This window comes from Silene latifolia, chromosome 7 (assembly GCF_048544455.1).
Source record: "Silene latifolia isolate original U9 population chromosome 7, ASM4854445v1, whole genome shotgun sequence".
NCBI classification, from domain to species: Eukaryota; Viridiplantae; Streptophyta; class Magnoliopsida; order Caryophyllales; family Caryophyllaceae; genus Silene; species Silene latifolia.
The window spans coordinates 117,215,794-117,337,473 of NC_133532.1; the positions used below are offsets into that span (position 1 = coordinate 117,215,794).

The 121,680-nt window shown below is 39.3% G+C and overlaps 6 protein-coding genes, 1 long non-coding RNA gene and 1 other non-coding gene across 12 annotated transcripts; 3 read left to right on the forward strand and 5 right to left on the reverse strand.

Annotated features, from left to right (window-relative positions):
* Positions 1-23,776: 23,776 nt before the first annotated feature.
* On the reverse strand, positions 23,777-23,884 carry LOC141593829 (small nucleolar RNA R71). The gene has a single exon (XR_012521889.1). It is a non-coding gene; the product is annotated as a small nucleolar RNA R71 (small nucleolar RNA).
* A 7,096-nt stretch (positions 23,885-30,980) lies between these two features.
* On the reverse strand, positions 30,981-42,955 carry LOC141592692 (uncharacterized). Of its 2 annotated transcripts, none has more exons than XM_074413457.1 (3): positions 42,736-42,955; positions 32,283-33,351; positions 30,981-32,193 (listed from the first exon to the last, which is right to left on the reverse strand). In XM_074413457.1, the coding sequence occupies exons 2-3, from the start codon at positions 33,342-33,344 to the stop codon at positions 31,393-31,395; spliced, it is 1,863 nt and encodes a 620-aa protein (XP_074269558.1). In that variant the 5' UTR covers positions 33,345-33,351; positions 42,736-42,955; the 3' UTR covers positions 30,981-31,392. The 2 variants fall into 2 exon arrangements, with proteins under 2 accessions (XP_074269558.1, XP_074269557.1); XM_074413456.1 differs by lacking the exons at positions 30,981-32,193; positions 32,283-33,351 and adding exons at positions 39,439-40,347; positions 40,437-41,508 and having other exon boundaries at positions 42,736-42,951.
* On the reverse strand, positions 34,200-38,096 carry LOC141592694 (GPN-loop GTPase QQT2-like). The gene is made up of 6 exons (XM_074413458.1): positions 37,937-38,096; positions 37,334-37,486; positions 36,985-37,211; positions 36,198-36,488; positions 34,936-35,141; positions 34,200-34,673 (listed from the first exon to the last, which is right to left on the reverse strand). The coding sequence occupies exons 2-6, from the start codon at positions 37,479-37,481 to the stop codon at positions 34,391-34,393; spliced, it is 1,155 nt and encodes a 384-aa protein (XP_074269559.1). The 5' UTR covers positions 37,482-37,486; positions 37,937-38,096; the 3' UTR covers positions 34,200-34,390.
* A 1,332-nt stretch (positions 42,956-44,287) lies between the features above and the next one.
* On the forward strand, positions 44,288-47,377 carry LOC141590584 (uncharacterized). The gene is made up of 6 exons (XM_074411160.1): positions 44,288-44,324; positions 44,661-44,754; positions 44,797-45,059; positions 46,459-46,612; positions 46,712-47,194; positions 47,293-47,377. Exons 1-6 carry the CDS (start codon positions 44,288-44,290, stop codon positions 47,375-47,377), a joined length of 1,116 nt encoding a protein of 371 aa, XP_074267261.1.
* Positions 47,378-47,543: 166 nt separating this feature from the next.
* Positions 47,544-51,184, reverse strand: LOC141591279 (uncharacterized). Its single transcript, XR_012520780.1, has 5 exons — positions 51,005-51,184; positions 50,838-50,905; positions 50,674-50,727; positions 49,190-49,276; positions 47,544-47,747 (listed from the first exon to the last, which is right to left on the reverse strand). It is a non-coding gene; the product is annotated as an uncharacterized LOC141591279 (long non-coding RNA).
* A 5,771-nt stretch (positions 51,185-56,955) lies between these two features.
* Positions 56,956-59,822, reverse strand: LOC141590585 (uncharacterized). Its single transcript, XM_074411161.1, has 2 exons — positions 59,343-59,822; positions 56,956-57,107 (listed from the first exon to the last, which is right to left on the reverse strand). The coding sequence occupies exons 1-2, from the start codon at positions 59,602-59,604 to the stop codon at positions 56,956-56,958; spliced, it is 414 nt and encodes a 137-aa protein (XP_074267262.1). The 5' UTR covers positions 59,605-59,822.
* A 973-nt stretch (positions 59,823-60,795) lies between these two features.
* LOC141592695 (uncharacterized) lies at positions 60,796-76,783 on the forward strand. 4 transcript variants are annotated; one of them, XR_012521200.1, is made up of 11 exons: positions 60,796-61,411; positions 63,173-63,923; positions 65,746-66,367; positions 66,523-66,688; positions 67,579-67,933; positions 68,125-68,235; positions 68,570-68,918; positions 70,770-70,995; positions 72,303-72,423; positions 74,168-74,386; positions 76,481-76,783. XR_012521200.1 is itself a non-coding variant. In XM_074413459.1 (10 exons), exons 1-10 carry the CDS (start codon positions 60,885-60,887, stop codon positions 76,638-76,640), a joined length of 3,486 nt encoding a protein of 1,161 aa, XP_074269560.1. In that variant the 5' UTR covers positions 60,819-60,884; the 3' UTR covers positions 76,641-76,783. The 4 variants fall into 4 exon arrangements, 2 of the variants coding, with proteins under 2 accessions (XP_074269560.1, XP_074269561.1); XR_012521201.1 differs by having other exon boundaries at positions 60,817-61,411; positions 67,582-67,933; XM_074413459.1 differs by lacking the exon at positions 72,303-72,423 and having other exon boundaries at positions 60,819-61,411.
* Positions 76,784-80,245: 3,462 nt separating this feature from the next.
* LOC141592696 (nudix hydrolase 18, mitochondrial-like) lies at positions 80,246-82,588 on the forward strand. Its single transcript, XM_074413462.1, has 3 exons — positions 80,246-80,540; positions 81,416-81,593; positions 82,067-82,588. Exons 1-3 carry the CDS (start codon positions 80,446-80,448, stop codon positions 82,535-82,537), a joined length of 744 nt encoding a protein of 247 aa, XP_074269563.1. The 5' UTR covers positions 80,246-80,445; the 3' UTR covers positions 82,538-82,588.
* Positions 82,589-121,680: the final 39,092 nt, after the last annotated feature.

Sequence of the window (121,680 nt, forward strand, 5' to 3'; positions counted from 1 at the left end):
GTCAAAACACATAGGAAGACACTCATCAATAGTAAAATCAACAACATCTATACTATGACAAGTCTCTTCTATCATGGGGTTTTTCAATGCTTTTTCTAAGTTAAAAATAATCGTGTCATCCCCCACGCCTAAGGTCAATCTCCTTGCCTAACATCTATGACCGCCCCGCAGATGATGTAAGAACGGTCTCCGCCCAAGATGATAGGGATCTGGTTGTCTTCACCATGTCCATGACAACAAAATCAACGGGGATGAAAAACTTCCCTATTCGAACGGAAACATCCTCTAACACCCCAGCAGGGTGTTTAACGATTCTATCGGCCATCTGCGGTGTCATATTAGTAATCACAACGGACCCATATTTAACTTTTTATAGATAGAATACGGCATAACACTGACACTAGCTCCCAAATCACAAAGAGCTTTACTAATAGAAAGATGACCAATTTGACAAGGGATAGAAAAACTTCCTGGATCCTTTAATTTCGGTGGTGAGTTAATTGGCAACATGGCACTGCACTTCTGAGTGTAAGCAATAGTTTCTACCGCGTCAAAGGATCTCTTCCTTGTCAAAATCTCCTTCATGAACTTTGCATAAGCCGGCACTTGAGTGATCAATTCAGTAAAAGGGACACTTACCTGTAGATTCTTCACGACCTCCATAAACTTACCAAACTGCTTATCCAGCTTGGATTTTTGTTGTCGGTGAGGAAAAGGTAGAGAAATAGTTATGGGCTCGGCTTGCTTATCCTTAGAAACCACTTTTGAAACACCGTCGGCTGGCGATATTGGATCCTCGTTCGAGTCAGGGGTGACTCGATCGAGCTGGGTGGATCCTCGATCGAGTCTTTGTGACTTTCGGTCGAGGAACCTTTATCGGTTCAGCTTTTTCGTCTTTTTTACTTTTATCGTCAGCTCGTGTTTCAACTTCGTCAGGCTCTTTCTCATCATCACTAAGCTCCAAATTACCCAATCCTTTGGGATGCATGTAAGGGACTTCATCAACGAGAATGGGCACTTCATTCTCAAGACTTTGCGGGTCGGGGTTCGTATAAGAAGTACCGCTCCTCGGTTTGAATAACATTAGCTTGCTCATGAGCTTGCTTACCTTGAGGAGGAAGACCTACGGCCTGTTTTGATGGGTTTTGAAGTGCCATCTGAGCCACTTGATTATCTAGCATCTTGTTATGGGCAATCAACTCGAAACCGAGCCGTCTGCCTGGCTGCATTGACAAAGTTTGTTGCGAAAAGATTGCGCAACTCGCCATATCATTATTCGGAGCTTGTTGAGGAATTTGCTTTGAGGAGGTGCTGATATTGATTGTTGAACCGCTGGCCTCCTTGATTTTCCCTTTGATATCCCCCTTGTTGCCGATTACGCGATTGTTAGGAGGGATATAAGGATTCTTTTTGCGGTTGTGATCGCTACGGATTTTGCACATTTTGGCTAGACCATTGAAGGAATGGATGCTCCTTCGTTCTTTCATTGTAGAAATTAGAGAAAGGTGTACCTTGTGCACCTTGTCCGTAAGCCTTTGAAAGGCGTTAACCGCTCAAATGTGCTCATACAATCACCGCACCATGACCATCTAAACCGCATCTAGCACAAGTCTCCTCTACTTGCGGACTCATAGCATGAACTCTCTCTTTACTACCCAATGATTGGGTAGTCTTCATCTCACAAATCGGGCGAAATAGCCTCCACCGTGTCGCCAAAGCACTATCAACCCGGTACCTCGCGTGCTTCCCCTAGGATTTCCATACCTCGCGGTATGGGTAGCAATCTGATCAATCAACTTCCACGCGTCACCATCTAGTGTGTTATCTTGAAACCTCCCATTAGCAGATGAATCCAAAAGGGCACGATGATCGTCAAACAACCCGTTATAAAACTGGTTGCAAAGGAACCACTTTGGGAAACCATGATGGGGAATTGATCGAACTAAACGCTTGAAGCGAGTCCAAGCTTCGTTCAAATCTTCAGTGGCCGCTTGCTTGAAACTAGTAATTTGATTCCTCAAAGCATTAGTCTTCTGAGGCGGGAAGTACCTCTTGTAGAAAGCAAGAGCCAAGGAATTCAGTCAGAACTCCTTCGTATCCATATCCATATCTCTTAACCACTCAAGACTCCATCTTTGAGAGAGAAAGGAAAGAGCACACCGCTTAACTGGTCTTGTGTCACTTCAGCTGTTAATGGGATAGAACAGCAGTAAGTGACAAACTTTTCCATATGCGTTGCAGGGTCCTCAGCAGCTGTCCCTCCGAACATGTTTCGTTCCACCAAATTAATGTAAGATGGCCGAATCTCGAATGTCCCATTGGTGGAAGTGGGCAGCTTGAAACCTTGTGGAATAGAATCTAAGGTTGGCTCAGAGTGACTGGCTAGGGTAGACATGATGATAGTTTCAGGAACAGGAGTTTCAGGAATAGGAATATCAGAGATAGGAATTTCTTCCTCTTCCTCTTCGTAGGACCGATCGACTGACTCTGTAGGGCTCGCCGTTTCGACGTTAAGTATACTCAAGTCTTCTACTTGACTCACTTCTTGATTAAATTTCCGTCTGTAGCGAAAAGTCTTCTCAGGTTCAGGATCAAAAGGAATAATCTCGGACCTATTAGACCTGGGCATAAACAGAACTAACAAGAAAGTGTGAGAACGGTCTCAAGGAACTGGGTTCCCTGAGACAAAAAGACAAAATAAACACAAAAAGACTAAACAATTGTTGCCTCCCCGGCAACGGCGCCAAATTTGATGTGGCTAAAGTCGTATTACCAAATCAAAGTAAAACTATCTCAGGACTAACAAGAATAGCTAGCGATAAGACAGTATCGAATCCACGGGAGGCGGTAAAAGCTAGTCTAAGAGTATTTAAACTGTCTAGAAGTAACCAATTTCGGGGTTTTGTTTTGAGTTGATTCTAACAAACTAATTGCAATAAATAAAGGATGAATAACAATATTATTAAAAGTCTAGGAATCAGGTTCACTAGGTCAATCGGTCTGGGGATTATCAATCGATTACTAAATCTATCAAGTTGTTTAAGGTCATAAGATCGGTCGACTCCATTATGCCCTTTAGATCGATTCTAACATGCGGTCGCTATGATTAGATACTTTCTATTTGATTATCGCAGCCTATATCAATTCTAACCCGGTCGGCGATAGGATCGATTCGCTACACTAATTAATAACTCAGGCCTCAAGTGATTAACTAGAAGAATTACAACAATCAAACAACAACTTTAATGATATATCAATAGCAACTAATTGATTTTCCCTTCTTAATTAACCTAGATCCCCTTCATCCTAGATGAGGGGATTAGCTACTCATGATTATAATAACAACAATAAACATGATTAAAGATGAAAACATAATTGCCAGATGAAAACAATAATTGAAGAACATAAAACAATGATTTAATTAAAGAGGAAAGATTAGTACCATACAAAAGGAAGATTAGGGTTCTTAAGAGAGTTTTCCAGCAATACTTAGCAAAATATAACGTAGGTTAACAATAAAACCCGAGTCTTTAATTTATAACAAAAGATTAACGTTTTAGGAAATTCGGAAATAAACCCGCTGTAGAAAGGATCCTCGATCGAGTCGAGGTGACTCGATCGAGACGGCTCGATCGATCGAGCAAGAGTGACTCGATCGAGGAACTAGCTCACAGGTTCCTTCTTCTCTTCTTTGACTTCTAGTCTTCATGATTCCTCGTTTCCCGTGCCATGCTTCGTGTATTCTTCTATGCCGTCTCCGCCATGCTAATCTTAGCTTGATCATACTCATAACGAGTCATTTCTGCATCAAAACAAAATAGCGGCAGTATCGACAATTCATTGAAATAAAGCATATAAATGATATAATAGGCACGAAACGGTATGTAAAACGGTATAAAGGGAGCTATAAAAGTATATATGAAAGTGATACATCAGAAGGCCGCGGAGGCGAAGGCTAAAGAGGAGGCCAGGGTGAAGAAGGAGGAAGAGGAGGCCGCGGAGAAGGCGGCCCTTGCTGAGAAGGCTAAGGCGGCCAAGGAGGAAGCTGAGAGGATGAAGGCAGCTGAGGCTGCTGAGGTTGAGGCTGCCAAGAAAGCTGAGGCTGCCAAGACAGCTTCTGGGTCGCCCACCAAAGACGATGCTGCTAACGTTGCTGATGGCAAGCAGCAACAGGCATAGGGAGACGGGCGGTCGTCACTAAGCTCACCCGGCATCTCGGATAGCTTCAGCTGTTCGGGGGCCAATTATTAAGCCTTTCCTCCCTGCCATCTTTTGGCGCTTCAACTGATATGTCTGTAACCTTTTGCTTTTCTTTTCCTTGTATTTTGTAAAACTTTGGTAGGTTGTGTTTTGGCTTATCCCTATGGGGACGGCCGTCGTCTGTATTCTCCTTACTTGTAATCATTTTTCAATAAAGCTTGTTTATTGGCCCTCGGCTTGGCCGGGGTTTTGATCACAATCCTTCACTTGTCTTCTTGCGTTATTAATTGAGCGCTTTTTCGTTTTTACCTTCGGCCTGGCCGAGGCAGTTAGAATGCGTATCTCAACTGTGTTTAACGTCTTTTTCTTAAACATGCTAGCATGTTGGTCGCTTCCTCTTTCACTCTCGGTCTGGCCGAGGCGTCCGATTTGCGCTTCCCAACCGCCGCTGTAAACATGTTAGCGTATCGACCGTTGTGTCCCCCGCCAGGCCTTCGGGCCGAGGCGGCTAGAGGTTACGGCTCGACAAGCGTTCGTATCTGTAGACATATTGATCGCTTCCTCGCCTCTGCCAGGCCTTGGTTGGCCGAGGCGCTATAATTGCGTCTTAACGTACTTATACGTTCTAAGGCATGTTGGTCGCTTTCGCAGTATCAAGCTGCGCTGGTAGTGACTGCCGCGGCGTCTACTTCTTGGGTGATTTGCCGGCTTGGGCGTGGCGTCTACCTCGATATGACTACAGAGGGGATAAACACTTTGATGGAAAACTTGGATGATTCTTTATTAGATATAAACCGCGTCGGTGCCAACAATTGTCTTGGACACCTCCGCCGCTATACAAAGTATTTCCGAGATTGTCGTGTTCCAATGGCTCATCAAAGGCACATCCTCCATGTCTGTCACCGGTATGTACCGCCTCATTTCTTCAACCACTTTGTAGGGACCTTCCCGATTAGCCGTCAATTTACCATGAATGTTCCCTTTGTTGGTGGCTACCGACTTTTTAGGACTAGATCTCCTACTTTTAAGTCCCTTTTGTGGACTCTTGATTTGTAGGCTCTTCTCATCCGGTTTTGGTATCGCCAAGTTGAGACGTCCGTGTCTCGACTTTCTTCGACCAGGTTTAGGGAGGCTTTGGACCTTCCTCATTTTCAACAGGGTTGAAGGTGGCGTTCGAATGTTGGCACCCGTTGCTTCAATTGGCGGGATCGCCGGACCGTAGACTAAGTGGAATGGACTGCACCCGTTGCTTCTTTCTCCATGGTTCGCAGGGACCACGGGACCGGGTAGTTCATCGGCCCATCTTCCCTTTAGGTCTTCAATCGACTTCTTCAAACCGTTGAGGATTGTTTTATTAGCGCGCCTCCTTTGTCCGTTGCTCTGTGGGTGGCGGACGGAAGAGTATGCAAATTTGATACCAAGTTCCTCCAACCAGTTCATTATTGTGTCACTCCAAAATTCTCGGCCGTGGTCAAATACCATGACTTGGGGTAACCCAAAACGAGTTATGACATTTTCCCAGATTACCTTTCTTACGACCGCCGTGGTCTTGGCGTGTACCGCTACGGCTTCAACCCATTTGGTGAAGTAGTCAACGGCGACAATCAAGTACTTTCTTCCTCCGGATGCCGTTGGAAATGGCCCAAGTAGATCCATCCCCCACTGTGCAAAAGGAAGGGGACTAAGTAATCTGCATTGCGGTCTCGGGAAGGTGCATGTATCACCGGAGCATGCATTTGACAGTTGTTGCATTTTTGGTTTTGGTTCGGAATCCTCAAGCATGGTGGGCAGAAGTAGCCGGCTCGGAGAGCTTTGTGGGCTAGTGTTCTTGCCCCCATGTGATGACCACAGATGCCTTCGTGAATTTCTGTCAGTATTAGCTCCGCCGACACATTTCAAGAGTGGCCTTGTCACGGACCTCCTATATAATTCTTCTTCAAACACCAAGTACCTTGCTGCGATCCTCTTTATCTTCTCGTGAGAGATCTGCGGTCCTCCGTAATTCGTTCATCGTTTGTACTTCATTATCGGAGTCATCCACGTCGTCTCGGCCTCTATGTCGCCCACCATGCCGACGGTCTCGGTAATGCTTTTGGCATTCCGGATGTCCACCAAAGCACGGTTCGACCGACATTCTTGATGGTTGAACGGCAAGCTTTGAGAGAGCGTCGGCTCGGTTGTTCTCGGACACTGGGAATGCATCGTATCCGGAAAGATTTCAATTTTGAAGTGTCGCTTTTACCCTTTCCGGGTATCTTACCATCCCGTCGTCCCGAGTCTCGTACTCTCCTCGATTTGATTAGCCACTAAAAGTGAATCTATTTTCAAAATGATGTGCTCCGCCCCTAGCTAGCTCGACTCCGGTTATCACCGCCTCGTATTCGGATTCGTTGTTTGAGGCCGAGAAGGTAAATTTCAAGGCGTACTCAAACTCGTCCCGTTTGGTCCGATAATAAGTATCGGCTCTGAGTACATTCGCCGTGGAGGACATGTCGGTGTATACTTCCCATACTCCGGGGTTTTGCTCTTCTTGGTATGTGCACTCGGCCAGAAATCGCGTGCTGTCCCTTTATCGAGGGCCTCGGCTTGCATCTTGAATGCAAGCCGGGATAGCTCTCTTGCCCATTTGATGAGCCTGCCGGACTGTTCAAATTTTTCCAATGCTTTCTCCAATGATTGGTCGGTTAAGACCGTCACGGGATGTGCGTCGAAGTAAGGTTTCGTTTTCTTGCGACGACAAAGAAAAGTCGCTTTTTCAATTGAGTAATTTCTTTCGGCGGGCAACAATGTATGGGTGACAAAGTAGATTGGGTGTTCTTTGTTTGTCTTCTTCTCGATGATAACGGCAGACCGACCGCGGGCCGAGGTAATCGCTATGTATAAGTATAGCGTCTCCCCAAAGATCGGCTGGACGGGGTTGGGAGAGTTTGAAGATGAGCTTTCGATTGCTTGAAAGCGTGCTCGTTCCTCCCCCCATTTGAAGTCCTTATTTCCCTTCAACACTTTGAAGAATGGGGTGCTCTTATCGGCTGACCGAGAGATAAAACGGGCTAAAGCCGCCATCATCCCGGTCAACATCATAACCTCTTTTCTATTCCTCGGCTCCGGCAGTCCCAGTGTGCTTGGACTTTTTTCGGATTGGCATCAATTCCCCCGGCGCCGACGAGCACGCCGAGGAACTTACCGACCGAACACCGAAGTTGCACTTCATTGGGTTAAGCTTCATCTTGTATTTCCTTAGTGAACAAAATGTCTCGTGTAAATCGGCTAAGTGCTCATTTGTCGGACTTGCTTTTTACAATAGCATCGTCGACGTAAGCCTCAATGTTTCGCCCTTTTTGATTTTGGAACACTTTGTCCACCAGTCTTGTGTAAGTTGCGCCGGCGTTCTTCAAACCGAATGGCATCATTTTATACATGTATGTGCCGTTCACGGTGATGAATGCACATTTAGGCATGTCTTCTTGGCCATGAATACCGATGATATCCCGAGAAGGCGCCCAGCAGCTCAAAGATAGTGTAGCTCGCCGTGGCGTCGATTAAGCTATCTATTCGAGGCAAGGGATAGCAATCTTTGGGGCACGCTTTATTAAGATTGGTAAAATCTACACACATCCTCCACGCCCCCGATGATTTCTTCACCATTACAATATTAGCTAACCACTCAGGATAGGTACAAGGCATGATAAAGCCCGCCGCTAGTAATTTATCTACCTCGGCTTTGATGGCTTCATCCTTCTCGGCTGAGGAGTTACTCATCTTCTGCTTGACAGGGCGAGCGGTGGAGAGTACGTTCAACTTGTGAACAATTACCTCCCGCTCACGCCGGCATCTCGAGGCCGCCGAGTAAGCGAAGACGTCTTTATTCTTCCTCAGCAGTCTAAGAGAGCGGCCCCGATTTTGGCTCCAGGTTGACACCGACGATTACGGTGCGCCCGGGTCAATTTCCACTTCTTCGGTCTCCGCTCCTTCGAACATGCCGACAGTGGCATCCATGAGGTCGCCCTCCTGTTGTAAGGATGGGCTTTTCCCCTTCTCTGACTTCTTCGCCACTTTGAGGGATTGCATGTTGCACCCTCCGCGATATCCGGACGTTGACCACTTCGTCTTTTTCGTCCTTTGAGACGAGTTTATGCACTTCCCCCCTGTCCGAGACATACATCGGTGTCGGGCCGGATGGACATTCTTTGCATCGGCCTCGCTCGGAGTGACTCGGCCTATGAGAACGTTGTAGGCGGACGAGCCATCAATGACCACGAACTCAGACAGGACGTTCTTAGCCGCATTCCCCTCGCCGAACATCACCGCGACTGATTGACCCGGGGGTACCAGGCTGCCGGAAAAATCGTACAACGGATTGGTGCGGGGGCTCAAGTCCTCAACCTTCAGACCGAGGTTGAGAAAGCACTCCCTGAACATGATGTTCGTGTAGGCTCCTATGTCAATCAGGCACCTCTTGACCAGGTGGTTGGATATGTCCAAGTGGACTACTAGTGGGGTTTGTGTGGGCGATGACTCCTTCGTAGTCCTTCTTCCCAATAGTTATGTCGGGGATGTTGGAAGTGGGGATCATTGTTTTGGGCACAAAGTTGATGGCCCGATATAGTTCGTTCAGTGCCGTTTGTGCCCATGAGCGGACCCACCGTTCTCATTGCCCCCGATGACAACATGGATTACTCCTATCCGTTCAAAGACGGATTTTTTATTTGAGCCGCCGGTATCCTTCTTTTGGCCTCCGGCAACATACTTGCTGAGGCTCCCCTTCCGGATAAGCTCTTCAATGGCATTTTTCGAGATGCGGTAGTTGTCGATTGAGTGGCGGGTGTGGGCCGTGGTACTCACAAGATCGACTCGTGTCACCGTCCCCCTCGCGCCTTGGGAGGCCTTTCCCACTTCGACCCTCGTTCTTGCTCGGGCGAAGACCTCGGCAGAGATACGACCAAGGGGGTGTGGCCATTGAACCGCTTTTGGTAGTACGGTCCTGAACTCCCCCCGGCGCCCGCCGAGTTCTGTTTCCTGGCGGATTTGTCAGACCGTGACCTATTATTGTCACGGCGTCCTTCATCCGGGTTGTCCTCCCGGGGGCTCTTTCTCTCTCGAATGCCCGGCCTCGGTGGGGCCTACCCAGTTTTGTGGTAGTCCTCCACCTTTATGGCTTGGTCGGCCATCTTCTTGGCGGAGTCTAGGTTCGAGCCGCCGCACTTGATGAGCTCATTTTTAAGTCTCCTCTCGGGAGGCCTTTCATCGATGCGAAGGCCGCTAGTTCATTTGTTCACTCACGAATCTGCTTGAACCTTGGCGTCGAACCTCTTCACATAACTCCGGAGAGACTCGCCTCCCTCTGTCGATAGTCGGGAGGTCCGATGTCTCGACGGCCCTCCTCTTGTTGCAAAAATACGGGCAAAAATGTGTCCCTTAGGTCGGCATAACAAGATATCCGACCCATCGGGTAGCCCCTTGTACCAACTTTGTGCCATCCCATGCAGAGTCGTTGGGAAGACTCGGCACCAAACCTCATCGGGTTGCTCCCATACCGACATGTAAGACTCGAAAGCCTCGGCGTGGTCGGTTGGGTCGCCTTCTCCTTTGTATGATATGGGTGGCAACTTTAGCTTAGTCGGCACCGGGACCTCTAGGACATAGGCATCGAGGGGCTGTTTGACCACGTGTCGAATGACACGCGGCGATCGGCTCCTCACATCCTTAGTCCGACTCCTCTCCCCGTGGCGGGAAGGGCTTCGCCTCCGACTCTGGTGAGTCGGGCTTCTTCTCCGACTCTGGTGAGTCGGGCTTCTTCTCCGACTCTGGTGAGTCGGACTTCTTTCACTCCTCTGGGGCAGGCCTCGTCGGTGCTGCGGCGACGCTGTCCTCCCGCGAGTGCGAGAAGGACTCAGGTCTACCACTAGCACTCTGGCTCCCCCGGCGTCTTGATAGGGTCAGCTTCCTCCAATGCTTCGTTCAAGTTTCTCGGAGTCACATTTTGGGCCCTGGTCTCCTGTGCGGGTGCCGCCGCTCTTGTCGTTGTGACAGTGTGAGTCAGCGTGCCACCCATTAGGTCCAGGAGTAGCTTCAGTTTAGCTGCATCAACCACATGTCCCATGATGGTGACTTGGTCGGCGGGCGGCGGTGTATCGGTATTATTGGCATCCCGTACGCCGGTTGAATTACTCGGCCGGTGGAGGGTCGCACAACCCAGCCCAGTGTGGACGGTATTATCTTGGCAGAATTCGGTTTCGTCAGTCACAATTGCTTCTGGCTGTTTTGACATCTTCTTAGCTTGTTGGGCGGGTTTTTTTTTTGTGTTTTTTTTTGTAAGGGATTTGACTAGCTTCTAGTATCTGTTCGTCCCCACAGACGGCGCCAATTGTTCCGGGTGTAATTCCGAAGCAGTTATTTGTTACCACTCGTGGCTTGTAGAATGACGTCTGTGATTGAATCCTTCTTTCGGCCTCTCCTGAAACAATAAACAAACTGAGGGCTCGGCTTTGGCCGAGCGTACTCACTCCGACGCTCAAGTCAGTGAACTTAGAGAGATAAGTTATGTGTTACTTGGCGAAATATATGTTGTAGAGAGATAAGGAAGATATTACCAGATTATGAGGTGTTTAAGTTAAATTGTGGATCCTTTCCTCAATGGGGGTTGAGGAGTATTTATAGACTTTCACCTTTTGTCACGTAGTGGCCAAGTGACCAAGTGACTAGCAGGTAAAAAGATTGATCTACCCTCGGCCGAGGGACCCATGGCAGGCCGGCGGGCCCTGATGACTCCATGCCGAGGGGTCTTGGATATGAGTACGCGGATATGTGCCCCGGCTGGCTAGTTATCCTAGCCGAGGCACAAGAGACAAAGACAGTCGTCGGTTGTTAGGCTGTCTAAGTCGTTGACTTGTTGTGGATATCTTTGACCTTGCTCAATATGTTGACTCGGTCAGCGGGTGCAGAATATGCCCCATCAATATATATGTTTATTTTCCTATTTAGTACAGAGTAAGTCTTTTTTATATTTAGTATTAGTGTGTAACTCGTGCATTTACAATTACATGATAAAAAAAATTAAAAATATAGATTGTAGCGTTCTTATCATAATCTATGATGCAAATCGTCACATGTTTCATTTAATAATCTAAAAATGTTATCGTACGTTCACTCAACATGTTTAGTCGTGCCCGTAAAGAGCCTGTTACTCTCGGTATACGTGGTAGACCTGTTCTTTTAGACTGAAATTGTCTAAACTGAACTTAGTGGAGCTGAACTGAACTCAATTAAACGAAGTTGAACCGAACTCAATAGAACTAAACTGAAATGAGCTGAAATTAAATCAAAAAAAAATGGCCTTACTCGTTTAGAAATATGTATATTTCGTTTATCTTTTGCATAAAGTTCTATATAGAAATGAAGCTAAACTATACATTACAAACTATGTAATCTGATTATATTTAATGTGAAACTCAAGTTTTAAAAAAAAAAAAAAAAAAAAAAAATTGACCATGCAATTACAAATTTTAGAAAACTTCTTTGTACACTATATTTGAGGTTGTACTAAAAATATACTTCGTATGAGATAAGAATTGGAACGGTCCAATTTAATAATTTTTATTCTTGTGGATTATTGCACATAAGGGATGATATCCATTAAATTTATCACAAATTCTCATTTGTGACATGCAATATCCGTCACTTTGGAGTGACGGATACCATTTTACCTCACAAAGTACCCATTTTTTCTCTTTCTGCACCACTGTTCATGTGGTCCCCTTTCTCCACTAACCCATTTTGTTACCATTTTTACTCACAAATTATCCGCCACAAATGGTAACCCGTCACAAGGGAGACCAATTGTAAATTTATATGATATCATAGTGTAAATCATGATTAGTGCATTATTTTGTGAAGAGTATGAAGTATAAATGTTAAAATCATGTAAAGGTGTAGGTGTATGTGATATAACGAATTGTTTATACAAAATGTAAAATGGAAGAGATCCTAATTATGCAATGAAGTACCCGATTACAAATATAAAAAAAAATAAGATAGAGGTATGGTATGTCTAAAACCGTACTCAGATTCAAATAATATGATCAACTGTGAAAAATAGAAGTACAATGTATCTTTGTTCACTGGATTCTCATCACTTAATATGACTTGTTATCCATCCAATAGATGGAATGGATCTCGTCTATCTATTATTGTTTCGACGCCTATGAGATGACTTATGAATAAACTTGATCCACCTCGGGCCGTTTAGGTCTGTCACCATTATCTCAGTGTTTATCACCAACTTAGGTATGAGATGAAGTTTCCCTCAACATGCTACAGCTCTCAACATATCAATATATCATAGAGGAAGAAGTATTACACTTAGGTATGAGATGAAGTTTCCCTCACATAATTGGTCAATGAAGTTTGCGATAACCTGCTGGTGGATTTGGCGGTGGCGAAATAACATTACGTTCGGAAGAGCAGCTGACAACCCGACTGATCCTATCCCTTTCCTCCGCCATCAGTTTGAAATTTCGCGTAAGGCATTTGACCCTTTCGACATTTTCATACCTATACCCAGCACAACCCACGAAGAGCGTTTTATCCGTTGGGAAGCACCACCACACGGCTGGTGTCTCCTAAATACGGACGGGGCCTCGAAGGGAAACCCCGGTCCTGCTGGCTGTGGTGGAATTATCCGCGATGAGACGGGTAATTTTGTACACGCCTTTCTCCTCTCCTGTGGTGTATGCAATTCGATGCGGGCTGAGATGCGAGCCCTTGTGGTTGGACTTGAAAGAGCTCGTGCGCTGGGTATAAGGAAGCTCATTGTCCACATGGATAATTCATCTTGCGTGGATTTTGTCCAACATGAACAACTACTAAGTAGCAGCCTTCGGCCACTCGTTCAACGATGTCGCGACCTAATCAAGCTTAATGGGTGGTTAATTAAATTCCATCATGTGTTCCGTGAAGCAAATAGAGCAGCTGATTGGCTCGCTAATGAAGGGATCAACGCAAACACAACCGTTACCTACCTAGAAGAACCTCCTGATGGTCTCCGTTCTATCCTTCGTGAAGATGCTCTAGGCGTAGCATTTCCACGTTTAGTTCGTGTTTAATTTCTATTATTGTACTGGGGCTTGGCCCCTCTTAAGCACCAAAAAAAAAAAAAAAAAAAAAAATTAAAAACTAATTTCGTAAATACCCTATTACAACTTTTTTTTTTCACGCAATTATATATGAGGATATTTTTTTACATAATCTAATAGTCCACCCTTACAAACAACTTTGTACATACATAGATAGAACCAAACTTTAATCAACAAGTTTTTTTTTCAGACGGTCTGAAATAATACGGACCAAATGTCACCATTTTTTTAATAGAAAGTAATCATGTAATGACAAAATGTTATAACTAAAGTTGTGACTTTTTACCCTGAAAATAGTAACATTTTATCGTAAAATGACTATATTTGATCCGTCTTATTTCAGACAAGAAATAGCCCATATGAAATATGAATTTGCGAACTTTAATAACATAAAACCTAAAAATGTCGCTAATAGCTTAATGTCAATAGATGTACTTTCAAATTGTCAATCCATTTACTTCAAGAACATAATACTCAAAGTTGGTAGTTATGGCAAAATCTTATATTCAACGAAGTTCACAATTCTTAACTTGAAAAAGGAAAAAATCGCCTCTAGATGATGAAAAAATGGGACAAAGTTACCTTAATAACAGCATATGAGACTTATTCGCGTCTTCTAAATTTTGGTTTCTCTTCCCTAACAGCCTTATGCTATACCATACTCAAATTCTTCAAAAACATACTGTGTAATTCGATTCTAAGAACGTAAGTATTGTTGATGCATAGTGATGAGTCATAATTATACACACATTTATGCCTTCCCTTAGTTACTTTTGAGACGGTATTGTGCTTATATATGTCACTAGTATTGGTCCCCGGCTTCGCCCGGGCTACTTTACTTACCATTAATTTTTTTTTATTAAATAAAATTACTTAAAGTTGCATAACCCATAAATTTATCATTAATATATTTTTCTATGACATATCCTAAAATTACGACGAAATAAATTTTGAGACAAATTCACTACTCCCGCTATTAATATTTTACTCTTATTAATGAAACAATAGTAATAACATTTCACTACTTGCTCGTAATCATTGTTACTTTCACTACTCCCGCCGTAATTATTATTACTGTCACTACTGCCGCATTAATATTGATAATTTCACTACTCCCGCCGTAATTATTGTTACTTTCACTATTGACGCATTAATATTGATTATTTCACTACTCCCGTTGTTGTTTCTACCACTTTCACTAATCTCGCTAATAATATTGTTACTTTTACTATTTTTTTTTTCAAATGAGTGATTACTATCATATAACTATATCCAATGTTACTACGATTCTTTTCTTTACTACGAAATTACTTTTGCTACTTAGGCATGCAATTTTAAGGGGATTATATATTTATATAAATATATTACATATATGCATTAAATCAAATAGAAAGAATTATGCAATATTATATATTATGGAATCTAACTTGAATTATTTATAACCTACTTATATTATATTTTTGTATGTTAAATAATTAACATCTCTATACATCTAATCAATACTATATATTAAATCCAGAAACCAAGGGACTTCAATGTAATTAAAGAAAGTTATACAAATTAATTATACTATATAGTTTTAAATCAATAACACCGTGTGATGGACCCGATTAAGGGATCTCAATGCAAATATTATATAGTTTGAGTTAAAATTTAATTATATAGAAGCTTGATTATTTTATTTTAAGGAAATTAACCATGTTTTAGTCTCTTACAAATGTTTAGGAAAATTATATAGGTTTGGTGCCCGGCTTCGCCCGGGCTACCTCTATTTACCGTTAAATTTTATTTTCAATGAAATAAACTATGTTGGAGTTGTCTAACTCACACGTTTACTATTTGTAATATATTTTTCTACGGCATATCTTGTAATTATGATGAAATGTAAAATTTATTTTCAAATTATGAGACACTTTCACTACCCCGCTATTAATATTATTACTTTCACGACATTCTTTCTTAATATCATTACGTTCACTACTCCCGTGGTTACTATTGTTTCTTTTACTAATTCCTCTATTTTTTTGTTAAATTCATTATTCCCGTTAATTTTATCCGGCCTATATTTAAATAAATAAAATATTTTCTTGAGTCGATTGGTTATTTAATTGTTCATATTTTTTCTCATTGTTACCACCGTTACTTTCACTACATTCGTAGTTACTTTCACTACTCTCACTATCATTATTATAACTGTCACTACTCCCACATTAATACCGTTAATTTCATTAATCTTGTTGCTGCTACTATTACTTTTATTACATTTAATTTAATATATAATTCTATGATGATACTAATTAATTCCATAAATGGGGCATGTTAATTTTAAGGAAAATCACTATATTCTTGTGTTTTCTAAATTTAATTACCTTAATTTAATGTAATTTCCAAAAATATTCTTCATCAAGGCATATTTATATTATACTTTTAACCAAAACTATATAATATTTACATTGAGGTCCCTTTATCAGGTCCATCACTCGGTGCTATCGATTTAAAACTATATAGTAAAATTAATTTGTATAGATTTCTTTAATTACATTGAAGTCCCTTGGTTTCTGGAATTAATATATAGTATTGATTTATACGCCGTTATTGCTAGAATGTCGATACTTTCGCCATTTGTTGTTTTAATGCATATTGGATACATTCGAGAAACAAATGGTTGATAATGAGCATCACGGAGTTGGCAAGACGGAGTATAAGAAGGATGACACAGGATCAAGAAGAATGAAAGAAAAGAAAAAGAGAAACACATGAAAAGAAGCTGAATTCTGAGGTTCCTCGATCAAGTGTGCAGTGTGTACTAGATCGAGTGCACTTGCACTAGATTGAGTATCCTACGTGCTGAAGACTTTAGGCGCAATTTCCTAAAGTCGGTTTATGTTTTTATAAATACTAAACTCGTGCATTATTATTGTTTTACGCCTCTTTTACGTTAAAAACTCTTACAATACTTTAGTCTTAGTTTATTACGAATTGCTTCCGGATCTTGATACCGAGTTTGTCGTACTCCTTGATATGCAAACATAATTTATAAATTCAATACCAAACTAATGAATGTAGTAGGGTAAGCAGGTCGATCCACAAAGATGGTATGTTAGAAATGGTTTACAAGTCTCGGTCTTCGTTTTAGTCTAGTCGGTTAATAATTGAAGTGGTTATCTATGCTAAAAGTCTAAACTAAGAACACGAAGTAAATAAACAAGTAAGCAGACAAACAAGGTAAACACAATAAGAAGAAAGACTAGGGTGTCGGGGTCACCCAAGTAGGAGGGGTCGAGTCTAAGTCAATGTAGAGGTTATAACGGAGGGTGAGGTCGATCCTTAGATCTTTTAATCTTATTGAACTCGTTATTTATTTATTTTGCAATTAGTCTTAGCAAACCAATCAATTCCTTCAAGAAAATCGTTACCGTTAAGACAAACTTAATCATTAGCAAACTAGATAATTACGCCTCCCTGTGGGTACGATACCCTGCTTATCACTAACTATTTGTTAGTATTGAGTTAAGATTAATTTAATATAGGTGATACGACTTTAGCTTAACATTGTTTCTGCATGGTTTAGGAGTGGTATTGCTTTATCACCCTTCAAAGCAAAATCCTAGAAGACAAGACAACCATTAATTGTACATGAAAGCTTCAAAAATTGGAAATTTTATCAGTGTGCTCAATTCTTCGTCAGTTATGAAAACTCACAACTATTAGTCGAGTGTCCTATATTAATCGTTGCCATATGTGGTTCAGTCTCGGGGAATTTATTATTTGTTTGCTTTTATTAAAAATTGATTGGTCAAAATGCCACGACTCACCCAAACACATCTTATATTCTCATTCTCAACATTGTACCCGGACGTGTAATATTATACCCGATCAAAACATCAAGATGCCCGGCCGGGCATCTATTCACCCCTCGGCTGCTCATCTGGAATCGTCCAAGGTGACTCGATTTGTGAACAATTGCAGCTGCTGGTGAACTCGTCGGTGGTCAATTGATGTTGTGTCTGTTTTGCATTCGGTTTCGGGTTTGAACTAAGTGCTCTGGCGAGAATGAGCAGGGGAGATGAGTATCGCGGTGGTCAATTGATGCTGCTGCTCGGAGTTTCATGTGTTTGGGCTTGAACAAGAGCGGTGATGTGAATGAAAGATGGAGCCGTAGTGATGTGTTGGCTGCACATTGGATTCGAGTTTGAGGAGCTGGTGGTTGATTGTTGTTGATGAACGAGGTTGGTGATGGTTCATTTGTTAAGAGCTTCGTTCACTTGACTCGCTTTACTACCGTCTTGCTCCTCGATCTTCGTCTTATTCTCGTGACCCGATTCCTACAATCACTAAAACAACAAAATAAGTACCAATTCTCAAAAAATAACTATAATTTGCAATAATTATAATAAAGCTAATAATTACTAATTAACATATTAAGTGAGCTATTAATCGATTAAAACAAACAAAATCAAATCAAATATAGATATAAATAGGGCTAAAATCGATACTAAAATTATAGTTATCAATTGTGTGTTATTACAAGGGCAATTTAATCCACGCAAGGGCAGAATAAATAGAATGAATATGTCAAGCTAAATACTAGTATAAGCTTAGTAATTGTCGAATCATCAATCCTATGGGGCATAATGAATGGCCTATATGGAGTCAATATGTCTCTTTTGTGAGAGATATATCCGTCACAAACTTGTAACGGGTCAAGTATCACTCATATTGTTAGAAAAGACAAAAGTAAAGGTGCCTAGGGTATTACAAAAGGCTTGTCTTTATCTATGCATGATGTGTTCATTTTATATAGACTTTTACCTCCCAATTTTAGCTCGGTTTTATTGTAATCATACTTTAATTAGTATATTTGTGAGCTAATCTTGTATTCTAGGTGTATTGTTTGTATTTGTTACATTTTGTAGAAATCTAAGCATTTAGAGGCTTTTTCCTATCATATTAGCAAGCACCAAGTTCATTAAGCTAAGTGGAAACAAGATGGACCAAGCATGACAATGGAAGGTGTTTCCAAGCCGAAGCAAGAGTCTGTGAGACAAGGCAAAATGATCCTGCAAAGAGTTTAATGAGAAGTCCAAAATCATATGGAAAAGATCAAGCATAGGATACTCTTTGAAAGCTCTTAAGATGATAGATTAAGCATTTATCCGGGTGCATTAAGGATCATTTATCGTAAACATTGGATTCCCTCAACATTTAAACAAGGAATTAAGAAGAAATGTCCAGATAACCACGCCCCCGATCGGGGTTGACCCTCTTTTGGACTTTTACGTTATGCCCCTATTTTCTTATAATAAGGGCCTTAATACGTCATTAGGGACATCGTTTTCTCACGTCTTTCATACACTATAATAGTTTAAGCAAAATTCTCTCATTAATTTTCATATTTAGTTTCATTATTGTTAAGCTTTTGTTGATGTTAAACATTTGGTTCTAAGCTAATTCAAGCATTTGGTTCTCTTTGCAATTCAAGTTCTAGTTCCTCATTTCAGTAATTCTTACTCTTGTTTATTTAATTTACAATTCTATTTACGTTTTCATAATAACATCGCTAGCATTTCAATTTCACCACATAGTTTAATCTCATATTTTATGTTATATCATTTAGTTTATATCATCTCTACAATCATGTTTAGCATTTTATTCAACATAGTTTATAGATTATTCCCTCTGTCCCGGTCATTTGTTGTCCTTTGGTATTGGCACAAATACCAAGGAAATGGGAAGGGAGCCAATAACTAAATGACAAGTGGAATAAATTGAGTGTAATTGATCAAATTACTCATCAAATTCATTCTTAAAATAGAAAGGACAACAAATGACTGAGACATCGAAAAATGGAAAATGACACAAATGACCGGGACAGAGGGAGTACATTTTAATATAAGTAGCTAAACTCCTTAGTCTAGGGGCTAGGGAAGCCATGCAAAATCAAATATGTAAAATGATAAATTAGGTTGATATAATATTGTCTAATTGTTTCTATCACATGTTTGCACCTCAACGTTTAATCTTTGTTTAAAGGTCTTATTCATTGATTAAGTTTGTTAATTCGTTCTAAAAGTCGAGAGGCACGGAATCGGATTAGACTAAGCATGTGCAGTAGGACAACTTAGTCATAAACAAGAGTTTTTCTAAGACCCGGTCTATGGTTGATACTAATATCGTAAGGTGGGTGTCTCTAAGCCTAAACAATTGACAATGTTATTTGTTAGTCATCAATTCAAACAACAAACAAAACCAAACGAAATCGACCTTGATAAGAATCTTTTCATTGCATTTCATAAACGCAATTTCCGTCTCCTTGTGTTCGACCCTATTACTACATTAATTTGTGTTTAGGGTAATTACCTTCGCATAGGTATACGATAGTCTATCAAATTTTGTTATATCATTTTGGAGCCATTCACATGATTAACTCCCCCAAGCTAAACCCTTGCTTGTCCCCAAGCAAGAAAATATATCCCATCAATTGCAATATCCTAAAACAAGCTAAGCATAATTATTCAAAACCCGAAACAACATGGACAAAGAAATAAAACAAAACATGGATGAGATTTACATGACGGCGTAGAAAGGAAAACGTGAAATGAACCTTTAAGTTCCTGCATGATCTTTTGACTTATGGACTCTCACGGTGCACTCAAACTCTTTTATATGTGAAAAGACATTTTTGTAAATAAATACTCAACTATCCTCGACTTATAATAATGTGCCCGCAATCTAATATGATAATAAATCAAAACTAGTAAGCCAAAACAATTAAATGCAAGCATGATAAATAAGCCAAATGGGTAGGAAGAAGACGATATGTAATGGGTAAGAAGGGGGAACAAATGAATTGTAGATTGTAGAGCTAATGTCAAGCTAGCAACAACCAAATGTAAGGATGCTCGATCCCAATTCTAACCAAATTTGCAATACAAATCATAAGTAAACTCTCCAAAATATGTGAACATCAACTACTTCTTCTTTTTTCTTTTCAAATCATACTTCTTTTTTTCATTTTCTTTTCATGTTTTTTTTCATTTTTCTTCTCATCTTTTTTCTTTCTTAATTTTTTTCATTTCAATTCATCATTTTTTTTCTTTCATTTTTCCTCTTTTTTTTTTTTTTTTCTTTCTTGAGCATTAAGACCAAGCTCACATGATATTCAAACTTTGAACCAAATCCCAAATGAGCACCCAAACAAAGCTACTAGCTCAACAAGGTAGGCAAATTATAATGTAGCTAGTGAAAAATGTTTGTGAAGGGGTCAAAAAGGCAAAATAATCATGTAAATGGCTCCAACATGCTAAAACAAATGAATGCATGCTTATAAAGAGATGAAATAAAGATCATACTTGTGCGTTTTGATGAAACACACATCATAAGGAGACACCTACACTCACTTAAGAGAGACCGGGTATGAATACATCGGTCTAAATAGATTCTACCTTGCCAATTTTGTAGCTCGCCAATAGTCAAGATCAAGCCTATTCGGTTCATTTTCCATCTTCCACCTACTATGTCAAGACGTCCCCATGTAGCAATTAGCCCATCATAAAAATGTAAATCATTAGTTAAAAGCTATCATTAGGATAAACAAGAGGGAAAGTAGGCTACAACCAACCAAAAAGCATAAATTTCTCTCAAAAAATTTCAAATTTTCCACACTACATGCAAACTACACTATATGATGCAATCTCCCCAAGCTAAACACAACATAGTCATCAATGTGCCAACAATTAAATTACCCAACTAAACCATAAAAATGGCTCAAAGTACATAAACAAAAGGGATTAGAGGTCATATTTAATGGGTTGCAAGACATAAACTAAAATGTAAAGCAAATAAAACTTAGAAGACTTGCTAGTCTTCCCCCAAGCTAGAATGTATACGGGGGATTTCTTCATCATTCATCTAAGAAAAGGGCCAAAAGTTAACCCCTTCCTTTCTTTTTCTTACCACTCCCACTTCCGGATGCTTCACCTTATTGACCACTTCCACTAGAATCATCTTCTAGGAGAGGAGTGACATACTCACCAATGTTTTGGCCACTACCAAGACCATCATCATAGCTACTATAATCATCATAGCCACCATACCCTCCATATCCTCCATGTAATGCCTCAACTCCATAATCCGAGCCACAAAAATTCGGACCGGGAGCATATATAGTAAATGTACCTTCATCATTGTTAAGAAGGGGAGAAGGAGGAGGAAATCCACACGGGGATAAGTATAAAATGAAGGGTGTGGCCCCGCGGGTTGAATTCCTCCATGCCTAGAAAAATGATCATATATGGGATGCAATGTAAATCTTTGGTCATTACGAATTGTATTTAACACTTAAGCTTAACTCTCGCATCCTATCCATTATTTCCAGATTATAGGGTGAATGAATACTAGAGGTGGAATGGCGTGCTTCAGAGGGTTGACATCCCTCACGCCGCTCAATGGTGGTACGTGTCTCACCCCGAAGAGGCAAGTGGTAAGTAGGTCTAGTAAAAGGGGCACTCCCATGATAAGGCTTAGTGTGAACTAAGGCCTTAATTTCTTTCTTCTCTTCGGGTAGACTAATTGAGTCTTGCCTACCGATTTTCCAAACTATGTTAGGGTGAGCATCCCTAAACCAATTGCTAGAAAAGGAAATATTCATAATCTAGCCCAACCCCTTTTTTTCCTAAACATAAGCAATGGTCTTAAGTCGGTGTTTTCTTGGTTGAATCTACACAAGTGGTGAGCAATCTTTGTAACCAAACTCCTAAGACAATACAACTATTCTTTGGGTTACATTGTTTGGTCAAGTGGACCGCAAAGTGGTAGGAAATGTTACTCCCCCAATTATCTTCAACATTAACATTAAGGAATGCACCCAAAATCTCCACATCAACCTTCCTCACCGAGTGAGGCTCATTTCTCCAAAAAAAGGTTCATCCTATAAACCTTTGCCAAACCCGAATGTCGGGGTAGTGTATGTATTGGTGAGGGCAATGGTCCCAACTTTGAAAAGGGAAGTGAAAAATGGCATTCCATGTCAAAACAGGGTCATAAGAGTAAGGTGATTCGGTAGGTAAGTCTTTATGGGGCAATTGGAAGATATTAGCGAAGTCCGCTAGGTCCATTCTATGGTCCTTATTAAACAATCGGAAAGTCACAAAAAGCATAGAACCGGGTTTCTTCGACCAATGAAACTCAAAAGAGCTCAAGAACTCAAGGGTGAGTTCGTGAAAGGTCTTATAATCCATTGTATAACAATGTTTCATACCAAGGTTCTTAAATAATGCCTTAACATTCTTATCAATTCCAATATTGGTCAAAGAAGCTTGGTTAATTTATTTAGTCGGTTTCATACCTTTGCTTCTTAGGATGACCCAATTTTCACATGATATTTACCTTTGCATATAAGACCCGACCCGGCTCCCCTAGACTCCCCTAAACTAAACAATTGACAATGCTATTTTTACCAAGTTTAACATGAACATATATTTACCTTTGGATGCGCGACCCGACTCCCCTAGACTCTCTTTTATCATATAGTTTACATCTTGATATTTGTTAGTCATCAATCCAAACAACAAACAAAACCAAACGAAATCGACCTTGATAAGAATCTTACCATAGCATTTCATAAACGCAATTCCCGTCTCCTTGTGTTCGACCCCTACGTACTACATTCATTTGTGTCTAGGGTATTTATTTTTGCATAGGTGTGAGATAGCCTATCAAATTTTGGCGCCGTTGCCGAGGAACACGGTTTTATTGCGTTTTGATTTGTCGATTTTTATCTTGTTTTCTTTTGTGTTAAGGAACACTTGTTCCTTATGACCGTTACTTATCATTTTCTAGAAATTGTTGTTTTATGCCCAGGTCATCTCGTAGTGGAGATTTGCTTTCGCCGGATTCCGAGCCCAAGAAAACCTTTAGGAGAAGACGACGTTTTTGGAAAGAAGTGAAAGAAGCCACTTCTCCCGTGCAAGTTAAAAGTGCTAGAAAGTCTTACTTAGACGATCTAGAAGCTCTTGAAGAAGAAGAGGTTTCAAGTTCATCATCTCCACCACCACCACCATCTTAACTAAAAAGATGGTAAAACTTTCCGATCACTCAAAGCCCACCGCGACCATGCTTCCGGCCGGTATCACAACTACTCAAATTACCGCGCCGGACTTCGAGATCAAACCGGCTTTCATTAGCCTTGTCGAGAGGAAGCAATTTGGGGGAAGTCCTTTGGAGGATCCAAATTTACATGTGCAAAATTTCTGCAACTATTGCTCCATGATTCGTCAAACGGGCGTCACTCAAGCCCAAATAAGGGAAATACTTTTCCCTTTCTCTTTGAAGGACAAGGCCAAGTTTTGGATCAATAGCCTTGATCGCACCGCTATGGGAATCACCAATTGGGAAACATTGGCTCTTGCGTTCTATCAAAAGTTTTTTCCACCGCAGAAAACTCAAACCTTGAGGAGTCAAATCATCGGATTCCGTCAACAAGCTCTTGAGAGCTTATATGAGGCTTAGAAGAGGTACAAAGAATTGCAAAGAAAATGGCCACATCATGGGTTGGACGATTGGTTCCTAGCTATAACATTCTACAATGGATGTTGTGCCGAGTCCCGAAGGATTCTTGATTCCGCCAATAATGAGCGATTTGATCAAATTGACTTCGATATTGCTCATGCCACGATCGAATCTATGGCGATCCATGACGCACAATATGTCAATTCCCGAAGTGTGCCACTCAAAGGTAAAGAAGAATCCTCCGACAACCCCGTCTTGCTAGCTCAACTTGCCTTACTCCAACAACAATTAGCGGAACGAGGTGCTAGAGATTCCCTTCAACAACTCAATGATGTGTCTTCTACGAGTCAAATCATTGTTTGTGACGGTTGCGGAGGTGCGGGTCATTACACCGCTCATTGCCAAACTACTATTGAGGAGGTAAATGTTTCAAGCTCTAAGACAAAGTTCTTATCCACCGGGTACATTTTCAAATACATATAACCCGAATTCAAGATTCCACCCGAATATGTCTTATAGAAGTAATAATGTGTTTAACCCTCAACCCCCACCACAACAAAATGCCTATGTACCTCACCAACAAAAGTATAATCCTCCACCGGGTTAACAAAACCAACAACGGCCACCTCAACAAAACTACCAACAAAATCAAGGTCCACCACAAAATGGCCAACAAAATAACCAAAGAAGAGGTAAACTTGAGGGATTGATAGTACAAATGCAAAGGGAATTGTTGGCTCAAATCCAAAAGAATGATCAAGCTCACAATGCCGCAATCAAGATGTTGGAGCAACAAGTGGCTCAACTAGCCGCTTCTAGCTCTCAAAGGAAAACCGGCCAACTACCACTTCAAGGTACGCAACCACACGAGACCGTTAATTCCATTTCCTTGAAAAGCGGTACAAGCTATGATGGGTCATCCATGACTTTGGATGACGAAGTGGTTGTTAAAAAGCCTAAGCCTGGGGAAATGACAAAAAGAAGGCTAGTGAAGAGCCTCTTATTAGGGATCGTGTACCATTTCCCCATCGGTTGTTGATGCTTAAGAAAAAGAGCAAGCTTGGTACCCAAGAAACTAATGAGGTGGTTGTTGACAAAGAAGCCTCTCCTAATGCTAAGGAGAGTAATGTCGATTCAAAGAAGGTCGATGTTCCTATTGAGGTTGAGAAAGAGAAAGAGAAAGATGTGGAGGATGCTCCTCCAAAGGAAGTTGTTCAAGTACCGTTTCCCCGTCATCTAGCAAAGCACAAGGAGGAAGGTAAGTTCGGTAAGTTTTTGGAAGTTGTTAAGAATTTGCAAGTCACCGTCCCATTTATTGAATTACTTACCAAAATCCCTTCCTACTCAAAGTTTATGAAGGAAATCCTCTCATAGAAGCGATCATTCAATGAGGTTGAGACCATTGCTTTCACCGAAGAGTGTAGTGCACTCTTACAAAACAAGTCTCCCCCGAAACTTAAGGACCCCGGTAGCTATTCTATTCCTTGCATTATATGCACATATACCATTGATAAGGCTCTTTGCGACCTAAGTGCTAGTGTAAGTGTCATGCCCTATTCCATTTGTGAAAAACTTAACATGGGTGCTCTAAAAATGCACAAGTATCACATTGCAAATGGCGGACCGTTCTTTAAAGCGACAGTTAGGTGTCTTAGAAGATGTGCCCGTCAAAGTTGGCAAGTTTTTCATACCCGTTGACTTCCTCATACTTGACATGGCCGAGGACTCACAAACCCCAATTATATTTGGTAGGCCATTTTTACACACCGCGGGTGCGCTAATTGATGTGAAAAATGGGAGGTTGACATTAGAAGTGGGTGATGACCGAGTTTCCTTTAGCAAAAACAACACCATTAGAAGTGGGTGATGACCGGGTTTCCCTTAGCAAAAACAACACCATTAGAAGCCCAATATTACAAGAGTCTTGTTATTTACTTAGCACTGTGGACTCTTTTAATGCCTCTACTACACTTGGACCCTTACTGATGGATCCGTTGGACAATATTGGTGTTGTTTGTTTTGTAGGTGACGATGCTAAGGGCACTATTTCTAAGAGCGCCAAAAAGAAAGGGAAATTTTATTTGAAACATATCAAATGGTTGCGGAATGCAAAGAGAGCTATGAAATGGAGCTTGGTTGGTGGAAAGCTCAATGATAAAACTTGATCAAATAGCTACTTACGTCGTGCGGGACGTTAAACCAGCGCTTCTTGAGAGGCAACCCAAACCTTTTATTTGTTTTATTTGTTTCTTGCTTTTAATTTTCCGCAATTTACTGTTTTTCGTAGATTAGAAATAAAATATTCGACTTGACGATGTTTGTTTTTGTGATTTATAGGTGAAAATGAAAAAAAAAAAAAAAAAGAGATTTAGAGGAGAAAATAGCAAGCTTCCCCATGCAAGAAAACCCGTTCGGGGATGTAGTTTTCGAAAAACGAGACGGAATTAATAGAATATGGAAGCAAAGGCAAAAAGGCAATGGACTGGTCAACCCCGATCGGGATTGCCAGCCCCGATCGGAGACGTGGTTTCGTAGTTGGCTGGCTTTTCTTTAGCACGGGTAAAAAAAAAAGATCATTTGTTCATTCATTCAAGCAACCCGACGGTACTTAGTCTCCTCTTTCTCTCTATCATATTTCTTCACTCAAAATCACAAGGAAACTTCAATTTCTTCATCATTTTGCAAGATTCAATCATCCATTCACATCATCAAGTAAGTTTCTCTTCCTTTTCTCTTTAATTTCATCCATTTCAATCAATTTCATCAAGTTTATCAAACCCTAACTCAAATTGGGGGAAATTGATTTTGTGCTTATTTGTGCTAGAAATTGATTATATAATGCCTCTATTCATGTTTATAGTATGAATTAGTTCACTAATTCGTTCTATTATGTCTATTTGGATGAATTTTGGTTTGCCTTAAGATGAATTTTTGTCTTAAATTTCAGAAAAATGGCACCAAGAAAACCTCCTACCCAAGGTGCTTCTAAAAGGAGAAGAGGTGATGCGGAATCCTCCCGGGCAGCGGAGGATGTGCAAATGGAAGAGGTCCCGGAATGGCAAGATTCGGATTTTCCCGGAATAATTTTCAATTCTCAAAAGCAATATGACAATTGGGTCATCCTAAGAAGCAAAGGTATGAAACCGACTAAATTCATCCTAAGAATGTTAAGGCATTATTTAAGAACCTTGGTATCAAACATTGTTATACAATGGATTATAAGACCTTTCCCGAACTCACCCTTGAGTTCTTGAGCTCTTTTGAGTTTCGTTGGTCGAAGAAACCCAGTTTTGTACTTTTTGTGACTTTCCGATTGTTTAATGAGGACCATAGAATAGACCTAGCGGACTTCGCTAAGATCTTCCAATTGCCCCATAAAGACTTACCTACCGAATCACCAGACTCTTATGACCCCGTTTTGACATGGAATGCCATTTCTCACTTCTCTTTTCAAAGTTGGGACCATTAGCATCACCAATACATACACTACCCCGACATTCGGGTTTCGCAAAGGTTTATGGGATGTACCTTTTTTGGGAGAAATGAGCCTCACTCGGTGAGGAAGGTTGAGGTGGAGATTTTGGGTGCATTCCTTAATGTTAATGGTGAAGATAATTGAGGGATTAACATTCCCTACCACTTTGCGGTCCACTTGACCAAACAATGTAACCCAAAGAATAGTTGTATTGTCTTAGGAGGTTTGTTTACAAAGATTGCTCACCACTTGTGTAGATTCAACCAAGAAAACACCAACTTAAGACCATTGCTTATGTCTAGGGAAAAAAAAGGGTTGGGCTAGATTATGAATAATTCCTTTCTTGCAATTGGTTTAGGGATGCTCACCCTAACATGGTTTGGAAAATCGGTCGGCAAGACTCAATTAGTCTACCCGAAGAGAAGAAATAAATTAAGGCCATAGTTCACACTAAGCCCTATCATGGGAGTGCCCCTTTTACTAGACTTACTTACCACTTGCCTCTTCGAGGGGAGACACGTACCACCATTGAGCGACGTGAGGGAGGTCAACCCTCTCAAGCACGTCATTCACCCTCTAGTTTAGAAATAATGGATATGATGCGAGACTTAAGTTTAAGTGTTAATACAATTCGTGATGACCAAAGGCTTGCATTGCATCCCATATATGATCATTTTGCTAGACAAGGAGTAATCCAACCCGCGAGGCCACACCCTTCATTTTATACTTATCCCCGGGTGGATTTCCTCCTCCTTCTCCCCCTCTTAACAATGATGCAGGTACATTTACTACATATGCTCCCGGTTCGGGTTCGGATAATGGAGTTGAGGCATTACATGGAGGATATGGAGGGTATGGTGGGTATGGTGGTTATAGTAGCTATGGTGATGGTTTTGGTAGTGGCCAAAACATTGGTGAGTATGTCACTACTCTCCAAGAGGATGATTCTAGTGGAAGTGGTCAACAAGGTGAAGCATCCGGAAGTGGGAGTGGTAAGAAGAAGAAATGAAGGAAGGGGTTAACTTTTGGCCATTTTCTTAGATAAATGATGAAGAAATCCCCCGTATACATACTAGCTTGGGGGAGGCTAGCAAGTCTTCTAAGTTTTATTTGTTTTGCATTTTAGTTTATGTCTTGCAACCCATTAAATATGACCTCTAGTTTCTTGTTTATGTATTTTGAGCTATTTTTATGGTTTAGTTGGGTAATTTAATTGTTGGCACATTGATGACAATGTTGTGTTTAGTTTGGGGGAGATTGCATCATATAGTGTAGTTTGCATGTAGTGTAGAAAATTTGAAAATTTTTGAGAGAAATTTAATTATGCTTTTTGCTTGCTTGTAGCCTACTTTCCCTTTTTGCTTATCCTAATGATAGCTTTTAACTAATGATTTACTCTTTTATGATGGGATAATTGCTACACAGGGACGTCTTGACATAGTAGGTGGGAGATGGAAAATGAACCGAATAGGCTTGATCTTGACTATAGGCGAGCTACAAAATTGGTAAGGTAGAACCTCTTTAGACCGATGCATCCATATCCGGTCTCTCTTAGGTAAGTGTTGTCTCCTTATGATGTGTGTTTCATCAAAACGCACAAGTATGGTCTTTATTTCATCTCTTTATAAGCATGCATTCATTTGTTATAGCATTTTGAAGCCATTCACATGATTATTTTTGCCTTTTTGACCCTTTCACAAACATTTTTCATTAGCTACATTATAATTTGCCTACCTTGTTGAGCTAGTAGCTTTGTTTGGTTTTGTTTGGGTGCTCATTTGGGATTTGATTCAAAGTTTGAATATCATGTGAGCTTGGTCTTAATGCTCAATCAAGCAAGAAAAAAAAAAGGAAAAATGAAAGAAAAAAGAATGATGAATTGAAATGAAAAAAATTGAGGAAAAAAAAAAGATAAGAAAAATGAAAAAAAAAACATGAAATGAAAAAAGAAGTATGATTTGAATTGAAAGAAGAAGAAGAGGTTGGTGTAAGAAAACTCTCATGTCTTATTCATATATTTTGGAGAGAATTCTTATGATTTGTATCGGAATTATTGGGTTAGTTTCGAGATTGAGCATCCTTTCACTTGGTTTTTGCTAGCTTGACTTAGCTCCACAAACCATAATTCATATTTTCCCCTTTCTTACCAATTACATATTGCCTTCTTCTACCCATATGGCTTCTTTTTCATGTTTGCATTTGAACGTTTTGACTTGTGGTTTTGAAATGATTATCATATTAGATTACAGACACATTTTCATGAGTCGAGGATAGGTGAGTATTTTCACACAAAATGTCATTTCACATACAAATGAGTTTAAGTGCATCGTGAGAGTCCATTAGTCAAAAGATCATGCAAGAGCTTAAAGATTCGTTCAAAGTCTTCCATGTTACGCCGTCATGTAAATCTTATCCATGTTTTGCATTATTCCTTATGCCCATGTTGTTTCGGGTTTTGAATCATTTCAATTGAAATGATAAGCATAATTAGTTTAGTTTACAATTACATTATGCTAGAGTAGTATATCTTGTCTAGGGAATGAAGAGAGTCATACATAAAAAGTATTTGTAACAATAAACTAGTACTCCCTCCTATTCTTAATAACCCTCCCATTTCATGGAGGGCACGGAAATTAAGGGAGGGGAGTATTATATGGTAAAGTATTGTAGTGGGGTAGGGGATTGGAGAGAGGGAAGGAATTGTGTGATTAAAATAAGTATTGTTGTGAGATAAGGTGATTAAAATAAGTATTATTGTGGGATAAGATGATTAAAATAAGATAAAGTATGAGTATTGTGGGGTATTGTTGTGGGGTGAGGTGATTAAAATAAGTATAAAAGTTTACCAAATAAAAAAATAGAGAGAGTATTGTGAATAGACAAAAAAAGGAAATAGGGAGAGTTATTTAGAATAGGAGGGAGTATGTTATAATATTGTCTAACCGTTTCTATCACATGTTTGCACCACCACGTTTAATTTTTGTTTAAAGGCCTTATTCATTGATTAAGTTTGTTAATTCGTTGTATAAGTCGAGAGGCACGGAATCGGATTAGACTAAGCATGTGTAGTAGGACGACCTAGTCATAAACGAGAGTTTCTCTAGGACTCGGTCTATGGTTGACACTAATATCAAGAGGTGGATGTCTCTAAGCCTAAACCATTAACGATTCATCAACTCCTATGTTTAATTTAAGCATTTACATAATTTGCATGTGTGACCCGACCTCCCTAGACTATTTCTTTATCATTATTGTTTTCTTCTATCAACCAAACAAACCAATCATACGATAATCGACCTTGATAAATTTCATTCCAGAACAACTAATTAACAACTATCATATTGTTAGAAAACACAAAAGTAAAGGTGCCTAGGGAATTACAAAAGGCTTGTCTTTATCTATGCAATTGAGTTTTATTTGACTCGTCACAAGGTTGTGATGGATATTGCCTATCACATATGAGAATTTGTGATATGGAGTAGAGAGAGTTTCAAGTTAGGGTTAACGTTTATATGGTTTTGGGTTATGTCGGATCGAGTCAAGTTTGGGAGATCTAAATGAAATGAGGATGGCCCAAAAGATGACTAGTTCTCGAGTAGGCCTCCTGAGAGACGGCATGTCAATAAATTTATGACTAAAGGTAATAAAATATGTACAAATCATGATTAAAGATAAAATGGATACATTTATTATGTAAATAGGTACGAAATTACTATATCACGATTAATAACAAAAGGGTCAAGAAATACAAATAAAAGGGTACGGAAGACTGGTTTCTCAATAACTTATTAAAAAACCGTTTCTTCTAAGTTTTTGTGTTATCTTTAATGGTAAATGGTCATTGTTTGATTATGAAATCTTCCGGTAGCTGAAAACACAAAGTTGCTGATATCGATTCAAAACAGAAATAACAATTACTGATAGGATGTAAACTCAAGATGAGATGATATAAAAGTGAGAGAACATTTTTACCTCAGCCAAGTAGAGAGCAGCACAAGATGAAAAAAGATCCATTGTGAGTTTGGATCGATGAACCCAGAAGTAGGCTAATTTTATGATTGATTTAATCAACTAGATTTATAACTCACGCCACCTCCATTCAACGGAAACCCCGATAGAAAAGCTACCTCCCTCGAGGTAGTAAGATGAATCATCTCCCCAAGGTTCGAACCATAATATTTCATCAACAGAGTCTCTCCCAAATTTCAGCTGCACTTGAATCGCCAATGACGACTTCATTGGCACAGGAACCACAGTTCTAGACAGCTCTACCTCAGTATTATCTCCGTTTGGGATAAAACACTTGTCTTCTGACCTCTTAAATAAAACAGTCTGGTTATATTCTCTAACGTCATCCGTCTCATAACTGTACTTGTCATACAAAGCTACAATTTTCCCGTGGAGACCATCCCGAAATACACGCGTACCCTTGGAAAAGAACTTGACTTTCACCACAGACTTAACGGCGTAGGGCATAACCATGTAATTCAACGCAGCAAAGCCATTCTCTTGCGCACCTTTAACAATTGAACATAACCATTTATCATGCCATGACTTGTGATGCTCTTTTACGCCATAGCTGGATTCTGCACAGCCTTTAATATGTATTCGACCCTTCACATCCACTAGCTCCATAAAGATACAAAAGTGTTCCTCTGGAGGCATAGTGCGCGAGGGGCCATTTAAAAGTATCGTATTACAACCGGACGGCAACCTGTAAGGATCCTCCTCTGTCGCCTCGAACACTGTACAACTATAGCCGACATTATAAAATACGATTTTCCCATACAGACTTAATTCCTCCTCACAATTCTGACGGCCGATGAAAACAGAAAAGATCTCCACCAACGGGTGCGTAGCTATGACCATTCCGTTTCCCTGAAAAGAAAGGGAAATTGTCAGTTACTTGTAATCTGTAAAGCAACCCTAATTTTAAACTAATCCAATCAAACCAAAAACAAACTTACCAATTTCGCAAAACCATCACCAGGCTCCGAACTTGTGTCATAGAATGATTCATCTAACATAAATGGTTCCTTCCATCTTACCTCCACCAACATTTTATAACTCCGACAGCTTTCCCCCAGAACACAAGTACTGCTTTCGTAATTGTCGGTCTCCACAGTAGTTTCCCCAACGAAAATTGCTTCATCAGTATCGGGATCTCTTAAATTGAATTTTATTACGAGAGATGAATACGCTGGTACTGCAACAAACTGTCTGGAGAGCTTAATTGGTGATCCAAATTCCACAACTTGAGATTCACTTGCTTGCGTTTCAAAAACTTTGGTAGACCGAATCTGACTGGCAGACTTGCGACTGCAGTAAGCGTTGCTATGGCAGGCTAAAATGCTCCCACAGACATCTACGCTTTCTTCATCAGAATCAGACCCGTCGTTACTGTCATCTTCAACGTATTTCTGTAGCCTCAAGTCTAAGGAAGCAGCAACTCCAAACCTTAACGCAGTGTAATCAACATAAACACTGCCAACACCTTCTTGGTGAATAGTCAGCACGAGATTCTGTTCAAACTCAGCAGTTGTAGCATTTTCTAAACAGGCGCGCCCTGCGATGATGGCAGCATCAGTAGCTGTGTCCCTGATATCAAAGATTATGATAGGTTGTTCCATCGCGAAGACATTGTTAGTCCTATTCAGTGTCAAATTAGGGTAATCAAAAGAGATGACGTCTGGGTTTTCATCTGTACGACCTCTGTTGTAGAGGAGACATTGTATATTAGTTTTCGAATCCACCACAGTTATAGTCCCATAAACTTGACATTTGTCTTCATGGTCGTCTACAAAGGAGTTTTTTAAGACGCGGATAGAGTAAACTTCAATCATGGGTTCAGTCCTAACAGATGCACAAGGCGAATTAAAAAAAGTATCAAGAAAACTATCGCCACTCGAATTTCTTCCACTTATAGTCCCATAAACTTGACATTTCTCTTTTGTGGACCTGTCGGACTTCTGAGGAGAATCAGTCCTGATTTCTATATCATTGAAACTAGCTATCAAAGATGATGCCATATCGCGCCTAGAGATGGCAATCCGGGCCGGGCTAAGGCGGGCGGCACGGGCACGGCACGAGTTCGGCACGGGCACGACACGGCACAGATGAATAATACTGATGGCACGGGCACGGCACGAACGGGTTTGAGGCGGGCCGCGGCTGCATTTTTTGGAAATTCCCGTGCCTAGGCACGGCACGGCCCAAGCACAGAGGGTCCGGCACGAACCAGGCACGGCGGGCCTGGCACGGTACGGCCCGAGATTTGGCCCGTTTCTTAATTATTTAATTAAATTTCATTTTTTAATATCGTTTTTTAATTATTTAATTAAATCTAGTTAATACTGGAATTCGATGGGATTGAAAGAACCCAAGAACAACGCTTGGAACAAGTTCCCTCTAAAAAACTTCTTCGAAGAAAATTCAATTCCCGAAGATGGTGAACAGAGGCGAGATGAAAAGGGGGAGTGGAGTGGAGACGATGAGTCGATGAATAAGATCATGGAAGAGTAGTTTTATTTTTTAAATATGCAATCGAGTCATTATATGTTTGCACTTGAACATTGTGAAATAGACTTAAAATCTCATCTCTATGTCGGATTCTATTTAGTACTCACTCAGTACCTAATTATGGAGCTCATTATGATAATAATTTTTTGGGTACCTGATTAGGTGGACTCGGTACAGGGTCTTTGAATAACCAAGCATCCAACATTCGGTCAATCCCCATCTCTAACATCGTATCGCGATGTAAATTATACCGTACATCTGAATCTACACAACTTCATAATCAAAGTGACTTTACCAACTTTTCCTCTGCCATGATGTTAAGTTTCCATTCTAGCCACAAGAGAGATCCACAAACAATAGAAATGTGCATATGTAGTATGTACAACACTAAGCAATTTCCTTCCACATTCTACTCAAACCAGTAGTCAAGTACTGTATAAGCAAGCAATAAGGCAAGCCAACACCCAAAAAGGAGGTTACCGAATCCCTCCAGTCAATATTCCATAACTACAAAGTTCCCAAATTCGGAGATATGATATTTCCGGGTAGTTTTATGTTAAAAAGAAGAAAACCTATTAAATACTTGATCTTCATCATCGATCATATCTTCCTCTTCTTCACTAGACTGTTCATAATCGTCTTCTTCCTCGTCCTCTTCCTCTTCTTCCTCGAGTTCCTCCATGGTCTTGCTGCCAGCTCCCTTATCCTTTAAACCAGTGCTTAATACCACGGTTTCACCTAGGGATTTCTCCATATCTTTCCTCAGCTTCTCCATGTTTTCACGCCGACGGTCTTCTTCCAAACGCTCCTTCTCTGCACGTCTTTTGTCAAGATCCGCTCTGCATAAATATCATACCGTAAGATATCATATTGAATTGTCCGATACAAGACTTGCTAATAGCACTCTACTAATATGAGATTGGCCTACACTGTAAGACGAATCGATTAACCAGACAACTAAATGAGGAATAAGGAAGTATTTCTGTATCACGTATGAGAGTGTTAGACCATCTCATACCACACTCCATGTATAACTAACAATAATAATTTTAAATGCTTTTGTTTGGGTGGGAGAACCATGAAAAATGTCTAGATAATTACTTGTAAGTTTCCATGTATTCCTTAGCACTGTCTTCAACAACTTTGAAGAATTCATTCATCCCTGCACCAGTAAGCGCTGAAACTCCGACTGATTTTAGGTTTTTGTAAAATTCATCAAGAACAAGAGATAGGCTTCGAGTCAAAGTGGAAGTGTAAGATTGATCCGAGTCAAGCGCTGCATGGAACACCTCAAAATCTTCCATCCACTGCACAGGGGGAGGTTGAAAATTATCAGCACTATACAAACAACTAAAAAATGGGCATAACATGGCCGCATAGCACATATGCTAGCCCGAAATCCTGTTATAACAAAGTCATCCTTAAACCTATAAGAACATCAAGTCTCAGATGCGCCTCTATATCTCACTACAGTTCTAAAAACTACCTCGTCGACTACAACTTGGTACACTTCCTCTCCTCGATGCTTACACCTCCAAAGACACAAACTACTTCCCAAGTAAAGAGTCTAATCGAACAATCAAGCCACTAGTCTTTCCCATGACATGATCTAAGCATTATCTCAGGAATCTTCCCCGTGAGATGATCTCTGGCTCTCTGCATCCTCGCTGAGGATTTACCTAACACCGACAACGGGTGAGGACGAATAAGAGCCTAACAGCAACTCAAACTTCACAATAATAATTTACAAATATAATTAGTGCTCCAAACGTGCTCTGAAGCCATACAGCCAGAGAAAGAGAAACAAAGTATAATGCCCTAGTTAGATTCAGATTCACTAGTGTACCAAATACTTCAAGCAAATAATTATAATTTATAAACCATCCAAATATTCCAAATATTGACTATAACTGTGAATATCTTTTAGCATTACTTATTGAAGTGGTAGACCAAAGATTCAAACATAACTTCAAAAGCACGAGTCTCCCTTAGCCAGATTGAAGTAGATAACTTCAAAGTGCATAAAAGCACGCAGGTCCAAAATTCTAAATAGCCAGACAGTAGACCCCCAGTTACCACCAAGGCACGCAGGTCCATAAATTTCATTTTTTTTTTTTTTACCATAACACCAAGTTCTTTATAACAGTTTGCATAATACAGCAGAAGACATAGACTCTATCAAGTTGCATGTAGCATTAAGAAGGGCAAAGTTTGAGACAGAAAACTCATATGCTACAAGTCTACACCGCCACCAACAAAGCATTAGTCTAATAATTTTTCGGATTTGGGTTCAGTGAACAAGATACTCTTACACTAGATGAAGTGAAATTAACTAATTAGGTCTTCATACTTAATAAACTAACCTCTAAAGCAAACTGATGCTGAGCCACATCTGTCTTGTTGAAAGCTAGTACAAGAGGTAGTCGTGTCTTGTACAGAATACTGCAAGCATATAACATATTGCTCATGAAAGTAGCTGGGCTTTCGGAACGAGGAGTATCAACCACATATGTGATCACCGTTGGAAATGTAGACGCAAAGGCTTCAGTAATTATTGATCCAGAGGCAGACCAAGTAAATATCTCAATCTGCCCAGGTGTGTCCACGAGTACATAATCTAGTTGATCAGCCCTTCGCTCAACAACAGATACAACCTACAATCATTCATTATATTAGGTTGCCACAAGACATATATCACACATTAAAAACTAAAAGTGAAAAAGAGTGAGGCAAGAAAATAGGACATCCAGAAGTCCTGAGCGAATGAGAGATTAAGATTGATACTTTACAAGAAAACAAGATTTGAAGACATCCAATAAAAAAATACATGAATGAGATACATAAGAAGCCATTAACACAGACAATCAGAATGCATCATAATACATCGGAATATGAGTCACAAATCACAAGCTACGTATTATTGAACATCCAGATAAAACATGTGTATTAGATTAAGTTAAACCCAACTCGGAACAAGATGTCATTTAAAAAGGATGAGATACAACTAGAGACATCAGTGAAGTCCATGATTAACTCAACAGGCTCACTCCCATAGCAGAACAATCTCACAAGCGCAATTCTTTAACACCACATGAAATCTTCAAACCAAAAATGAAGTAAATGCTAGAATAAAAATATGTCAAGCTTTACCTCATCAAACTTTGTAGCAAACAAATTCAGCGATGTTAATATTCCTCCATTAGGACCTAAGTTGAATTGCTTCATAACTTCCTTGTACGCGACTGTGTCCCTAATATCAATATTTGCACCAAATGGTAGCGTCGTGACAGCTGGGTCAAGATTGATCACATAACCCCGAAGATTTGAAGCTTGTGAATGGCAAACCAGACGATTCATGAATGAAGTCTTTCCACTTCCTAACCACAATACGCTTTTATCAATATTTTCCACAAAATAAATGAGCATATCCAAACAACACTCAAGAGTCAAGACCAAAATACTATACAAAATGACATAACTAAAGGTCCACTAGACGCACCTGCCATTCCAACAACAATAATAATGACAGGCTTCTTCTTGAAGCCTGAAGACGGTTCCTCAATCTGCAAGTTCTCCATTGACTGCATAATCTCATCTTTTTCATTTGCATTAACGGCTGGCTCGTGCATCTCGGAATCAACCTCCATTTTAACTAACAATAGTTCAACAATTAAAAATTAACAAAAACCCCAATAACAATACCATTTCAGACCATCCTTCTCTAACTTTTGTGTTCCGAAACCCATAAGCTACCGATATAATAAATTTACTATCCTAATCAAACAATGTGAAAAACACCATCTTTACACAGAGGCTACAAAATTAATCAAAACCATTAAAGCAACAATTTTTATGCATAAAATCAGAAAACCAACAGTTACCCATTAGACGAATTAGTATTAATTAAGTAAAAATCAACTAAACAGACGAAACAAACATAAAGTTGTTAAAATTGTAACCTAAATCATTAATAAAAGGAAACCCTAATGAAAGGGGTTAAAAAACAATCACGAAATGGAATAATTGGTAGCATATGTAGATTAAATCAAATTAAAATTGGGGAACAGAGGTGCGAGGAGTAATAGTAGAGGAATTTACTGACCTATGTCAAGGGATCACAACAATGGCGCGCGTAAGAGAAAGAGAGGGGAGTGTGTTAACTTGGAGGGGTGAGGGAGTGTAGATTCGCGCCTGCTTGACATGTACAAGGCAAAAAGGAAGCAGATAAATTTTTCAGAACTTGAAACAGCAATAAGGTATAGTTGGATTATAGAAATTCCTACCTATTGAATTGGCTGCACTAATCATAATTTGTGTTCTAATAGGTCTTGCTTAAGACGGTCTTAAATTAAGGTCGAGAATATAAAAAAACAAAACAAAAATACAAACATTAAACAAAAAATAATTGAACAACTAGAAATACGAAAAAGAGAGACGACGATATTACCTTGATAAAAAGACGACAAAACTGAGAAACTAGGGTTGATTAGAGTTGATTTGATGAATTGGGATTTACTGGGTTGTTTGGAAATTAGGGTTGATTTGATGAATTGCCGAATTGGGTCAATTTGTTGTTTATGTGTGTGATTCTCACCTGAGAGGTTTAAGTAGTTTTCGGTTTCTCCTTTTCTTTTTCTTTTTCTTTTTCTTTTATCACAAAAATTAGTTTGCCTAATCCAATTTTTGGCACAATTTCTTGTTTCAGACGGACACTTTTGGTCTTATTTGTCAGACGCATAAAATGTTGCCATTTTTTAAGAAAATGTAACCAATTAATTCACAAAATGTTTTGACTAGAGGTGTCATTTTTTACCCTGAAAATGATGTGAACAATAATGGTAACATGTTATCAGAAAATAACAACATTTTATTATAAAATGATGACATGTTACCTGTCTTATTTCAGACCAAAAGCAATGGTCTTAAGAAAAACGGACTGAATTTTTGGTATCTTTCAATTTTCAAACTGCCTTAAATCGGACGCAAATTAGCATCTTTTTTGAATTTCAAATTTGTTGCAAAAATTAAAACTTTCTAATTTTCATAATTTATTTTGCTTTTTACCTTAAAAGAAAAAAAATCTAAATTTATCTCTCTAAATTTCTAAAAATATTAATTCTCTCAAACTTATCATATCATATTATATATTAAATTTCTAAGTAACCGCTGACCTGGCATGCTATTATTTCAATTGTGATTACATCATTACATGGCATCCACTCACATTCTTAATGAGTATATATTTAGGGGGTGTTTGGTTGGGAGTGTTGGAATGGAATGGAATGGATTTGAGTGATTCTAGTATTTGGTTGGAGCATTTTGGAATGGAGTTAGAATCCTGATGAATTCTAATTCCACCCCAACCCCTTGAAATCTCATACTCACCTTCTCACTCAGGTTTCTAACTTCATTCTCCCTCCACACAATTTTAGAGTGAACCAAACAATAAATAATAGGTATGGGGTTCTAAATGCTCCAACCAAACACTAGAATCACTCATAACTTCATTTAACTCATAACTCTACCCATAAAAGGGTACGGAAGACTGGTCTCTCAATAACTTATTGAAAGACTGTCTCTTCTAAGTTTTAGTGTTATCTTTAATGGTAAATGGTCATTGTTTGATTATGAAATCTTCCAGCAGCTGAAAACACAAAGTTGCTGATATCGATTCAAAACGGAAATAGAGAGCAGCACAAGATTTATCAAGATTTATAACTCACGCCACCTCCATTCAACAGAAACCCCGATAGAAAAGCCACCTCCCTCGAGGTAGTAAGATGAATCATCTCCCCAAGGTTCGAACCATAATATTTCATCAACAGAGTCTCTCCCAAATTTCAGCTGCACTTGAATCACCAATGACGACTTCATTGGCACAGGAACCACGGATCTAGTCAGCTCTACCTCAGTATCATCTCCGTTTGGGATAAAACACTTGTCTTCTGACCTCTTAAATAAAACAGACTGGTGATATTCTCTATCGTCATCCGTCTCATAACTGTACTTGTCATACAAAGCTACAATTTTCCCGTGGAGACCATCCCGAAATACACGCATACTCTTGGAAAAGAACTTGACTTTCACCACAGACTTAACGGCGTAGGGCATAACCATGTAATTCAACGCAGCAAAGCCATTCTCTTGCGCGCCTTTAACAATTGAACATAACCATTTATCGTGCCATGACTTGTGATGCTCTTTTACGCCATAGCTGGATTCTGCACAGCCTTTAATATGTATTCGACCCTTCACATCCACTAGCTCCATAAAGATACAAAAGTGTTCCTCTGGAGGCATAGTGCGCGAGGGGCCATTTAAAAGTATCGTATTACAACCGGATGGCAACCTGTAAGGATCCTCCTCTTTCGCCTCAAACACAGTACAACTATAGCCGACATTATAAAATACGATTTTCCCATACAGAATTAATTCCTCCTCACAATTCTGACGGCCGATGAAAACAGAGAAGATCTCCACCAACGGGTGCGTAGCTATGACCATTCCGTTTCCCTGAAAAGAAAGGGAAATTGTCAGTTACTTGTAATCTGTAAAGCAACCCTAATTTTAAACTAATCCAATCAAACCAAAAACAAACTTACCAATTTTGCAAAACCATCACCAGGTTCCGAACTTGTGTCATAGGATGGTTCATCTAACATAAATGGTTCCTTCCATCTTACCTCCACAGACATTTTATAACTCCGACAGCTTTCCCCTAAAACATAAGTACTGCTTTCGTAATTGTCGGTCTCCACAGTGGTTTCCCCAACGAAAATTGCTTCATCAGTATCGGGATCTCTTAAATTAAATTTTATTATGAGAGATGAATACGCTGGTACTGCAACAAACTTTCTGGAGAGGTTAATTGGTGATCCAAATTCCACAACTTGAGATTCACTTGCTTGCGTTTCAAAAACTTTGGTAGAGAGAATCTGACTGGCAGACTTGCGACTGCAGTAAGCATTGCTACGGCAGCCTAAAATGCTCCCACAGACATCTACGCTTTCTTCATCGGAATCAGACCCGTCATTGCTGTCACCTTCAACGTATTTCTGTAGCCTCAAGTCCAAGGAAGCAGCAACTCCAAACCTTAACGCAGTGTAGTCAACATAAACATTGCCAACACCTTCTTGGTGAATAGTCAGCACGAGATTCTTTTCAAACTCAGCAGTTGTAGCATTTTCTAAACAGGCGCGCCCTACGATGATGGCAGCATCAGTTGCTTTGTCCCTGATATCAAAGCTTATGATAGGTCGTTCCATCGCAAAGACATTGTCAGGCCCATTCAGTGTCAAATTACCGTGATTAAAAGAGATGACGTCTAGATGTTCATCTCCACGACCTCTATTGTAGAGGAGACACGATCTATCAGTTTTCGAATCCACCACACTTATAGTCCCATAAACTTGACATTTCTCTTCATGGTCGTCTACAAAGGAGTTTTTTAAGACGCGGATAGAGTAAACTTCAATCATGGGTTCAGTCCTAACAGATGCACAAGGCGAATTAAAAAAAGTATCAAGAAAACTATCGCCACACGAATTTCCTCCACTTATAATAGTCCCATAAACTTGACATTTCTCTTCTGTGGACCTGTCGGACTTCTGAGGAGAATCAGTCCTGATTTCTATATCATTGAAACTAGCTATCATAGATGATGCCATATCGCGCCTGCTTGACATGTACAAGGCGAAAACAAGGAAGCGGATAAATTTTTCAAAATTTGTAACAGCAATAAGGTATTATTACTAATCACGAAACTGAAACCCATCCTCAAATTCGACAATGGATTACTTTTTTTTAATTAATAAAATAAAATTAATCAGCTATCAATTTAAAATCGATAAGCAATACACATCCCTTACAATTTTATTACGGGCGTGTGTTTTTTCACATACGAAGTTTACTCTTTCACATACGGTTTTAACGGATTTACCCTTGTCATTTTTTTCATGTCCCTCACTCAAAACCCGATACAACTCACTCACTCACCCATCCACCAACAACCACTCGCCCCTCCCTCCCCAGCCACGCCCTACCCCAGGCCACCCACCGGCATAATTGGTACCTGTACTCATCTCCCTCACAAGGGGCTGTACGGTGGTGGATTTGCATGGCAGTCCGTTGTTTAAAGTATTTGTGTGCAGCAGCAATGATTGGTTTGGTGCCCTGGCATATGTTCTTATTGCAATCATCTATTCTTTGCGTGCCTATATGCTGATATCCGGCCAATGTTTATATCCAACCATTATCCAACTACTACGCCACCCACCGCATGACCCCAATAACAATTAGTATCTCTTAGGGTGTGTTTGGATTGAAAGATTTGGAGGGAAAAGAAAGGGAGGGAGAGTAGGGGATTTAAAATCCCTTGTTTGGATAGTAAATGAGGGTGGAGGGAAATGGAGGGGGAGTGATTTGGAAGGATTCAATTTTTCTCCTCCAAGCCTAATCAAATCTCTTCACAATAGGCAAGATTTGGAGAGAAATTGTATCCAAACACCCACTCCCCATTCCCTCTCCCCTTCCCTTCTCTCACTTTCCCTTCCCTCATACCCCCTCCCCTCTCTTTCCCTCCACTTTTGATATCCAAACACACCCTAAGAGTTAAGACGGTCTTAAATTAAGGTCGAGAAAACAAAATACAAACGAAAATCAAACATCAGACTAAAAGACGACGACTGACACCCCACCCTCAAATTCGACATTTAATCAAACTAAAATAAAATTAATCAACTATCAATAAACAATACGCTAAAAAGTGGTAAAATTTAGTATACACATACTTAAAATTATATTAATTCCTCTAACGAACATATAAAAAGCAAACAAAATACAAACATCAAACAAAAATAATTAAACAAGTACAAATACGAAAAACAGAGACGACGATATTACCTTGATAAAAAGGACGAAACTGAGAAAGTAGGGTTGATTGGAGAGGGGGGATTTACTGGGTTGTTTGGAAATTAGGGTTGTTGATTTGATGAATTGGGTTAATTTGTTGTTTTGGGTTTGGGATTGGGGGACTTCAAAATATTCACCTCAGAGGTGCGTTTAAGTAGTTTTCTTTTTCTTTTTTTTCTCGCAGTAGTTTGCCTAATCCAGTTTTTGGTATCTTTCAAACTGCCTTAAATCGGATGCAAATTAGCTTCTTTTTTAATTTCAAATTGTTGCAAAAATTAAAATATTTAATTTTCAAACGTAATTTAATTTCGTATTATATACTCCCTCTAATTCACAATAAACCTCCCTATTTCCTTTTTCGGTTATTCACAATAACCTCCCTATATCCTTTTTTGGTAAGTGTTTATGTGATCCAAATTTAATTGTATGGTGGAGTAGTGTATTTGTGTGGTCCAAATTTAATTATATGGTGGGGTTGTGTGTTTCCTTAATTTTTGTGCCAAAATGAAATAGGAGGTTTATTGTGAATTGGAGGGAGTATTTTACTCATTTCAGTATTTTTAACTTGGTTTTTTTCATTCACATACCCTTAAAGATAAAAAAAATTAATTCCGTGTCTCTAAATTTCTAACAATATTAATTCTCTCAAACTAATATCAAGTTTCTACAAAAGGTCGCTGGTATGAGTGGTAAGGGGCTAAGGGCTACCATCTCTTAAACAAGTGGTCAGGTTCGATTCCTGACTATTGGTTGTGAGGGGTCAACCCATTAAATTGACTTCAATACCCCGTGGGGTTCGAATTCCGACTCTTGGAAGGGTCAACCCATTAAATTGTCTTTAATACCCATTATCCCACCTCAAGGTAAACTAAAAATATGAATCATTATAAAGGAACTTGAGAAATGAGTTATGGAGAAAGAAGATGAAAAGTATGGTTAAATGTTGTGGTGAATTGAATAAAATATTGAGGTGGAAGAAGATAAAAAGTTTATTGTCTTCTTTAATTTTTTCTAAATATTGTAACTGTAAGAATAAATATTATGGGACATAAAAGAAAATAATTATGATATGTTGAGACTTGTAATATGGCTTCTTGAAATCATGTGGTTATATCAGATGTCATTTAAAAATCAATTAGTCTCCCTTGTGACGGCACCTATCCGTCACAAGGGAGAGACGGGTATATTTGATACCATATTGTTGTAAATGGAGCAGCTTGACCCGTGACACATAAAAAAAGAAAGAAATTTGAGTGGGACATGGATTTGACATTTTGGAATAAAAAAATAATTGTTTCTTCTTTCCCTTCCCAATGCACACGGTTAACCACAATTACTTTCTTCTCTCATCAACAGTTTTCAAATCCCTGCCCTCTCTCATCTTCATCTCTCATCAGAAACTCCTCATATTCATCTTCATCTCCGCAACTTTTCTCCCTTTAATCCTCTGTTTAAGCAATAAAAAATCACAACAACTTGTTTTCTTCATCTTGATCGACTATTACAGTGGTAACATTTGACAAGGAGGATGGGGAAAAAGCAAATGGCGAGGAGGACAACACCGAAGAAACAAATGGAAGGTATTTCTTCAACTTGAATCGCCATTTTTTGGTAACTGTTTTGTTCAGTAATCACATTTGGTTTTAGGGTTTTTTTTGGTAACATTTTGGTAACAAAGTAATGATGACATTGGCATAAAAATCTTCAAATGAGGGCGTAAATATGAGACAATAATCAGATTAGGTTTTATGTTTTTTACAAGAGAAATATGCATTTTATTTGAAGTCAGATTACGTTTTGAGGGTTTTTTCCGAGGAAAAAAATGCTTATTTGTCGGGTTTTTTCCGGAAAAATTGTTTTGCATGTTGGTCGAAATGGCTTCGCATGTTGATCAGTTTATGTTTTAAGGTTTTTAGGCTTTAGGTTTTTAGGCTTTAGGGTAGTTTATGATAATGTTTTGGTATTCAAAATGTCACCAGGTGAGAAGAAAGGAAAAGGAAAGGTTGGCATGTAGAAGGGTAAAGAGAAGGTCCGATCTGGGGTTTCCTTCAGAGAACCGGTGGAGACGGATAAAAGGGAAGACAGTGATGCGTCAGAAGAGATTTCTGAGGAGACAGAAGCAAGTAGTCAGGGGGACGGAGAAGGCAGTGGTGATGAGGAAGGCAGTGTTGAGGAGGGTGGCAGTGCTGAGAGCGAGGAGCAGGGGTCGGAATCAGACGATGGTCGTTTGGCAGAGGTGCTTAATCAAGTGGTGAAAATGGCAGCTGCTCTTGGGGGCAAGAAGAAGAGGAAGGAAGATAAGACGCCAGAAGACGGTAAGCCTAACATCTTACCATTTTATTTTAGAAATGTTATTCTGATTGTGAAGTATGTTTGTGGCATGAATTTGTGTTGATATGTCACCACATTAGTGTAGACCAAAAATTATCAAGAAAATGAACTTTTCTTTGTTGTTTATAGGTTTGAGCACCATATGACAGGGTAACAGATATGCTAAACACATGGTCACATAATTCTGATCATTAAAATGTGACCATATGTGGTGAAATATGACCACTTTACAAATACCAAAATACTTAATGTGGTATCAGATTTAGTAATCACATGGTCACATATTTCTGATCATTAAAATGTGACCGTATGTGGTGAAATGTAACCACCTTACTGGAGAGCAATTATCAAAATATGGTAACAGATTGACAATGAAATGGTGACATATATCTATTCTTTAAAGTGTGACCATATGTGCTGAAATATGTGCTGAAATTTCACCACCTTACCGGATACCACCAAACTTAATATGGTATCAGATTTACTAATCACATAGTGACATATTGTTGATGATTAAAATGTGACTATATGTGATGAAATGTGACCACATTACTGTAGACCTAAAAGCTTAAAATGGTAACATAAAAGACAAAAGATGGGGAAACATGAATTAACATGGTGACATATTTAGATATTTGTAGTATGTGACCATTTTTGTTAAACAATGAACTTTCGACATATAGTTCCATATATGTTAACATAGTGACATATATATGATTAAACAGTGACCAATGTGTGGTTGTTTTAGTTGTGACCACAATAGTTTAGAAATGTACATATATTTGATTCATATGTGAGGGCATCTAATAAATGTAAAAATGGTGACATGTACTTTAGTGTTCAAATGTCACCATATTTCAGTAATTTAGCTAATCTAAAATGGTTACATTGTTTTCTTAAGATGGTCACATAGTAATTATGTTAACATGTATGACAGTATTTTAAAATGGTATCATAAAAGACAAAAGATGGAGACACATGAATTAAGATGGTGACATATTTTCATATTTGTCATATGTTACCACTTTTGTTAAAAAATTAACTTTCGACATATAGTTCCATATTTGTTAACATAGTGACATATATATGATAAAACAGTGACCAATGTGTGGTTGTCTTAGTAGTGACGACAATAGTTTAGAAATGTACTTAAGTGTTCAAATGTGACCATATGTGAGGGCATCTAATAAATCAACAAAATGGTGACATGTACTTTAGTGTTCAAATGTGACCATATTTCAGAAATTTAGCTAATCTAAAATGGTTACATTGTTAACCAAAGATGGTCACATATTAATTATGTTGACATGAATGACAGTATTTTAAGATGGTCACAATAATGACAATATTATGTAATGTGACCATTTTGTGTGTTACATGTAGAGCCATCTGTGAAACCTGTGCAAGAAGAGCAATCTGTGAAAGCTGCGAATGTTGTGGAAAGGTCGAAGGAGCTTGAGGTTGGGCAAGGGTCGAAGAGAAAGTTACCTGAAGGGGCAGTGGTCCCAAAAAAGAAACGAATGAGAAAGGAAGGAACGTATGTTTACCATTTTATTGTATCTGATGAATTCTTCGACATCATGTTATCATGTTAAGCTTTTTTTTTTAAATATTAATACATTGTCTCCGAATATAGGAAGATGAAGGAGGTCGAGGGACATGGATCACCAGCTTCCCTACACTACGTCATAGAGCATTTATCGTCAGCTCAGAGGAAGGATGTTGAGGATATAGGGTTTGGAGGTCTTCTCGAGCTGAAGGCATCTAAGTTTATTCATACCATGGTTGATTGGCTGTTGGAACGATATGATACGCACACTAGGCTGCTTTTGTTTAATAGGTTTGTTCATTTCTCAATCAGTAAGCATGATGTTTACGATGTCTTCATGTTACCGTGTGAATGGGAGGATGTGCCAACTGTTACAGATGATAAAGACCTAGTACAGTGTTGGAGAAAGAGATTTGGTGCTTTACCAAATAAGGATATAAAGCTGGACCAAGTTGTTAGAGTTGAGATGCTGAAATTGGTGGACGGTGGACCAGATTTTAAGAGGTTGTTTGTGTTATTTGCAATTGGATCGTTTTTTGCCCCGACCGTGCACAATCGAATTGACACTAGGTTGATTGGGGCAGTGGAGGATGTTGATGCCATACCAAAGATGGATTGGTGTTCATACATTATGGATCGTTTTGACAATTCCGTTGACTCATGGAAAGAAAACGAGGGCAAAAGCATGGGGGGGTGCCTAATGTTCTTCCAGATAGTGTACTTTCACCGCCTGATTTGGAGGGGTTTGCCTGAGAAGAGGTGTGACACCCTCATTTATTGCGGAAAAGAAAACACGTAATTCTACAGAAAAACTGACAGGATATGTTTGTAATAGGTTCAAATGGGTAAAAACCTGTAATTTTTAAAACCTGAACCTGTTATAAAGATATCCAAAAGGGAAGGTGTCAAACATGCAAGGTCCAAAATAAATCTCATGAATGAAACATCGCTAAAGTCGCGAAACAAAGTTATACAAACCAAATATGAGAAAGGGAGACATATGTCCCTAAAATGTATATGACATAAAAAGGGTTTAAGGGTCACAATGAAATAAAACCAGTCTAGGTCCCAAGGTTACTTTGCTCGCTAGCTCGTCCATGTACCCCATATATGCATCACCTACCTGTCATTCGCATTTTATACAAATACGAAAGCCACAGTCAGTGGGGAATAACTCCGAGTTCTCCCAGCCACGAAATGTCGTAATTAATATAACATGTAAACATAAGAATATGAATACGAATCACACATAGCCTTAGCATATAGATGCTAGACAATAGTGCTTATCATGTGGACAACAATATAACAACACATAGTCCTAACATGTGAATACTAGACCGACTCATTCTACACTATCATGTGAATCACATAACATCCAGGAATCCAAACTCTATCAACCATAGCCGGCTTGCATCTCACCTTCTATGATTCATAGAATCATCAAACAAGAAAGGGCAATATATCAAAGACAGGCATAAGTTCTTAGCCCCGTCAATAGTCACTTTGTAACTCGAGTCTATACCACGAGGTAGGGAAGGTAATCGAACCGGTATCTTGGCTCAGCGGTTACTATTAAGAAAACATGGCCAAGAGACAACACAACCCTAGCCTAAAATCTGCGCAGACCTAGACATGCGGATACACACCACCGCACCCAAGACCCACAACTTTTTTTAAAACAAAGTGAAGTGAGTACCCTAAGGACACCACCGAAGGGTTGGCTAGTACTTAAGCTGACCCCATACTATCAAAATAAGTACCTGAGGTCATGCCCCAACTTGGATAAACATCCACTAGTCAGGAACACAAAGGCTATCAAGCAGTGAACATATACTCGTCAGAGACTATAAAGACCTATCTATGATGAAGGCCGAAATACTCACCTAGGACCTAGTCACAGCTAGTCCCAGCTTGAATACTTTAGCCCACACCACACAAGACTCACCACACAAGTCAAGTAAGACACCCACTTAACCTTAAGAGGGCAAAAAGTCCTACTTACCAACCTAAATGCTAACATTCTATCATGTGAAAGGCTATATAAATGTCTATTTACAGCATACAATCCCAACAGAATCCTCAATAAGTATTCAATACTACTTTCTAATTCTAACAATAGTAACCATATTAAAGGCTTCAGGGAATCTAGGGCCATTTCTACAATACAAGTCACTATTAAATTCAATAAACTATACATGTGAACAAAAGCTTGATAAATGGCCTAAAACAAGAAAAAGGCCGATTATCTAAATCATTCAACCGAATTTTTACCCGCAACCCCAGCCCTGCGACAGGTACGGGTCAAATTGCGGCTGACCAATCACTCAATTAACTGACATCGCATCAGTCAAAGGGACTAAGGCTCAGTTTTCGGCACAATCAACAAAACATTACCATTATAGCTATAAAATTCATTTCCGTACTAATATGTGAACTTGTACTTACAAAAGACATGAATTTGACTCATATTTTCATGTGAAATAAACTACTCAAATAACATTCACAAAATCATACAAGAAAACAAAGAATGTGACATTTATTCGTCGAGTAACTCGGAATAGTTACCTTACGCTAGCAAAGAGACAAGCAATAAACTTGAGAAAGCTTCTAAAACCCAAAATTACTCTTCATCTTCAACCACATATGAGTCACCTAAAATAATTATGTGAAAGGACGATATTAACGAATTATCGTTATATAAAATATGAGTCGGAAATATAATTATTTCAAATGAACTAAACTAGGCGCCTAAAGAAATCCATAACCACGACTCGAGGACCGTTTGGGCAGCCCTATTTCCGCCTCAACAGCCCCTATGGCTAAGGCTGCACTCACCCAAGCCACTGCCTAGGCCAGGCAGCCCTGCCCAGTCCCAAACAGCCACCATTATAACCCAAAATCAGTTGTGACCAACCAGTCCATAGGACGGGTTTATAACTTCAAATACAAATCAGCCCATTGAAAAGAAAACATGTAAACAGCTGGGGAAAGATCAATCGTATACAAAGGGATAGCTGTTTAAGCCAAATTCAATAATACAAAGCGATATCTTTCCGAGCGATAGTAGTAATTCAGTAATTTCTAATATTAAATGCGACATGGAGTAATTTGTTCACTATTCTCAAACCTGGAAGAGTTGGGAGCGTGAAACGTCGACACTTAAATAATTGTTAATACTTATCAGACCCATCAAAGCAGAGACCAGTTCAGTCCCTTTAACGGCTCCAAAGCCGAGTTCAAAACAGTCGAATTTCCCACCCAGAAAATCGTGTTATACCAGTAGCCACCCTCAACACTAGGGGTGAGCAAGTTTAGGTCCGGACCGGAAAAATGGACCGGACCGGACCATTTGGTCTGGACCAAACCCGGACCATATTTTTTAGGTCCGGTCCTCGGTCCTCATTTTTTGAGTTTTCGGTCTTCGGTCCGGTCCGGACCAAACCCGGATATTTTAGGTCCGGACCAAATGGACCGAATATTATGTTTCTAGAGACTATCATTAGAATATTATCAACTAAATTACCATTTTATCTTCACAAGACATTATAAATTAATATTAAGTATTTTTTTCTCAAAAACAATCGTCTAATTATTCATCGACATTTAATTTAGTGAAACTTAAATGTAATTATCATACACGAAATAGTGAAAGAATTAGTTCTACGTCCATTTCGGTCTAAGACCGGACCGGACCGAATATTTCGGGTTTGGTCCGGTCCAAGACCGAAAGTTTTAGGTCCGGTCTTCGGTCTACAAAAAATTTATTTTCGGTCTTCGGTCCGGTTTGGTCCGGTCCGGTCTGGTCTTGGACCGATGCTCAGCCCTACTCAACACAAATACTAAAACCAAATGTGTGGCTCTCTCCCAAGACTCCCACTTGTGCCCCCAAAATGAAAGCTTTTTAATGTGTGTGTGTGCCTACTGTTACTACTCTCCGCAAAAACCAACAACAAAAGAATGTGGAGCTCCTTCCTTTTCGTTTACAGCCAAAAGCAATTCCCATCATACATGGGCCCAAGTGGGATTTAGGTCTTGAATTAATCATTTACCTTTGTGCTCGAAAATGGCGACCAAGCGTCCTACAGCTGCACACCTTCGAAATCCTAGCAATACTCCTCAAAACAATTGTGTTAACCCATCTCACAAACAATTAACTTAACGAAGTAAGATATACAAATACTACTATAATAATATAGGGTAACAATCATGTTACCTTAAACGCCCCTTATTCTTCGGATATATGGTCCACAAGGCACGAGCCTCACCCCGGGCCTTCGAATCCTTCATAAAAGGGCAAGAAAACGGAATAAAGAAGCTAAAAGACGACACTTTTATAAGACGGCGAAAGACGAAACCACTACAAAAAGGAGACTTTCTTACCTTAAAAGGAGGAGGAAGGAAAGGGGAAGAGAATGGTACAAAAATTACGGAATTTGGTTGAGAATGGAGGCGGGATCTGGGGTTTGAATGATCGGAAAATAGGTGATGGAGCTGTTGATTGTTCTTGCTGCTGTTGAGCGAATGACATAAAAAAAAAATAAAAAAAATGGAAGGGGGAAAGTGACGATACATCAACAACAACAATAATAATAATAATAATAATAATAATAATAATAATAATAATAATAATGATACACCAGCTAGCTTGCTAGCTTCTAATTATACGTACGTTTCTTCATCGTTAAGTAATTTCGCTCGTTATTAAAACCGTTTCGAGTTAATAAAATCGGCTTTTAGTAAAAGTTTCAGTAATAAAACGAAATTAATAATAAATAAATTTAATGAGTGAAAATAAAATAAACTCAGCTAGTTAACGGAAATAATACGATATCAGCTTGAATCGGAATTATTAGCGATTTTTACAAAACTAACGGATATTAATAAAAATTGCTAATTTAGTGAAATAAGCTCAAAATAGCTAATTGGACGGTTTTGTTCCCAAAATCCATCTCGGGTTTACTTAAAACAACTTTCATAAGGACTCGTAAAGAAACGGAAATTATTAAATAAATAAACTCGGACTAATTTCAATAAACTCGAACTAACTTTAAATAAACTTATTAATGATTATTAAAATTAACGTAACGAATTATAATGAAATTAATTAATTAGCTGAGAAAATAAATATATAAATTGTTAACCAACGAAATTAAATATAAAGTAGCAATTAAAAGAATTTTATCCAACTTATTAAAATACGGGGTGTTACAAGAGGACACTACCCCTGATACGTCATTGGACCTATGACGCAATGAAGAAGCGAGTTAAGGAGGAGTGCAAAGCTTACACCGTGCATAGGGGCTTTGGTATAGGGGTGTGGGATCTGACCACGTATCCGATATCACTTTTTCTGGAAAAGACATTCTACAAGGTTGCGGTTTGGGGTTGAAGTCAAGTGACCGCTATCCTAAGAGGAGCGACTCGACAGCCGAGAAGGACGATGCTGGGGTGGAGCCTATCGGGAAGGAGGCGGGTCGTGCAGCCGAGAAGGATACAATTGCACAGGATACTGGAAGTAGGACTGTGACTTTCACACTTCCAGACGACCTCCCTTCTGATGAGGATCTTCGCTTTCTGTACAACGACGTAAGTACTAGCACTTTAATAAATTCAAAAACGATTTATACTGAATGATATGTACAAACAAAACTTACACACTCTTCTTAATATGTGAATTGTGAGAATGTAATGTGTTGAAATGTTTAAAATGGTCACATTTTAGGACTAAGGTGGCTACATTCTCGATTGAGTCTGAAATGTGACCGTTATAGTCGAAATATCTTTGCTTTGTAGTAGAGATAAAATCTTGACATTCGATTATATATGGTAACATTATCCTTTAGTGTGAAATGTTGGTATTGTATGGCCAAATGTTACCATGGTAGTTGTACATTTTTTAATCTAAAATGGTGACATTCTTGCTTAAGATGATAACATTCCGAATAATAAACTAAAAATATGACAATGATAGTTCTGATATCTTCTTTTTTATTAATAGAGTAAAGGGTGACATTTTGATAAAGAATGGTTACATTCATATGGAATGTGAACTTGGGACCACTATATATTAGATATGTAAGGTGTTTTATTATGAAATAGATGAGAATGTTTCTGTGTGTAATATTTAAAATGGTGCCACTGTATCTGATAATGGTTACATTTTTTCAACCATTTCTTACATTCATATGGAGTATTGACATGTGACCATCATAGCTGTTATATGTTGGTGTTTGTAGCAAATTTTAAATGATGACATTTACATTGCGGTGGTTACATTATGATTCATTGTTAAAATGTGAGTCATCTAAGTGTGATTTTTTGCTGTGCAGCCACGTGTACTTAAATGGTACCAGACAAAGAGGAACCAGAAGTTGATTTCACGCTTACATCGTGACTTGGCAGCAAAAATGATGTCGGATCCTCCCCTATCTCAAAGTGCGAACAAAGATGAAGGAATTGGTGATGCGGCGGGTGAAGCGGAGCGAGACCTTCTCGCAGAGATTGGATAGCGACCCCGCATTCTATGATGAGTTCATAGCAATGCTTGATCAGGTGGACGCAGCTATGGAGAACGTGGTCCTCCCGCCATCCTTTGATCTGGGGTTAGATGACATTGGAGAAAAAACACCCGCCAGGTCGTACGCGCTAAGGTACACTCATGCTCGAGACCGCGCACCGGGGGAGGACCGTTAACAATGCCGCTCCAGGAAGTAAGCGTGCACCGAACCGTCCAGTCCCAAAGCTGCTTAGGAAAGAAGAAGAAGCGAGTTCTGCCGTATCTCGTTAGTTTAATTGTTGGTTTTTATAATGAAGACTTTGTAGTTGTTGGTCGTTTTGGTAATGTAGTGTTTTGGGACAAAACTTTGTGTCCAAGCCGTGAACGGACCGACAAATAGCCCTTGTTTTGTAAACATTTGAACTACCCATGCTATGACATGGGTGCACTAATGTGGTCACATTATTAGCAGTAATGTAGTTACAATTTCAGCATGTCTTTAAATTGTGCAAATTTTATTACGCAATTAAACAACAACATGCGTTTTGCTTAAAAGGGCAACACTGAACCTTAAAATGGTGACAGTTTAGTAAATTCATATTGTGTTTAAAAATGTTAACGCGGTTGTGTATAATGTCACCATTTTATAGAGTTTCTGTAATGTAAACAAATGCCATAGAGAATCATTGTCTTTCATATATATTGTCAATGTGTCGTGTATAAGGTGACCATATTACAATTAAAATTGTGCAAATTTTATTAAGCAATTTGACAGCAACATGCGTTTTGCTTAAATGGGCAACACCTAACCTTAAAATGGTTACAATTTACAATTTTGTAAATTTATATTGTTAACAAATGGTAACACATGGCATTGTGATTGTTGACATTGTCTATAATGTCACCATTTTATAGAGTTTCTGTCGTGTAAACAAATACAATAGATAATCAATGTCTTTCATATATATTGTCAATGTGTAGGCTATAAGGTGACCATATTAGAGTTAATTGTTACCTTTATGAGCAGAAATTAATGACTAGTCATAGGATGAGTTATTTCAAATATATTTAGTTAAAAGGGTAACATATGGATCAAACAATGATACATTTGTGAGCAACAATGGTGACATATGGGGCAAAATAAGCAAACGTTGGTATATATCAGAATGTTTGCACAAAAACCGTGTCAGGATAAGTTTCCAAGTTGACCCAAAATAAAGGCATTTAGATAGCAAAACCCATACAACCAAACATGGGCACATAAGTCCACTTGTTTGGGGACATTAGTGATATTTGGTCCACAAAGAGTACAAAACACCTAAGGATTGCAATGTACATGGTATGTCATATAAGACGCGGACACGCCGACGTACATAGTACTATCCCCGTCCCAACTTGGACCCTTTCTTAGCCTTTTTCCTCGTGCCCATGTTCCTTTTTTTTGTTGACTACGACCCTTAGTAGTACAACGTACTGGTCAAGAATAGGAGGCTCGGACCCATCAACGATTGGTTCCTCTTCCTCCATATTAAGCTTAGAAAGTAACAATTCGACCTCCTCATTCGCTTTAATAAAGAGCTTATCCACGACAGCTCTTGCATCAGAGACACTCTGACATTTACTGATGAGATAGTTCATAGCCGTCAACATTGATCGACGCCAATTGATGGCGTCATGAGCGGCATTTCTGCGTATGTCGCTTGGCAGGAACCTCTCCCACACTATAGTCTTTGAAAATTTGGTCCATCTACGGAGTATGTACCTTTAGGTATCTCGACAACGAGAATGCATGTGGAGGATACGGATGATGTGACTGCAAAGCATACCCTTAACCTGGAAGTTTCGGCACGTACATTCTGTTAGCTGGTTCTTACAATCGTACGTCACATGATGGTTGTCCTCCTCTTGGGCAGCAGGGTAGACACGATACAACAACACCTGAGGGTCATCAATCGGAAGGATGACAGACGAGTACCCATGGCAAGCGCGAATTCTTTCTCAAACACTCAAAATGACTCCAATGTGTAAACCGAGATGCATGTAGTAACAAATCCACTAGAGGGTACACGAGAAGATGGAGTGGATTTTATACCGTTGAATTCTTTACGCTCTTCCTCACCCCGCCATCTTTTGACCGTGTTTTCAAATATCCCAAAGAATTGATAACGGATGTAGTCTTAGAAGCTTGAAAACCCATTGCATGGTTTGTGCTCTCACTCCTTTGGGACGATAAAATCTGGTGAAAAGAATTGATTGTTGAAAGCGAGTGCTCCATTTGGCTCTATGTTTGTACAATCTCTTAAACCAATTATGGTTGACTAACCCATAATCGACAACATTTTTGCCAAGTCTGCTCAAATTCAGCCTCATTGTAGCAACCATGAAGGCATTTGTTGAATAGATTCTGGAACGGACGATCACCCTTTAGTTTACCGAAGTGAGATATGGCGTTTTGTTGAATGTGACAACGACATAGACGATGTCCGGTTTGTGGATAAACCTGTCACCATTGTAACGTTATCAATCTTTGAAGTGGTCTATAGAAAATATGAGAAAATATAACCATATTAGCATATGTTTCTACAAACAAAGATGGTCACATATATGGCATATTCTGATGACATGACAAAATAGGACAAAATGTTACTATCTTAAGTAATGTTATTGTTCAGAAAGATGGTAACATTTGTGGTCTATAGACAATATGGAAAAATGTAACCATATTAGCATATGTTTCTACATACAAAGATGGTCACATATATGGCATATTCTGCTGACATGAGAAAATAGGACATAATGTTACTATCTTAAGTAATGTTATTGTTAAGAAAGATGGTAACATTTGTGGTCTATAGATTTACTTGAAAAATGTAACCATATTAGCATATGTTTCTACAACAAAGATGGTCACATATATGGCATATTCTGCTGACATGAGAAATAGGACATAATGTTACTATCTTAAGTAATGTTAGTGTTAAGAAAGATGGTAACACTTGTGGCGAAACATGGCGACACAATACAATATGACCCAGTGTAACCATATTAGTAAAACATAAACGTCATACCGTTTCAATTGCATTTGCTATTGCTTGGTCTTGGTCAGTGAAGATAGAAACAGGACGAACATCCTCACCCATGGATTCGTTGAAAACCTTGAACAACCACTCAAATGATTCTTCCTTTTTCGACGTAAAAGCACAACCAAACATGACATTGGACCAATGGTTGTTAATACCAACAAAGGCTCCACAAATGAGATTGTACCTATTGGTTCGATAAGTTGTATCAAAGATTTTAACATCTCCGTACAACAAATAGTCATCTCTCATCATCGCATCCCGCCAAAACAGGTTACTTAATCTGCCTTTTTCGTCAAACTGAACGCGGAAAAAGAAACCCGGCTCCTCCGCTTGCCTACTAGTCATGAGGTTGATCAAAGTGGCTGCATCGCCACCTTCAATTGATTTCATCTTCAATCTGTTAACGTAATTAATATGGTCTCGCTTTGTGTGACCGACAAACGAATCACCACCAGCCCCGACCGCAGCAACCCTAAATTGGACTGAAGGAGGAACATGCGCTTCAGTCATTGCCTTTATTAACTCACCCTCCGCTTCGAAATTTTGCGCTCCGACCTATGATGATGCCGCCACCGGACGGGTGTGAAAGGATGATTATGCTCAAGCACACGTCGCACTACCTCCCATAATCCATCACCATTTACTTTTGTCCTAACACAGCCGCACATTTACAACGAGAAATTGCTGCGTTTCTACCATCGACTTCATTCCCGTTCCCATGTACACCTTCACAAGAGCATCTAAAGTATCTCTCAATTAGCGGCCTGTCTTTCACGTCGCCCCCTACGAGATGTTGATTTCTTGATACTAAAGCCCTTGAGTTGCGAATGTTTCTTATACAAGCTGAAGATGTGCTCCCATTTCCTAGCTTTTATTCCAAGTAAACAACCTGATAAATCCGTACCTATGACAACATATATTAAGCATTGGTTAACAGGGGAACACTGAATGATAATCAACTTTACGAAGAATGTCACCGTTTAAACATTGTTAACACACAACATGCAGTCACATTTCAGACAAAAATAACGACATATCACACATATAATGGTCACATTTTCGTCGTACATAATAAGGTTATCATATTATGTCAAAATGTAACTATTTTAAGTTGTAAACAAACAAAACATCTTGTCACCTTTCTTACTAAAACGTCTACATATCATAGCTATCCTGGTCATAACTTTAGTCATAATGTCACCATTATATCCTTTTTAATACAAACATCAGTACGTAACCATTTTCAGTGAGAATGTCACCATTCTAAGTTGTAAATACACGCTTCATGTTGTCCGGTTGTTACTAAAACGTCTACATATTATAACTATCATGGTCACATTTTACAAGTAAATGAGAATGTATGCAGCGTTAGTCAAAGGTCACCATTTTAAGTTACAAATTTCTCTCAAATTTTATACTAAAACAACTACAAATCAAAAGTATAATGGTCACATTTAATAATACATCAGAAGGAAACAATATTCAGTCAGAATGTAACCATTATAAGTTGTTAACACATACAACTTGCTGACACGTTTCTTACTAAAACGTCTACATATCATGACTATCATGGTCACATTATAACAGAATATCAGAATGTAAACAACTTTAGTAATACTGTCACCATTTCAAGTTTAAAAATTTCTACCTAAAACGTCTACATATCATGAGTATCGTGGTCACATTATAACAGTATATAAAATGTAAACAACTTCAGTCATACTACCACCATTTCAAGTTTAATTATTTTTAGCAAAAACGTCTACATATCATGACCATCATGGTGACATTATAACAGAACAACAGAATGTAACCAAATTTAGAAACAGTGTCGCCATTTTAAGTTTAAATATGTTCCAACATTTCATACTAATGCAACTACAAATTAGAACTACAATGGTCACATTTTAATAGTAAATCAGAAGGGAACCATATTCAGTCAGAATGTCACCATTATTAGTTATAAACACAAACTACTTGCTGTCAGGTTTCTTACTAAAACGTCTACATATCATGAGTATCATGGTCACATTATAACAAAGACATAAAATGTAAACAACTTTAGTCATCTTGTCATCATTTCAAGTTTAAATATTTTTAGCTAAAACGCGTACATATGATAACTATCATGGTCACATTATCACAGAATATCAGAATGTAACCAAATTGTGTTATAGTGTCACCATTTTAAGTTTAAATATGTTCTAATATTTCATACTAATGCAACTACAAATCGGAACTACAATGGTCACATTGTAATAGTAGATCAGAAAGGAACCATATTCAATCAGAATGTCACCATTATTAGTTATAAACACACACTACTTCTTCATCAGGGTTTCTTACTAAAACATCTACATTTCATCACTATCGGGTGACATTTTATCACTACAAAGTGGTCACATTTTAATAGTTAATCGAAAGGAACCATATTCACCAGAATGTCACCATTATTAGTTATAAACACACACTACTTGTTGTCGATTTCTTACTAAAACATCTACATTTCATCACTATCAGGGTCACAGTTTAATTTAAAGGGTAATAGCTAAAACAAATTAATGGGTTTTGACAAAATAATTCGTTTTGCTTAAGAGGGCAACACTGAACCCTAAAATGGTGACACTATATCGTTAAATGATAGTCTGTTGAAAACGAAATTTGTGCGTCTGTCAGGTTAGCAGCTGTAAGCTTATGCACGCTTAATCTTCATCTTCAACTCCAACAACATCAGAAGCTTGTCATTCACATAAAAAAAAACTCATTCTGTATCTAATGAACAAATACTTGATAAATTGAACGATCAAATCAGCGAAATGTAGATGTTTACCTAACACTCATAAACACACAGATCTAAATCGTAAAACATGTCTTTAAAAGAAAACATGGTAAAAAATATACCTAAAATCTCATGAACACAAGATGAACAACAAACTTCATGAATACAATCCTTTATGCAAGTAAATATGAAAAATAAACCTAAAATCGTCCAACAAAATCATGAAGAACACAATGTTTGCTGTTTGCAAATTTAAGCGAGTAAGTTAAAAAAAATAATGGTGACAATTTTATGATTATAGCAAATCGTCCAGACTCCAGTCAAAACATCACCATAATCAAAACAAAATAAAAAACAAACCTTTGCTCATCAACATCGTCGCAAAATCATCGTCTTTACCATCAAATAATTCAAACTCAGGAGTCTCAACATTAGCAGAATCCGCTACAGGTTGTGCGGTCTCAGAATCAACAATTTGTTGATTATTATCATCGTCGTCTTTACCATCAAGTAATTCAAAAACGGCGGTCTCAACATTACTAGAATCAGCTGCGGGCTGAACGGTCTCAAAATCAACAATTTGTTGATTATTGTCATCCTCCATTGCCGGGTTCTCATCCATAACAATGGTGTTGTGAGAAAATATTTAAGCGATGAACATGATTGTGATAATTTGCATGAATATTTGATGATAATTATGAATGCTTCTTTAGAAATCCATGATTAAACAATGGAAATTTGACTGAAAGTTTAGGAGGTTAGGGTTGAGGAAAGTGAAAGCATGGGAGGAGGCGGTAGGTAATCCATCATACAAATTTTGGGACGTAAAGTGTGATTTGGTGTAGGAATTCATGCAAGATGGCATTTAATGCCTTGTACCTCTTGTTCCCCACTCACTAATTTTATATATTATTTGTTGGCCCACCCATATGCACTACCCGCCCCATATAGACCAATGTGGTATCGATTTGCCCCGTCTCTTGTTTGTGACGGATAGCGTCCGTCACAAACAAGAATTTGTGTTTAAAAATGTACTCAATGTTAACCTTTTTATACTATTATTATTATAGATTTTAAACAAATAAATAAATGTATACTTTAATTTTATGAGTTGTGTTAATATGAAAAAATTTAACCGATTCACTAACATATATGTTCTCTTCCAAAAATTTTAATTAAAATGTGAAATATAATTGTAAATTATGAAATTTTTATGTAAATTTTAGTAAGTTACATCTTTTTTTTGGTTTTTTTAGCTCATCAAATCTTTAATATATACATTTAATTTAAGAATATTATATAGATTAGTTAATATTAACCAGTCTAAAAATGACATGTGGAATAAAATTAAATGGTATAAGTTGCCTTTTAACTATATAGTATAGATGTCTGCGTGGAGAATGATTGAGTAGACGTGTGTCAATCTTAACCAAGGTGGAAATGTGAATGTCTATGTGGATTTCCCACATCCTACGTGGCTTTGTCTAGTTGACATTTTTTAGAATGCCTTTTAATAGTATTTATATATCTAACTTACACCGATTCTAATACACATGAGTAATAACTGTCTGTATTTGTGCACATAACATTCAATCTTTTCAAAAGCCATAAAGTTTTGAATCAATAGAAACAACCAAGATCACGTATTGGAACTCCATAGCGACCTTTGAAATTTATGACGTATAACCGTATAATCCCATTTGGATTTAATTTCAGCTCAACTATATTCAATACTGTCTAGTTTATTTCAGCTTAATTAAGTTTAGTTCAGCAGATATAGCCGTAAGAGAAGCCTATGTACAATTGTACGTTAACAACTTCGGTAAACAATAGTAGATCACAAGTACCCGAGTACGAATTCCTTACCCTCTCACAAGTCTCAAGTCTCAAGTCTCAACTCGCATGGACGACGAACCAAAACTCCCGTCAACACCAGCACCACCACCGTCACTCTTCCCCATCTCCACCGCCGCCACCGCCACCGCCACTACAACCACCACAAATCCACCGCCTCTCTTCCCCATCTCCGCCACCGCAATCTCATCCACCACACCTCAATGGCTCCACAACACCAGCTTCACCACCGACCTCTCCACCATCTCCTCCGCCCCTTCCGCCGTCAACAACGACACCGATTCCGAACCCGAACCGATACCGAAACCGAAACAAAAGCCGTCTTACGAGCTTCTCGAATCTTCCGAAGAAGAGAGAAATGATAAACGAAGGAAGCGTAAGATGACGAAGAAGAAGAAAAGGAAGAGAGATAATGAGTATGATAATGATAATGATGATGTTGCGCGGTTTTCTTACGGTTCGAGAAAGTCTGGTGTTCGTGCTTGGGATGATTCTCAGATTAAACCTTCTACTAAGGATTATTATTTTGATTCTAAAGGGGATCCTGATAATTTAGCTTTTGGTTGCTTGTATAGGTATGAATTTAATCAGTTTTTATGCGTAATTGCGACGATTTTACGCCGTTTTGTGATTAATTGAGTTGATGATTTGATACTGTGTTGATTTATTGCTTGTATGAACAATTCGAATGATTAATTTTAGTGTTTGAGGATTGAATTAGAGTGAAATGATTTTAGTGAACCTGGAAATGTATAGGTATGTGTTTTCTCAGTTTTCGTACCTAATTATAATGATTTTACACTGTTTCTTTGCTAATTTAAGTTGATGATTTGATACTGTTTTGATGTATAGCTTATATGAACAATTCGAATGATTAATTTTAGTGTTTGAACACTGAATTAGAGTGTAATGATTTTTAGTAAACGTGGAAATGTATAGGTATGTATTTTCACAGCTTTCATACATAATTATGACGATTATATGGTGTTGTGCTAATTTTAGAGTGTTCGAGCAGAATTAGAGTGAAATGTTTTTATTTTCGTAGTTTTCATATATAATTATGACGACTATATGTCGTTATGTGCTAATTTGAGTTGATGATTTGATGCTGCTTTTGATTTATTGTTTGTATGATAATTTCAAAAGACTAATTTTAGCGTTTGAGCATTTAATTTAGTGTGAAATGTTAGTAAATCTAGAAATGTAGAGGTATGTATTTTCACAGTTTTTGTACATAATTATGACGATTATATGTCGTTTTGTGCTAGTTTGAGTTGATGATATGCTGCTGCTGTTGATTTATTGCTTATATGAACACTGCAATTGACTAATGATAGTTTTTGGTTGCTTGTATAGTTATGTGTTTTCTCTGTTTTAGCGTAATTGTGATGATTTTATGTCGTTTTGTGCTGAGTTGATGTTTTCATACTGCTTTTGTTTACTGCTTATATGAACACTTTGATTAACTAGTTAATTAACTACGAAGTATGATTTAGTTAACACGAAAATGTCTGTAATTAGAACTTAGTATGGCGAATATCGAGTACTTCATGAATGCCCTTGGCTGTATCGAATGGCTGACTGTAGTTATGATATATACGGAGTAGCAATTATGTAGCAGACGCTGTTTGGTAAGGAGTACTAGTTTTTAGATGTTGATTCGATACTGTTTTTAATTTATTGTTGTTGAACACTTCATGTGACTAATCTTAGCATTTGAACATTGAATTTAGAGTAGAATGATTTTAACAAATGTGGAAGTGTTCGTGAATTGAAATTAGAGTGATCAATTTCGGAGTAGTAGATGAATGCCATTGCTGTATCGAGTTTAGAGTGATGACGTTTTGAAGTATATTTGTCAATACAAGGTTATTTGAAATTAGATGTTTGAAAATTGGGATTTGGAGAGATGATTTTAGAAAATGTGGAATTGTTTGAATTGAATTTACAGTGATCAGTTTTGGAGTTGTGGATCATTGTATTGAGTTTAGTGTGTGACACTTTGGTAAAACATATTTGTCAATACAAGATTATTGTAGCGTTTGAGGATTGAATTTAGAGTGAAATGATTTTTGTAAATGTGGTATTATTTGAAAACTGAATGTAAAGTGGCTGATTTCGTAGTAGTAGATGAATGCCATCTTTGTATTGAATTTAGAGTTATGATTTTGGGAAGCATATTTGTCAATATGGAGTACAAGGTTGTTTGAAACTAGGTGTATAAGGTTAATAGGTTAATGCTGAAAGAGAGAAGGTAATCAAAATTTAGGTTACTGTGTTGTTTGTGTACACTTGATAGTTGAGTTAGTGATCTGTATGTGTTTTCCTGCACACAGGATGGATATTGTGCAGTATAAGCATGATGATGCGGCAAGATTGACGAATGACCTTCAAGTATATTCTCGATTGAGTCATCAAAGTTTGCTGTTGAGAGGGGAGCTTGATGTAGATAGACTGGATTCACAAACAAAATCCGGTGGGCGCTATTGGTCTGCCAAATATTCAGCACTAGAACGGGATAGAAATTTTAAGCACATTCGGGTTGTTGCACCAAAGAAGCATGTGGAATCTATGCTTGATGATTTCATTCCAGTATTTGACGAAGATGAAAATGGTGTCTCCATATCTGGACCCCTTGTGACTGAGGAGTCGTGGGAAGATGAGGTATTGCGAAAAACTAGGAATTTTAACAAAATGACTAGGGAACATCCCCATAACGTTGAAGTATGGCTAGATTTCGCAGAGTTTCAAGACAAAGTCGCAAGTAGGCAACCACAAAAGGGCGCACGCTTGCAAACACTTGAGAAAAAGATTAGCATATTGGAGAAGGCGGTTGAACTCAACCCAGAAGAAGAAGATTTGGTAATCTGCCTTCTGAAAGCTTATGGGACCAAGGATAGTGCAGATATTCTAATAGGTAAATGGGAAAAGGTTCTTATGCAACACTCTGGAAGTCACAAGTTGTGGAGGGAGTTTTTACACGTGGTTCAGGGAGACTTCTCCACCTTCAAAGTCTCTGAGCTCCGGAAAATGTTTGCTCATGCAATCCAAGCCCTCTCTGCTGCATCTAGCAAGAAGCATAGGCAGGTTCTTACTTTCAGCTTATGTAGATGCTCAATCAGTCAATTGTGCTGGTTCACCTGGTTTGATTTTTTCTTTTTCTTTGTAGCTTCTTTTTATGTGGAGTCGAGAGGTATATTGCTTCATTGAATTTTGATTCTCAAATAATTTGTATACATAATGCGCTAATCCCTCTACTGAAAAAATGAAATGAATGAAGTACAGATTGTGTTAGAATACAAAAAGACGAGGGAAAGGGAGGGAAGGGTTTCCGAGGGGAGGGGGATTAGAAGTTTAGAACAAATGAGTTTTCCTTCCAAATTTTTTCAGTAGGCGGATTTTAGTTTGCCTTAGAGGAGGGAAATTGAGGGATCTCCCGTCCAAACCCCTCCAACTCCATTTCGCTAACCGAACAAAGGAAGTTGCCCCTCCCCTTCCCTGGCATTAAAATTGCCTAGCCTTTTGGCGAAGATCAAGTGCGAGTTCATACATTTAGCTCTCTGTATGTTGAAATTAGTATGCACACAATCAATCCTCGTGAACAATCTTTCCCTTGGATTTTCAGAATTTTCTTCACACTTTTTAGGCTGTAGTATGACTTTATTTAGATGATTTTTTAACAGATGAGTGGTTGAAAAGCAGCATATATTTATTTCTCTGAAATGTCTTTCTTTGCTGATTCGCTTATTGCATGCACAGTTATTCCACATTTGTAAATAGTTTGCTTACACGTTCTCATACGTCTGCCCATTAGTTTTGCTTCTGGCTCTGTTCTTCGACTTTTTAGACCCCTCTTCAATTCGTTTATCTTGTAGTAGAAGATAGGTGTTCTGTTTTCAGCTATTCACTTGGGAACAACCAATCTTACACCTCTTGCCCTCACTTAGAGCAAGAGGTTCTTTGGATTGTAGTTATGATGTCAAAAGAGTTTGTTTTTTTTTTTTTTTTTTTTTTTAAACTCACCAATTGTCTAAAAGGCCCTTAGAAAGAAAGGTTGTGGAACTAGAGAATATAGACAAATGATAAGTCCTGTTTTATTGGTGCATTTTTGCTGGTAACAGCCATAAGTAGTAGTGTCAGTGAGCCCTACAGTTTTCCTCTCTAGTCTCTAAACCTTCAACCACCTATGTATCATACTATCATTTACTAGCTGCTGTCATCGCCTCCCAGTATTTGGATCATATCTTGGATACCAGGCTCTTTGTCTCGCCTTCTCCTTTTCTCTTCTGTTTCTGCATGACCATAGATGTGCCAGATGATAGTCATTGACTGCCATGAATGGGTGTGGGTGGTGAGGGCACTTGGAGGAGTATGTTCATGGTAGTCATGCTTGTTCATTGTGATAGAGGTGATCTTTGTGGGGATGATGTCATTAGGGAGGGTGGTGGTTTTCAATGTTTGGTAGGGTAATGGCAACCCCAAGTCCCCAACGAAATAGAATTATGGTTTGAAATCCTAGGTGGAAGAGTACAACAAGGTGTATGAATCCATTATCTAAATAAAATGATAAAATGTTGAGGAGAAAACAAACTATTGATTCAACGGTTCATTTTTAGGCCATCTAGAAGCATCGTTTTTATGTTCCTATCAGAGGGGGAAGGTTGCGTACATCCGCCCTTCTGTTATCTTACAGTTCTAGGAAGCCCTTGGTACATTGGCATAGGGTTGCTGTTGTTGTATTTGTCTTTCCATATTTTGAACCCCGGACAAGTTCAATCAAATAACATCCCAGTACAAATACGAGGATCTGTTTCATCGTTTCCTGTCTCTTCCGATGTATTTATGGGTGCAAGGTATTAAATACCTTATATTTTCCAGCTAGTTGATTATGGCCTTGTTGCTTGTGCAGGGTCATCCAGCTGAGGCAATGCCTTGTGTAGACCATGTGGACATTGAGATTGAACATGGTATTGTTGATATCTTTCTCAGTCTCTGCAGGTTTGAGTGGCAAGCTGGCTATCATGAGTTAGCGACTGCCTTGTTTCAGGCTGAAATAGAATATTGTTTATTCTGTCCTCCTTTACATCTAACTGAGCAGAGCAAGAAACGTTTGTTTGAGCATTTTTGGAATGGTAATGGTGCAAGAGTTGGAGAAGATGGTGCACTTGGCTGGTCTACGTGGTTGGAGAAAGAGGAAGAAACAAGACAAAAGCTGCTTCAGAAAACGTCTTTAGAGGAGGATGAACAAGGGGGCTGGACCGGGTGGTTTGCGCCTTCATCTAATGACAAGGAGAATTCACCCCATTCCAAAGCAGACGGTTCTGATGTGGCTGTAGAAGGCATGGAAGAAGATAAAGAGGATGAGGATGCAAATCTTGAAGAAGATGATGCTTCTTTGCTTAGGATGCTAGGTATTGATGCTGGGGCTGAGGCTAATAGTGAAGTCCATGACTCAAGAACATGGGTTAGATGGTCAGAGGAGGAGTCATTGAAAGATCGTGATCAATGGATGCCTGTTCGTGGGAGCTCTGGTACTTCTTCCTATCACAGCTTTTTGTTTTTTCCTTTGCGTTCACATGTTTGTGTGCTTTATTCTTTTGTTTACTCTTGTTTATAACAAAAAGCCTACATAAATTTCCAAACACTGAGGTTGTTGGGGTTCCTTATGAGTTTACCAACATTGCAGGGGTCTCCCCTGGTGACGAGGAAATGGTAGAAGCAGATGAGCAGCTTTCTAGAGTCATATTCTTTGAGGATGTTAGTGACTATCTTTTCTCATTGAGCTCCCCCGAGGCTCGTTTATCTCTTGTTGTGCAGTTCATCGATTTCTTTGGTGTGGAGGTATCTCAATGGTTAGTATTCTCATCCAGCTCATTTACTTAATGCTGTTAAATTGCAATCCTGCTAAATAAGTCTTCCTATTTGGTAATAAAAGCGCTTTAGAATCTTAATACACTTGTTTATTAGCATATTCTCTCGTTTAGTTTTTGTTTTTACGACTAACATGTGTTTACTCTAGAGACCTGAAAGTTAACAAGGAAAGCATTGGAGCAGATTATTGTGTGAAGGAATATAATTTGGCATTTGTGTTGCACAATATTTATATTCTGATTGAACAGTTATTTAGCTATATGGTGTCTAAGGACAACTGGACCTTGTTACAAGAATGAAGGTTGAACATGACAGAGAGAATGAAATGTTTTTGAGCAAGGATAAGAATGGTTCTTTTTCTGTGCTATTGAAGATAAGTCCTTACTTAGGATATGCTGGAAAGAATATTCAATGTAGTTTGTGCTTTGAGGAACTTTTGATCATCTCTTGGTCTTTTGTCCCTGGGCCCTAGTTTAGTGGCATATTTCTCTCTCTTTGTTCTGGATGGTTCTGGTTCAAACTTCAAAATCAAAGATATGTCATGGCCTGCAAAAGAATGGAGAGAGTGTATGATTGCCAGTGTGGCGCATCTTGTCGCTGACTATATGGTGGTATATACGGAAGAAAGAAACCATTCATCTCTATAAGGAATTAAAATTTGCTTTGCTAAGGATTTTTTATTGCTAGTGTCACATTTATGGGGTGACCCTTTTCGTTTGTTGGGTTTATGATACGTGCTTAATTATTTTGTGGTATTGACTTTTGACATCTATCTATCTACATCAGTCTGCGAAAAGTAGCAGTCATGCATGTGGTTCTCTTGTATCTCTTCATAAGGCGGCTGGCTTATAAATTTATGCCTATGTTGCAGCAGTTCCACAAACGCTTCAAGCTGGAATGAGAAAATTCTGAGTTTGGAAACACTTCCTGACTCTATTTCAAAGTATATTCGAAATTTGAATGGTGCTGGAAAACTAGAAAGTGGCTCAAGCACTCTCAGCCTGGAATCTCTATTGCAAAGTCCAGATAGCTCTGCAAGAAGAGAAATGATGAATTTTCTGCGTAATTCAGCTCTCCTATGTTTAAAAGTCTTCCCACGGAATTACAAGTTAGAAGAGGCTATTCTCTGTGCCGAAGAAAAGGCTAAAGTAGGATTCAATACATTGCAACAAACAGCTATGCCTTCTCGTGCTTTAGCCAAGAACCTTTTAAAAACTGATCGTCAGGTGATTTTGATATTCAATTAAGTTTCTATTCAATTAAGTTTCTTTTCTTTACTTGTGTCATTGTGTGAACTGAGAGAAAATTACTTGATAACCATGATTCAGTATTCCTTGATTTGAAAATGTGGAGAGCATTTATTTTGAAGGACCTCATATGTTTGTTGTTCACTAAGTTTGGTACATTTGTTTACTAGGATGTCTTATTGTGTGGAGTTTATGCACGGAGGGAGGCTGCTTTTGGGAATATTGACCTTGCCAGAAAAGTGTTTGACATGGCGCTGTCATCAATAAGTGGACTGCACTTGGTAATTTGTCTCTCCGTCACCTCTATCTTATCAATCCCCTCCTTTTGCCATTACTTCTGGCTTACAGTTTGGTTAATACTTTTTAAAAAGTATGAAGTTAGCGTATTTTTATTTGTTTGATAAGTTAGTTAAACAGCCTCAAGTGGAAACAAGCTACAATAGCTTAAGAAATTTAAACCTTTGTTGTACTTTTGATAAAATTTCTCGTCATTGTTCGTACCGCCGGTTGTTTGTAATCAATTTCAAACATTTCTTGTACTTTTCTCAAGTTATCTCAGCTTAGCTTTGTGGTTCCTTGCCAATACCATAATCATTTGATTTTTTTCCCAAGCAGGAAAATCAGTCTGCCCCGATGCTTTATCTCTGGTACTCAGAAATGGAACTTGCTGGTAGTGTTAGTAGTAACTCAGAGTCTACCTCACGTGCAGTGCACATATTATCTTGCTTAGGAAGTGGCACTGCGTACATCCCATATAAAGGGCGACCTCCAAGCACACAACTGCTCAGGGCACACCAAGGTTTCAAAGAGCGCATAAATTCCATAAGATCTTCATGGGTACGTGAAGTTGTAAGTGATAGCTCTGTTGCTCTTGTCTGTTCAGCTGCTCTGTTTGAACAGTTGACGGTTGGATGGGCTGCTGGAGTTAAAATGCTCTCTGATGCTCTTTTTATGGTGCTTCCAGGTATCAGTTTTGCGTATACATGCTATCAGTCATGATCCATGATATGTATATTAGATCTCCATTGTTTTCTCTCTTCTGCTTGTCTGCTTGTTTCCTTCTAGGTCATTCTCCTTTTATAATTGTTGTAAATAAGAGATTTAAGAAAAATTATCTTCTATGATAGTGAGGGAATAGAGAGCTGCAAAAGTGTACTTAAGCCAGAGAGGCTTTTTACGAGTTGATTATTATAAATTCTCAACTCTCAAGTGACAAGTGCTTGTGCCTGAAATGCGTCTTTCCTCTTTATCAGTGGAAGCCTAAATGTGAATAGGTCTAAACCCTGAATTACAGTTGGATGATATAACCTCCTGGATATGGAGCCCACAGTTAGATTGTGTCAGTATTTAATTCTTCAGATAAAGAGATACCAATGTAGAAGTCATTATCTTTCTTACTCCCTTTGATCTAAAATAAATGTCACTCTACTGTACATAAACTCAGAATGAGAAAAGCATTTAGTGCCGAGAAAATGGCCAACACATCTTCCACAATTTTTGAAAGTCGAAATCCATTTAGCGTAAGGTCCTCTTTTTCTATGTTCAGTAACAGTAAGCTGAGTATTTTAGTCTTCGGAGAAAGGGGTACCAGGGTAGAAATCATTATATTTATCCCATCGATTCAAAATAATTGTCATCCTACTGTACATTTTCCCGAGTAGAAAGCATTTAGCTTCCAGAAAATGGCCGCTGCACCTTCATCAAAAGTTTTTAAAAGAAAGAAATTCATTTGTCGCAAGGCCCTGCTCCTTTTTTCTTCAGTAATAGCTAGCTCATTACCTCATCCTCATCTTGTCATTTCAACTATGACGTTAGTATATGGAGCATGGCTAGACATGGCTGTTTCCTGTATGGATTGGATCCTAATATTACTCAGGATACATCAGACATGTCTAATGTTTATCAGATTTTCAGATTGATTGTTCTCAGTTTCACTTATGTAGTTCAGCTTCTGTCTTGAAACGTCTATACTATAGGATTTGTTTTTGCCTTGATAATGGTTAATGTGAAAGGCGTTCCCATGTCTCATCTGGCAGCCTAACTGAATTTTTTATTTGTATAGACAACAATTCACAATATTGACGCCATACTTTCTATTCTGATAATGTCAACTGCCAAAGACTCACAATTATCTAGCTATGCAATATGCAAAATGAAAGAAAATGGCTCATTAAACTCGCTGCACATATTTCTATTGTGAACTGGGAATCATTTTATGAATTCTAGATGCAATTTTCATTATGGGTCATCAAAAAGGATTCAAAGGAAACAACCTCTTTGTGTTAACACATGGGTAAGGCTTTGTACATCTAACAACCGTGTGCCCTTATGACTCCGGAGTAATGCTCTTGCTGTTGTTGTCATGGTTATGGTCAAATGTATATGCAACCTTGAACTATTCTACGCCCACTTCCTTGTTAGTTAACTTAATTTATGCACTTTGCAGTCTATTGTGAACTAGGAGTCATCCAATGAACTCCAGATGCAACTTTTATTTTGGGTCATCAGAAAGGAAACAACCTTTCTGTATTAACAACACACGAGTAAGACGGTGTACATCCAACCGCTGAGCCCTTATGTCTCCGGGATAGTGCGGTGGTTATGGTTAATGTATATGCAACTTTGAACTGTGCTGTGTCTACTTGTTTGTTAGTTAACTTAGTTTATGGACTCTGCAATCCATACTCCTGCAGTATTTCATCATACATTGGCAGAGCTAACCAGAACTTTTTATACTGTATCTTTTCTATATCATATGTTAAGAGCGCTTCCTTTGAGTTATTTTAACTAGCTGCATTCCTGATTATTGTTGTAGAGAGAAAGAGAAGAAGCTATCAGCTTGAATTTCTGCTCAACTACCAAGTGAGGATGCTTGAAAAGCATCATAAAGAAGCAACAATGTCAAAACTCTTACAATCAGTATTATCAGGGTTGCAAATATATCCCTTTAATCCAGAACTTTTTTGTTCCCTGGTGCATCTTAGCCATCTGCATACTGTACCCAACAAACTCCGGTGGATCTTCGATGACCTATGGCACAAGTAAGACCCATACTCATAAAAGATCTTTATTTCTCTGTGAATGACAAAAGAAGATCTATATATGTATCTCATTAATATCCCATGCATACAGTTTTGTCATGCTCATTTATTTTATTGGTTGAAGGGAAGCTGGAAAGGTGATCCCCTTACCATTTGCAGGGAGCCAATTGATTCTTAGGTTTGTAGTATAACGGAATAAATTGAAGTGGCTGATTGTCACTAAAGTGTCCACGCTAATCTACTGCCAAGTAGCATATATTCATTGCATTCTCATCGAGCTGTGTCTGAAACCCCTTTTACTGCTATGTCCGGGGTGAGGGCACGTACAACTGACCTCCTTGGTTTTCCGCTCACGTTTGAGGAACAGCCTTTGTTGGTACATCATACTTTTAGAAAAAAAAAGGGAGGTCAACCTGTGTGTTTCCCGAGGTTATATGGTATATGCTTTAGCTATGAATGGTCTTTGGCGCGATAAACTTATTGTGAGGGTTTCTTGTTTTAGACAAATTAATAGTTTTTATTTTTAGAGGAAGGTCGAACATCAAGCATTGGTTTGTAATTCAGCTGTGTATAACATCATGAGAAGGTACTTTGGTAGAGGAAAGTTTTTTTCCTGGCAAGAGTACACTAGTACAGGACTTTGTTTTGGGTGGGGGTGGGGTGGGGAGTCACTTTTTTCCTGTAGGTTCCTAGGTCCTTCTTGATCTGCTGAGGTAGTGTCACATGACAAATCAGGAATGCAGGAAACCAACCCTTGGAAGCAACCAACAATATCTATCAATACAGTTCACATGAATATCAGTCTTTTAGATTTAGCTTACTATAACTTTGGTCCTTGCCACTCAAAAACACTTGTGAGTGATTTGTGAATGCAATGCTGGTAGGTCTTTTCCCTCTCACACCTCTGTAAACTTCCTACATTTTTTATTTGGTTGACTTTATTTTAACCGTCTGCCTTGAATTCCTTTTTCTTGTTACCTGTCTTTAAGACCCAACATGTTCCCACAACTTGCATTTTCCTCTACATATTTTGTCCCCCTTGATTCTCGTGCCTCAAAAAGTAGGAAATTTAGGGCATTCACAATGTAAGCTTTTTAGCTAAAGCAGTCCTTCTGAAAGAGCTCCTTGCTAAGAATCATCCATTATCGTCCACTCTTTGTGTAAGAGTATCTAGTTTTTGTAGGAGTTGCTTCTTTAGCTAAAAGATGAGAGAAGGTGCATTCCATTTTTAGTTAGTTGGAGATTTTTTTCTGTTGATGGGAAGAGACTTAAATTTTTTGGAGGATTGATTTTTTTTAATTTATCAGGTGTATGTATGAATTGTAGCAGTAAGGAGGTTCTATCATTGTGGATGGCCTTAGAAATAGTTGGAGGGAGTAGTAGGTTTGAGAAGTGAAACAATGATGGAAGATGTGGCTATGGAGGCAGGTGAGCTGTGATTTAAGTCTGACCTGTTCTTTACCTGATTTTTCCAGCTCTTTCTGGTTATCTATAGCAAATGGACACTTTTTTTGCTTCCCTTTTTGAAACAAAAAATAAAAATAAAAAGGAGTTAAAGCGAAATAAATGGATAACGGAGTGTATGACTATATCGAGTTATCAACCCCACTAGTTAATCCGTTTGTTTTACTATTTTCTGCTTTGTGTTCTTCAACATATATGCTCTTTAAAAAAGTTGACTTGCTGATTGTTGATGGTAAATTGTTAAGCAAATTCTTTAGTTTCTATTGGCAACATGTTCTTTCCATAGAGAGAAGAGAGAGGATATGAAAGAGAGCCGTTGTCCTCTCTTCTTGCCTTTGTTCTCCCATTCTACTCTCTCCTTCTCAATTCAAATTTCGTCATCTTTGATGTCACTCTGTTCTTTAATGCGCCCGTAAGGAATTCCTCTCCACATTGAAGGAAAGTATTTTACCTCGTAAACAAATCATTTAAAGAAGGATGATTTTGCCCGCAACTGCATTTTGTGGAGGTATCGACCGAATTTTTGGCGCAATGATTGCTTCTATAGAAGATCCATAGATGATAGTCGTCATTGAACATGGCAGGGTAGTTCTTGGATGTATCGTATTCATTGGATAATTAGAGGGTGGACTTTGTAGTGAATAAAATGGTATGGGGGCATAGAAGGTTGGTTAAGGTTCGATCTAATCTAAGGAGTGATGTTTAGATTTACGGTTTTTTAGAGGGATAATGTATCGGTGATCTTTGTTCAAGGACAAAGCATGAAGGAGCCATAAATTAAGTCTAAGGCAACGCTTCTCAGAATGTTATTGTTTAAAAGGCTGTGGCTGATAGTTTTGGAAAAGTGATGGGTTGAGAAGTTACTTGTGATTGCCGTTGTTCGAAGAGGAGGCTAGCCCATGACGAGTCGACCATGGCAAAAAAATACGAGACTGTTGGAGACGACGTGAACTTTTTTTTTTTTTTTGATGATGAGGGAGTTGAGTCCCCCCCGGGCCCATGCATTCCCGCACCACCACATGGACCATGTAAGCCACCCTCTTCGGGGGCTGCAGTGGCCAAGTGATCATCGCCCCAGCTGGTAGTCGAACCTGAGACCTCTCAACTCCTGCATTTCTGCAAGCTTTAAGGTTTAACCCAGCTACCACTGGACTAACACCACTTGGTTACGACGACGTGAACTTTTATTTGGGAGTGATCATATGTTTTTTTGAAGTCTTGGCTGGGAGGAGACGAACACGAGGGCTAGGGAAATTCTAATCTCCATGAGATGTAGTTTAAAGCACTCTAAAGGACACCAAAGGAAACCCAAAACAAGGTGCTTTTTATGGTAAGGGGTAACAGGTTGTTGGCAACTAGAAAATTTGAACACCACAATCGAATATGATAAGTGGTTTGTTGTTTGAAAAGGGTTTCCTAGTTAGGAGCTGTGTGTCGTTTGTTTCGCTTCATTTTAAAGTAAGGGCTTCTTGTTCACTGTCTTCTATTCTTCTTTTGTGATCTTCCTTTTTATTTATTAATGGCTGTTCTCCTTGTCCTTTTTTTGGCCTGGCCCTTTAGTATGGTAAACCAAGAATATAGTTGGTTGGCTAGCTTTGTAGTTTTCAGGATATCAATAACAGTGATTAATATTAAATTCATATTTAATTCTGGTTATATGCTTTGTATTGTTTGCCTTTTCAACTTTTCCCTTTTTTCATGCCCACAGGAAACCATCAATCATACTTGCATTGTTCGCGCTGTCATATGAGCTGAGTAGAGGTGGCTCTCAGCATAGGATCCATGGATTGTTTGAGAGAGCGTTGACAAATGATAAGTTGCGTTTCTCTGTCTTTCTTTGGCGGCTTTATATTGCATTTGAGATTGATATGGGGAACATATCTGCTGCAAGAAGAGTCTTTTTCCGGGCTATCCATGCATGTCCATGGTAAGACTATATGAATTCTTTTAATTTTGTTTTCAGAATTGTTTACCGTGCTTTTCTTACGTGTTCAGTCTGTTTGCATATGTATTTGTATATACTGTATAAATGATTTGCATACTTGCTAATAGAGTAGATTTGGATATGAAATAACTGGAAATGTCATTCATGTTGCAAACTTGCAATTATAATATGAAATCGTTTGGCTGTGCTGGTTCTGTTGTTACCTTAGGTCCTTAACTACCAGAGTTGAGTGTTCTAGGAAGTCTCTGGTCATTGAAAGTTTGAGTGAGTTGTGACATTCGAGAACACGATTCTTGTCGAAGTGTTAGACCGTAGTGATCATGTAATAAGGCTAACATGTGGTTGGTTTTATCAGGCAAACATTTACGTAGGCCAGCCACCAATGTGATTCAGTTAAATGTTTGAATGACTACTCCAATTTGCATTAGTTGGTGGTCTTTTATTTTGCAAGCTCAAATTCTTTGAAATAAATAAATAATAGAAGCGCAATACAATATGCGATCTTAGACAGGTGGGATCATTTTATTGGTCAACTAGAGCGGTGCCCTTTTTGTGTCCTTTAATCAATCCACCTCCTGGCTGTGGGATTGATGGACATCAGCTCTGACGTTTTTGTTGGAGAAAGTGGGTTGCAGATATCCCTGTCCTGACTAGGTTTGGCCAATAATTCCTCTGTCCAATAATTTACTTGGCCAAACTTTGCACAATTTAAGATTTAGTAAAATATTGTGACTGTGTAATGGACAATTTTACCTCTACTTTGTAATGATTCTAATGAACAAATTATTAATCATTTTAATGGCCTCAAAAGTGTAGAACTGTAAACTGTAAAGTTGAATCATCCTTATTTTATTTTATTTTATTTTATTTTATTTTACAATTTATGTCAAATGATTTTATTTTGAAGGTCATAAAAGTGGAAGTCAATTTATCTGATTTAATAATACAAATGCAGAGACCACACAGACATTTTGGGACACTATAAACTGTAAACTCTTAAGAGGAATAACAACTAACAAACAGACATAACGTGGAGGAAATGTGATTTTGCCATATACTTTTTACTGTTTTTGAGTCCTGTCCCGTAAACTAGGCTACTTTATGTCCTTTTGCGGACATAATGGTTTATTAATAATTTTGGAGGTAAGATCTGATCACGGATTTGTGTCAATTAGGAAGCTGAAGTGTCTTGAGGGAGAAACATGGTTATTCGAATAAGCAAGTATACATGATGCTTGATATGTATGGGTGATTATATAGGCCAAGGAGGCTACTAAAGTAAAGTTTGAGTGAACTGCACGGAAGGATTACATAAAAGAGCTGTCTGCCTATGTCAGCCTTGTGCATGAGTAATTGAGTGCATGTATGGTGTGCATAAATCAAGATGTGTGTGGAGAAAGTTCTTGTTACCATTCAATATAGTCAATTGAATCCTGTTTATGGCACCAATATTCTTAGCCCTAAACACAAAATTTACTGTTCTTGGTCATAACTGTGGTTATGACTTCGATGACCATCATGACCTGAGCTAAGTCACTTTCTCTATGATGATATGACGTGAGGCTAACCCAGTCAAATCAATATCCTACCGATATACTACTTTATCTTCAAATCCAAGCGGCCTGTCTCTCTTGCAAAAAAGGTGGGGGCAAGGCACTTAGATTTGAATGGAGGGAGTACCTACCTATTCACTTGCTAAAAACTCCGGATATCATATCATGAAACAACCTCGTAATTGGCTCATATGAAAATTTGTATATAATGTTTTTGGTGTTTGCTAATTCCTTGTTAAGACTGAAGTCTTGTACAGTTGTACCTACGTAAACCTGTTTGTTTCTAGGTGGAAATTTTTTAAATGCAACAGGGTTATATTCTGCAACTGAAGACAGTTTTGCATAATGTAAAAATACGTCATTCAGACCATACTCTTGCAGTCCGTGTAAAAATATCAGGGACATAGTCTAAATTGCTTTCTTGTTGGATATCCCCCACAATGTAGCCTGTCTTGTACGAGTTCTCTCTTTTGTTACTCCTATTTAACAAGTGTTTTAATGCGATAATTCTCGTTGTTCTCAGGTCAAAAACGCTATGGCTAGATGGTTTTCAGAAGCTGAACAACATTCTGAGTGCGAAAGAGCTGTCAGATCTCCAGGAAGTGATGCGGGAGAAGGAGCTTAATCTGAGAACAGACATTTACGAGATTCTCTTACAGGATGAATTAACGGCTAAGCTGTGACGAGGAGATTGTGTATGAATTGTGCATATATCTGATGTATGGTATTTTTGTATACTTCTGCTTCACGTCTTTTGTACAATGTACTGTATAACATAATTAGCATGATCTGCAACCAGCTGCTGATCCCAGAATGCAACTGTCAGTAGGACCGGTCGATTTACAATACGCATGCGCCTACACCAAAGCTTATTTTAATACAGTACATAACAAAGTTTGTTTTTGGTAACACCTCTTGTTTTATATTAGCGACAGACGTACATAAATTCGGTAAAATATTTCGCCAAACATAAAACTAGTCGTTTTTATTTTAAAAACAAAAACTAGTCTGTTTCATTCATCTTTTACGTTCATGGTTAGAAAATTTTCTCTTAACAAAGACCAATTTCCTCTTATCTCGTCTCTTTCGATGTCCTAGCAACCACCTTACCACCCGATCTCTGGCCATTCTAGGCCCATACCACCAATTTATACCCCAACTCAGCCTCATGGTACCAGCTTCTAGCCCAACTCACTCCCGAAGAGCTGAAACCACCCCGTCCACCGCCAGATCCTCTCTGATTCTAGAAATGACCCCACCCCTTGAGACGATCAGTCATGTGAGATTTATGTCGAAAACTCCGGCTATCAAATTAATTTTGCTTTTTTATTTGATAAGTAACTACTCAAATTTCAAAATTTACCTTATTTTAGGGAATATTCAATTTGGATTGTCAGTAAAATGTGTGCGTCCGTTTTTTCATCATTAATTCCACGGAAAATTCAGTCTATTTATATCGTCATTGTTGAATACATAAAAAAACACAGGACAATGGTTTCTCAATAGTTGAGAGATGTCTCTAGCAAACTTTGTATTTTTACAGATGTTAAAATTAAACTTTTTTTGTAAGTGATTCGTTTAATGAAACCAATAAAATTCCAAATTTATAACCATTTTTTAACCATTATAAAAGATCAACTTTATTTATTCACTCTTTATTAGGAAATAATACTCGAGTCAAATTTTACTAACTCAGTCTAATGCTCATAAATCATAATTAATCCACTAAAATAGAATAAAGTAAAATATTGGTTACACAGTCCCATAAGTCTACCTTGTGATGTGTATATCTATCTCAAACTTGTGATGGGTCCAGTATCACCCACACGGGGTAACAACAATTAAAGTGCATAGGGAGTCACAAATTATTTGTCTTATCTATTTATATTGGTTTAAGACAACAATTAAAATGCATAGGGAGTCACAAATTATTTATCTTATTTATTCATTTTGGTTTTACTTAACCCGTTATAAGCTTGTTACGGATATCAGCTGTCACAAATGAAAATTTGGGTACACAGTCACATTTATTATCTCCAGCATGCAAACAAAGGTAGATGAAATGTCATGTGTCACGCTTGATTTATCTGCCACTAGACGTACTACTACTCGTAATCTAGATAAGACTTCGGAGTATAAAACAAGTTGCGGCTGTTTAATGTAATGGACAGCCGCAAAACCGAGTAGTTCGAAAACACGACGACTTTGGCAACAGCAGATATTTATTGACGTCCACAAAAAACCCCCAATAGGCAATAATACCAGATGCGATCAAATTTGTGCTGATTCCACTCTCATCTCCATTCTCCACCCACCAACTAGTATAACTACTACTCGTTAAAATTCTAGAACATTAACTACTACTCGTACTAGATATGATCTATACTTCTATACATGACGTTTATAACCATGACACAAATATCACTTTAGTTGAAAATTAAATATTTATACAAAGCGTCTAGAATAACACAAAATCTCATTGAAGACGGCACGTCTCCGTCACTTTGGAGTGACGGATAGCATTTCCTCTCACAAATGACCCAAATAGAGGAGAGAGGGAAGATACGCGTAGAAGTCACCTGTGTCCCCCTATCCGTTTTGTGAGTGGATTTAAGATTCTTTAACATTCCAAACCCGTCTTCAAAAGACTAATCGCTAGAATAATTATAACGGAAAATTATAATTGAGACATTACCCAATCTAAACTAACATTGGACACCATAATCACATTCCCTTTTGATGCATATGAATCCGACTTCAAGTCCTAACCATTATTATTTCAAAATTTAAATATATACATGTATCATTTACCATATAAGTTAATTACTTCCTCCATACACCTATTTTTACCCCATTCGCTTTATTGCGGTCTTCAAGACAGCACTTTGACCGTATTTTTCGACGTCTATATGTCGCTTTTTTTCGTAAAAGATGTTATGCAAATAAATGTAAAAAATTTTGTTTTATAGTCTAATAATTTTATTCACCAACTTATTTACGGTCAAAGTTCAGAAACTTTGACCTCTCAAAAATAAATGGGGTGAAAATATGTGTGTGGAGGGAATAACTCATTTCAATCTAAATATGAATAATCGACTACATAAAAGTACTTTATGTATCCTTGTCAACAACCACAAGGATCGAACAACAAATTTTGAAAGAAAAAAAGATGCCATGGCACCACAAAACCAATGAGGACTAAGAAATGTAGGGTCCATTTCTTTTTAACGTACAAGATTTTATTTGGGGACGATCTAACGCTTCGGGTTTTATCGCGACAAATAAAGGCAAAAGATAATAAAGAGAGGAGTGTAATATAATATTACATTGTGAGAGAGAAATGAACTCTCCATTTCTTTTAGGAAATGGAGAGGATCCATACTCCCACAAAACCACTACTAAAAAAATGCTGAGTTACGTTTTATAAAGCGCTTGAGAACCGTTCTTTAACTTAGCGTTTGGTAAGATTAATGAACTAAGCTGAATGAGCGTTTTGTATTCCTCATCATAAAAAAAGTACCTTAATAACAACCGTTCTTTTTCTTAATTATACTATATAAGACAATTTTACATAAAAAACAAGGGAAAATGCACGCGGTGCCCTTGAAGTTTCGAATTTTGCCCGAAATACCCAATTTTTTGTTCCGGAAAGCTTTAAGAGGCTATAACTCGTTTCTACGAGTTCAGAAAGTGATAATTTTTTTTTCTTCAAATCGATTATCTTTCCGAGAACTACGATTTGAAAAACAAAATTGTCGTATTTGGATCCCGTGGCTAGAAGTTTTTGTACGTCAAAGTTTTTTTTACCGAACAAACTTTGAGTGACCTTATCTCTTGGTCACGAATTCCAAACTCGACAATTTTTTTTTTCAAGTCGTAGTTCTCGAAAAGATAATGAATTTGAAAAAAAAAAATCGTCACTTTCTGAGCTCGAAAACACGAGTTATAGCCTCTTAAAGTTTTTCGGATCAAAAAATTGGTTATTTCGGACAAAACATCAAAGTTCAAAGGCACCGCAAACATTTTCCGTACAAAAAACAACACATTTGTGATTTTGCTAGTCGAATATAATACACCGTATAAGTATCAAACAAATCGTGTTTTCAAAGTTCATATGCTCCAGCATCCGCGTAACGCATACGCCTAAGTAAACGATTACTAACCTTCCTATCTCTCACCTCCACATATATTTTTATATTTTTTATTACAAAAAACAAAAGGGGGACACGTTGACTTTTAATCTACATCATATAAATACGTATCATATCATGATTTCCAAATTTAAACATTTCTACACCATTTATTGATTTATCCCTAATATTATCTATCACTTACCCATATTGTTTGCCATCCATAAAAAGCATATCAACAACTTTTTTTAATATATTTAACTCTCATTATTTGCTGTACTCATCCTTTATAAATATATTTTTAGCACATAATATAAAAAAAAAAGATTTTAATTTTTTTTGTGAATTTTTAAAAAAAATGGAGAATGAATTAAGGAAGCTTGTTCATGTTCCTTCACGTATTGGTAGGGATTTGCAGAGATATGATCATTTGGGTCGTCGTCAAGTTGTTGGGTATGATTAATTCTTTTTTCTATGTTTTATTAAGGTTTTTTTTAATGTATAACATTCGATTTAGTTTGGATTCGAGTCGGGTAAAACCACAATGATAATAATGGTCTCTCTCATGAATGAATCAAATCTAAAAAGTTGACCTAAAGGATCGTTGGGTTTTGTTCATTTGTTGTTAAATTTTGGATCTACTAATAATTCGGGCAGTAGTCGATCTCTTATAAAACGGTTTTATATGATTAACCAATTACGTCTCTAATGGTATTTACACGAGAAAAAGGATTATACATCGAATGTATTACAAACTGCGTATATATTTGAGTTTTTGTGTGTTTTTTTCGAATTCAAATTTTTCTGAGCTTGTAATGTTTTTGAGTTATATGGTAATTTTTTTAGTTTTATGTTGAAAAGAATGAACTCAAAACTTTCTAATAAAACTCATAATTTTTAAAATAAACTCAAAAACTTTATCTTAATGCTCAAAAACTATACCATCTGATGTAGTACATCAGATGTATAATCCACTTACTGCATTTACACGAACTTTATGACAATTGATAACTTTTTTCTTGTAAAAATGGCCTTAAATAAATCAGTCTCGTATAAAATGGTTTTACGTTCATCATCCTTCATAAGATGAATAGCATAAGAGAATATTGATTGAATAAAGTGTACAACAATTTGTAAAACAGATTTATTAAGAAACTAGTAACTTTTTATTTAAATGGATCACGATATTTGTATAATGAATCTGCTTTACACAATTTTTGTATAAAACGGTCTTACATAAAAATAAGATTTACGATCTTATACATACTGTTTTAATTTTGTTGTCTGATGTAGCTAATTATTGTGAATTTACAAAATTGGACATACAGATGCATACCATACAGATTGGTAAACAATTTATCCTCTCCCATAGAAGTCCTTATGGTTAGTTCACAAAAGGGTGAAGCAATGTTGTTTCCTAAGGGAGGTTGGGAGAAAGATGAATCAATGCAAGAAGCGGCTTTACGAGAATGCTTAGAGGAAGCCGGTGTCATTGGTACTATTCAGGTAAATTGCCGATTTCAACTTACTTCCTCTGTTCCATTGAATTGTTTACGTTTTTCAAAATTACCCTGATGCCTGTAAGGCTACCTTGTATATCGAGGTGAGGGGGTACGTTTTTCAAAATTACCCTAATGACCGATTGTTTTTCCCTATGCATTTTGCTTTTGTCTTAAATGTGCATATATTCCCGTCTTAAATGAGACTTTGCCAACACAAATACTGCAGGGAAGATTACGACTTTTCCCTACAAAACTCAACTTACTTCCTCTGTTCCATTGAATTGTTTACGTTTTTCAAAATTACCCTAATGCCTGTAAGGCTACCTTGTATAACGAGGTAAGGGGTACGTTTTTCAAAATTACCCTAATGACTGATTGCTTTTCGCTATGCATTCTGTTTTTGTCTTAATTGATCAGCCCGCATTGCATGTGCATATATTCCCGTCTTAACTGTGGTTATGATTAATTTGATTGCAGAGCAAATTGGGACAGTGGACTTACAAAAGTAAAAACCAAGATACACTACATGATGGATATATGTTTCCATTGCTTGTAGAAGAGGAATTGGAATACTGGCCTGAGAAAGATTTCCGACAGCGCAAATGGGTAAAGGTTAGCGAAGCCAAAAAACTATGCCCGCATAAGTGGATGCAAGAAGCATTAGAGACGCTTGTTAAAAGACTCGCTCCATGCTTTCAACAGGCTGAAAGTATTTCCAAAAATTCCGATAAAAGTTTAAACTACTCCCAGCTGAGAAGAGCCAAGACTGAAATGTCGAGTTGGAAGAATACGAGTTCATATTTGCAGGGATACAGATTACATCGCTGCTCCACATTACATCAGCTGAATACATCTACTTGCGAAACAACGGTTTTGTCAGAAAATTTCAGCATAGACAGTACACTTCCATCATGTTATTTACTCCCAGTGATGGTAGAACAAAAATGAAAGACCATTTTACTGTCACTTGTTTGATTATATAGATCACATCCTTTTTAACCTGTGCATTAGTTTTATAATTAACATCTTTCCGGAGGTGGCTAACAGGGTCATTTACCGGGCTGGGAGTGCTCCCGATTGCTTGAGAGCGATCCCAGCTAGGTGTTGATAGTATTACCATAGCACTTATAGTAGATTACATAAACAAATCCCAGAAGAAAACAAGAATTTTTTTGGTATAAAGGGAGACACAGCAGTGATTTTGATGCTGACGGGATTTGAACATAGGTTATGAATACCATCTCTTATGACTTTACCAACTAAGATAACTGACATCTGCAGGCAATCCCGGATACAAACAAAGCAGAGTTAGAAAGGGAGAAATAAAGTAACTACATAATTTTGTTTTGCAAGAAAAAATGATGGATCTATTTTCCGTTCTCTTTTGTTTAGTTCAAACTCAATTTTGTTAGATAAATGGAATTAGTTATATTGGTTTTCCTTTAGATCTCTTGGTTTGACAAAGGGCGCTCATGTTTTTGGTTGAGATAGTACACATACAATCACCTCATACTATAGTAAGTCGTAACTATATTTCCTATATATTACACTTATTCCAAGATGTATGATTTTTTTTTTTTGACAATGATAAAACTTTCATAAATTAAAAACTACTATAAAGTGTTCACTTAAAAACTACATTATGATAGTGGCTATCAAATTCAATCGAATGAACCTCCTTTCTCTTGATCCTTGCAAGTTGCAACTATAGTGATAGAGTTAACAAATCTGCAAAAAGAAGTTGAAATATCGATGGAAACCAATGATGAGACGGTTTTAGTATGTATTAAGAAGGTCGAATTGGTGAAGTTCAAGTGTCAAAAGCGGTACTTTGTGAGTTATATCATGGAACTATCGATTACACTTGTTCTTCAGTTATGGTAGAGTTTGTAATGGGGTATGACAAACCGGTGCCGACTTGAAGTAACAATGGCGGGACTTGGATCCGAAAATAAAAGATGAAGTTTGGAAACGATGAAAAAGAGCTTGTGGGTCGGTTTTGTGTGTCAAAGACGGTAGCCAAGTCCGAGGATAGGTGGGCCGGGAAACCTACGAAGTTAACTTGAGCATATGTCGCACTATTCATGCGCGCATACGACAAAAAGAAGAGGAGCTTGCAGCAGCGAATTTCGCGACAAACATTCGACCCACACGCGACCCATTCGCGACACACATTCGACCATGGTTTGTGCTATTGTCGCGAAAATCACGCTAGGAAGGCTCGAGATTGGTTTAGTTTACTCGGTTTGTTTCGAGACTCGTTTTTGACTTTGGTTATTAAGTTGACGTTCTTTAGGAGAGTACTTAAACTCTTTATTTCAGTTTTAGAAGTTACTTTTGCAATTCTTGGAGAAAACCTAATTATTCTAGATCTAGTATGAGAAACTAATTCCTCCTTTTTTTGGTTCAACTTTTGAAGCTATCGATTGTGAGATCGTCTTACCTTTTATCTTTCAAGTTTTGTTCTAATCTCTTGTTCTTTATTTCTTTGATTATTATTTCTTTGATTAGCTACCGACTTAGTTTGCTTGATAACTAAATTAAAGTATCAACCTTTAAAATTGTAATTGATTCAGTTTATCATTATTTGGGTTTAGGAAGAGATTAAACATACAATTGAATTACGACTGTGTGGTTGTGGTTATTGTTTCTATCGGTTCCTTTATTCATTATTGCTGCTATTGGGTAAACTGCTTTTTGAGACTTTCGACGATCAATTGACTTAATTGGTAGTGGAGACAAGTTGACCCGAGACCTTTAAATCATCTGAATTCCCCAAAAGTTATAATCTTTGTTAGTTTTCTTTAGTTTAATTAGCGCTAGTTTACAAACAAACAAATTCCCCCCTAATCGGTTACTTTACTCTCCATTATTACACACATTAGTTAACTTAGTTCTTCTCTGTGGGTTCGACCCTTATTTCCATTATATTGCTATTCTTAGTAGTGTAGTTGAGTAAGTGATATAAATTTACTATGATAGACATACGACTTTTAGCCCGTCAACCAACGATCGTTTTTTCGAAGTAGTAATAGCTCGGCCCTTTCGACCCTTACCGTGGGAATGACCTTCAATACGTTTACATTTGTGTTTTAACTGATTCCCGACCGCTACAAATTGAAAAGTGGTCATTGAGACCTGACTAACATGGGAAGAATCAGAAGAAAGTCGTTTTTTCTTATCAACTTGGATCATGATTTCCTCGTGAACCAACGCATCACTCTTAGCCAGCGTGACATCAAATTGGTATCAAGGTTCTCCGACATAGGAGAAAAAGTGGGAACTTCTACTCTCCTTGAACTATCTTGTAGGAGAGTTTCCGTCTGGATGGTTTTAAAGTTGAGGGGATGGACCCTCATGATAGACATGAACCTAGAGTAAAAGAAGTCCAAAGTTTTGACCTCCATTAAATTCTCAATCTTTAGATAAAAGATTTAGCTTATTATGAGGCTTCTTCTTGTTTGTAAACTTGAACCGAGATGGTTTTGAGCTGGCTAAGTAGACGATCTCATTCACGACGTCGCAAGGCTCAGGGCTAGTCTCAGAATCCATAGGCATAGGCACCCCGGGTAAACTAACAGGGACATAGTTCAGACGAAGCTGCAGACAACAAGGGCTTCTTACCTTTTCTTTCTATGCCGGAAAGATCATTTTCAGAAGATTCTCGTTTTCCATTTGAGTTGATAGTCAAACGACTAACTACAACTTGTAACTCTCGGGAAATATCCTTATTAATAGGATTAATTTGAGAGCACATTCAAAATCAGCAAAGGCCTTCGGAAGGAGAATCAAATGCTTAAAAACTAATCCCCGTCGGTAGAGAGCTTTGATGTTAGACGAATCTACATACAAATTCAAAGTGCAATACCAGCAAACTTGTTCGTAATACGGAGTCTTAAGATCACAAGCTCCCAAATTCAAAAAGAGGGAGAGGGCAAGAGAAGTTGCAGATGGTTCATCAGAATTGGCAGGGGTACCCATAAGCAAGAGTAATTTAAGAGCAATTTTATAATGAAAATAGGCTAAAGAAATAGTACCCCTTTTAAAGAACATGTTGCCCTTATCCTTAAGGATGCCGACACTTTTAAACGATGGCACCCTGCATTCCATAACAGCTTGACCAATCAGTTCATCCATCTCAGGACAATCATCCCCGCAAAACAAGTCTGGAAGACCATGATACACCATAACGAAAATTTATAGACTTAAGGATGGAGAAAACGGAAACAAACTTAATGAAGAAGAGAAAAAACTGAAAAGGCAGAGGAAGATTAAAGACGAAGATATTTAAGTAAGGAGAAGTAATCTTAGCAAAGAGGCCGGGGGCGGCTAAAAACCAAATTAATCATGAAAGAGGGTGGCAGAGAAAAGATCGACGAACTTACAAACGTGATCGTGGGTCGGAACCGTCAGAGAACGGCCATATCTTCGGCGGCGTCGGAGGTGATAAGGGTTGGTAGAAGGGACTCGGTGGTAGGAGTGCAAAAGTTACTTAGAGGTGGAGGAAAGACAGAGAGAAGGGAGAGAGTTTTAGAGAGATTTTTGCAGACGTATATGTATGAAGTTTAGAAAAAAAAATGGAAGATGTATACGTTAACAATCAAATAATGGAGGACATTAAAAGACTTCATGCGTGTCCGACCTTAGTGATACTTTATTTGGGTGTAAACCAAGCCAGGGTGTCTATGGTCAATAACAGTGCATAATCTCCTCGTCGCAGGTATTTTCATAAAGAGGTAAACGACTGGTCAAAAAGTTTGCTTCATTCCCACGGGCAAGGATCGAACCTCTAACCTCATAATTAAGTGGTGAGGTGAACAACCACTACATCAAACTCATTTGGTTACCTTGGTGATACTTTAGTTATCCCGAAAAGCCTTTTTGAAAGGAAGAAACTTAGATTGATATTTAAGGTATGGTCAATTTATTTTATCTTTGAATGAACGAGGTGAATTGAAGTAATTGACTTTTAAACCATCTCATCTAATATAGGACCTAAAGTTAGCTACTATATCGTACTCACAGAAACAATGTTTAGCTAACACTTTTCCAAAAAAAAAAAAATGAAAGTTTAACTTCATATCCTTGATAATACTTGAAATATCTCGCCGAAATTGTCAAATACTACGAATTAAGTGTATAACATACAAATTATCACCTTTAATTATTATTTTTGAAATTCCTAAGTATCTAGCTGATACGTGCAATTTATATAATCCTTTTAGCCTCTTATTGCACGCATTTCTATGCCTTTATCATCGCTTTGTATTGCAAAATGCCCTCGAATCGGCTACTTTGGTTCGTTTTGTCTCATTTGCAGGAATGGACCTTAAGGAGGCGATATCGTACCTTTTTCGTTTCTCTTAGCATGCATTTTAAGAAGATGGAGATTTAGAGCAGATTACCATACCTCAGGAAGCGTGAAGGAGGTCCTTGGAAGCCAACCAAACGAGTCAAGGCTGTTTTCAGTGGCTACTTGCTCGATCGAAAGGTTTTATATTCGATCGAGTTGTTTTGGCAGTTGAAGTTGCTCGATCGAGTCCCTGCTGTACTCGATCGAGGTGAGCTATTTTGGGAGTGTTCGATCGAGAGCCCTAGTTGCTCGATCGAGAAGAATTGTTGAGGAATCACTCGATCGAGAAGGTTGAAATGCCTCGATCGAGTGGTTTAGCTAGTTACACGGGATTCTAATTTCGCGTTAGGTTTATTTTATGTTAATAAACGCTTTCCTATATAAAGGAAGTCGTCATTAGGTCTTAATTACGCTTGAATACTCTACTTTACTCTTAATCATTGTATTTCTCTTATTTACGGCTACTTTGCTCTTGCTTGCCTCTTTTCCGGATTCGAACTTTGTAATCTTTCCTTTCCCTTAATCTAATTCTCTGCTTATTCTTAATTATTGTTCTCTTACTTATTATCTTTGTTATCATTATTGTTTATGTTTCATCTTTATCATAATCTATTTATCATGTCTCTCTTTAGAATTATTGTTATTGTTATTAATTCCAATAGCATGAGTAGCTAATTCCTTTATGTTAGGATTATGGGAGCCATGGTAGGAAATTGATGAAGTCATGAATAGCTTAGACGATTGATTGTGTGAACTGTTTTATAACAATAGAACTGTAACAAGTTTAGTTGAGTGCAAGCTTCTAAACCCCATTAATCTGGTTAAATTCGCTCCTGGATCGGAAGATTGGAATGAACAGACCTGTTATGAACAGTAGACTAGTAGACTACCCTAATGAGGACGAAAGTTAAGTTAGTTGTAATCTAGGGTGGATAGCAGACCGGAAGCACCTTTTCCTTGCCCTTCTCACAATAGATCGTCTGAACTATTTATGACTGAGTTAGTGAACTGCCATGGTGAACCGAAATCCTGACATATCTCTCTCTCTGATCACATTCTTTGCCTTTCTTGTCTTTATTGCTCTCTCCTTTATTTCTCTTGCCTTAGACCTTCAGTAGTTTAGAAACCAATCTAAAAACCCCTCAGTTGTTACTAGACAGACGTAACTAACAGATAGATACTTTAGCTTCTCTGTGGATATCGACCCTACTTACCGCTGACTTCTGTTAGTAGTACTTAGGTATTTATTTTTGGTACTAAACGACGGTATCACTAGCAACTAAAATGTCTTACTTAAATTCAAGAGTTTCTACAACAAGAATAATATTAGATTCGCAATTTTTTATTCCTAACAAAATGACTTACTATTATGAACTCTTACTATAAGCTAAAATTCTTGATATGAATTCACCCATTTGTGTGCTTTATGGCGTGTTTTTGGCCTAAAATTTTTTGAATTTGTATTTATAGGACTCAAATTAAACTTACATGATTTAAATTGAACTGAATTAAACTAATCTAATGACATATGAAATGATAAAGGTAAACATATATACTAACTAGTGATGTAAATGGCAAATGAATAACAAATCAATATTGGAAATAAGATTACCTTAACAATTGGGAATGAACATGGAAATGAAGAACACGATTGAACAAATGGAAATAACTTGAAATGTAAATTGTATATAACTTGAATAAAATTGTTTATAACAAAATGGAAATGCTAAAGGAAAATATAATCTAACCTAAACTAAGAACTGAAATGAGAGTATGAAAGTGGTGTAGAAGGTGTGTTTTAGGTCCCGGATCAACACCCTTTATATAGGGTGGAGGGAGCAACGTAAACATCATAAAAAGAGGTAACCCCGATCGGGGACATCAAACCGATCGGGGTCGTGGTGATCCAGCTCCGTCTTTTTAATTCTTCTAGTTAATGCACATAGTATCCAATGTTGATGTTTAATGCCTTGTTTAATCATCCGATTATGATCTTAAAGCATGGCATCCAATGTATTCTAGCATTCTAAGCTTCCACCTAGTTGGACTTGATTTCTTGGGCTTGACTTTGCATAAGACTTTATTTTGCATTTTCACTTTAATCCATATGTTTATGCATGCAAATCCATGTAACGTATCAATGTTGGTCCAACTCATGCTCCACACTTAGCCTTGTGTACTAGCTCTTGCAAATTTGTTAGAAATAAGCTCCTAAAAGCTCAAATTCCTACAAAATGTGACAAACCATGCAAAGACAACTAGAACACAATATTAGCTCATAAAACCACTAGATTAGTGCAAATGACATATATATTAGAGCTAAAGTAGAGGGTCAAAATATATATAAAATGGACTTATCAGTCAATGAGTTTGATGAGGCTGCTATTGTGAATGAACTGAACATAGCGCGGACGGATGACCTTGGTATGTACCTGGGCATGCCAACGATCAATTGGAGGATAACAAATAAGGAGACTTTTGATTTTATCGCTCAAAAGGTTGACAAACGCCTTTCGGAATGGAAGACTAAGAACCTATCCCTTGCTGGACGAGCTACACTTATTTAGTCCACTTTATCGTCAATTCCAGCCTACGCTATGCAAACAGCGAAGTTGTCGCGCTCATTATGCGACGCTCTCGATAACAAATCTCGCCGATTTCTTTGGGGAGGTGATGAAGACACTCGGAAGATGAGCCTGGTTTCATGGGGTTGTGTAACACGGGAGAAAGCTGACGGTGGTTTAGGCTTGCGCTTAATGTGACAAGTCAATACCGCCTTTATGGCTAAGATTGGATGGAGAATGCTTGCTGAACCAAATTCCGTGTGGGCAAGGGTGCTCCGACACATGTATTGCAAAGGACGATGTGATAATGAAATGTTTGTAACGAAGCATGCTAGCTCCAATTTATGGAAGGGTGTGGTCAATGCGGTGGATGTTTTACGCAAAGGGTTAAGTTGTTCAGTGGGCAATGGAAAGAAGACTTTGTTTTAGAGGTATAACTGGGCTATTAACAGGCCATTGGAAAGCTGCAGAGTGTTGAGTATTCCGCAACATCTGAGGTTAGCAACGGTGGAGGACATGTGGGATGAAAACTTGGGATGGAGATGGAACAATTTCGCGGAGTATTTACCCGATGACATTCTTCATACTATCGCCTCCTTTGAGGTTGTGTCAGGGGCGGAAAATGATGACCAATTTTTCTGGTTAGCTACCTCGTCGAGGTACTTTACTATTAAATCTGAAATTAGGATTATTCGAAATGATCCTGTTGACGAAGCAGAACCATTTTGGAAATTGTCGTGGAGGACTTGGGCACCTCAACGTATGTGAGTTTTCTTATGGCTGTTGCTACATGATCGAATTATGTCGAATTCGAATCGAGCAAAACGAGGTTTGACTGAGGACCCGTGTTGCGGAGTGTGTGGGGTTGTTGAGGAGACTTTGCTCCATTTATTACAGGATTGTGCCATAGCAAGGAAGGTGTAGGCTCTATTCCCGTTGGCAAGGAATCAGGTATTTTACACTAGTACTAATTAATGTACATGATTGGGTAGTATCTAATTTGTCCAGAAACAATGACCTGGGATTGGAAGATTAGCCTTCGACTTTTGCGGTAGTGGTTTGGTGGCTTTGAAGATGGCGTAACTGCCGTGTATTCGGAAGGGAACACGAGATTGTTCCGAACACGTTTACTTTCTTGATGCAACGTATATGGAAAGTGATTAATGCTAAAGAGAATAGGGAGCATGGAATAGGGATGGCGGAAAATTGAAGAAAGAAAATTTTTGTGCGCTGGTTGGCTCCTCTTGAAGGATGGTTGGTTTTAAATATCGATGGAGCATCGAAAGGTAATATGGGTGTTGTTGGTGCCAGAGGTTTGATTCGAGATTCTACGGGTCAAATTTTGGTAGATTTTGCTGAGAGGTTGGGAGAAGCTACGGTCACAAGGGCTGAAGTAATGGCTTGAGATGGGGTTTGATGATAGCGTTGAAGCGTCAAATGCCTCGTCTCATTATCCAAACAGATTCAGAGGCAATTATGAACTTCATGGAGTCCGAGCCGAGTGTTCCGACGGCTCATATATACTTGATCAAGATTTGCCAATCTTTTATTCGGGATTTCCCATGGAGGGTCGAGATGCACCACACGTAAATGTGCGACTGGTTAGCAAATATGGGGGTGACTCAAACGCGGCAATTGGTTCGTTTTGATCTCTCCAATATGCTGTGTCATTTATTCAAGCTAGCGCAACAAGACGTCGGAGGCGTCGCATGGCCACGCCTAGTCCCGGTCCTAGTTTCTTAGTTTTTGTTTTTACGTAGTGTAGTAGTAGTGTCTGAGTAGTGTTGTTTCGTTTCTTTCTGTTCGCTTGTCTGTCTTTCTTGTTTGGGCTCGGTTCCCGCTTCTCTTCACCAAAAAAAAAACAATACTCATACATAACACCCACATCGTCAATTTCAGCCATCGATTCCACCAGCTACACCCCCACCAGCACACACAACCACTCATTTCTCCCCCAACACCCTCAAATGTCACCTATGGGAAACAAACATCCAACAAACAGGCGAAGAAACCGTATGCTATTCATTGTCCTAGATGGCGAAGCCGTCATAGAAAGACAATGTCTTCTTTTGTCGTATTCTGGGGCAATGAGCTATATTTGTGGCGTATGCGGCTACATTGGTGTTGTTAGCAGTAGTATTTGGGCTGTTTAAGTGGTGGTTGGGGATGGGTGGTGGTGTGAAGAGTTAAGAACGATTAACACCTAAGAGGGGGAGGGGGTGAATTAGGTGTACCTTTTAAAAAATTTATCTCTAACTTAGTTAATTAACTACTTTAAGCTAAGAATAAAGAAGTACAAGACTTGAGAAACTTAATTGAATGTAAGTTCACAAGAAGGTACAGCAGTTCTATGTCACAGTATAGGTGAGTGTGACACAGAACTTGATTAGGTACATGCGAGAAATAGCAAAGTGGAAGAACGTAAAAGTAAATGAATAAACAAACGACATTTTAAAAATTGGTTCAGCCTCTACTCCGAGGCCTACGTCCAACCGTTATTTTATTACTTGTTTAGAAATTTACTCAAACTTACTAAACCCCTTACAATGAAAATAACTCGCCAACCTACTACGGTTGCACTCAAACTTAAAGCTACTCCGCTTCAAGAGTTTATGGGTTCTATCTCAAGGTGTTACAGAATCTTGAATCTCAAGAGTTCACTCAAATGAACATGGAGATTACAATGAAGATCTAACACGAGAATCATGGAACAAACTCATCATGTCACAGTACAGCGAACTGATACTTGGAGATTTTACAGCTTTTTCGAAAATAATTTTGAAGACTTAAAATCAGAAAAACGTTTTGCAAACACTTGAAGAACAAAGCTTTAAATGCACAAATGATTTGCAAGGTTTTTACAATAAATGCTTTGGAAGTCTTAAGAAATAAATGTGATTAAGACACTCTATTTATAGTGGATTTAGTCTTAGGTAAGTACACTTTGAAAAATTAAATCCAATATTAAAATGATAGCTTTGAGTGATGGTAAGTGTTAGACTTATAGGCTTGGGGCTTAAGAAATCAGAAAACTTAAGCTTCTACACTCAACATGTGACAATTTACCAAAAATGGCAAAAATCTTTTCTTACTTTAGAAGTTTGACAAGTCTTTTTTGCCATTTTAGTAAAAGGTGTTTGCACAAATCTAGAGGCTTAGACAAGTGGGCTTGTGACTCCAAAATTTCAGATTATTTTCAAACTTTTGAAAATTCAAATGTTTAAAGTTTGCAAAGTTTTGACACTTAAAAACATTTGGTCGAAAATTCCTCCTCCGTATGATAGTACGGAAACCACAAAGACAACATGCATCGTTGCATGGTTTTGCCATTACTTGACTTAAATGAGAATGTTACACTTACTCTTACATATATCGACTAAGGCTTTGGAAAGTATCATTGTCTTGACTTCCTTGATTAGCTTGATCATCTTGAATCATTGTTGAAGGTCCATTCGATTGCTTCATTCACTAATTAATTCAACTAAGAGCAAACAATCAAATAACAAAGGGACTTGGCATCATCAATTCAATGTGTTCTAACAAATTCCCCCTTTGATGATGACAAGTCCAAACATGTGTGATATTCCCCCTTAGCCCATGGTTAGTCGGTCTTTGGTCAATTTGAACATAAACATAATTAATAAACATGATCAAGGTAGTCGAAAGGTGCAACATGCTTGACCAAAGTAAAACATCTAATCATGGAAGCTAAGAAATAATTAAGGTGGACGTTAGCCTAAGAGTTAGAAGATCACACATAGCATAATTAAACTACTTCCCCCTCTTGACATCGTCAAAGGAGGATAAAACATGTCCAAAAATCAAGAAACACGATTAAAACACACGCAAATAGTTCAATCAAGATAAAAACAAACATCCGAAGGTGCAAGAGAGTGTCTTTAAAAAACAACAAAGAGCCAAAGTTCATAAGGAGAGACAGGTTAAAGAGGCAAGAGTTTAGGAGGCATTCTGAAGACGTTCAAGTAGATCTTCATTCATGGTGCGAAGATCACCGACTTCATCCCTTAACTTGGCCTGTTCTTTGACCAACCAATTCACAATTCCAAGGAGTTCATCCAACTTCGCTAACACCACACCCATTTCAACAGTAGAACCTGCTGTAGAACCGGACTGATTCTTCCTTTCCAATTTTCCATTCTTAATCTCCAAGCTCATCCGAGAAAGAAGGCCCGGTGTCATTTCATCACTCAATTTCTCAATTGCAGGGCTTCCCTTCAACACTAACCCTTCCCTCATAAAAATGATCGAGAGCCACATACCATAAGGGACCACGGCATTTTTGTCAAAGTTGCCGCTTTGGAACTCAGTGGACATCTCAAGAATTCGGTGAAACATAAGGCGAGGAAGGTTAATGGGTTTGTGCTTGACAATGTGATGAATCAGGAGCATGTCAAGGAGAGAACATCTCCCACGGCTATTGTTGGAAGGGACAAGGTTACGAAAAACCAGGTTAAAGATGAACCGGATGGGTGCGGTTAATTCAAAGGCATATATGTTGGTAGGGCCATCATCATCATGAGGTCGAAGAACCTTCATGACCTGGGTAGAGGTAACCTCATCAACTTCACCCCAATCACGTTTGGGGAAGGAGGTAAGCCCGACATCACAAATATCCGGATGAGCGACAAGTTGGTTGATGGTTAGGACAAAGGGTTTACGATTTATAAAGGCCGAGAGAGTTCCAGATTCAACATCTACCTTGGATTTGCATAGAATTGGATGATTTCGGACAAGTACATGGGACTATATTTGTCCAACAGATTCACCCAACCCTGTGCATACATAGCCTCTTTGAAGTATTTGAAAGTAAGAGAGGTGTCATACCAGGATTTCTTATAACGCCTTCCACTGTGGAAGCAACAAATCAAAGATACCGTGGCATATCTTGAAGATCTCCTCGGGAGATCGAGAGAATGAGATGGTTGAGGATATCATTCTGGAATGATTCGGCATAAGGAGCAATAACAAGGTCCATGCATGTGTTGAGAGGAACCTTCTCCTCAATGATCTCATTCTCATCTATGCTCGGCAAATCCGCGATAACGAGCCCTTTTGGGTGCTTTGGTTTTTGATCCAGATCCCCTTTTTCTTTGAGTGACCTTGGGTTTTGGAGGGGATGCCTCCGGTGTCACATCCTCATCATCATCACCGAATATTTCAAGCATCTTTCGCTTGGACCGGGTTCGTGATGCGGGTTTTGAAAATAATGGGTCAAGCCCACCATCAAACACCATTGTGGCATCATCATGATCCTCGACATCAACAACTTCTTCATCAATTTTTCAGTTTGGAATCAATTTCTCTTTCAACGGTGGAAGCCCTTTGTTGCATCAATCTCACTCCTCTCATCCTTCTCTAAAGTTTCACTCACCAAATCTTTTAAGAGCACATCATCATCATTCTTTTCAACTGCAACATCACTATCCTCCTTCCTTTCCTTTTCGTTTGAATCCCCTTCATTCTCATCTAATTTTTCTTTTTCTCCCTCTGATTTTTCTTCACTTTCTTTTTCTTTGTTTCCCTCTAATATTTCCTCACTTTCTTTTGATTGCTCTTTATCTCCCTCTGATTTTTCCTCACTTTCTTTTGATTTTTCTTTACTTTCTTTTCCCTTTTTTGATTTCTCACTTCCAAGTTCCTCCTCTTTCATCTCACTTGATTGATCTTTCTTTTCATTTGTTTCGGCCACATCACTTGATTTTCGAATGTCTTTATCCTTTTTGGTTGCCTTAGAACCGGATTCCTCTTCATCGGTGTCAATGTCCACTTCAGCATCTAGTTGAAGAGAGATAGGAGGATTCTTACTTCTTCCTCCTCTGCCACGACCACCGCCCCTTTTGGCGGTTGTCTTCTTTCGTGCAACGGTTGGTTTGGCAGTGGCAGAGATTTCATTTGGTTTGGCAGCGGTTTTGGGAGCCATCTTTTTCTTGGCAATGTATTTTGGATTGAAAGTATTTCCTTTGAAAATCTTGGAGGCATTTTAAGAGAGTGGAAAGAGAAAGGTTGTGACGGTTTTGGGAATCCGAAAAAGGTGAGGGTTGGTTTTTGTTTAGTGAGTAATAGGGTGTGTTAGTGGAAACAAGGAAGTAAATAAGGGGTTGGTGTAATTAATCAAGGTGAGAGGACGGTTGAGTGTTGAGAGAGTGAGGCTAGGGTGTAGGCTTTTAGGAGTGATGGGACATAAAGTAGTTTTGGAAGCTCAATGCAAATAACAACTCAAGTGCACATAGACATTTGTTAATTTCATTTTGTTCGACATATGCATGCATTTTAACCATATTGACTGAAATTTAATTACACGTAAATCCTCCTTCTAATCAATCATTGGACAAAGTAATCTAATTTAGCGGTATGTCACCCAATAAACCAATTTCCGACCGAAGTCTTTCGAATTGTTCTCTTTCTAACGGTTTTGTAAGAATGTCCGCAATTTGATTTTCCGTTTTACAAAAGCTTAAACAAATATGACCTTTCTCAACTTGATCACGTAGAAAATGATGTCGTATGTCGATGTGTTTAGTTCGTGAGTGTTGTATAGGATTCTTTGATATATTAATTGCACTAGTGTTGTCGCAAAAAATAGGGGTAGTCTCGAAAGTAAGGCCATAATCATGCAATTGTTGACGTACCCAAAGAATTTGTGCACAACATAGAGCGGCACTCACATATTCGCTTTCGGCCGTGGACAATGCAACGGTGTTTTGCTTCTTCGAAGCCCATGAAATGAGACACGGTCCTAGGAAAGTAACAATGCCCGAGGTGCTTTTCCTATCTAATGTATCACCGGCATAGTCCGCATCCGAAAAACCTCGATATACCTTTTCACTAATGCTCTTACCGTTTTCGTCTTTGTCAAGCTTGACTTTAGACACCATTGGTGTAGGCATAGGATTAGAATTAGTCAACCCAAACTTACTTAGCATTTCTTTTAAGTACTTTTGTTGGTGAATCATCGTTCCATTCTCACATTGTTTGATTTGAAGACCAAGAAAGAATCCAAGTTCTCCCATCATACTCATTTCAAATTCCGAAGTCATCAAATCAGAAAAGTACTTATAAAGAACATTGTTAGTTGCACCAAAAATAATGTCATCGACATATAATTGCACAAGCAACAGTTCATCTCCTTGTGACTTGATAAACAACGTTTTATCCACGGACCCACGTATGAAACCATTTTCCAATAGAAATTTTGAAAGCCTATCATACCAAGCCTTAGGAGCCTGTTTTAAACCATAGAGTGCTTTATCTAGTTTAAAAACGTGGTAGGGAAACTCGTTGTTTATAAAGCCCGGAGGTTGTTCAACGAACACTTCTTCATCAAGGTATCCATTTAAAAAAGCGGTTTTGGCATCCATTTGAAAAAGCTTTATACCTTGAAAAGACGCAAAAGCTACAAGCATTCGTATGGCTTCAAGCCTAGCTACCGGTGCAAATGTTTCATCATAATCAATTCCTTCTTGTTGGTTAAAACCTTGCACCACTAGTCTAGCTTTATTCCTTACGATTTCTCCAACATCATCTAGCTTATTGCGAAAGACCCACCGTGTACCAATTACAGTACGTTGGGAGGGCCTAGGGACAAGATGCCATACCTTGTTCCTTTCGAATTGCTCCAATTCCTCTTGCATTGCAATCATCCAGCATTCATCAGTTAAGGCTACTGTGACATGGTCTGGTTCAATTTTTGAGATGAAGGCATTGTGTGCACAGAAATTTTGAAGCGATGATCTGGTTTTTATTCCAGAGGTTAGGTCACTGGTTAAGTTTGATAAAAGATGTGAGCTTTGGTGTTTCCATTTCTTGGGGATAAGTGAGTTAGAGGATTCGGTTTGTTAAATGCCTGTGATGGGGGGACCATTGCATGAGGATTGTTTGAAGGAGGTGATTGTGGTTCGTTTATGATTAGGTTGGGTTGTTCTTCACCATCCTTGTTCCCCCTGGATGAGGTAGCATCATCTTGTGTAGGAGGACGATTAGTTCCCCCGAATTTTGCGCATCCTCCTCATGCAACGGTGGCTCAATGTTGCTCGGCCTTCTTCTACCACTTGATCCATTTCATGTCGTATCATACCAATCTCAAAATCATCATCATATTCATCATCCTCATCATCAACCTGTGTGTTTGACACAAAAATACTAGATTCGTCAAACATTACATGAACGCTTTCTTCCATTTTCATAGTCCTCTTGTTATAAACTTTATAGGTTTTACTATGATCGGAATAACCAACAAAAACTCCTTCATCACTACGAGCATCAAACTTGCCAAGATTGTCTTTTCCATTATTGTGCACAAAGCATTTACTACCAAAGCATTTTAAATGTGAAAGATTAGGTTTTCTTCCTCGTAGTAGTTCATAGGGGGTTTTCTCAATGATTTTTCTAATCATGACACGGTTGTAAATATAACAAGATGTGTTTACGGCTTCGGCCCAAAAATTCTTGGGAACCTTAGAGCTAATGAGCATGGTCCTAGCCATATTTTCAAGAGTTCGATTCATTCGTTCCACAACTCCATTTTGTTGTGGGGTTCTTGCGGCCGAAAAGTTATGACTAACACCATACTCATTACAATAAGACTCAAATGACGAGTTCTCAAACTCGGTTCCATGGTCGGATCTCAATGAGACAAGTTTATAACCAAATTTGTTTTGAACCTTTTTGACCCAAATTAAGAACTCATCAAATGTTTGATCCTTAGAACTTAAGAAGAGAAGCCAAACAAATCTTGTGAAGTCATCTACAATGACACAAATAAAACGACTTCCACCTCTACTCACAACCCGCATGGGACCACATAAATCAATATGAATGAGTTCAAGAGGTAAGGAAGTGCTAACAACCTTTTTGGATTTAAAAGAGCACTTAACTTGTTTTCCTTTAACACAATCATCGCAAAGTGATTTAAATTCAAATTTAATGTTAGGAATGCCGTCAACTAGATCAAGTTTCTTAAGGGTGTTAAGTGTCTTAGCATTTACATGACCAAGTCGTTTGTGCCAAAGCCAAGGGTCGTTCTTTTGAACACTCATGCATGATAGTGATTGACCCGACAATGCATACAAGTTAGTCATGTAGACATCTTTAACACGTTTACCTTCAAGTATGAGTTCTCTAGTTTTTCCATTGATGATTCTACATTCACTAGCAAGAAATTCAACAATATTACCTCGATCACAAAGTTGTGAAATGCTCAAGAGATTGTGTTTCAAACCTTTGACAAGCAACACTTTGTCCACACATAATGACTTTGACTTACCAACCTTTCCAATACCAATGATTTCACCTTTCTTGTTGTCGCTAAAAGTCACCATGCCACCATCGTAGGCTTCTAGCGAGAGGAATTGGTTTCATCTCCCGTCATGTGACGAGAGCATCCACTGTCTAAGTACCAATTGCTGCTGCCCCTCACTAATGCCTATAAGAAATCAAACATTTAGTTTAGGAACCCAAACAAGTTTGGGCTCCTTCTTGACAACGACCTTTTTGACTTCCTCTTTCTTTATCCACACTTGTTTAGTATTTTTAGTGTTTCTTTCTAAGTCACGGACTCTTTTATCACAACCATTAAACTCATGACCTGTTTTGCCACAATAGTTACAAATGATGTACTCAGGAAGACCAGCATACTTTCTTCTTCGGAAGTCAGTTTGACTTGGATCCTGGTTTGAGTGCTGTGAGTGTGTGCTCTTTGTTGCATTTGAAACCAAGTCCAACATTCTTTGCAAATTTTTCATATTCTTGTGATTGTTTTAAGAGAAACTCCAAAACATTCTGACTTCCTTCCCATTTTAAGTAGAACATCTTAGCCTCATCTAGCTCTTTAGTTAATGTTTCAATTTTAGCAAGATGATTAAGATTCAATTTACCTAAATTGTCGAAAGCTTGTTTTGCAAGTCTTGCTTCATCACTAAGTAACATCCCAATTTGTTCCAATTGTTTATTATCCCTTTGACATAATTTGAGGTCAGCTAGAAGAGTTTCACGTTCCTTAGTTAAAGAAGACACTAATTTCGAGAGAGTATCTATTTCTTTTCTCAAATCAGATGCCACAGTAGAGACCTCTGTGGCATGAGTCTGTTCAGCCTTTTTTAACATCTCAATTTGAGCAAGAAGGTCATCATTTAATTTTTGAGCTCGTTCTAAGGCACTTTTGACATGACTAGACTCATCATTTAACATTTCAGCAATCTTAACAAGATCATCCTTTTCGTTGTTACGAGTAGCCAAGTCAATCAAAAGTTGGTCACGTTCTTGTTTTAATGATGACACATTTCCTTTAGAACTGGATGCAACAGTACAGGGATCTGTTGCACTGGTTTCATCGACTTTGTTGGCTAAAAACAAATTTTGTTTTCGAAGCTTTTGATTTCTTTTTCAAGACCCACCATGGAACTAGGTTGATCATTCTCATTTAGACTTTCTTTTAGGACTACATTTTCCTCAGCTATGTCCTCAATTTCGATTTGCATAGCTTCCAACTTATTAGTTTGGACACGACATTTATCTATGAATTGATCTAGGAGGAGACAAACTTTGTCTTTAGAGATATATCGAACCTTTTTCTTGAGCTTAATTACCTCATGGTCTGAATCAGAGTCTGAATCCGCGGAGTGAGCCATAAGACACTTGATGTCTTCTTTCTTTGATGATTTGGAAGCATTTTTTGAGGAACTAGACGAGATGCTAAGTTTGGCGTCTAATTCATCCTCAAGGACATCGTCCTCTTCAGAATCAGACATGCCCCAAATAGCAGTCATTACCTTGTTTTTGTAATCACGTTTTGCAAAGTCACGTTTTTCCTTAGATTTGATATCGTTCCACTTTGGGCATTCCTTGATTTGGTGACCTTTGTCACCACATTTAAAGCAACCAACAGTGGAGTTAGATCTTCTCTTAGGAAAACGACGTTTACTAGAGTTGTTGCTATACCTTTGAGAGTTTCGACCATTGATCATGCCAACAATGTTTTTAGTAAACATTGCAAACTCATCATCTTCATCCTCCTCATCACTTGAGAGAGCATTAAGAGCGAGTCCTTTCCCTTTAGAGCTTTCACTAGAACGTTTCATGAGAATTAACTCATGAGCCATAAGTGAGCCCATAAGTTCATCAAGGGTGAGCAATGAAAGGTCCTTAGATTCCTCAATAGCCGTAACCTTCGGTTGCCACTTTTCAGTTAGGCTACGAAGGATTTTACGGACTAAATCCTCGGATTGAAAACTCCTACCTAAACTCTTAAGGTCATTGACAATACTAGAAAAACGTGAAGACAAACCATTAATTGACTCATCTCGTTCCATATTGAACATCTCATATTGTTGCATGAGAAGATCAATACGGTATTTCTTGACTTGTGACGTTCCCTAGCTCATAGGCAAGGTTTAGGGTGTCCCAAATCTCTTTGGCCGAAGCACATCCAGATATACGATTAATCTCTTGGTCACCGATCCCATATTGAAGAATGAACATGGCCTTAGAGTTTTTCTCGATTTTTTTATAGTCGGCCTCAACATACGTATCCTCACTTTTCAAGGAGCTAGTGCCATCAGCATTAGTCACTTCGATTTTGAGGGGACCCTTTTGAATGATTAACCAACATTTATAGTCCGCACTTTTGACATAGTGCTCCATGCGATGTTTCCACCAGGCATAGTTTTCTCCCTTGAAAATGGGATACTTAGTGTGTTTTGAATCGTCCATAACTATAGGATCAACTCTTTGGATTTAACCAATATCAAGAGCACAAGGCTCTGATACCAATTGAAGAGTTAAGAACGATTAACACCTAAGAGGAGGAGGGGGTGAATTAGGTGTACCTTTTAAAAATTTTATCCCTAACTTAGTTAATTAACTACTTTAAGCTAAGAATAAAGAAGTACAAGACTTGAGAAACTTAATTGAATGTAAGTTCACAAGAAGGTACAACAGTTCTATATCACAGTATAGGTGACTGTGACACAGAACTTGATTAGGTACATGCGAGAAATAACAAAGTGGAAGAACGTAAAAGTAAATGAACAAACAAACGACATTTTAAAAATTGGTTCAGCCTCTACTCCGAGGCCTACGTCCAACCGTTATTTTATTACTTGTTTAGAAATTTACTCAAACTTACTAAACCCCTTACAATGAAAATAACTCGCCAACCTACTCCGGTTGCACTCAAACTTAAAGCTACTCCGCTTCAAGAGTTTATGGGTTCTATCTCAAGGTGTTACAGAATCTTGAATCTCAAGAGTTCACTCAAATGAACATGGAGATTACAATGAAGATCTAACACGAGAATCATGGAACAAACTCATAATGTCACAAAGACAAATGAATGATACTTGGAGGTTTTCTGACTTTTTGAAAATAATTTTGAAGACTTAAAATCAGAAAAACGTTTTGCAAACACTTGAAGAACAAAGCTTTAAATGCACAAATGATTTGCAAGGTTTTTACAATAAATGCTTTGGAAGTCTTAAGAAATAAATGTGACTAATACACTCTATTTATAGTGGATTTAGTCTTAGGTAAGTACACTTTGAAAAATTAAATCCAATATTAAAATGATAGCTTTGAATGATGGTAAGTGTTAGACTTATAGGCTTGGGGCTTAAGAAATCAGAAAACTTAAGCTTCTACACTCAACATGTGACAATTTACCAAAAATGGCAAAAAGCTTTTCTTACTTTAGAAGTTTGACAAGTCTTTTTTGCCATTTTAATAAAAGGTGTTTGCACAAATCTAGATGCTTAGACAAGTGGGCTTGTGACTCCAAAATTTCAGATTATTTTCAAGCTTTTGAAAATTCAAATGTTTAAGGTTTAAAGTTTGCAAAGTTTTGACACTTAAAAACATTTGGTCGAAAATTCCTCCTCCGTATGATAGTACCAGAAACCACAGTACAGCGTACCGTTGCATGGTTTTGTCATTACTTGACTCAAATGAGAATGTTACACTTACTCTTACATATGTGTTGTAATGAGCTGAAAGCGGCAGGTAGTTCATAATCTTTTGTTGAGACAGTGAGTGTAGGGTGTTGGGGAAATTAGTGTCATGTTAAGTTGTGTATGAATTTTGCGGTAATGAAAGAAAGAACTTGAGGATCTAGTGTGCGTGTACGTGACGAGTGCGGACCGTGAGTTATGCTTCTGGGAGATAAGTGCCTTACATAGAGAGGTATGTTGTTTGGCAGTAATAGTGAAGAGTGGGTATGGTGATTTGCTACGAGTTTATGGTATAGGTTAGGTGCGCTGCCGAATGAGTTGAGGAATGGGAAATGTTTATGTATGGGAGCCTTGGATATAAGAATGGTGAGTGTTTGGTTTATAGACGGTTATCTTTGACATGTGGTGGTACAGAGGGTAATGAGATATAGATATGATTTGGTATTAGTGAGTTACGAGGACGTAACATTTGTCTTAAGAGGAGTAGGATGCGATAAAACAGATTTTGATGGTTGTACATATGGTAATATATTCGGAAGTTGAGTCTTGATGTAGAATAAAAGATCGATTCGTGTTGTGGGTGATTTTATTAAAGGTCATGACCGTGCTTGTAGTAGCGTGATGTTTAGGAGTGTGAGAATATTTCGCTAGTATTGAGTTGGATGATGAGGTTACGAGTGTGAGTAAACTTCGAGGACGAAGTTCCTTTTAAGGGTGGTAGAATGTAACATCCCGTTTGATGTCTATGAGTGTCTTGGTATTGGATTCGATAGTTGATGATATTATGGAGCTAGCAGCATCAGAGGATGGTAGTTGGTTATGTATGGAGTTGGTGTCGTGAGAGATATATATGTGGTAGATACGATATAGTGAGTCATATTGTGGAAGTAAACATAGTTGGTGGAGTGGGTGTTAAGAGTTCATGTTCTATGTTCGGTCGAGTACTTGAGTCCTTAGCTAAGTTGTTGTGTCTTGGTCGAGTCTGTATGGTTGTCTTTATGTATGGGTTGAACTTCGGGGACGAAGTTCCTTTTAATTAAGGAGGGAAGGCGTAATACTCGTATTTATAAGTCTTGGGGTACTCTATCGAGTAGCCCTTACTCTGTCGAGTAAGGGTAAGTTGCGAAATAAAATAGTTTCGACTGTTGGGTACTCGATCGAGTATCTGGGGTACTCGATCGAGTAAGGGGGTACTCGATCGAGTACCTTGGGTACTCGATCGAGTGTCCGGTTTTACGGGGAGTTTTCTCGGGTTTTGTTAATTATGCGATTAAGGTATTTAAACATAGTCGTCATTGTTTTAAATCACTTTTACAAAACCTAAAACCCTGTTTAAGAGAGAAAGCAACCAGTTCATCTTCCTAATCGCATCCTTAGCAATTCCGGAGTTGGATCGTCGGTTCTTGTCGTTATTCGTATCGTTGAGTTCCTGCGTCGAGGGTAAGCTTTTAATATAATTTTTATAATGTTTTGTTAAGTTTGGTTAAACCCTAATTTAGGAATTGGGGGTTTTGGTGTGTAGTTTGTGATGTGTAGTCTTTATGTCTTTGTATGATAGGAGGAGGGTTCGTAGGCGAGACTTTTGATACAATTTGTTGATACCGTCGATCATTGTTGTGCTTTCGGTAGGATTTCTACTCGGTATTAGTCCCATAATGGGATATTGGTGATGTCTTTGTAATTAGTTGTTTGATATGATGATTGTGATTGTGATTGTAATTGTGATTGTGGTTGCGTTTGTTGATGGTTCTCGAGATGCGTTCTCGGCTGAGTGGGGTCACTTGCGGGAGTGATCTCACGCCCTAGTTTCGCCCTTCGTGGAACCCGCCACGAAAGGGGATGTGCACATTAATGGGACAGGTTATCGCTCGGTATGATGAGCGGGGCTTAGGTGGGAACGGCTGCGGTCCCCCCCACGCGTGGCGGTGGTCCAGTGGACATCGATATTGAGATGATGGGAGTTGGTGGTGTGTGTGTGTGTGTGTGTGTGATTGGTGTCTGTTTATCTTATTGTTGATATATGTATTGAATTGTGTGATTAATCGACCCGTTTAAATGTTTTAAAAGCGTGGTGATCCATTCGGGGTGGTGAGCGATTATTGAGCAGGTGTGATATGACGCGTATGGGATAGCAGGATGAGTCATCACGTGGCGGTTAGAAGTCTTCATTTGTGTCGACGAAGTCTAGTAGCTTTGATAGTTTTAGCTGTAGACCGTATGAGAACCTTGTAATTCCTTTTATTAGTTTTGGTTTGAACATGTAATCACTTAATCTATAATTACTTTAAAAGTACGTTTCTTTATTGTCTTATGATATTCAGTACCTCGGGCAACCGAGATGGTAGTATCCTTATACCTGAGTGGTCTGGTAAGGCACTTGGAGTATGGGGGTGTTACAAATGGTATCAGAGCGACGATTTTGGAACTGTAACAAATGAACATAATGAACATAGGGAGTCCAATAAAATGAACCTGGTGTATGTGTAATGGGAGCCCCGGCTGATGCTAGGTTTTGGGTGAGTAGGCGCCCTCACTTCAAAATCTTGGCCCCATGATACTTAAGCCAGTCACATGGTATGGGAACGTGGAGTCCGTGTGTATATGTGCGACGTGTATGTTAATTGTGCTGTATATGGTTTGTTGAAAGCATGTTGCATGATAGTTGGTTGACATGTTGGTTGGAATCGTTGGAAAAGTATATGAGAATGATGAATGATATGGTAGAAAAAGAAAGTAGTTCGTATATGATGATGTGTGATGAAGTGGATTTGTAATGTTGTTGTATTAGCAACATGGAAATAGGATTTGTAGTGTATGGGTGTGGTTTGTGTTATGAAAAGTTATGAAAATTTAAAACATGCGGGTAATACATGATTGAAAGTTGAATGTTATATGAGCATGATAGATGGTAATGTTTGACTTTTGGTAAGTAGTAACATGAAGAATAGAGGTTCAATGATATGTGTTTTATATAACGAATTGGATGAAAAGCATGATGGTTGTTTATAACGTGGCACTTGATAACACGAAGTAGATTATTTTGTTAATTGTATGAGGAGTCGCGCAGATTTGAATGCCTAGTTGTAATCATAATGTTGAAATAATAATGATTGCATAGTACGTTAGGGTATGTGAGATAACATTCGGGTAGTATTCACGAGTCTGCATGACTCGATCGAGTGGGTTTGATTCGATCGAGTGGGTACTTGTCGTTATTTTGACCAGAATCGTGTTTTTGGGCACTCGATCGAGTACCTCGGGCACTCGATCGAGTATGGGGTCACTCGATTGGGCTACTCGGTCGAGTAAGTCAGAGATCAGAAGGTCTGTTTGGGTTCTGGAGTCGGGGCACTCGATCGAGCATGTTGGGCACTCGATCGAGTAGCCTCAACTCGATCGAGTAGGTTCTGGTACTCGATCGAGTGGGGTCTGTGCAGGTCATATGCGTATTTCGGGTCATATGTTTGTCTTTTGACATTCGTTGCATATTATGTTTAATTCAAAGGTGTTGTATTACTTCTTTATGCATTGTTTTACGTATGTGTTGGTCCTGAAGCGTAAGTTACCCAATCTTATGATGTAAAGAGTGGCACTATGATGGGTATGAGTTCGGTGGAGAGGACATGAGTTATATGTGATTGTGATAGATGGTGGAAAAAGAAAAGGAAGATTGGTATAGTTTATTGAGGCATGGCGCACGTTTTGCGAGACGGGATGAGTGATATGATTGTGTGTTGAGTAATGTAAAAATAAGTGAATATAGACAAGGGATGATGTGAGTATAATGAACGTGAGAATGAAAAGATTGAAAGTAAGAATGTGGATAGTGGCAGCTTGAGATGTGTAAAGAGTTAAGGAGGGAAATGGTTAGGAGTCGTGTGGGTTATGGATTTATGTAGTGAAAGTTCGTTTAAAGGGGTTGAGAAGAGTAATATATAGTGAACTTTGTGGAGACATGTCGCGAGGTGTATTTGTAGACAGTGAGTGAGTTTGGGAGGTTTGGATTATTAAAAGATGAAACTACTGTGTGATTTCCTTGGGTAATTAACGGTATTAAATGAATTCTGATTTCTAGAGATGTAGAAAAAAAAAAAAAAAAAAAAAGGGGATGCAATTGTTTTAACATTAAACATTGGTTCTATGGATAGATTAGTGGCAAGTATGAGTGATAGCATAATAAGAGAAGATCCATGGTAAGAAAGAGTGAGATGATGTCGGTAGAAAATAATGGAATTAAGTTTTGGAGCAACGAAGGGGTAACCAGATTTCTAAAGAGTTAGCTAGAAGGAATAAGGAGTTGAACTATTAATTGGTATTATTGAGTGTAAAGAGAAAAGAAGGATAAAAGTAAGCTGAGGAAAATGTTCACCGGAGCTATGTGATATAAAGATAAGGAATCATCGAAATATGTGATGGTATCACGAGGATGTTAGCTAAAGGCTATATAGGAGTTTCAGGGCAACATGATTGGTAATGAGTTTCGAGGAATTAAGGGAGTAAGAAGTTGGTGGAGTATTGGCACGATACGAGATATTTGGTGGAGAGTTGGATGACAATACAAATAAGATAGCATTGGGAATAATGTTGAGGTAATTTTGTGGATGGGTTTGATGTTCGTTATTTGCAATGTTAACCAAAAATGGTAGAAAAACCATGTTATTTTGATATGAGTGTAAGAGATTTGATATACGAGCAGCGGTGGCATTGTGGTGTTATCACTAATGGCTAAGAGTGATGGAATATTAGAAAGGTAGCAATTCTAAAGAGGTTGACTTGGTAGGGACCTGATTGTTGTGTATGGTTGTGAGAGGGTATAAGATGTGGTTAGATGAGGCGGACACTATTAGTTGAATAGTGAAGGTGTGATTATATTTGGCAGGAAATGATGATTGTGCGAATGGGGGAATATGTTATGAGGGGCATATGAGTTAAACTCGGGCAGCAGGTAACCTTTTTCGAGTGGTAACTTACGTGGTCAGGATTGACTAGTTGGTTGTGATTACGGGTCTATGATATGTGTAAATGTTTGTGTGAGGTTCTGACCTCACAAGAAGTGGTATGGTGTGATAATTATAAAGTTGTTTTATGAATGTTCTGTAATATATATATGTTGGGCACGGTAATTTAATTGAATGATATCCAAAAAGGTAATAACTTGATTGATTTGACATAGCTAGTTATAATTTTATGTGCATTGATAACACATGTGTATCCCGGGAAATGGTAGAGATGATGTTCATGAGATGCTTATCTGTTTATCCATATAATATGTTGCGTGGTGATTTAATAAGGTGGATTTAAGTAAGTTTTCTTGTACGAGAAGTTATCTTTGAGTCGTATTTATGGGAATTGTATGCGATTGTGATGTCTATCGGTGTGGTTGTGGTGCCTCGGGTGGTGATTCGGGCACGGTACATAGTGCTGTGATGCGGGTATTGTCGCACTACGGTGTGGCTGTTGGTGGCGGTGTTGTGATGCCGTCACCGGTTGTGGAGGAGTAGGCGGGATGATTATGATTCGAATTTCGAAAGTACATACCAGTTATACATAGATTGTTGTTTTGTTTGATGTTGCTCTCTGCGAGTTTCAGTTTGTGCTGATAGACAGTTGTCTTGCTTATTCATGTTTTCTTTACCAGGTTAAGTTGGGAATGAGGTAGAGTATGATGTGAAATAGAGTTGTTTATGTTTCGTCGTTGTCATGGGATAGTGATAATCTGTTGATGGGACACGGTTGTGAGAGGCGGTTACGGTAATTTTGATCTTGTTTTCAGATGAGACATCGGTAGACATGGTAATGGAAAATGATTCGTGGAACATGTGTTGTAATGAGCTGAAAGCGGCAGGTAGTTCATAATCTTTTGTTGAGACAGTGAGTGTAGGGTGTTGGGGAAATTAGTGTCATGTTAAGTTGTGTATGAATTTTGCGGTAATGAAAGAAAGAACTTGAGGATCTAGTGTGCGTGTACGTGACGAGTGCGGACCGTGAGTTATGCTTCTGGGAGATAAGTGCCTTACATAGAGAGGTATGTTGTTTGGCAGTAATAGTGAAGAGTGGGTATGGTGATTTGCTACGAGTTTATGGTATAGGTTAGGTGTTATGCCGAATGAGTTGAGGAATGGGAAATGTTTATGTATGGGAGCCTTGGATATAAGAATGGTGAGTGTTTGGTTTATAGACGGTTATCTTTGACATGTGGTGGTACGGAGGGTAATGAGATATAGATATGGTTTGGTATTAGTGAGTTACGAGGACGTAACATTTGTCTTAAGAGGAGTAGGATGCGATAAAACAGATTTTGATGGTTGTACATATGGTAATATATTCGGAAGTTGAGTCTTGATGTAGAATAAAAGATCGATTCGTGTTGTGGGTGATTTTATTAAAGGTCATGACCGTGCTTGTAGTAGCGTGATGTTTAGGAGTGTGAGAATATTTCGCTAGTATTGACAGTTGGATGATGAGGTTACGAGTGTGAGTAAACTTCGAGGACGAAGTTCCTTTTAAGGGTGGTAGAATGTAACATCCCGTTTGATGTCTATGAGTGTCTTGGTATTGGATTCGATAGTTGATGATATTATGGAGCTAGCAGCATCAGAGGATGGTAGTTGGTTATGTATGGAGTTGGTGTCGTGAGAGATATATATGTGGTAGATACGATATAGTGAGTCATATTGTGGAAGTAAACATAGTTGGTGGAGTGGGTGTTAAGAGTTCATGTTCTATGTTCGGTCGAGTACTTGAGTCCTTAGCTAAGTTGTTGTGTCTTGGTCGAGTCTGTATGGTTGTCTTTATGTATGGGTTGAACTTCGGGGACGAAGTTCCTTTTAAGGAGGGAAGACTGTAATACTCCGTATTTATAAGTCTTGGGGTACTCTATCGAGTAGCCCTTACTCTGTCGAGTAAGGGTAAGTTGCGAAATAAAATAGTTTCTGACCTGTTGGGTACTCGATCGAGTAGCTGGGGTACTCGATCGAGTAAGGGGGTACTCGATCGAGTACCTTGGGTACTCGATCGAGTGTCCGGTTTTACGGGGAGTTTTCTCGGGTTTTGTTAATTATGCGATTAAGGTATTTAAACATAGTCGTCATTGTTTTAAATCACTTTTACAAAACCTAAAACCCTGTTTAAGAGAGAAAGCAACAAGTTCATCTTCCTAATCGCATCCTTAGCAATTCCCGGAGTTCAGATCGTCAGTTCTTGTCGTTATTCGTATCGTTGAGTTCCCTGCGTCGAGGGTAAGCTTTTAATATAATTTTTATAATGTTTTGTTAAGTTTGGTTAAACCCTAATTTAGGAATTGGGGGTTTTGGTGTGTAGTTTGTGATGTGTAGTCTTTATGTGCTGTATGATAGGAGGAGGGTTCGTAGACGAGACTTTTTGATCTGTTGTTGATACCGTCATTGTTGTGCTTTCCGGGTAGGATTTCTACTCGTATTAGTCCCATAATGGGATATTGGTGATGTCTTTGTAATTAGTTGTTTGATATGATGATTGTGATTGTGATTGTAATTGTGATTGTGGTTGCGTTTGTTGATGGTTCTCGAGATGCGTTCTCGGCTGAGTGGGGTCACTTGCGGGAGTGATCTCACGCCCTAGTTTCGCCCTTCGTGGAACCCGCCACGAAAGGGGATGTGCACATTAATGGGACAGGGTTATCGCTCGTACGATGAGCGGGGCTTAGGTGGGAACGGCTGCGGTCCCCATCGCAAAATGGGTGGTCCGGTGGACGATCGAGTATTGAGATGATGGGAGTTGGTGGTGTGTGTGTGTGTGTGTGTGTGTGACATTGTTTGTCTGTTTATCTTATTGTTGATATATGTATTGAATTGTGTGATTAGTATTGACCCCGTTTAAATGTTTTAAAAGCGTGGTGATCCATTCGGGGTGGTGAGCGATTATTGAGCAGTGTGATATGACGCGTATGGGATAGCCAGGATGAGTCATCACGTGGCGGTTAGAAGTCTTCATTTGTGTCGGACGAAGTCTAGTAGCTTTGATAGTTTTAGCTGTAGACCGTATGAGAACCTTGTAATTCCTTTTATTAGTTTTGGTTTGAACATGTAATCACTTAATCTATAATTACTTTAAAAGTACGTTTCTTTATTGTCTTATGATATTCAGTACCTCGGGCAACCGAGATGGTAGTATCCTTATACCTGAGTGGTCCTGGTAAGGCACTTGGAGTATGGGGGTGTTACAATATTTGCTATCTTTTTTAATTTTTGCCCTCAAAATAAAGAGAAGAAAATAAGGAATTGGAGGGAGTACTTATTACTTAGTATTTTTACACAAATTTTTTGTGTTATTTTTAGTTAATCTCTCTTTTGCGACGAAGGAGTACGTTACTTACGATACGATAATATAAACCTCTCTTAAAAACTTGATAAAACACAAAGTAATAGAATAATTCTAGCATAGCATAAAAAAAAAAAGTCATAAATATAGGTAACCAAACAACGGATCCATTTTTCACAAGTCAATAAGTATTATCATCTCTCACTAAGAAAACATGGACTAATTCATACGTACCATGTCCATGGGATTTATGTAAGATTGCGACTTTGATTTCAAATAAACATAAATCACTAAAAATCAGCAATTTTTTTATAATGCCACGTGTAATAATGTACAAAGATCGATTTTGCCATTGATTTTTATCAGGTACATTAGAGCAAGTGTAATGGGAGAACTTTAGATAAAGTTCTTTTAATGCCAAGTCATTTTTCACCATTTTCTAAGTTTAAGAACTTTTTTCTTCAATGGAAGAACTTTTATTTTGTTCTTACTTGGGACTCATTATTAATTTTTCTTATCTCCATCACAATATTTAATTTATTGAGATCAACCCAATTCGATTCTTGATGCTTCGTCCGAGACTAATTGATTTTCAAGAGACTAGTTTTAAACCCGTGCAAAATTGCACGGGTTTGTATCTAGGATGGTACGAATGTTTTTTTATGAATATTTTATTTTTATATTTCTATTGTAATTATCTAATAGTTCCATATCAGTGATCTACATGTTTAATGTAGATCAGTGATCTAATAACTGGAAATGAACATTCTCCATGTAAATAGTATGCGTTAAAACAACAATTACCGGGTGAATGTTCATTTCCAGTTATAGACGTGTTCCGGGTGTAATTCCAGAGCAAGTATTGTTACCACCCGTGGCTCGCAGAATAACGTCTTGAGTTGAATCCTTCTTTCCTTAATTGTTCCTCTCGGCCTCTCCTGCAACAATGAACGAACTGAGGGCTTGGCTTTGTGCCAAGCGTACTCACTCCGACGCTCAAGTCAGTAAACTCAAAGGATTAAGTTGTGTTATTTGGCTGAATGTATATGGTAGAGAGATAAGGAGGATATTACCAGATGAATAGTGTATTTAGGTTAAGTTGTGGATCCTCTCCTCAATGAGGGTTGAGGAGTATTTATAGGCTTTCACCTTTTGTCGCGTAGTGGCCAAGTGGCTAGCAGGTGGAAAGACTGATCTACCCCTCGGCCGAGGGACATATGGCAGGCCGGCGGGCCCTGTTGACTCACCGCCGAGGGGCCTTGGATATGAGTACGCGGGTACGTGTCCCGGCTGGCAGGTTGCCATGCCGAGACCCATGCTGACAGGGCCGACCGGATGCATCGGCTAGGCTGTCTAAGGCTGTGGATATCTTTGACCTTGCTCAATATGTTGACTTGGTCAGCGGTGCAGAATATGCCTCATCAATTTGCCCCCAGCGTAGTCTATGCCGTGGTATGGGCTCCGATGTATGTTGAGCGTATATTCTGCGCAAGTAATTTGTAAAAAATTTTTTGCATCGGCTTCTTCTGCGGCGGCTTCTTTTACCTCGGCCTGGTCTTTCTTAGGCCGTACCATATCCCCCCTCCACATGGATGTGTGAAGGACATCCGATGTGGAAAAGAAAGTGATGCTTGCTGAGACCAGGGTTGAGAGTGCCGGTTGTTTTTGATTGCCCCCGGCCGGCGCTACTTAGCTTGGTTGGCCATGTGGGCGGCGGAGAACAGATGCTTGAAAATTTGTTGAGGAAGGTGAATAGGCGGAGAGATGTGAACGGGCGTGTTGAAGACGCTTGGTCACTGTTGCATTGATTGACGTTCAACTGTTGCAACGATTGACATCCCGTGGTTGCATGTCTGACACGTGTCTATTCGCTGATTGGATGACGCTTCATGGGCTGTTCGCTGATTGGTCCTTCTTTAATGGGCTTTTCCCTATAAATAGGGCAGTTATTCCGCGAAATTGGCCACCAATTTCATTCTCCAAAATTTTCCTCTCTCTAAACTTTCAAGGGTTTCATTGTCTTCTAATTTTCAGAGTTGTTACTCCGGCGGGTGTTTTTCTTCAAGGTAAACAAACTTTCCAATTTCTTAACTCTGTAAGTTATTATTGTAAACATGTCTTCTGCTGATGCCGGGCCTAGCAAACCGACGCGGGGGGGGGGTCCCGTCGCGTCTTGATGAGGAGGAGAAGTTGGACGCCCTCCTGATAGGGCCTGGGGGCCCTAGGTCTCCTTCTTCTGAAGTCGATCCTCGAATTTTGGAGGAATGGGAGGATGACTCTGATGTCGATGATGACGCAGACGATTTTGGCGATGATGCTGAAGAGGCTCGTCCCAAATTGGGGAGGCAGTACGTTATGGATCACGGTGACGTCTGCAAGGTAGGCGTTGACCGAGCTTGGACCCATAAGTTGGCCAGTTGTTCTGGTGAGAAATTTTTCGAGGGTCATTTCTTTTTTGGCAAGGGGTACAAGATTGTTATCCCTGAGGAGGGTCAGGCCGTCTGTTGCCCTCCGCCGGGCCATACTGGTGTATACATGCGACACTTGGAGTACGGGCTCCGGTTTCCGCTGAACGAGCACGTCATGGCTATTATCAAAGCTATGAACGTCGCTATGGCCCAACTGCATCCGTTGGCCATGAGGATGATAGTCGGCTTTGTGTGGCTTTGTCTCTTCAAGGGTGAAGCCCCGACGGTGAACTTATTCCGCCGGCTTCACTATCTCCAGCCGTCAATCTCTGGCCGCGTCGGTTGGTACAGTGTGCACATGGAGAAGAGTTATGTCTCTGTCGACAAACTTACTTCTTGCAAAGACTGGAGAGACCGGTGGGTGTACGTTAAGGTGCCGGATGACTATCCGTTGCCCCTCTCCTTTCAGCACCAGGTTAATTTGCGGTGTGAGACTAAGGCTGAGCATGACAGATGGGTCATCCGGAAGAAGCTTAAAATGGATGCCAGCAAGGTCTTTCTTAAGGAGGACGAGAAGCTGGCAATGAGGCTTTTTGAGGTGGACAAGAGTGGGCTGTCGAAAAGATGGATCCCCCCAACGCAGATCATTCTTCAGGATGAGCCGCTTTGCCATGTCGGCCTCATACCGGCCCTAGCACAGGGTGAGTGGGGTCGGTGTGAGGCCCATCATCGTTCTCATTGTGTCTCGAACTTTGATTTATTTCATCTACTTAACTCTTGCTTTGTTTCTTTCGCAGGCCATTTTGGACCGGACCTGTCTGAGGATATTCTCCGGAGAATGGGGCTGCACAAAGATAAAACTGTGGCTAACTTGCATCCCAAGGCCCTAACCCATGACCGTAGGACGTCGCCGAATGATCTTATGGACCAGCGGCTGAAAAGTTTGAATGCGGTGGAGGCCCAGGCGAAGGTTGTAAGTAACATGCCGCGCCACACGCGAAAGACAAAGCCTTCGGCGGTGATGGCGTCGACATCGGCTCCGCCTTCCATCCCCCCTGTTCAGAAGGAGACGGTGGAGATTGTTTATATCTCCAATGGGGATGACTCCGATGAAGAGGAGGGGTCTCCCCTTGTCCGTAAAAGAAAGCAGACAGCCTTTACCGCTGCCGTTGCTTCTGCTGCTGACGAGGAAATGCGCCCTTCGGCCAAGAAGGCCAAGCACGGTATTGATCTATCCGTGGCTCGGACTCAGCCGGTTCATTAAGCGCGCCGGTGGCAAGTGCTTTCCGGCATGTCTATGTATGTAAATCGATGCTTTCTTTAAATTTTGTAGATCAGCCGCTGTCAGTCGCCGCTCTTATTGGGCAACAAGTGGAGGAGAAACCCGCGCAGGCTGATGATCATAACATCGCCGTTGGCTCTTCATCCCAGAAGGTTTCCCTTTCCCGACCGCAGCCTAGTGATCGAAACGCCACTGCTGACTCTTCATCCCAGAAGGTTTCCCCCTCCCAGCTCGTGGCGGAAGGCGCGAGGTTGGTCGAGGAGCTGGCGAGGTGGAACGAGCTGTCCGGTGCTCGCATTATAGAGCAGGAGAAGGCCGTGGCTCAGTCCGCTCTTGAGTTTGATGCCACTAAGAAGGTGGCCGCGAAGGCGAGGCTGGATCTCCTCAACGAGCAAAGGCTTAGGGGAGATGTTGAGAAAGCGCTGTTGGCTGAGAGAAAACTTAGGGAGGACGCTGAAAAAGAGGTCCTTGCTGAGAGAGCCAAGGCCGAGGCTACTGCGGCCGAAGTTGCAAAGTTGTTGGAGAAGTGTGACCTTGTTCAGAGGCATGCCGACCTTTATCTCCAGCAGAGGAATGAATTTAGGGGGAAATTTCAGATTCAGGGGAAGGTGATCCGGAGCAAGGAGGCCATCATCACGCAAAAGGAGGATGACATTGAGATGCTCCAAACCAAAATGCTCCCTGACATGTGCTCGAATTAGGGATCGACCAAAGCATTTGCCGGGGAAACAATTGAGGAGCTTTTCCCTCTTGAAGGTTCCTTTCCGTGGAGCAAATTCGACGATTTTGTTTGACGATAAGCTCGAAGCTAAGGAGAAGGCCGTGGAGGAGAAGGTCAAGGAGGCGGTGAGAGTGAAGATAGAGCGAGAGGCGGCCGAGGAGGCTACTATCGCCGAGAAGGCTAAAGCGGCCAAGGAGGAAGCCGATTGGGCAAGGGCGATTGAGGCCGCCGAGGCTAAGGCGGGTCTGCTTGAAGCCGAGGCGCTAAGGAAGCGCCGGTTACTCATCGAAGAAGGTGCTGCTACCGCTGCTGATGGCGAGCAATAACAGACGTAGGGAGATGATATCTGTAACCCTTTGTCTTTCTGTCTTTGTATTTTTGTAAACTTTGGTAGGTTGTCTTTTGGCTCAATCCTTATGGGGACGGCCGTCGTTTGCATTTCTTGTAATTTGTTGAACATATTTAATAAGAGCTCGCTTCTACTGCCTCCGGCTTGGCCGAGGTCTTTACCTCATTCCTTTTTCGTGCTAACAGTTGAGCGTCTCGATCTATACTCGACGTTTTCACTTCTCTGGCTCGGCCGAGGTCTTTTCTCGTCCTTGTCCGAGTTTCTCTCTTATGCTATTAATTGGGCCTCCCCTTTGTTTCCTGAGGGTGATTGCCATTCTTGCCGGTGTGGCAGTGTTGCCGGCGTGCGTTCCTTGTTATTGACTGCCGTGGCGTCTACCACTTGGAGTGACTGTGATGGCGCCTGCTTCTTGATGGAGACTGCCGTGGCGTCTACCACTTGGAGTGACTGCGACGGCGTCAAACCTCTTGGGGTGACTGTCGTGGCGTCTACTACTTGGGGTGACTGCGACGGCGCTTATTTCTTGATGGAGACTGCCGTGGCGTCTACCACTTGGAGTGACTGCGACGGCGTCAAACCTCTTGGGGTGACTGTCGTGGCGTCTACTACTTGGGGTGACTGCGACGGCGCTTATTTCTTGATGGAGGCTGCCGTGGCGTCTACCACTTGGAGTGACTACGACGGCGTCAAACCTCTTGGGGTGACTGTCGTGGCGTCTACTACTTGGGGTGACTGCGACGGCGCTTATTTCTTGATGGAGACTGCCGTGGCGTCTACCACTTGGAGTGACTGCGACGGCGTCAAACCTCTTGGGGTGACTGCCGTGGCGTCTACTACTTGGGGTGACTGCGACGGCGCCTACTTCTTGATGGAGACTGCCGCTCTTGTCGTTATGACAGTGTGAGTCGACGTCTGTTTACTGATAAAGACTGCCGCTCTTGTCGGTATGACAGTGTGAGCCGGCGTCTGCTGCTTCCTAGCGACTATGGGGAAAATGAACATTTTGATGAAAGACGACGACGATTTTTCATTAGATAAAAACATGCGTCGGGGTGCCCACAGCTGTTTTGGACACCTCCGTCGCTACACAGAGTTTTCCCGAGATTGTCGGCGTCCTAATGGTTTACCAAAAGCGCACCCTCCCGGTCAGCCGCTAGTTGCATCCATGAGGTCGCCCTCCTGTTGTAGGGATAGACTTTTCCCTTTCTCTGATTTCTTTGCCACTTTGAGGGATTGCATGTTGCATCCTCTGGCAGCTATCTGGACGTTGACCACCTCGTCATTCTCGTTTTTGGAGACGAGCTTATGCGCTTCCCCCCGGTCCGAGACATACATCAGTGTTAGGGCCCGGATGGACATTACTGCGTCAGCCTCGCTCAGGGTGACTCGGCCTATGAGAACGTTGTAGGCGGACGAGCCGTCGATGACCACGAACTCAGCCAGGACATTCTTAGCCGCATTCTTTTCGCGAACGTCACCGGAGTCCGATTGATCCCGGTGGTACCAGGCCGGCCCCAGAGAAGTCTGTATAGTGGGTTGGTGCGGGGGCTCAAGTCCTTGACCTTGGGCCGAGGCCGAGGAAGCACTCCCGAATATGATGTTCGTGTACGCGCCTGTGTCAATCAGGCACCTCTTGACCAGGTGGTTGGATATGTCCAAATTGACTACAAGTGGGTCGCTGTGAGGAGCGATGACTCCTTCGTAGTCCTTCCTTCCAATGGTTATATCGGGGATGTTGGAAGCGGGGATCGCTGTGTTGGGCACAAAGTTGATGGCCTGATATAGTTCGTTCAGGTGCCGTTTGTGCCCATGAGCGGACCCTCCGTTCTCGTTGCCCCCGATGACAACATGGATCACTCCTATCCGCTCGAAGACGGATTTCTTACCTGAACTGTCGGCGTCGGTCTTTTGGCCTTTGGCAACGTACTTGCCGAGGCTTCCTTTCCGGATCAGCTCTTCAATGGCATTCTTGGATGCCGTGATCGTTGGTTAAATGGCGGTGTGGCCGTGGTACTCACAGATCTTGGCTCGTGTCACCGTCACTTTTTGGCTTGGGGGTCTTTCCCACTTCGGCCCTCGTTTTGCTCGGGCGAAGACCTCGGCGGCGATACGACGAGAGGGGTTTTGTCATGATACCGCCTGCGGTGGTACGTTCTCGAACTCCACCCGGCGCCGTCGAGTCTTGTTTCTGGCAGACTTGTCCGACCGTGACCTATTATTCTCACGGCGTCTTTCATCGGACCGTGACCCGTTGTGGTCACGGCGTCTTTCATCCGGGTTGTCCTCCCGGTGGCTCTTCTTTTCTGAGTGCTCGGCCTCACTGGGGCCTACCCAGGTTCTGTGATAGTCTTCTACCTTGATTGCTTGGTCGGCCATCTTCCTGGCGGCATCAAGCCAGGCCTCCGCATTTGATGAGCTCATTTTTAAGTCTCCCTTGGGAGGCCCTTCATCAGTGTGAAGGCCGCCGATTCGGGATTGATTTCTCGAATCTGCTGGACCTTTCCATCGAACCTCTTCACATAGCTCCGTAGAGACTCGCCCCCTCTGTTTGATAGTTAGGAGGTCGATGTCTCCACGGCCCTTCTCTTGTTGCAAGAGTACTGGGCTAGAAAGGTGTCCCTTAGGTCGGCGTAATAGTATACCGAGCCGTCGGGAAGCCCCTTGTACCAACTTTGAGCCATCCCATGCAAAGTTGTTGGGAAAATTCGGCACCAGACCTCATCGGGCTGCTCCCATACCGACATGTAAGACTCGAAAGCCTCAGCGTGGTCGGCTGGATCGCCTTCCCCTTTGTATGATATGGGTGGCAACTTGAGCTTAGTTGGCACCTGGACTTCTAGGACGTAGGCGTTGAGGGGCTGTCTGACCACGTGTCGAACGACACGTGGCGATCGGCTCCTCGCGTCCCTAATCCGGCTCCTCCCCTCGTAGCGGGAAGGACTCCTTCTTCGACTCGGACTTCTCCTCCAACTCTGCTGAGTCGGACTCCTCTGGCTCCTTTGGGGTAAGCCTCGTTCGTGTTGCGGGGACGCTGTCCTCCCACGAGTACGGGAAGGACTTAGGTCTACCACGCCCACTTTGGGCTCCCCCGGCGACTTGGCTGGATCAGCTTCTCCTAGCGCTCCGTTCAAATTTCTCGGAGTCACATTTTGGGCCCTGGTCTCCTGGACGGTTTCCGTCGCTCTTGTCGGTGTGACAGTGTGAGCAGGCGTATTACTAATTAGGTCCAGGACCATTTTCGATTTCTTTGTGTCAACCACATGTCCCGTGATGGTGACCTGGTTGGTCGGGCGCGGCGTGTCTGGTATTATTGGCATCCCGAACTCCGGTTGGATTACTCCGCCGGTGGAGGGCTGCACGACTCCAGAATTGTTGAAGGTATCCTCGTGGTAGAACGCGGTTTCGTCGGTCACGACTGCGTCTTGTTGTTTCGACATTTTCTTGGCTTTTTGGGTGGGTTTGTTTGTGTATTTTTTGTTTGGGAATGAATGTGACTAGCTTCTAGTGTCTTTCCCACAGACGGCGCCAATTGTTCCGGGTGTAATTCCAGAGCAAGTATTGTTACCACCCGTGGCTCGCAGAATAACGTCTTGAGTTGAATCCTTCTTTCCTTAATTGTTCCTCTCGGCCTCTCCTGCAACAATGAACGAACTGAGGGCTTGGCTTTGTGCCAAGCGTACTCACTCCGACGCTCAAGTCAGTAAACTCAAAGGATTAAGTTGTGTTATTTGGCTGAATGTATATGGTAGAGAGATAAGGAGGATATTACCAAATGAATAGTGTATTTAGGTTAAGTTGTGGATCCTCTCCTCAATGAGGGTTGAGGAGTATTTATAGGCTTTCACCTTTTGTCGCGTAGTGGCCAAGTGGCCAAGTGGCTAGCAGGTGGAAAGACTGATCTACCCCTCGGCCGAGGGACCTATGGCAGGCCGGCGGGCCCTGTTGACTCACCGCCGAAGGGCCTTGGATATGAGTACGCGGGTACGTGTCATTTGGCGGTTGCCATGCCGAGACCCATGCTGACAGGCCGACCGGATGCATCGGTTAGGCTGTCTAAGGCTGTGGATATCTTTGACCTTGCTCAATATGTTGACTTGGTCAGCGGTGCAGAATATGCCCCATCAAGACGGATTAACATAAGTAGGAGTTTCATCATATTCGGCACATAGATCTCTCACTAAGCGCTCAACAACATCGTACTATCTAGTTTTAAAAATTATTTAAGTTATTTAATTTATTCGCATTGTTTATAATAATTCATTTATGTAATATATTCCCATTATATGTAATTCATTCCCGTAATTAAATGTAATTTATTCTCGTAATTATGTAATTTTATTATTAATTATGTAATTTTATTATTAATTATGTAATTCATTCCGATTATATGCAATTTATTCATTTATTCCGATTTGTAATTCATTCCGATTATATGCAATTAATTTCATTTATTCCGATTGTATGTAATTATTTCATAATTTATTTTTTAGGACAGAAATTGTCGCATGGTTGTATTGGCAGACGATTTGAAGAAATAAATTCTTTGCACATCAACGGGACCCACCATAACCTGAATTTCAAAAAAAAAAAAGTTGTACAAATGACGTGGCGCATTCCCCATTCAGCGTTGTCTTCTCAATTAATAAAGATAAGATTTGTAGAATATTTAACTTCAGCCACTATTTACTTGAGATTTAAAAAATTATTCTTTAAATCGCTCACAAGATTAACCTAACATTTATGTTAAACATCAATTTATATAATAACAGACCCTCATTTGTTTATCTACGGTTACTTTAAATATCAAGGGATAATTAACCAACCACTAACTAGTTATATACGGAGTATAGGTTATCATCCTAAAATAATTTTATTGTACATAAATTCTTGTTTCAGACGGACACTTTTGGTCTTATTTGTCAGACGGATAAAATGTTCCCATTTTTTAAGAAAATGTAACCAATTAATTCACAAAATATTATGACTAGAGGTGTCATTTTTTACCCTGAAAATGATGTGAACAATAATGGTAACATGTTATCAAAAAATAACAACATTTTATTGTAAAATGATGACATGTTACCCGTCTTATTTCAGATCAAAAGCAATGATCTTAAGAAAAACGGACCGTTTATTATAAAATCGTCTCATACAAATATCCAACGCGGCTAAAAACCATCCAGTGCATAAGTGAATAGCTTACACGTAAGTAAAGGAAGGCCACACAGAAGAGTCCCAACTCCCGTGCTGGCATATGCTCCACAAGATCACTTAACCAAAGACTTGTTGTGTATGTAATAGGTATACATCGACAAAGCCGACGACGACGACGTATCACTTCCAGAGTCATCCAAATACGCTCTTCCTATACCCTCAATTCCCCACTAGTGAAATCACTTAAATACCCTTCCAACTTGCACACTATTATGTGTCTAACCTAGACCTATCAAACAGATCCTTTGGTTCAGTTTGAGCTCGGTTAAACGGGTTTGATTTTATTAAAGTTGACCTAAGTTTTGACTATAGTTTAATTTTGTCGCGTTTATTTTGACTGACCACCTTAGTTTCAACTTCAGCTCAATTCTGTCGCGTTTATTTTGATGGATCACCTTAATTGATTTCGATTCAAATCGAACCAAGTTTCAGCTATTATTTAGATTGTGACTCGGGATATACCTAGATCTACCAAGTTTCAACTCAAGATTCCGAATGTTGATTGTTGCAAACTGATTATATTATCCATAAATAAATTGATTATCGTTAATCTGAAAATGATCCAAACTCGAAATAACCGGTTCAACCCCAACAATTGCGAACTCGAAATTGACCCATTTGGAAGGTGTAATACAGTACTAGACCTGGCAAAAGCAACCCGACCCGAAAAAACTGACTCGAGACCCGAAATTGACCCGAACAACATCACCCGAATGTGATCGAAACCCGATTTGACCCGACGCGACCCGAACATGACCCGAGCTTTCCTGACCAGTAACTGACCCGACCCAAAAATGACCCGGTCCGAAACCAGCAAACCCGAAAATAACCCGATAAAGCATAACTCTAGTTGAACCGAAAAGACTTGAACTGATCTTTTCTCTCTTAATCATTGACCCGAAAATGCCCAACCCGGTTGACCCGAAACAGACCCGACCAACAA

What these genes read in the sequence shown, in the direction of transcription:
- LOC141592694 (XM_074413458.1), bottom strand. Translation starts at nt 37,481, where the DNA reads ATGGAGGTTGATTCCGAGATGCACGAGCCAGCCGTTAATGCAAATGAA. An exon ending in TTGCTACAAAGTTTGATGAG is followed by an intron (nt 36,489 to 36,984) that starts GTAAAGCTTGAC and finishes GAATGATTGTAG; the next exon opens with GTTGTATCTGTTGTTGAGCG. An exon ending in GAATACATGGAAACTTACAA is followed by an intron (nt 34,674 to 34,935) that starts GTAATTATCTAG and finishes ATATTTATGCAG; the next exon opens with AGCGGATCTTGACAAAAGAC.
- LOC141592692 (XM_074413456.1), bottom strand. Translation starts at nt 41,501, where the DNA reads ATGGCATCATCTATGATAGCTAGTTTCAATGATATAGAAATCAGGACT. An exon ending in GTGATGGTTTTGCAAAATTG is followed by an intron (nt 40,348 to 40,436) that starts GTAAGTTTGTTT and finishes CTTTCTTTTCAG; the next exon opens with GGAAACGGAATGGTCATAGC.
- LOC141590584 (XM_074411160.1), top strand. Translation starts at nt 44,288, where the DNA reads ATGGCGAGGAGGACAACACCGAAGAAACAAATGGAAG. An exon ending in AGATAAGACGCCAGAAGACG is followed by an intron (nt 45,060 to 46,458) that starts GTAAGCCTAACA and finishes TGTTACATGTAG; the next exon opens with AGCCATCTGTGAAACCTGTG. An exon ending in CACAATCGAATTGACACTAG is followed by an intron (nt 47,195 to 47,292) that starts GTTGATTGGGGC and finishes ACTCATGGAAAG; the next exon opens with AAAACGAGGGCAAAAGCATG.
- LOC141590585 (XM_074411161.1), bottom strand. Translation starts at nt 59,604, where the DNA reads ATGGATGAGAACCCGGCAATGGAGGATGACAATAATCAACAAATTGTT. An exon ending in GACGATGTTGATGAGCAAAG is followed by an intron (nt 57,108 to 59,342) that starts GTTTGTTTTTTA and finishes ATGTTGTCATAG; the next exon opens with GTACGGATTTATCAGGTTGT.
- LOC141592695 (XM_074413459.1), top strand. Translation starts at nt 60,885, where the DNA reads ATGGACGACGAACCAAAACTCCCGTCAACACCAGCACCACCACCGTCA. An exon ending in GGTGTGGAGGTATCTCAATG is followed by an intron (nt 66,689 to 67,578) that starts GTTAGTATTCTC and finishes CCTATGTTGCAG; the next exon opens with CAGTTCCACAAACGCTTCAA. An exon ending in TTTTAAAAACTGATCGTCAG is followed by an intron (nt 67,934 to 68,124) that starts GTGATTTTGATA and finishes TTTGTTTACTAG; the next exon opens with GATGTCTTATTGTGTGGAGT.
- LOC141592696 (XM_074413462.1), top strand. Translation starts at nt 80,446, where the DNA reads ATGGAGAATGAATTAAGGAAGCTTGTTCATGTTCCTTCACGTATTGGT. An exon ending in GGTCGTCGTCAAGTTGTTGG is followed by an intron (nt 80,541 to 81,415) that starts GTATGATTAATT and finishes TTGGACATACAG; the next exon opens with ATGCATACCATACAGATTGG. An exon ending in GTGTCATTGGTACTATTCAG is followed by an intron (nt 81,594 to 82,066) that starts GTAAATTGCCGA and finishes ATTTGATTGCAG; the next exon opens with AGCAAATTGGGACAGTGGAC.